The sequence below is a fragment of the Melanaphis sacchari genome, unplaced genomic scaffold, assembly GCF_002803265.2.
Source record: "Melanaphis sacchari strain LSU unplaced genomic scaffold, SCAv2.0 Contig48_pilon_pilon, whole genome shotgun sequence".
In the NCBI taxonomy this organism is placed as follows: domain Eukaryota; kingdom Metazoa; phylum Arthropoda; class Insecta; order Hemiptera; family Aphididae; genus Melanaphis; species Melanaphis sacchari.
The window spans coordinates 3,177,706-3,285,604 of record NW_020271327.1 but is presented as its reverse complement, the minus strand read 5'-3'; the positions used below and the strand labels follow the sequence as shown (position 1 = coordinate 3,285,604).

Genomic DNA, 107,899 nt, shown 5'->3' with positions numbered 1-107,899 from the left:
TGTATAATATATACATATAGATATAGATATTTACACTCACCGTGTATTCCAAGGACTGTGTGTTGTAGAAAGGGCAACTGGTATATGGTGTGTTGTAAAATGTCCAACACGGCTTTTGTACACCGCATCCGGCTAAATAATATAGGTATACATAATATAATTTTATTTATATTTAGGGATAGTTGTGCCGTTGTCATCGCCATGTGGGAATCGAGACGAGATTGTATTGTACTTTTATACATCGTAAACAGTGCCACCGTACCAGTACCTATACGGCAGTCGCAACTCGCAATATTTAAAGGTATAGCTATTAATATTATTATTAGTAATAGTGGGTTAATAAAATTGTTACTCGTTACAGTTGATAATTCAGTAGTTATAGACTATAGAACATCAAATGGCATGTAATGTGCATATAATAATATTGAAAAGATACGAGTGGTATTTTATAAATTCTTGTCTGTAGCATACGTTTTTATACTACAATAACAAATTTAATGCATTTTTATAGACCTCTATAGACTTTAAAGTTTAAACCCTATAGGGATTCTGCCCGCACTATCAACAAAATATTTATATTATATTAATAAAATAATTAAAAGTGTAAATTTTAACACAAAAAACATCTTATCTTTGTACAGTAAAATTAAAAATAATTATTAGTTATATGATTATATCAGAATAAGATCTTTTCTACCACTAAAGAAAGACAAGACAAGATTGAAATACAAAATATATTTTTTACATATTTCACATCTATTGCCTAGTTTAATGGCCTAAGTCTCATGATTCCAGTAGATGATAATAATATCTTTATGTCATATATATAAATATGTATTGTATTTATTATTTATTTATTTTTAATAAATAACAATCTACTTAATTATATACTACTATTTAGAAATGAATAGTAAAGTGGTATACTACCGAGCAAAAAGGCCAAGTCATTAATGATCAAAAAAATCATGTGATTCTCTCCATCAATACCAAAACTTTATTTTTTAATAATTAAATAATTAGAATCTAAAAATAAATTATAATAGTAGATACTTAATGAAACACTCGGTATCAGTGACTAATTGGATGTGATTTAACTAAACGTAAAATAATGCCTTTTAACTTCATTTCACATTTGTTTTGTTTATTATATTTGTTATAGATGTATTTTGATTTTAAAAGTCACTAAGACTATAGTCAACTAGTCAAGTAACAATTTATACATTTCTAAAATAATTGTAAATATGCATTTAAAAATAACGGTAGGTAAATACATTTTGAGTCTCAAAATAGTTATATTAATTATTAAGTATTTAAGTACTATCAAATAGTATTTTATATTTTTGTGTTATAGTTTATACCGATCTAAAACAACGAATAAATATTGATATTTTTTGTTGTTGTCTATTATATGACAGTTATTTATAATTATTTTCCATTACGTTATTAGTTTCAATTGTCTTTTTTAAAGGATTTTAATATTATGACCACAAGTTATAATGTTTTGAAGCTCTGAATTTTAAACAGAATATATTACATAGAACATCGTTGTTAATTAATGTATCGTGGTCACCAATAGATATTAGAATATTATTTTTTTAAATAAACTAACCTTTTCTAGGATTCTGGCATTTCGGAAACACTTTAATTATTATTGATTATTATTGATACCGGACAAAGGTTTGTATACAAAAACTATTGATATCGTTAAACAAATACACGCGTCTCCGTAATAATTAATAAGTAATAACAACGAGTCATTCGTATAAATACTAAGTCTATATACAATATACTCACATAATATAATATGTTATAGGGCCCATTATTTTTTGGTTGTATGCACATAATAATTTTATTTAAATATTATACTAAAACATAATATATTATATTATTATTTTTTATATACTAATTTGAAATACATCGACGTACTTACTATTAAATAGGTATTAGGTAGGTATATCAACCAACGTGGTAAAGAAGTTTCAATATTATAAACGATTATAAAATTATATTTCATAAAATGTTCAATGATGATGTAAAATTATGATTAAATTACTATATATTAAATTCAATAGAAATTAAAACTCTTAATGCTGAATAATTTCTTCTAACAAATTATAGTTAATAAAATATAGATATAAGTATATGAGAAAATAAAAATATTTTAGAGAAAAAAATATTTTAGAATGTTTTAGAAATATTAAAAAAAAAAAAAAAAAAAAGACATAATTATTTTGATTTAAACATCTAATCATAAAACTAAAAATTTGTGAATGGTCAACGAAAAAAAAATGTAATTTATTAAAGAAATTATTATAAAAATACCAAATAAAACAAATCTATCATTTTAATTTTGTGAAGATCACATTGAAATATCAACCAATAAATAAATAAATAATATAAAATTATAAATATAATTTAACTAAATAGTATAATTAGAAATGAAAAATATTGAAAATTTTAATTGGCTATGACAATAATATAATTTTAATATTATTGAAAACTTAAAGAAAAACTAATTTTTGAAACGATATACTTGAAAGTAAATATTAAATTTTTGAATTTTTTTTACACTAATAAATGAATATAATATTTACTATTTATAGTTACAACTTTATAAGTTTTTATTTTTTTTTAAATTAAAAAAAAATCTTATTCTAATGCAAAATATTATTTTAAAATTTCTGAAATTGGGGTTCTGTCAAAATATCTAGCAAGAGAACTATCCAAGTCTTCCAGGATGACAGAATATCTGCTATCGTTTAATTACTGGAGTACCCTATATTTTCAACAACACAATAAACTCTGACCTCAACATTTGTTCTGTCAATGAAACTGCTATTCTATACTACAAATGTTTCCAAGCAAAACTTCACTCCAACCCCAACTAGCTCATCAGGGATTTAGACTTATCAACACTACCCGGAAACCCCACCAGACGACTCAAGCGGAACTGGTGTCGCAACTTAAAAATAATATACATTTTAAATTGTAAATATAAATGTAAAACCACAAATTTCCCTATTACTTAATTCTCATTAGTCATTTTTAACATAATTATTACTTATTGTACGCTTGTATAAATTATAATATTCTAATAATAAAGTCATATTTAAAAAAAAAAAAAAAAATAATTCTGAAATGTTTTTTCTAGGAGATTAGAAATTATGTATTAATATCGTACATGAAAAGTATAATACTATAATATAAATAATATAATATAATAATTAATAATCATTCGCAAATATTGAATCACGTTACTATTACCTTTTTAAACCACTCATATTTCTTGTATGTTCAGTAAGTTGAATACCTAGGTATTAAAAATCACAAATTTCACAAAGGTGGAATTAAAGTTATAAGCGTTCGCTGAAAACGAAATACATTGATCTTATATTTAACTAAATATGGAATAATCTGAGAGTAGAGCATTTACGGATGTGTGGATTTTTTTATGCATGTACAAAGAATCCCGGAAAAAAACTCATGGAAAAAACCCATAGAAAAAATACTCATGGAAAAAAAACTCTCGAAAAAAATGTAAGTTATATGAACTTTACATTTAATTTGTATTCTTATTTGTTTCTTTTCCTTTTTATTACCCAACTATTGACAAGCATTTTGACATTTAATTTAATTTATATTGTTAAATATTAACTAATATAATTTAAGCAGACTGTACTTTATCTATTCAAATGGGTATTTAAGTACACGTTCTACGCTACAGTAAATCTAAAGTTAAAAATTTGTTTTATTTTTTTATATATACCACGGAGATTATTAAATCAAATAAAGGTTGTGTAAAATTATGTGACAATGGTAATAAAATGTATGTTGCAAAACGTATCGGTAAATGGTAAATCCAATATATTTTGGAAATGTTTAAGTGGTTCGCGATGAAATGCATAAGAAAATTATATACCAATCTTAAATAACGAAACCCCGGATAAAAACCCAATTGTGACCACAATAACAGTACTGTAATCATTACATTTTTGATTACTTAATTATTAAATGAACTATCGAAAATTGACTGATGAGTGACAAATTATAAATCACGATTAGGTATAATCATATTATTATTATTAGTGTTATGACTATAATTATTATCCGTTATCTATATTATTATTAATATTATGTTACAATACATCAATACCTTTAATTAACAAAATATTAAATAGAACAATTATTATATGGTACTCATATGGGTTTTTATTTTCCGTACGTTTCTTTTCCGTGGGTGTTTATTTTTTTGGGTTTTTTTTTTCATGTTCATTTTTTTCCGTCTACTATGTATAAAAAAAGATACTTGAGCTTAGGTCACAATTCACAAGTTACAACCTTTAAATGCCAAGTAGATCTCTCATCTGACTGGCGATGCTTATGACGTTGCAGATTTCGAATTCAAATATAAAGCGCCATCTATATTTTGAGTTTGATAGTACTTTGTCCGATAGCCATGCTCAGTGTACTAATCGAACAACTAGATGGCAGAGCATAAATAATTTACAACTACATTTAATTGTTGAGTTGTGGAAACGTTCAAACTGAAATCAAAAGAAATTAAGAAAAACAAATATTTTTACGCAATACAATTTTTGATAAAATCAATTTTATTTTTATAGTGTGGCTCGAAAACGAACGAATAATCGTATAAAATTAAATTTTCATTCAAATATTTATATAATAACGACTTATCTACGAAGACATTTTTCAAAATATTTTATATTTTTTAGAATTTATATTACAAATTTTTTTTTTTCTTTAATCGGTATTAACAATAAGATGTTATCACATTCTAAATTATATAAGTTAATATAATACAGTATAAATTATAAATACATTTATTATAATAATTATACATTAATAATAAATAATAATATAATAAATGTAAGCTGAGTCTTCACTCAGACCTCAGAATCATTTTTTCGTATGGTACCTATGCATACATTGATATAATGATATATCATTCAATTCAAATTTAATAACACATCCATTAGTAATGGATCATTAGAGTGGCCCACTCCACACCTAATATAATTTGAATAATATATTTTTATTAATGAAGTTATTAATTAATAGAAATAAATTATGTTGTTATTATTAGTAAATATTTTTTCGAACATTTTAACTTTTATAAATAAAATTGTACTATTTTATTGAAATAATATCTAATGGTAGTATTTGTTTTTAAATTTTAGTTCTGCATAACACCAAACATAAATAATATTTTATGTAAAAATTATAAAAACATACTTAAGAAATAAGTAATTAAAAATAACTTGTTGATATTATTAATTTGTATCATTCAAAAAGGGGTGATATTTTTATGTTTTACTTTAAATTTAACGAGAATATGACAGTAATATCATTGATTAGATTAACATAATTTGTATGCATAATACACTAAAAATAATATTAATATTATTTCTTAACAGTGGTTTATTATAAAGTAACGTACCTATTTAACGATATCACTGGCTGAATTTAAAACCGCATAAAAATGTTTATAAATACTTTTATAGCAGTAATCGTTCAACTGAAAAAATATAGATGGCGCTTGTAGATACGAATAAAATAATAAATAAAATTCCAACACTCTAATAATAGTGCTGTCATGATCGAGTTAACAACAGGCGGAAACTCGAGCAACTTTGAGTTGCAATGATGACAACTTGGATATATATTACATAGATTGACAAACATTTTTCATTAACAGTATTCATAAATGTGGTATTTACCAAATATAATTGCTTATAAGTTAAAAAACATTAAATATAATTTAATTCTTGGAGCAGTGAAGTCAGATCGATCTAGTCCTGTCAACACATATTTAAAAATATTTAACACCTTGATGGAAGTTTTCAATGAATTTAATTTTTAAGTTATTTATATTAATTGAACCATATTGCTTTTTAATATTAACCAAAATAAAAATGTTGAATTGGTAAACCAAAAAACATTATTATTTGTTATTGTTTATAATATTTAACAGTACAATATTGCGAAACAAATGCAGAAATAATTTTAATCTTAAGTATCTTTAATGTTTTAAATACATTTTAATTTTAAATATAATTAGATTAATTTTACGGTATTTAAACTATAAACCAGTGGTTCCCGACCTTATTTATTCTACGCTCCCTTTGTAGATTTTCAAAAATCTCACGCCCCCCCCCCCCACCTATAAATTGAAAAAATTATAATTTTTTTGTTTACTTTACATTTTACAAATAAACTATATAATATTCGGAAAGACTACTTTTTTATTGATGATAATAATTATAAAATATAAATAATTGTAAATAATATAGTATTATAGTAGAATTTTAAATATAATAAAATTTGATAAATAAAAATTTTTCTTTGTGATGATTGCTTGCGCCTCCCCAGCGATGTGTATACGCCTCCCAAGGGGGTGCGCCCCCAGGTTGAGAACCACTGCTATAAACCAATAATGGCCAGTTAATAATAGCCGGAAACAGTCTGTGAAATCATATATGAGATTTGTTTTTGGTAAAAATTGGTTTAACTTACCAATTACTAATAGCAATATAACAATATTATAATAGAATATACATACATTATATAGATTGACAGATCGTCTCTACAGTATATTTTACACATCACTTTATGTCCAATTAAAACATTTAAAATAACATCCCGCATATAAATGAGGAATTTGAGGATAAAATATACATTGGTATGTCTTCCCGTGATGCTCTATTCTAAGTTCGTAATTCTCTGGAAACGAGCCAAAAGCCAAAATGAAGCTCGCAAATATATAACACAAATATTTTGTATGTTTATAACAAGTTCTATCAGGTGCTATTGACCTTGGACATTTTTGTAAACTAAAGACTCTTATAAATTCGTCTCTGGTTAAAGTATACATATTACATAATATATATTATATATAAAAACATCATCTGAGAAAAACGAATAGTCTATATTACATTTTTATTGAAAATATATATATAATACTGATCTTAGTAAAAAAAAAAAAATATCAATAAGAATTTTAAAAGAAATTATAAATTTTTCTAAAACATTCAAATAAATAGTACATGGTACTAGAGTAGAAAAGCCACCAAATTTTGTAATTATTATTTTCTGACTCAAGAGATTTTATAGATTCAGAATTTAAAATGTATATATTTGTTTAAGAGTTCATTTTTTATTTATTAAACATTTTTAACTTCTTACTTTCTAAGAAATGCCTCAAAAATTAAATTTTTTAAATTTAACATGAAATGTTAGCACGGACATAATCATATGGTATACTGCACATAAGTAGTACCTATGAAAAAAAAATCAGGATTTCATATAAGTTATTCAGTACTGTAAGTCTGTAAGTCATGTGTGTGAAATTGACCCCCCCCCTCCAATAGTAATTTATTTGAAAATTATGTAGTCATTTTTAGACGATGTTGTGCTAACTTAACGACCTGAATCATTTGACTGGCGTATATCTATAGAAATACAAATTTAAAGATGTAAAAAAATGATAAAAACTCGTTGTTAACAATAACCTAACTAAATTGTCTAAGCATACTATGCAATGGAAATAAAAGTCATTAAAACTTGTTATCTATATGAAATTTTATCATAATAATCGTTTATTTAGGTTTTAACTTCATTTTTCAAAATTAAACTGAGCCTCACCGCTCTCACAATGTCTCACAATACTCAAGACTACCGCCTATATTTCTGTACTTTTATGTATGAATAAATCGTTGATTTTATTATATTATACAGTATACTATAGGCCTGCAGTGTTTTATATAAACAATATATTTTGTCAATCTTGCTACCTGCTGAGTTTTGGTATTAACTTATAAGTATTAAAATATGTAAAGTATGTTTTTATAATATGTTTAAAGTTTCAAATATACAGAATTCAATTTTATTTATGCATGACAAAGTAATGTTATAATATTTTTATAAATACACTGATTAAACCTATTTTATTACATTTTAATAGAAACACTGAGTACTACATATTTTATTTAATATATTAAACGTACACACGATTGCCTTTGATTTCTTTAAAAGATAAATATTTATTAAAACGAATATTTCATAAAATATAAAGTAGATACCTTATTTGTATTTTGTATTTTATAAATTTAAATAACATTTTAGATATTTATAAATTTTTTTTAAAATAATTAAATATAATACTAATAGTATATAATTACTTTTAATTTATAAATATGAAAAAATAAAACATAATTTTTTACCCGAAGGTCTCCCTCCAATAGTATTTAAAAAATATTTAAGGTATTACAAGAACTTCTATGGTTATAATTTTTGGTATTTTTCTCATATATTAGAACCTTTTGAAATATATAATAAGACCTCACAAATCCTACCGTTGTCGCTGCTCCCCATCCAATCCCACATGTTCCAACCGTTGATCTAAATACCTGTATGATGTGTATCTATACGCATGGCTGTTTGCCCTTTCACAGTAGAAAAGTCGTAGCGATATTATATTCTGACTGACAGCTTGTATTGCCTTGCACAGTGACGGGTCATGGGGAGATCCGCCCTCTCCACATAGTAGCAGCCATGTTTGACATGTTCAAACGATTGCATGCAAGCCCGTTGTCAACGTCTTGGCAATCGTTTTGATATCAGTTGGACGTATAATTTCATCATTCTATGCCCAATATATTTAAAAATAATAAATAATATTATAGAAATGTGAAGAGAATCATGCAATACCTAAAATCACTTTTATGTTGAAATATTATATAATACTTAAACGTTAAGACGTAAGGTCGAGTTGGACTTATTTAAGAATTTGTAGTATTCGTGCTGTTTTCTTAAAAAAGGTAGTTCACTAGAGGTTAGTTTTTTTTCAAAATGGCAATAACCTCGAAACCTTTGGATTATTACTGAATACTAATTTGATAAACGTTTTGACTCACCCCCATTAATAAAGAAATTTTAAATTGTTAATGCAATATTATACTAATATCGAAACTCTAGAATAAAAATATTAATTTTTAAGTACCTAACAATAGTACGATCTATTTAAGATCAGCCATATCTACTTTTGTTTTTAAAAAGTATAAAACAATTTATATGTTTGATGCACACACATCCACCCCTCCACAAAGTATGATATTATCTAACATTACCACCGAGTACGGTCATATATACATATAGGTATATTATTATTTTTTTACCCAGAGACAAACAATAAATAATAATATCCCGAAAACGCTAAGTGATTTTTTTTAACGGAATTTTCACATTTATGTTGTATATTTCCTTTTATGTATAGTAATACTATTCTAGGTACATAATGTTTATAATTTCGTGGAGGTACCTTTCTACCACAGTACTACCTACCTAGCTACCTAATTATTATATTTCGGTTTTATTTTGGCTATCATTATTATTTATTATATTATTCGTATTATGTATAATAGAACATTAATGAACGGTACCTACTACCTACTACATCAATATGAATATTATATTATGTGGAATAATTAAAATATTCTAATTCTATTATAATGTTATAAGTGTCTAACAAATATTTGTATTATAGAACCTGTGTATACATTATACCCAGTAGAATCAGATACATACTCGTACGTGCATGTCTAATATAGTTAATTACTAATCACGATTAAAACGTACGTTTTTACTTTAAAGTATGTAGATAGTATGATAATCATGTATTTTGGGTTGTTGGCGTCTCGTTTTGGAAAAAAGTCATAGATTTTAATTTTAAAGATTCGAAATGATAATAATTCACCCCACTATTTTAATATGAAAATAAGACCACATAAATCAAGTAGAATAATGTATACGTCAATAATTCTTTTATTGTTAATTTAATTTATACATGAATAATAAGAGGTAATAATAATATACACGATGGTTATAAATTATAATCTATTAACTAATGAATATATATATTTATTATTATAATCATACTATGCAGATTATATTAAATAGTTTATCACTTACACTTTTTTTTACTGATAAATATCACTATTACATTGGAAGTCACAAGTCAAAGCCTTAAAAAAGAAAAAAAGTATTGAACAATTATTATGATTGTATGTCGCACCACACGGCACACACACACACAATAACACCATAATATTATGGCATGTATATTGTGCATTAGTCAAGTGTATGAAATGCGTAAAAGGTATAAGGATTGTATTATTAAGCCACGTATATATACATTATAATATTATACATAATATAATATATAGGATAAAACAATTACTTAACCCTTCGCTCGAAAAGGGACCCTTTTCGATGTCCGCGCGGTTAATGGAATAAAATTGTCTCGGTAAAATAATAATTTTCTTACAACACAATACAATATATTTTATTAAAACATATACTCGTCCGTACAGTATAATAACACCACGCATCATATCAAATTATATTAGCACTTAACATATGAGTGAAAAATAAAATTTCATTGTTTTAAAACGTACTTTTAGTTTTTACAATAAAAATTTACATATTTAAACACGTAAGTACGTGATACACGCACACCAATATTTAAGTCGATAAAATAAACCTAAATTAAATCTCGTAAGATATAATATTATACAAGTTGAAAAAATAAAATAATGGATTCTTAGAAATATTGTTTGGATATAAAGATTTCAATCTGTCCGATTGCAAAAACATAAAATTATTTGAATAAATCTTAATTTTTAGGTGTGTGTATGATATTTTTAAATTCTTTTGATTTAATTTAACAAAATTAAGAGTTATTTCACGTATTTATCATTCTTTTTATATTTTAACCAACTACCTTTTTAAAATAAAGTGAGTTCGAAATAATATTACTACTTAATAATTTATTTATTTATTTATTTGAATTTATGTTTAATAATAATCTAATACTGAGTACTGACTGGCTTATTTTTATACAGTTTCTAATAATTAAACTCGATACTTAAAGTGCGTAAAGGAAATACGATGTGCGCTTTTATTAATGATATACTAGGAACAGCTAACGGGGACGTACTTATGGCAAGATGTAGCCCCCCTCTCGCTCTGAAATTTTAAGAAAATCTAAAAATTATTTCCATGACCTATTCAAGTTGCTGCAATAGTCTTAAATAGCATTTTATTGATTTTAAATTTGTATATTTATTCTGTTAGCTTAATTTATCGCTCATGCACAAAACTTTACCTCGAGGAAAACAAATACTGGGAATCATAGATACTAATAATTATGAACTTATTGATAACTTCGCTGAGTGGCATGCTTTTCTGAAAATAATTTTTTTAATAAATATTATTTTGCGAAAACTGTACGATCTACTACAATAACAACTTGTGTTTGTTTACCGTTTATTCCTAACTGAGTTCACTTCCAAGAAAGTATTTTTAATTTATTTTTAAAATGTATAGTTTACATATTTTTTATAATAACAAGCAAAACTATTTTTAACTTAATATTATTTAAAATTTTTAAATTATAATAAAAAAATTTATCATTTGAATTGCTAAAGCAAGTCAATATAATACAAATTATACCTGTATAATATTTTGATCAGCCCTTCCCTGAAATAAAATTCTAGATACGCGCTTGACCAGCAATGTATTATCTTTTTACATATATACATATATAATTATGTACTTATGTATTTATAAATAACGTTCAGCAATGTTCGACGTTTGGAATACCGGTCAATATAGGTGTAAATTTTTTGATTTATTATTAATGAACATAGTTTATATGAGAATAATATTATTATTATTATTATACATATATAATACGATATGCCTGTGTTATAATATTTTACTTTTACCGTAATTAACTGCCGCCGTGAAGTTTTCGAAAAATGTGTACACGACAACGGCCTTATACTAATAGTAATAATAATAATAATAATAATAATAATAATAATAATAAACTCGTACGTGGAGCTTCGATCGCGTTTACCTACCGTCAAACCGCTCAAAATTTTGGGAGGTGAAAAAATAAAGTTCGATCGCACTTTTTGACCACCGCTGTATCTGTAGAGCGTGTACACAGCGAAGAGGGAAATATGCAGAACAACTTTAATGGAAAAAAAATTGTAGGCTCCCATATAGGTAGAGTTGGCTGACAACACATTATTTAATTTTTATTTCATGCAGCCCTTAATAACGATATTTGTATAATAAATCATGTTAAAAATACTGTTGATGCATATTATATTGTTATTCGTAACTATTATAAATTATTTATTACATCAAAATAATAAGGAGTTTTAATAGTGTAATATTAATATAATGGTAGGTACCTATACATATTATATTATCTATTTATTTATTTATAATTCCAACAGATAATGCTCAATTTACAATATAATTCACGAATAGTGTACAATATAATTATTTAAATATAAAAATTTTTATACTTCAGTTTATTTTAAATAATATTATAATTATTCATCGATATCATCTTAACTTTTGGTGATAAATTTAATATCATTGGTTTATACAATTTATTACAAATCTAATATTATAATCACCTGTATTGTATATTATTTAAGTTTACTAATACTAAAAGATTTCATAACATTTTAAATTGTTTCTAAGCAATTAAACTTTTTTGAGTACCTATAACATTTTTTCAGTAAAACTGTGTGCCTTTTTGCAATAGATAAATAACTAATAAAATATAAATAATGTTAAGTCCCGAAAAGATGTACCTATTGGCTATTTGTCTACCTACAGCACAGATTACAATACATATTATTGAGTCTATGCTATTATTCAATTATTATTTATTCGTTTATACTTACCAATTTCTTATGAAACAATATTAAACATTTGTTCTATTTATTGAGGGCTTAGTATAATAAAAGTTGAAAAGGTTAAAAATTGTCCTAACTTGGGCATATTTATTAGCAGTTAATCACTATACATTACATATTTAGCGTTATTAATTAGTTAAAAATAATATTGTTGGTGTCATAGCTCGAGCAAAACACACACGAATATCAAAATTGTAGTTTTAATAAGTAATCTATTAGAAAATGTGTAGTATATCCTAAATACAGTTTTTAACGCATTTATGATATAGTCGATTGTTTGAAGGGCATGCTTTGAAATTTATTGGGCATATTATTTACATGCATTTTCAGATTCTTAATGGTCTGAGCTTAGTGATATAAATCGTATATACGTGCAATGAATAAAACATAAAAAGCGAAATCATAAAAAATTAAATAAAGCCACTAAGATATACAATTTATATCGCCTGCATTGATAAAACATTATGTAATATGAATATAATAACAATATATTTAATAATAGTCCCTTTGCCTGCCAAGTGCATCCATAAATTTACGTGAACGTCTATCCGACTGTTCGTATGTTTGGTTGTATATATATATACATATACAGGTATACTCGTTAAATCGGTCAAACCCGACACGTATAATATGACGTATACACGACGGACAACACAAGTACATCTACCCATATATTATTATACGATATAATTTGGACCGCAAGAACTGTCTTCATGACTAATGATGCTAAATTACGGCGCGCGGTAGCGTCGTCTATCTCTCACTCACTCTCTCTCATTTGCACGCACGCACATATCCCGGTTGTAATACCATACACCCGTGTGTGTGTGTGTGTGTATGTGTATAAGTGTGAGTGCGTATTATTCCCTTTAAAATAATGGCGTTATTATTTTAATAACATATCGGCGAAAAATTAAAAAAAAAAAAATAATACCTGAAATATACGTTATGTGTATGTCTGTGTATCATGGGTGTACGTATAAATACTAGTATAGTGCGCAGAGGAAACGAATTCCATACGGATGTTTCAAACCGTGGGATACAAAATTTTTCCGAACCGTATGACTCCACCTTGTTACCTATACGCTCATTATTTACATTTTTTTTTTTTATATTTTGTTTTTTTGTTTTTCCCCCTGGAAGATTTTTTCCCAAAGCTTTTCTTAAATTCTGCTTTCGGGTGTATACCGTATATATAAATGCATATTTATATATACTATTACCACCTGTTACCGGCAATCTCGATGCTCTAGTTTTGGTCGACGTTACGAGATTATGATATCCACGTACGCGTATTATATGCATTATATACGCACGCCGCCGCATATGTGTATAGGAGACGAAAGCCGCGTGTGCGATTAAAATACGATTTTGGTTACGTTACAGTGTCCCCCGCCCGCCTTTGCAGCCTACCAGCCTTTGCCGCCATATATCGAGCAGCTGCTGTCGTGAATGCAATACGCGCGTATAATATGTGTACTACATATATATCTCATACATTATATATAATATTTACGCGTGCACACTCAAACATATTCAGTGTTCATATTTGAATTATAATATCATATGAAAGAATAATAATATGTGGTGAGTGATGACGGTTATTGACGGTTATACCCGTTGGAATCGTCAATTAATTAAAAATAAACCTAGTAAATTGTATCGGCTATTATTTTATTACCGATAACGTTAGTTTGGCATAGTTTAAAATTCATAGAATTGTAAAAATATGTTATTATAGTGTACAACCCTCCCACTCCAAGTGAGGAGATTTACCAATTTATTTGCACTTGTGTACGGTTTATATTATTCTTGGATCCCTATCGGCTACCTCTTCAACGCCTTAGGTGTATTATTTGGTGTAAAGATATTCGAACTAATACTTAGTCCTCTTATGTCACGGAGTATCAACAATGACAAATCACCTTCATACCTATTTCTTTCACAATGTTTATAAACTAGTAACAAAATATTTATTTTAATACAAATGTACAGATCATATTTTATTAAATAAAATCTAAAATATTATTACTTTAATTGTGGTATTAATAGACAAATTCAAACATCTTAAAATTAAACATACTTGACTCTTAAATCACTTAAAATTAGTGTACACAAAAAACATTACGGCACGGTAAAATTTTGCAGATTTTAATCTTTGTGTAGGTATAGCAGATACTATTTTAAAATAATATATTTTTACTGGAGTTATTTTTATTAGCCATAGACTATTTATCAATACCAATCTATAACATTATATTTTATCAGGTTGATTATTATAGTTTGTAAAAATTAAAAATGATTCTAATTACTCTTTATATTTTCATACTTAACAATAATATATTAGTAATCTTTGATTCACAATTATTATACAAATAATTATGTAAACAGGCATCAGTCATAAAAATAAAATACATGATACTGAAAATGAATTAACTAATACATCGAACAAAATTAAGTTTTAAAAATTATTTAAGCATTTAATTACTTAGATATTTTAACAAAATATTTTCGGTATTGGTTATTGAGTCTAATAATAATTATGCAATAACTTCGACAAAATAAAAATCAGAACATTTATAATGATGTTGTTGTTATTATTATTTTAAGTATAATTTAAAGTTTATACTATATAATGCATATAATTTAAAATACCACACAAAAGTCATCGACATTGTAGTCCAATTCATCCAAAAGGCCAAAAAAATTTATTATATTTATTATAGACAATTTCGTATATTATAATATTATGTGATAGTGTAATATTTATATATATGATTTTGTTTATCGTTTTTACGAAGTCAAAGTACACCCGTTTATTATATTATAATACGTAGGCTTATTTCTTTATAAAATCATTCCAACGCCCTTCCTCTTCACAACATAACCAGTGGATTCAACATTTCCACCATACGCAATAGTCGAACAACAAACAAACACATACTACTATATATTATCGTAATTATCATAATAATAATAAATAATAGGAAAATAAATATAGAGAGAAAGAGAGAGCGGGTGAGAGAACATGTTTATGATATTATTATATTATTGTACAAAGTTTAGAAGTACAGGAGGAAAGAGGATTGATATGAAAAAACCTTAATATAATATATATATAACTATCAAAAGTTTAAATTTATTTAACGTTTATCTCTCCGGAGAAGAAAAAAGTAAAATTATTATACCGACGATATTTGCTGCTTAGGGTTATGTCAGTGTACGAGTATGCATATAATAAACAGAGCTTGTACATAAAAACGGAGCAGATGACTGGACCGATGCCAATATAAAATAAAGGGCACCCTATATTTTATGCATATATAAATATAATATATAGACTATGCCCGAAGCTAACCCTATAACCAGACAAAATTTGATAAGAGTAAGAGATCAAGTATTTTTCATTTTTTATTGTTTTTCTACGGTCTTAATAATAAGACAAAAATAAAAATAAAAGCATTGATACGGTTTCAATGTTTCTCAGATATACGATGTACCTATATACTCGTTATTTTGATAGCGACACCTTATATTTAAATGATTTACTGCACGCACAATGAACATGTAATGCATGTGCATAACAAATTGTTGTACACAGACACATAGTATCAACTTTGTCACTGGGCAGTGGACAGTAAATAATTACATTTAAATATTTCCTTAAAGTATATTTCATCGAAGTAAGAAACAAAACCATTGTATTTTATTAAATTTATTCATTGTATTTATATTTTGTAACCTAAAATGTTTATTACTTACTTATTATATGTAGTTATTATTGTAGTATGTACATACAACTTGTACAGTACATGTATAACTGAATTCTGAAAATTCTATTAAAATTATAAGTATTTTGCTAATTATATAATATAAATTCTAATAACTCATTTATTTGACAACTTAACCCTTTAACTTTTGAATAAGTAATATACATATAGGTAACTTTCTTATGTAGCTCCAAATGCATACGCATTGAACATACGTTCCACGTTCTTTTTATTCCTTCAAATCATCTTTGAATGATTCTCGTGTATGTTTACGACTCGTGTACATTGCATTATACTGAATCAATATATGTCCTTGAGTCCTGACATAATATTTGCTATGAAGTATTATTTAAGGATGATTTCTTAAATATACATTGTGTACGTTTTTCCTTTTTAATATTCTCTATTTTAACAAATTTTTTTTAAATTCAGAATTTATATTTTAAAACCACCCATAAACTCACTTGTTTATTTTTTAAACCAGAATGATTTATGGTAAATAGGTTTTAACTATTGTTATATATTTTAACGTTATATTAAATTATAATTTTTTTATGCATATTTAACTAGTGTAGTAGTAAATTTTAAAATTTTTAACCATCATCCATATCTGTCTTATAAATACAGTGCAATGTACCTTTATGTATTATGTATCTTATATATTGTACAGTAGTCATATCAGACACATATTATGCATATATTATTTTTATTATTTAATTATTAACTATATTTTTGTAATATTATCAGGATTTAATTCAAAAATAACATACTGCTATGTTTTAAATAGTTCTAATGATTTTAAAAACTTACAAGTAACAAAATATTTACATTATTACGTTTAGGTAAAGGTATATAATATGAATAATGAATATATATATATAATATAATATACTCATTAAGTTATATTGTGACACGCTTGTAAGAATACTGAGTAATTTTTAGTTATTACTTTAATTATAAGATAATTTAGAACTGAACTTCGCAATAATTTGTATGTTTAATTATAATTTAATGATTACAAGGTTATTTGTCTATAATTTATTACATAAATTTAATAATAAAAGGATTTAACTTTAAACATGCTATGTTTAATTATATTTTGTTCTTTATTTTTTCGCTTAAATATATTCAGGTATAATTTATTCATCTAGAATTCTCTAAAGCTATATAAGTGTATTAAATTTTATTAGTGTTTAATTAATAATAACATTGTTTAGATATAAATAGACAATACTATACAATAGCAGGTAAATGTCAATAATAATAATTATTAATTTTTAATAAAATTATTTTATTATATGTGTAAAATTCTAGGGTGTATATTATGTTACTTTAAACTACTATATTACAGATTTAAAAATTAATATTAAAAAAAAAAAAAAAAAAAAAAAAAACACTGGGGTAGTATAATAAAGACTAAAGAGTAAAGTTACATAACGAAAGTTTTTCGAAACCAAATAAAACTAGACTACATTGTATTGTTTATAACTTTAGTGATTCAAACTTTCATCGCGTGTATTTAAAATACCCAAAAAATGGAAATTGTCGTGTGAATTGACTACAATATTTGATATATTTACCATACACTGTATATTGTCCAAATGCTACATTATAGTAATAATATGCGAGTATAATCCAGTTATTATTTCATGTATAAAGAGAACAATACAATTGGAGGCATCCGATAGATCAACTTGTATAGTCCATGCAATAATACAATAATATTTTAATGCGCGAAAAAGTGTGTGCTGATCAGAGTATAATATAATACAGTATAAAGACTATACAGAAAACGTATATTCATGTATACATAATAATAAAACAAAATCGGTCGAACAATGGCACAATACGAAACTTCGAGACATCCAATGTCATTAAATTAATGTGCTAGCTCAGTTTTAGCGAATGGCAAACATACTCGCATAGAGGGTTCGTCGTAATAATAGTATTTCCTTAACGAATTTCGTGACAGCCCATTCACTGAAAACATGTACGCCGCGAATAAACGGGGTAGTTTCCTCGAGTACACAAGCTAACTTTATAATACTCTACCTATATTATTATATACGTTATATATAATATATATACATAAAATGTATATTCATGTACTAATTTATATTGGCATTCGTTTCGCTTAAGGATTAATTTTATGTATATAAAAAAAAAGTTACACAAAAACCATAGCTTAAATAAATTCGTAAAATTATAAAAATTGTATTACTATATAGTATATAACATTATATACATTTAAGGTGTAACTTAAAATTCGCATCGACCCTTAAAAGGCCATTTAACTTCTATTGCGTCCTCAGCGATATATTTTATTTAAGCCTTCGCCCTTCAAAAACATTTGTGACTTTTGAACGTTCGCCAAATTATACATCAGCTGATTTTTATCTGTGATAGATTGATTTAATATATACGAATAATAATGTATAAACGTAATTAGGCGTTTCAAAATTGTTAGTAAAACTATAAATACATAATATTATTATCTAAGTACTGATGATTATATCTAATACATAAAGTGCAATATGACGAAAATCCAATAAAAAGATATTGATCAAATAGTAGGTATTCTAAATTCTATAATTTTTAAAATTTTATTTATTTTTTTATCATATTAATTAAATGATATTGTATTGAACACATAGTTTATTTAGTTTTCTAACACGGACAAATGTAAAATAATGTTATATGTTTTTTTTTTGATGTAGAGTAGTTTACGAGAAAGTGATTCATTAAATTATTTTAAAAAATATAATTGATGCTTAATATATTATATTATAGTATTATCATATAAAATATATTGATTATTTAGAAAATATAATACAATATTAACATTTTGTAATTTTTGTAATGGACTAAGTTGGATATTTAAATGAAAAATTATAATTTCAATTATTTTTTTGTAATTAAAAAATATTATTCATTATACCATAAATCTATTTATATATATCCATGGTACGTCAGTGCTGATTTATACCTTATTTAATAGCATTTATTAATATTGTATGAAATGATATTACAATTATTATTATATTGGTAGAAATATATAATATAGTTGTATAATAAAATACTTTTAGAAAAATAGACTGACAGACTTAAGTCGCTTAAAATCGTTTTTCATCGTATTAAAAGATTTATCATTGAATTCAAATTTAACATGTCGTTATAGTGCCTACTCAATTACGACGCACACTTGAAATCTACTATGTGAGAGTGAAGTGGAGTGACTTTCCCGGCTTTTTTCATGAAGTTACTTTGAATAGTTATTTACTTAATGTTTTTGTCTTATTTTTATGTATTTTAATTATTTTATTTATCTCGTAATCTCGTGATTTCAAATAGGACTTTTAAAATATAAAATTACACTTTTATTCAAACATATACTAAAGTTTGAAATTTATTAATTTGAATTATTTTTTATTTTTATTAATCAGTCAGTTATTATAGAAAAGTTGTTAAGATGAAAATTACTATAGTCAAAATGATTACTAGGTATACATATTTATTCAGTTCCTTTTAAAATACCTATATTTTATGTCCATTTAGAAGTTAAACTTAGTGCTATGCGTATACTATATAGTGTACGACATTTTAAAATAATATCCTTATCATTTTTTAGGCATTTTTATTTAGGAATATCATTTGATTTATGGTGAACTATTTATTGAACATCTTGTGCAACGTAGTACATTGAATTGGATATTTTTTATTAGACATTTTAATTGGATTATTTCTAAAACGAATTTTTCTGTTTATAAACATACTGTTGTAGCAGGAAGCACTTAATAATATTTAGTCAAGCTTAAACAGTCCTTACTACGCAATTACTGTCTGTACTGCAGAGTAAGGATAAAATTATAATAGGTTGTATATCTCGAGCGAATTAGTTTATTTTATATTGTATAAGTTGTGTATGTAACGGGAGTTCTATTTCGAAGGGTTAAATTTATAATAATAATGTTATGCGATTAATCGTTGTCGACAGTTTATGCGTTTATACATATATATAAGTATATCTATTATATGCATTATGTTAAGATCACCGACGCGTGTCGATTAAAAATACCAAAACAGGTATATTATAATTTAATAACTTAATATATTTAAAAAAATGTACAAAGTGCATTTAAATTTAGTTAACTACGAAAACAGTGTAAATAATAATTTAAATTTTATAGATACAGAGTGTTTAAGATATTATAAATAAAAAGTTAAGTTACAATATTAAAAAAATCTAGTTATCTAATATTAATCTCTTATAAATAATATCCCTTCAGATGCTTCAGTTAGGTATATACGTACATTATTAACTCTTATTAAAAAAAAATCACGTTATACAATTTTTTCTTTTTTAATATTGATAACGATTTAGAAACTTAGGTCTATTATTCACTATCAAAATTCATCTTCTATATTTAAATTATAGTATTAGAAATAAGTATTATATATTTTTATTATTTATTTTAAATTGTAATAATTTTATATAATATTTTAATTATTAAGTATAAATTATTATACGTAAAAATACATACGATATGTTATTGATTTTTAACGTTAACTGATTGTTATATTAATCTCAAATAGAGTAAAAATATATAGTAAATTATAATATATATCTATGCAATTCGATATCATAATACTTCAGTACACAATACTTTTTAGAAGAAGTAAATACATAATAATTTAGTTTGTAATTTATCTTATAAATAAATATATACGAATATAAAATAAGTAATAATTGTATTCTGTAAATATTATGGTAAATACTGCGAGACTGAAATATAAATGTCCAATATGTATTTCAATTACAACTATTAAATCAACAGTTATTTAAACTGGATCAAAGTGCACGAGTTTAATAACACTTTTAGTTGTGGTTTTGTTACTAATATTTTTAGATTTTCTTTCATAGGTATATTTTAAGTCTCGAGTTTTTATTACTTTTACTTAGACTTATTCATATTATACATTCACCCATCTACTCTAGAGACCTAAAAAGTTGAGTAAATTACTATTATTTAATATTATATACCTATAAATTATATTATTTAACATTTTACACATTTAATCACTTTTGAGTTGCATGGTAAAAATTTCCAAGAGTTCAAATTCTTAAAAAAAAAGGTTTAAAAATTTGAGTTTTTACCGTTAAACATTATCGTTAATATAATGAATAAAGACAGTTTATTGTTCAAATGCGACTATTATAGAAGTTCAGTAAACTTTTTAATTATCCAATACTTTAATAACAAATTGCGCTGAATAAATAATTGAAAAACCAAAATGCGCGTGTATGGCAAATATTAAAATTTAATTCGAAATCGTTTGATGCATTGTAATTTATAGTACAACAAAGTAATTAAATAATGTACAAAAATTATTAATTCTGTAGTAAAACTTAAGTAGTTATTTAAAATATTATAGAATGGAATAATATGCCAATAAAAATAAAAGATCAAGAAAATTTTTAGAATTAAAACAAATGTAGATCCATCCCATAAATTGTATCGTTTACATAGAGACAAAGCAATGCTGTTAAAAAAATACTTTTACGATTTTTTATCTGTTAAAACAAAGTATTCCAAACTTATACAAGAAAGTATACAGGTTTATAGATAGGACTGGAATAGAAGATAGAAACTAAAAGGAAGTTTATGATCTGTGTTATTTTTGTTTTATGTTAATTTTTATAATAATATATGTTTGCCTATATGAGATGAGAAATGAAAAAAAAACAAGATTCAAGTATTCTATATTAACTTTCTGTTATTCATAAATGTTGATTGTTGGAGAAAACGATAAAATAACTGTATCCACGGTCATATACGGCGAGGAATAAAAACTATTACTTAGTTATTATTTTGTAACAATTTTCTCATAACGAAAAAGTGTTCGTCACCTAAAAAGTAAAAAATTCTAGGGTCCACTATAGAACCACCTGATTACAATATATATATAAATAGAGCATATGCTAAATGGGTAATATTTATTCAGTAATTAGTATCCTAGACATACTATTATATTATGTAGGTTTTAGTTTTTAGGTATGTACAACAGCAAAAAGTCTTAATCACGTTTGTGTAATATTAATTATTATACTTAATAGTTATTATGTTTGTTAACAGTTTAATTACAATTTACAGGTGACTCCCAGCAGCATCAAAGACGCTTATATTGTAAACACTTTATGGAAATAATACTCAAACTAATTACTTTTTATAGACCTTATGTCGGCAGTCGCAAATGTGAAGCGGATGACCACACAACACGAGCGTTATCAGCTTAAGTACGTATTCGTCTATAATTATATAATACATTTAATTAATTTAAAATTAAACTAATAAGGAAATTGTACAATTTTTACGATCTAAATCGTGGTTTAAATCAAGTTTATTATTATTGTAATTAATAGAAATAAAATCTACAACTTATAGTGTCATTAGCCTATAAAAATATATATTTACAATACAAATAGTATTTTAACTTAATTGACTAGGGCTTATGATTATTTTAAATTGAGTATATTGGATATATATAATATATATTACAATGATAATATCATAATATTATATTTTTACATCTATTAAGTATTTATATCAATGGTTTAACAAAATTGTTTAGTCCCTTAAGTGTTTCTTGACGTGAAGAATTTTGGGAAATATAGAATGGTGTGTTGTATTGTAAGAGGAACATTACGTTGGTTGTAGTTAAGTTTTCATATAGACTTGATTGGATAGATGTGAGTGAGCTTGGTGAATTAAATTTTTGTTTTAGTGGTAGTACTCGTATTAGTTGACGAGATATTAGGTAAGGATAAACTATATTTTAACTTTACATATTTTTAATTGCTTTGAATTTGTTTATGATTGGTAGTTATTTTTAAGTAGTTTGTTAATCTTAGCAGTTTCTCACGCATTTTTAAACTGCAGGGTATGTTTGCATTTATTTAGAATATTGTTTCTAATTGTTTAGTTCATTGATATCTGAGCCCTACTAATCCTAAAAATAGTGGTTCTAAACAAATTAATGTTGAGAGCCAAAACTTGATAAATCATCAACTGAATACAGCGTACATAGAATAGTGTAGTACCTATACTGCAGTAAATATTGACTGTACTATGAATTATTGAAATATATATCTAGTTAAAATAGTAAACAATTATAATGCAACTATAACTGTCTTTGAAGATGAGGTTATATAAAATATTAAATTTAAAATATTTAAGTATTTGTTTTAATATTATAAACATTAATTTTATTTGAAATAGATAATGTAAATGTTTTTTACATCTTTATTTATTATAATTTATTGATTATCGTATATTGTAGACTATGACAATAATTATTATTTTATAACGATATCTTTAGAAATGATTGATCATAAACACGAGGAAAACATATATGTATTTTTTTTAAATCGGTATTGTTTATTAACTTATATAATGTATTTAAAATATGTATCGTATATAAAATCAGCGATAATAAGATTATGTTGTATTACTTTATCGTTTTTTACTGGATTACAACAATAAGTAGGTAAGTACTCGAGTAAATTACAATTGCGCGTGTTCAAACTATTTTTAATATTTGTTTTACCATTAAATTGCGCGTAGTTACCATAGGTAAGACATTTTACAAAAATAAAAAAAAAATATAATCGTAAGAAGGATTGTGTAAACAGTATGTTATATTGTCAGCTTATTTATCAATAATCACCGTAAACTTATTTTTTTTAATGATTTAAAAATAGTATTATATAATACTATATGTAAGTAATATTAGTAGTATAGACATTATAAAACACATGTGTTATAACTTATGAATCTCTTAAAATACATAAAACACGACATCGGTTAGTGCTGCACCCAGGGCCTAATTTAAGGAAAAGAAACGAAAGGCTGTTTTTGAGGCGTAGCTAGTATTTTTTGAAATTGTATTGTTAAATCATAAATTTCATAGCCACATCAAACATCGAAAGTATATAGATCACTTTCACCATCTATATTGGTAATAATTTAATAAAATTTAATTTTTTTCTGAGTTCTAGAAGAATATTTAAATTTTTAAACTGTCGTTTTTTAAATTTATAATCTAATTTTATTACAAAAATCATTTTTAAGACTCATACTATTTATTTTTTTACTTCCGGACAGAAAATTCCTAAATACGACTTCCTTTGCTGTACCGATATAATATTGTGCGGTCTGGCAGAAATATTTTCATACATGAGTATAAATTATTTGTGTGTAAAAATGGATAAAACGATCCCATTGTTGTTAAACGGCCGTTATGAACAGTCTCTGCTGTAGTTGTGTGAACCGCGCTTTCATGCATCCGTCGTCGTCGTCGACGACGTCGAAACTGTAAGAAAACACTGCGCGGCGGCCTACTACACAGTCCGCCGGCACAGATCCCGCTCGACGTTGATTGATCGATCGCCACCGCCTCTGCCGCCGCCGCCTTCGCCGCCTGCTCATCGCTACGCCGCCATACAGCCGGACGACAGTCCGCGCGTATATATATATATATATATATATAATATTATATCTACTCGGCTATCGAACAATATTGAGCACAATTGTACACGTTTTAAGTGAACAATTGCAAACACTGCTGCTTCGGATCAAAGAGCTGTGCTCACACTCGGAGGAAAACCATATATTACGTATATTACGTCATGAACTATTCCGGTTCAGGTCTATCAAATTTGGCCACAGGGCCATTGCCATTCGCAATACTATTGGTCGTCGTGGAACCCCGACGACGAATTAATTAAATACGTATTCATGTACTGGGTATGGTCAAATAGATTTGAACATTGCAACAGCACGACATTTGAGTTTCCTTTACACATGACTTCGTAATTACCATAATATTTTAATACTGTCGTTGAGAATTCAAAGTAAAATATCAATTTCGGATACTTGTTTTAGATACCTGTACACAAAATCAAAATCAATGTATACATATAAATTATTTAGATGTTATCCAGCAATACTGTGTGTAGGTAAAAAATAACATATTCACGTACCTGACGTAAGCTCCACAAATTATATGCAATCGATTGTATAATTTGAACTTAAAATAAATACCAACTGAAATTAAATATATTTAAATCATAAAAAGTGTTTGAAATATATGTTTTGGTTTCGGTAGGGATTAACAGTAGCTGGTATAATAATGATAAAATTAAAAAAATTACCAATGATTTTTTAGTTAGAAAAAATATTAAGTCTCAATTGATTCAATTTTAGTATAATCACAATTTACGATATAGAATGCGTTTCTTTGTAACTCCTATATGTATTTTTCTCTCGATCTTTCAAGCTGTATATATTTGTGATATAATCGAAATATATTATATGGAAAACATTTAATATAGCAGTAAGTTTAAAGGTTTTTTTATTGACCTTAGAGACACGACACCATTTCAGATCTCTATAAATTATAACTGGTTCATTATTACTATTGTGACACATTTAAAGATATAGAAATAAAAAGACAAGGTGATGCAATAGGATGATCATATTTAAAAAATAAATGTAATTTTCGATTTCGTTAGTATCTCTTAAAAACGAAAATTTAATTTTTGATCACTAATTCTTTTGGAAATTTAAATTTAATGTTTTAGTATTTTATTGGTATATCGTAATATTATAACTTTTTTGTAACAAAACCAATTAAATTAAAATATAAAAATATCTATAAGCAATTCTAATATCAAATTTATTTTTACTAACGAATTTCTGATTGGATAATGTAACTGGTAATATATTTTTTTTAAGATTAAAATATTAAAATTTACAATATAACAATTATTATATTATTGAAGTACAAAAATATTATCATGCATTAATAAATGGCGTTAGGTTAGGTTAGGTTTCACTTATCGATTATGTTTGAAACTAATTACTATTATAGTATTAAATCAAATTATAAATGTCTCTCACTAAAGTATCCCATTTCAAGTTTTAGCTAAATTAAAGTTTTGACAAATTTGTTTGCCTGGAAAATGCATGGAATAACACACGCCGTGTTGCGTTTTCGACATAAATATCATATGGCTTATAACATAATAGTACTTATATACCATATTATTCATAATAACTAACATGATTACCTAAAGTGGTTATTTCGTGACTCGGAGACCTAACATATATATTTTTAAAATACGTAGGTACAACTCGACAGTTAAATGTTTTACTATTAATAATTAAATTTATTATAAAATATGACATGTGATTTAAAATCGAACACATTGTAAGTATGATGTATCGATGTATCTAATATCCATAGAGTATAATATGTATGGTTATATTATTAAAGTTAGTTCATTATATTAACTCAGTACTATTACTTCAATATGTATATTGTATACATATAGATATATTATAAACATTATGTATTTATAGTAGGTATACACTCTGGAAAACAGACAATAAGACCGCGTATGGGGCGAAACATATATATATATATATGTACACATATGTATTGCCAAGCAAACGCCCAATCACGAAAACACCATTTGTTGTATTGGTAAAAACCGATTATACATGTAATTTTCCCGTCAGCTAACGTGAATTAATATACTATACACTATGTTAATCAGTTTTGTCTTGAAGACTTACATAATATAAATTATAGTTACATATAATGATTCGCATCAAACATGCTCACCCTCTTTTTATTTTTCATTAATGCAGTTTTTAAAAATTTGAGTTTTATAATTTTTAAATGATATATTTAATCTAAAGACTATATTATCAAATACATGGGATTTTTTTAAAAAACTTACGGAGTATCTTGTAGAGATACAAATTTTTGTTTTTCAAATAATATTTCCCTTTTTCCATTATAAATTATCTACCGGACAATTTATCTTAAAATGTTTACGTATTAAAATAAAAAATTGAAACAATAGTTTTGGTAAGTTGTGTACTAAGAATAATAGATCCACGGTAATGAGTTTGGAAGATATTAACCTAACCTAGGAGTGATCATGATTCAAGCAGTTAAGTAATTTATACTAGGCTATTAATATTTATATATATTGTTCTGTAAATATAATAAATACTAGATCCGATATTACATCAGTTTTATATTGTTATAAAATAATGTTTTAGGATAATTATTATAAATATCATTAATCTAAACATTTTAATTACTGAAAAATTTGCTTGATCAAATTTTGAATGAGATATATCAACATTTTCAAAATAATTTTCCAATAAATTAAAATTTTTATGTAAACATATTTGGTGAATCACTTTGTATACAAACATAATATGTATGTATCATATAAGTGGTCTACTACGATACTTATTCGATTAATTTTTCCCATTTATACCTCAAACACATAATTTCTAGCTCAAGGTCCAAGATTAACATACAAACTTTTATTACTTCATTATAATAATATGACAAACCTATGTACAGCTAATATCTGTATTGAGTATTAAATATTTAGCATTATAATATTATAAATTATTTAAAATATACTCGCATAGTAGCATAACATATAATAATAATAATAATAATATAGTGATGGGTCTTCACTCTTCACAAGAGTTTATTTTGTAATACGAAATCCCACTTGAACGGCGGCGCGGCAATGGTGGTGGCATGATGATTGACAACTTGTCAACCTCAAAATAAACGGAAAAGTTAAACGAATTTATTTTGTGTCAAAACCGATAAAAATATAGTAAATAATATCACACTGTATTGCTGTAAGTATAATACTGTATAAAAATAATAACGTACGTCCATATAGTATGCACTGCGGACGACACACTATGTGGTGAAATAATATTATTTTTACTATCATAGTTTCGTTTGCGGCGTAGGCATATTTTTAATGGTATATTGTACATATTCACACAGATATGGTTTCGTAAATTCAAAACGTTACAAACTTACAACTAATAATAATAATAATAATAATAACAATAATTTTCATCAAAGCACACTCACACATACATTTATTACATTGCACATATACCAAAACGACGAGATTACAAGTCGAGTCCATAATAGTAATATATTATTATATTATTACAATGAAATATTAAAAATCACCGCCGCCACGGACTTCATTCATGTCGTTGTTATTTCCATTCAACAAAACGTCGACCGCACCGCATACATTCTTTGCTTTTTCTCATCACCGTCGTATAATATTATCGTCTCTCCTTCACGCTACCGCCACGCCGCAACAGTAGTTCTCGAAATCTTTCTGTTTGATCCGACATAACTACGATAGCACGTATTACGAACATAGTATACTACACCGAGCCATGGGTGGTCAGATAGGAGGGATGAATGGATTGGAATACAATAATATTATAACTACCCTCGTTGGTTTATTTTAAATCGATTAATGCGTCGTCTTAACTAGTTTGATGAATCTTAATTATCAATATATCTTATAAGTCATAGGTTGAACTACATATAATAATTTATAGGTGAAATAATTACGCGATTCTTATGGTTTACGGCTAAAATTAATATTTTTTTCATATTTTATTTTTATCACATATATATACAACTATACTCGTAGAAATTAAATGGTATAGATGATATTATTTAATTTAATATATTGTCACAATAAAATTTTTGTCATCTACGTTTATGTACCAATTATAAACTAATACAATTAATATTGTATTAATTCTTATTCTAATTAGTGCGTTTATGATCTCACAATTTATTTAAATTAGCTATTTTTAATTATGGACGTAGTGTGGATGCTCTTACTATTGTCTGATTATACAATAGCTACGCGTTCTTTCAATAAAACCAATAATTTATTTATCTACTTTTATTCATCTTTCTTCTAAAAAGTAAAAAGTTGAAATAAAATAGATACAATTATTTTTATAAGTATGTTAATTTTTTGTTTAATAGCTTGATTTTTTTAATATTTCTAATTTGTGTATGATACAATAAGACAATAATACGTACAATATTCATGTAATCATATAGTATACCATTAATAGTCGACTGAATTAATAATGCGTTTTGTTTATTTGAACATATTTTAAGGTAACCCTTCACTTTGTGAAAATCTTAATAAAACCTTTAAAGGTTCAAATAATTGCAAAAAAAGTTTAAAAATATTCTATAGAAATTATTATATGTATTTAAATTTCCAAAACATAAAATAAAATTATTAAAATATTTACGGTTGATGAGAATATATTTGGAATACAAGGTTTATAGTTAATAATTTATAGAAATCTATGACTACAAGTATAATGTATTTTTTCGAATTTTATAAATCAAGTGGTATTATATTTTCAATCAAATTTTAATGATACAATAATATAATATGGACTAAGTCCAAAACAACGAAACAAATTGAAGACAATTTTGGTATTAAATGAACATTCTCTTCTTATATCAATATTAGGTACCTACTTATCAACATTTATTAATTATTACTGTGTTGTATGAACTGCATTTATTTTATACTTGAAATTACAGTTGCAGTAGCATCAAAAAGAACATTTAATATACTAAAAATATAAAAATAAATATTTACGTACGATTTTAAAATTTTCATTGAAAATATGCAAGGCAAAATAAGGCTATGCAATTAATAGATAATCGTCAAAAAGTTAGCTCAATTAATAAAGATTCAAAGAATAGCATTTTAAGTACCTAAAGGTTAAGTATACTAGTTAGTATATACATATACTAGCACTGTGTTGTTTAGTTTGTTTTTAATATTTTCGCAATTATGGAAAATATATATTTATTATTTTATTAGCTTCTAGTATCAAACCATATAATAAAATATTTATAATTGTAATTTAATAACCACGTTTGATTGGGTCTCCTCCTTGAATTTACTCGAGCACAAACAATAAGTTTTCACACTATACACCACTGTTATGTCATTGTAGAATTTATCGTAATATCGTATACCAAGTACCTAACAACCTAAGTGTCGCATGACGATAAATAAACGTTTCTGACTTTTCCCTCTCCATTTCACAGTGAGAAAGTAACAATTCGTGGTTTAGTATATAGGTAGGTGTGCTCAAAAAATTAATTTAATAATAATACTACATCAACGACAAAATATTATATGTTTAGTAATATAATAATAATAATAACAATAATATATTATACATATATATTAATATAATGCGCTGATGAGCTGGTTCGTGGTACGATTCGGTCGCGGTGTTCACTTGACCGGTTAATACTTTTGGGCGTTTTTTAAATAATTTTTTTTTACGTTTCACACAAATCTCACACCTCGACGCGTCGGCGTCCGCTCCCGCGGCTCTTCGCGTCCATTAAAATCATTATAGTCGCGTCGCGGGCATTATTTTTATTATTATTGTTATTATTATTATTATTATTACTATTATTACTATACTCATGTACCTATATAATATACACGTTCCGTCCGCCGTGTAATCTCAAACATTTTCATATAAACGTGCGTTCTACAACCTACGACCATCGCTTCGCGGGTTTTCTTTTCCGCCGCACCGCCGCACCGCCGCACGGATGAATAATTGAGCAATACACAGCACGAATACTATAACACTATACGCGCACCTACATATTGACGTAGCTGCGAGCTTCATGTACACGACGTGCAATGTAGGTGTACCCATATTATTTGTACATAATAGTGTGTGTGTGTGTGTATGTGCACGTCTATGCAAGCCGGACAAATTGAATTATTATTGACCCGCCGAGGTACTCATTCCGCGTGTGTGTGAAACAATGAGCCCATTAGCAGTCCGTCTACCTATGTGCATGTATACATGTATATTATACCTGAGTATGTAATAACTTACATTATATAGGTATATTGTATCGTTATAATAATAAAAGTACCTAATATATATCTATACATATATATTATATTATATATGGTGCGCGCGCGTTGCTTCCATGCCCGTCGGTACCGCCGACGACTTCACCCAGCGACGAACCCGGCTGTATAATATTATTATATATATTTTATAATATACCTCGCTGCACTCTTTGAACCGGACCGCCTCGCGCGACCGTTGCCTGTATATTATTATATTTTCGTACACCTTTATACATATTATTATATACGTATATGAGGCACCTAGCCTGGTACATAGGTACGACTTGGAGCTGTTTTCGTGGTCGTCGCCGGGGTATTTTTTTCCTTTTTAGTAGCCGCGTGAGATTTCTGGTTATCAACTCGTCTGTTCCATTACACGCGTATTATTATTACGCATAGGTACATACGGCACCTGTATAATAATATTATTATACTACGCGCACCACTCTTCCGATGCTCTTCCACTGCGCCCGGTGCACTCACACGACATCATTATATTATGTATACATGTATTAATCCTATAATATTGTATTATGCACCTACGTGTACTCAAGTGCATGCAGTGTACGCCATAGTAGTATGATATTACAGATATATGTATATACATATGTACCTACACTATAGTATAGGGTGGAGCCCTGAAAAATGATAGCCCGTGTCCACGTCCCGTTTCACAGCGACGACGATAATAACAATAATTACGCGTACGCACGCACACGACTACTTGCAATGGTGTGCGATGCGTTTGTGTTTTCGTGTTCGTACATAGACTACATGTGCCGCGGCGTGTATAGGTAGATACCTCTATATATAACAGCGATCGGGTAGTGTGACGCCATTTTAGATATCTCGTTTCCTCTTGGCCGCCCACACGTGCATACGCAACACACATGTACAAAATATTATATTTATACATAGGTACCTGCGGTATAATGTAACTACATCATGTATGTGCGTATATCATAATATTATGTGTACAGCACGATGCCATGCTAAAATATTATGACGTGATGCACATGATATAGTATACCGTACATGCGTAGTCGCAGCGTATTATGTGCACATAATATATTACATAGGTACGACCCAATGTCAACGGCAAATTAATTGCAAAAACTCAGTAGGATTCGTACGTTATAGCCACCATATTATTATGTCATATGATTTCATTAGCCGTTATACCCATCACCTTTGACCTTAGGTATGCGTATCCATCCGGCCGTATTGTAATAAGACAACTCGTTACTTACAAATACTCAGATACAAGACAAGTGTGCAGAAAACGTGTGAGTCTGCAGCAGAAATCCTTCAGAGCCACATCGCCCAGCGACCCTGTAATCGTGTGCAGTAGTACTGCACTTTTAAACGTCAACTCGGGCCGAATGAAAATGTTTACAGCGGCTCGAAACGTCTCACATGTGGTCTACATTTTTACTTTGTATAGAAGAACTATTTGTAAATGTTTAATTTGTCGATGCTTCCGGAGGAAATGTCGATACCATTATACAATTGATATGTATTAAACGTCATTTAATGACTTACATTATACATATTGTCCTAAAGTTTAAACAATATCAATAAGCATTCATTTATTTCTTGTTTTCATTAACAAGTCATAAATATTCTGGTATGAATTTCTGATCATAGTCATTTGGGCTGCGTTGACGTTTTTTCCTAAAAAATCGCCAGGCCATTGGGTGACCTAAACATAGGGTTTAGCACCAATTTTCCCGTGTATATATATTTTCTCGTGGAAAAAATTTATTAGTCAATATACAACACTATAGTCAAACTGCAGTGTTTAATAGTATTTTTTGTACACATTTTGATATTTTCAGTGAAACGCAGTTTATTACGCCGTGTTTCGCTACAAATATCGAACGCACGTATGTTTGCGTATATTATTATGCTGTGGAAAATCCGACTGGCGTGTACATATTTTAAAATTATATTTACATTTGGCACTGTCGACACATGAATAAACCAATAAGACCGAGAATAAATATGACGGTTGTTCTTATCCTAAAAACGTGAAAGTTTTCAACTGTACGCAACTTTTAAGGTGTGTTTAAAAGTTTTATAAGAGGTCTCATAACATCTCGTGCAATATGAATATACTCCCATAATGCATATGTATATAAGTATATTAAGCACTCGGTCAATATATTATACTTCGTGTATAAAACACTCTAATATCACATACCTTTGTACGTATAAAATAATGATATTACATTATATTCTATCAGCTATCGCGGTATCATTGTGACACAAACTAAAAACAAATATGAATATATATGTATATTATAAAAGTACAAGTGACAAGTCTAATGTAACTGGTACTTCATAGTCGAAAATCATAAATCGTTTATATGAACAAATTGACGATGAGCTAAAAACCTTTTTATTTATCTGTGCGTATACTGAATAATATTGCTTTACGTACTTTGTTTTTTTTTTTTGTTATTGCATTTTTTTTTTTTTACACTTAAAACGCTTTGTTTTTCTTTTTTTTTGACTATTATAGCCATAATAGGTATAAAGATACCGTAACTCATTAGAGTATTAACTATAAACCAACTCTATGCATGATTTTCAGAAAGTTATTTTATTACGTACCTACCAATATATATATCGAAATACACCGAGAACATTTATTAATTATATTGCAAAATATTTCTCCGTCAACAATAATATTGTAAGAGTGATGTTTAGATATTAAAGCGCGTATACGTAATATTCTTTGCGTTCACAAGGCCTTCTTGACCACGTTTCACTTAGATGTATTACCCGAAAATTGTAAAAATAAAATTACACAACACTATAATATATACGGTAGTAAGTATATATAGAGTTTGGTATGTATGTGTACACATTTGTCTTATATAAGTATATAATATATGGGTCACAACTTTGGTGTACATTATATCACAAATGACTTTTAAAAATATCATATCTACAGCCCTGACACACATATATATATAGACATATAGTATATACACCATACACGTAGAATAAAAGTTCTGTTATTTAGTATTTATTAGAAATAATTATTTTTCTAACTCACTCGATTGTAATGTGTATTATAAGTTTATTTATTATTATTCTTTGAAAATTCAAGACATAACACACACGTATACATATAGTGTTTAATCAAAACATCTGGAAAATTAAAAATCTATAATCATGTTTATGTCGTACGGTATTTTTTTATTTGTAATAAGAAAAAATGACGTTAAAATCAATCAATCGTCATCATATAGGTACATATTGTAAGTAAAATTGTATTTCGCAAGAAAATTTATAAATTTGAAAAAATAATTAAACTAACGAATAAAATTATTTTATTTTAATCGTACCATGCAGCGTTGTGGTCCCATACTAAAGGTGAAACGTATAAATAATATTTTACCACACTAACGTTTTTACCGTCTATTACGCTGCAATTGACATAGTATAATAATCAAAATAATAATAATAATAATAATAATAATATTAAACGTGTATTTTAGTGTGTACGTTTAACCGGAAAAAATCACACAGGTACACATGTGGTGTCATGGGGTTATGAGTAGAAGGCATTCGATACGACAACTTACTGTATGGTGAATACAATATATACACGAGAAGAACGTGCACGTAAAATGACGTAGCATTTTAGGAAAAACGTGTGACGAAAACGGTTGTCGGTGTGAGGCGACGGTGACGTATATTATATAATATATTCTATAGTCCCACGCATATAATGGAAGAATAAGACGTGAAAAGTGTGTTTTAATGCTTTTATCGCGCGCGCGATCTGCGCAACCTTTTAACGCGCGCTTTACGCAATGTATCAATGTATGTATGTATGCCCACGATAAAAACGAATGATAGGGTAAAAATATAAAATAAATAGATACGCATTCTTCCAATCCGGCAGTGTAATCGAAGAAATTGCGTTTGGATCAATGGGAAAAGTCTGTGGGTTGTCTGAGGTTATTGTATTTGATTATAGGCATATATCAGACTAGACAAATCTCAAATATTGGCCGTATCACATTAAAATGAATCTTAAATAACTAAATACTCAAGACCAACTGTAAAAGATACGCATATACCGTCTACAGTGTAAGATATTTTAAATATTATTATATTAATCCGTTTGCCTCGGCAAATTTTAATCGAAATTTTTTCACCTATACAACTAGCAACTAAATAACAACTATTAGGTATACGTTAATTTAAGTTATGAATAAAATACTCAATTCTGGGATAAAACAAATAAAACTGCAATAAATATCTAAACAATTTTCAATTTCTTCAATCGATACATTCGGGGTCCCAATAACGATTTTCCATGAAAGTATTTTAGTTACTTTGTTGTAATTCAAAAATAAAATTAAAAGACTTGATATATAAATAAAGGCTGAATCAGCGGTTCTGTTTGGAACCGTTTTTTTTTTTTGTGTTCAATGATTTATCATTGAATTAAAGTTTAATACAATATTACAATAATCTATTCAATGATGACTATAAATTGTCTTTAGCTTCATTATAATCTCTACTTAACAGTATAAATATAAATAAAAGAAATAATTATAATCTAAGTTTTCATAATCAATTAATTTGAAAAATGAAAATGGTTTTGACTTATTTATTAGGAATATATTTTATAATTTCAATAATTAAATACTAAATACAACTTACTAACAAAAAAACAAATAGCCTTATTAGGTAATTAAATATATAGATTCAGATATAAAAATACATGCAAAATATATATTTTACTGTACATTATTTTATGTTGGAAAGCAATTTCCTATGGTACGTTAGGAATTACAAGTGAACATACGACGTACTTGTTTGCATTGTTTTCTATTACGTTTTAAAATCTAACTAATAAAATATCACTATAATATTGTATTCATGTTTTTTTTTAAAGTATTGATAATTTTTTAAGATAAAACATATTATAAAATTTAATATAACAAAAAAAAAAAAAATAATAAAAAAAAAATACAAATACAGTAGTTGATGTAAAATTAATTGATGTAAATTTTTTGGTTATTATAATAATCGATCTAACTACTAATATTTTATCTAATGTAATCAACAATATTAATATTTTAACTTTATTTATTAACTACCGTTATAACAGTGATAACATTTAATGATATATTATTATTGTCGTATTAATACTAATTGAGAAATAGCTAGAAAAAGATGTACAAATGTATATGAAAAGACTTCTCAAAGAAGTTTAATAATACTTGTTGTTGAATCTACTATAATTTTCTATGCACACTGACTGTATAATATTATGTATCTAAATTAGTTTACTTCTACTATACAAATGTCAAATAGTTCAGGTGCTAAACACACAACCATCAAAATCAGCTAACATCACTCACTTATTCACACTAATTGTATATGTATAATATCGCATAAATCCTATACCAGCTGCTTAAAAATATAATAGCTTACATTGTAGTCTATAGATTACGAAACTTTCTAAATAGTCAGATAACATCAACTATGTATCAAGGCTTTGTGTTAGCCATCTTATTTACATAATATTATTATAATATGTGCTTATATGTATTTACCGAAAGTAAGTATTGCAATATTGGTATAATTTAGTTTGAAGAAAATTTCTAAAAACTATTAAATACCTATCATACCTATTAGTACCAATAAATTTTATAGTCATCATTATTTTACACACCCACTATCCTGGGTATGAAAACATTTCCTTAGATTATGATATTAAGTTGTGTATGTACCTGTATGTTTATTATATAATTCAGTTATACGTGGTCAATATGCTCTCTAGGGTATTTTGCGTTGGTTGTTTGGATAAAACGATTCGCCATGCTCTTGAAGACAACGTCTTGACAAGAGGGGTTGGGTGGCGAATGGCGATGGACAGTGAGCTAGCACGAGTGTGCGTTTATTTGTAGACTTGACGTGCACTAGTGAAAAGAGGAGAGGAGATATGTCTTGGTATCTCGATGTGCGAGACGGAATGGTGATGGCAATGTGTCGATGACGAAGGGGGAAGGGTTGTCGGAAGAAGAATAAAAAAAAAGTATACTATAGTTTCGACTGAAGATATATATATATATATATATATATATATACATATAGCTAGTACACTTCTCTTTACGCGCGTGGCGATTATATAAAGCGAGGGAAACGGAAAAAGAAATTAGAACTGTAATCCTGCTGCAAATATATATGTATATAGTATATACAGTGTAGCGGATATAGTGGCAGTGTAAAGGTAAATGATATATATATATATATATATATATCCGTAGGTATATGTATATATATATAGAAGTACGTTCTAAAAGTCTTCCATTCGAAAAGAACCGTCGATCGAACACTATTGTGTATATATATAGACGGTCGGTGGATAGGGACGACTACGTAGATTGCGACGCACGCGGGTGACCGTTTTTTCTTTTTTTTCTCGTTTCCTTTTTTTCCGATTTCAACCCCTCCTCTCTCTCACCATGACACCACCGCCCACCGTATCGAATCTACTTGACGACGCATCCACGTTGTTTTCCTCGTCCGTCCCGACTGCAGGGGTAGAAAGTCGTGGTGACGAGCAGGAAGCGAAGAAGAGAGTTGGAAGACATTGTTTTCCACTCTTACAGATTTCCCCTCAGACTTGATTGACAACCAAGATACCGTTTACATATTATAACGTATATACTTATAGGTACAGTATAATTTATTGTGCATTGTATATACGTATGTTCTACGTACACGTTATAAAAAAAAAATATATATATATATATAGTGCGTATACCACGTTTACCACGCTAATCAATAATCATAGTGTTTGTATACTATGCTGTATTGTTATACATACCGTATGCCTGTGTAAATACACAGAATACATAATATAACATTGGATTTGTACATGAAATCTAAAAATATTTTCATCATAGATTTGATGAAATTTATATGATATTGTTTATATAACTTTTACCGTGCTTTTAGCTTATAGCCTTGAGTTATTTCTTAATATTTGTGTTTATTGATTGAATAGATACCCAGATAGTAGTCATTAAAAATAGAGAAAAAGAACTGTCGTACTGGAAAAAAGTTCCAAAAATAAAACATTTATTTTATCGACTATCGACACATGTTTATCATACGCTATTTTCGACTACTGTCACCGAAATAACAAAAAAAATTAATTCATCATTAAGTATATCTACTGTACAATTGTGTTTCTATATGTAAATTTAAAGACTCTTAGATAACCAATTTGAACACTAATATAATGTGAATAACGAATATATATCATATATAAAAATATTTAAATATATGATATGCGTTATGCCGTTATAATATTTCTATAGTACGGCGAATATGATTATTTAAACATTATTCATATACCTATACAAAGAACGAGGGATCGAAAAAATACCAAAATAAACACCATTTAAAAAAAACCCTTAAAAGTTATATACAAGTGGCAGAAGTAATGTGCGGCGATGGAGAGACGACTACAAAACGCTGTGAAACGGGATAAAATTACTTTTTGTCCATTTTGAACGGACGCCAAGGAAGTCGGAAACTTTTCTTTTTTTCATACTTCAACGGTTTGCAGTTTATTCGTTTTTAACTGATCCGTATTGTACACATTATTATTGTCGTGGTTTAAGATTACACGATGTACAAATTCGATTTAGATAACACAAATAATTTATAATATTACATAATATAGAGATAAATCAAATATTTAAAAAATATATAACACATGTAGCTGGATGTTTTTTGTTGATAATTTTATGTATAATGTTTTTTTTTTTTTTTTTAATTAAACACTTTTTAATTTAATCTAAAGTTATAATATATCAACATCTTTGAAAAAAATATATTTTTTATCATTATCATTTTTCATGTTTTTTACTTTCTGTATAACAGTATACTTAATTTAATTTAATATTCAGAAGCACAATATTTTTCTGAAAATTATAGTCAATAAAAATTAAATCATATTTTGAACAAGTAGTTACTTTGTTATAAATCTTTAAAGTTTTGATGAGCGTAATAGTGAATCATTTTCCTGTGCCACTCTACACTTATATGAATTTTAATAACTTATAAAAATATAACTAATTATAAATATTTATTTTATAGATTTAAATTATTCGTTTAATATCTGTTTCAAAAAGTTTAAACAAAAATAAATGTTATTATTTAAAAAGAAAATGAAATAAAAAATTATTAGAATATGAAACATAATTTCTTTCAAAAATGTAATAAATAATCATTTTATAAAAGTTAACATTTTTATAATAAAATGCGTTGACTATTAAAAATAATTCTGGATAAACAATAATAAATACAAATTGAAAATAGCTATCATTTTTTAATCAGGATATTGTAAACGTTTTTAAAAATATACCCAAATATAATTTTTTTAAAACGTATCATATATGGCTCTGATATTAAACAAGATCAAATTACTTAATGTATATATTTTTTTTAAATTTTAAATTAATTCATGATGAAATTCTAATTAATTTTCATGATTTATTTAAAGTTCGTATTATTTTAAATTGTATTCTATCTAAACAAAATAATTATATAGTTTTACGCTTGCATAATTTTTATAGAAATCGTATTTATCAAATATTTATTAATATTGTTAAAATATTATAGTAGAAAAATTATCTTATTATGTATTATATATTTTAAATCAATAATGATATTGTGTTTTATTTTATGGTTACCTGCAAAATACTATCAATGACATAAAAACTTAAAAACATAAATCGATTAATTTATTATACATACAGATTGTTATTATTTTTAACTATTATTATTTTTTTATTCATGGTTAAAATATTTAAAAATATATTTTACGCATTATTTGAATACCCTCAGCATTCAATTCTAAATCATGTTCAAAATTAAATAATTAGGAATATTCATAGATGTTTCAAGTTAATTTCAATTTTTTTTTTATAAGAATTAATTGAAATTGATTACTTTTTAGTTTCAGTCATTTGATTTAGTATAACTCTACTGCCATTACGTTGCTATAATTTATTATAAGTTATAAGAAAATATAAATTAAATTAAATATAAATACAATACGAAAAGTACTGAACATATAATATTATTTCCTAATCTATACAGAATCTCTGGTGTTTCGGATGTTTCTGATTATTTAAGTCTAATGTGGAAACAATACAAGAATCGCTTACTCATAGTCTGTATATACACTACATAGTAATATATAAATACGAGTTTGTACAGTTTAACGCTATTACTGTGAATTGCTGTTTTCGGGGTTAATAGTTTCTGAAAAACTGGTAGAGAATTAAATTTTGCAAATAATTTGGAAATCATCTATAATATTACTGTGTACATCATAGATGAATACAATTGTTAAAAACAGATGATGATTCATAAGTGTTTTTTTTATATGATTATGTTAAATGGACTCAACTGAACTAATAGCGATCTGAATACAAAATAGATGTTTTTGAAATATAAAATTTTTATAGTGTGCAGCAACGTGGTCGGATGAACGATCAGTTAAATATATGATACCTATGGAGAGCCGTAGAACTCTATGGATATATTTAACCGTCGCTGTAGGTAGAGATGAATTAAAGGATTGTAAATATATTTAAATAACCACGGGCTCAATGACAGTCACTATTGATCTATAATTGATAGAAAACTTATAATATAGTACTCACATATGGTGTAATTTTAATATAATAAAAGGCTGTGTCGTAGTTTTACCGAGTCTCTATGCCGATGGTCTGGTGTGAACTGCCTTCCTAATATATCGTGTATGTAGTCATAAGCCTTACAATTATATGTGTGTGTGTGTTAATATTAATGTATCGGTCAGCAGTTAATCGTACATAAAGTAGGGTTCACATGAATAGGTGTATACATAGGTGTCATGTAATATATTTATATTTATAATTGTTACACTGTTGTAAACAATAAAATAAAAATAGACATAATGAAATCGAAAAATGTTAACATAAATGTTCTTGACGTGAACCATCTATATTTCTTATAGTGTAACCACTTGTTTTGATGTACAAAGATAAGTATTTGACGAGGGGTGAAATTACTGAAAACAGAATTTTTTTAGTTTGAAAACCAAAAACCTTATATAGTTTAACTTTCAGAAAACACTAATTCCTATTTTGATTAGACAGCGGTCAGCGACCGATGTTGAGATTTCTATGTATATGACGTTGGCCATCTTCTATGTTTTTTAGAAAGAACTTTTTTCTACCTAATCTAACTTAGGTGGTTAATATTTTGGTATGAACACTTGCAGTGATGAAAAAATTTGATTTTTTTAAGATAAAAAATAATCAAATTTTATTTAAAAAAACAATATAACGATCATTATTCGTCTTATTATTATAGGTAATATGCAATAGGTACATTTGTACATACACGATTTCCTCGCGATAATTGGATCAATGCCAGTCAGATTTGAGACTATAGAATTCATTTAATTTTCTTTATATATAGGTACACGCAGTGGCGTATTTTCAATTTTTTTGTGGGGGGGGGGGTCTTTATATTAAATATAAGTTTATAACATTATAATAAAATACATACGAGTTATGATTTAATAATGATATTATTTATATTATATTATATTTCACTATTATTATGAAAATAAATGTCAATTAATTGTTAAACCCAAGTTATTTTTAAAAATATTGTAATACAAACATTAAAAACACATAATATAAATTAATATTATTTTTTTCTGGGGGTGGGTCGAGACCCGGGACCCTCTTGTAAATACGCCACTAGGTACACGTCATATGTATTTCTGTATCACGATTGAATACGGACCTTACGAGAAAGTATTTGTGGTTAAAACCTATTCTTTCCTATAAGTAAAAATGTGATTGGAGTAACTATAGCTTCCGCTCTTTTTATGCTTATAGTACAAAATATATATTATTTTAACAAATAGTGTGCATTAAAATATAAAATAATACACACAGTCACTACTCACTCATCGATATTAAAGGTATACGTTTAAAAAAGGGATATGAGTGAGTGTGTGTGTATTTTCTACAACGTATGGTGTCGAGTCTACAAACAGCAGAGGAGCCACAGTTATATCGGATACTTAAGACGAAAGTGCGTGTTCGCACGCACTCGCACTGAAGTGTCGGACCGAAATTGACGGCGGAACGATGCGGCGCTCGGTGTGATCCGGAAAAAAGACCCTCCGGCTGGCGGCGGTACGTATAGAAGACTGCAGAGGGGTTGGAATAGAAAGAGAAAGAGAGAAAGAGATAGAGAGGAAAAAAAGTCAAGGGTGAAACGGGGCCGGCCGACGGCCATTAATCAAAATCCCGTGACATATTGCTGTGTGTTACACCACTACTGTATACGCGTGCAGTATATACTATTTGCACGATATACACATTCACACACGCACAGCCTCTTGCCACGTCTATATATCCACAATTTACGCATGTGTGTGTGTGTGTATGTGTGTGCCAAAACCCATTGACCTAATCTCCGATCTCTGTCAATCGATAGGCATAACAATATAATAATTTATGTCTGTTCGAACGGTTCGACAAAGACGTGTCGTCGCATCGACACACTGTGAAAAATAACAATATAAAATCTATATTATTAAAAGAAAAACGTCTTTTTGTAAGCAATCCACTGCAGAAAAGTTTATCGCACTTGTGGTTTTGAAATTTAGTGCGTACGTAGATAATACCCAATGATGTGCACCTCGAAACTTAATTTTTAAATCTTTCGATTTTAGGAGTTCGCGAAAAACGAATATTTTATTGTTTATACAAAATTGCTATTGGTCACAGAAAATAAAATAGTTATTATTATAATTGGATTCTATTTTAAACTTGAATTTAGCATTCAGTCAAAACCAACCTAATGAATCTATTAAAAACACGTATAGTTTACGACAGCGTTAATCCACTGGCATTAATTTGTCGTGCAGAATCAACTATTTTAAATTAATAAATAGGTACATCTGCTATACAAAACTAAAGGCCTATAACGAAAGATTTTTTTGATGTGTTCGTCAATAGATTCAGCGAGATCTGTAGTAGTGTCAAAGCTTATTTTTATTACTTAAGTATCTACTTTTTTACATTTCAACACATACATGTTCTATATATATTATTAGAGTTGACTTATACTAGTAAATTATGGTAATTGTAGTAATATATTTTTGTGATTGATTACAGAAAACAAATAGTTATTATAATCAGATATAATCTTAAACCTTCGTATTTTGGTTAAAACAACCCAAATATATTAGTGTTAAAAATCTGAGCGGTTTACATTAAACGGAGTTTAAGAAAGTCTGTAAATCCACGAAATCCATCAAATTCGTCGCGGACAACGTCAGGCAGGATCAGTCATACTATAATATAATATAATGTATTACCCGAATCGAAAAAATGAGCATACACTGCCGTATAATATAGGTAGTAGGCACATCATGCGTAATACTATCATTACTACGTACACGCGATTTCTCCGTTTCCTCGATTTCGTTTCCGTTATATTATTGTACGGTTCATACCGCACAAAATCTGATTGTCATGATATTATTATAAAAATAAAAATATATCACGACTGTTTCTGCACGGCAGTCACCGTCGCGTATTACAGTATTTTGTCATTTTCTTTACCTTACAAATTGTACGCTACAATATGGGGCTACAACCATATTATAACACTGTGTATATTATTATATACACTATGGTTTAGGGTGATGTATAGGTACTGATGTCACATGAAAAAATGACGATATATGCCGTTTCTATGTTGAGTTATGAAAAACACGCGTTTGATCTGGTAAATTGTTGTAGATCAGTATTTTATGTAAATTTATAATGATTAATAATAAAACATAATAATATTATTTTGACTTGTCGGGTATTCGATATTATCATTTTTTATTTTTTTGTATAATTTAATTATAAGTTTTAACTACAATTTATTACAATCGTTAGGTAGTAATAATAATAGCAGCAATATATTTAAATACATAATTAATAGAAATAAAAAAAAAAAAGAAAAACGTATTGCAATCGTGTCCGTTATTTTGAACCATGTACAACATTTCTTATTATTATCTCTTGTAGATTTACAATAAGACGAATGTTTTCTACTACGTAATATAAACATTAAACATTATGCATTAATTTATTTCCCTTTTCAACATATTTCTTAGTGATTCAATTGAAACTAAATAATAATAATAATAATAATAATAATAATCATAATAATAATAATAATAATAATAGTAATAATATAAAATAAAACACGACAATAATAATAATAATTTTATATAAGACAACAATTTCTAATAATGTATAATATAATTTAATAATAATTATTTTTGTACAAGAAATATTTAACACGACCAAAAGGAAACAATTATTATATTATTTAGTTACAGTATTTCATCTATAATGTGTATAAGTAATGTACAAAGTTGCAATGTAATGCATCACACGGTATCGAGTGCAACATCTACATCGCTATTATTTTACAACGAACTTTTCCTAATCTAGAAAATTAACGGTAAAATAATAATACATAAAACAACAAAAATAATAAATAATAAATTGTCGAAAATGATAATATTATTTGTTTTTCCTTTAAAATAATATGATATACAAAATAATGATGAAACGTAACAGTTGAATAAAAAAATATACTTAACATAAAAACAATAATATTTTAATTAGCTTGGGCGTGATCAAATTTTGTGTACATAAATGAAAATAAATATTACGCGGCAGACAGTTGTTTTCCGAGTGGACATCCGTTTAGAATCTGTGTAATAGAATCTACTGAATTTCGACGTACCACCAAAGATTTTTTGGATTAAAAAATCAAAAAATCAAGCGAAACGTATAAAAGAAAAAATTCGATCGCCGTTAAATGTTAATGTTCATCGATTTTAAACGCCACTAATATTGTAATAATATTAATGTGAGATGTGAGTTTTTGGTAAAATATTCTACAATGGTTTCGACGTGCTTACTCACATGCTATACGCGTGACGGCTCGAAGAGGAGTAGCTATTTCGGTGTTAATTTTTATTATTTTCGATAAAACGCTTAATTTTGGAAAAAGATAAACCGTCCGACAGTCGACGAATAATTATTAAGGCGACAACATTAACGAGAAGAATAAATCAAAATTTGATGAAAACAAAAACGGATAAACGCGCATGCTGCAGTGACAAATATCGACGACGACTCGCGTCGACCACGAATACCAACATTCAAAAAAAGACGAAATAACAGGTATAATGCGAAAACCGAAACCGCGATGAGTATACATAGGTTGAGGTGGTAGTAGTACACCCCTTACGAATGTGCGAGTTATACGTACGGCGGCTACGATGCGAGCTAATAGTAGAGCGAATCTCAGCTGAGCTGATAGTATTCGGGTGCGAACTCGTTGGCCAAATTGCTGAGGAAGTTGAAATCGGACGAACTGTTGCTGTTGTCGTGCACGCCACCGTGATGGTGATGGTGGTGGTGCGGCAGCGGCGGCGGCGGCGGAGGATGATGGGCCATTGCGGCGGCGGTGACGGCCGCCGCGGCCGCGGCTGCAGCGCTGCCGGTGACGGGCGCGACGACTGCCGCGGCCACGGCGTTTGCGGACTGGTGATGGTGCTGCTGCTGGTGCAGCGGCGGTTGCTGGTGCTGACAATGTGGTTCGCCGACCACCGGGCCGGCCGACGTGGACCCGTTGTAGAAGTGATGGAAACTGTTGAAGTGATCGCCGGACGAGTCGGCGGCCGCGGCCGCCCGTACGCTGTTCGGCGGCGTCATGGCCACGGACGAGCCGTGCGCGTGGAACTGATCGGCGAACGCTGCCTCCAGTTCCGGTACGGCGGCCACGGCGGTTCCGGTACCGCCGCCACCACCTGCCACGGGGTCCACGTAGTACTGGCCAGCCGACACCTGCACGGCCGCCGCAGCAGCCGACTTGTTGTACCTGAGCTGCTGCTGCTGTTGCTGGTGATGTGGCGGCTGGTGATGTTGCTGCTGTTGCTGTTGGAGCTGCTGCTGCTGATGATGTGGTTGATGGTGGTAGTCCATGTTGTACAGTTGCGAACCTGAGTGATGGTCCTGTTGCTGATGTTGGTGGTGTTGCTGTTGATGATGAATTCCGACGGTACCTCCCATGTGATGGTTGTTGGACGCGTATCCCTGGCTGGTGGCTTGGTACGTGCCGGCGTAACTCAGATGGTGATGGTGATAATCGTCACCGCCGGCGCCACCGCCCCCGACACCTGCAGCGGTGCTGCCGCTGTAACCACTGACGCCGGTCTGCTGCTGTTGGTATGCCTGACGGTGGTGGTAACCGATGGCCGACGGTACGGTCGTGGTCTGCTGGTACGAGTCACCGCCGCCACCGGTCTGGTAACCGTTATTATTGTAACCGTTACAGTATTGCTGTTGTGGACCATAACCTGCGCCTTGCAAGTACTGCTGACGACAATGGTTCGGACCGGACTGCTGCTGTACCCTGCCAGGGCTCTGAACGGCTGCGGTCGCTCCGGACTTGGACTTGTAAGACGAAGACGATGATGGGGGAGACGAAGTTTCCGGCGACATGTACCAGCGGCTTTGCGTAGTCGGCGGATACTGTGACATATAGCAGTCCTTGCCGGTGCCGCCGAAATTGTTTTGCTTGTTGTATTGCTGTTGCTGTTGTCTATAAGCGTCGGCGACCCTTGAATACGGTGACTTGGCTGTCGGTCCGCCATTAGACGGTGTCGGCGGTGTAGATACCGAGTGATCGAGTTGTTGTTGTTGTTGTTGTTGCTGTTGTTGGTGTTGCTGCTGTTGTTGGTACATGGCGGCCGCAGTGCCCAGTGGACTCGAGAGAGCGGTAGACGGTGTGTCCGGCGTGGATGGCGTCAAACTTCCCACGGATGTGCCGCCTCCCTTCAGGGACTTACCTACTTCCGGCGATATGTCCGGCATTAGTCTCATCGGGTCTTTCGTGCACATCGATGCCGCCGATTTCTTGTTCGTTTGCGCCTGTTCCGCTTTGCCTGTCGGTTCCCGCTTGACGGTCATGTGCATGATGCCCTCGTTGGACCGTGAATCGTCTTCCATTTTCGTGTCGAACGAACTGACGCTGCCAGCGCTACTTCCGGCTCCGCTGCTGTTTCGGGTCACGTGCTCCATCATTATGCCGGGTGGCAAGTCGCAGTTCTGACAACTTTTCTTGTCATCCATCTGTTTGTCGCCACCGCCGCCGCCTCCTGACGATTTTCCGTGTTTGCCTGTAGTTGTGCTCGAACTTTGCGAGTCTTTGTCATCTCCGTCTTCTCCCTGTTTGTTGATGGTCTGCCGCTTATGCTTCATCCGTCTGTTTTGGAACCATACTTTGACCTAAAACACGTATATTTGATCAAATTCAATCGCACGTTTTCATTTTTTCCCCTCCAGTCAAAATTTAATAAAAAGAAAAATCGGAATAGTAGAGACACACGTTCATATTATATTATTGTCATTATTCTTATATTTTTCTATTGTTGTTATCAACACACGTGGCATTAAAATATGTAAAGGTACAATATATATATATATATATATATATATAATAAGCACACGTACGACCAACTCACCGTGCAGCCCATGGGAGCATGACACGTTTTATTTTTATTTTTTCCGTTTCGTGTCCGTCCAAATTACAATTTAATAGGACCACAAACCACATACATATATATCGAATATACAGACATGTACATAGCATAAAATATTATATTATATTCTTGCTATGAGGCCGCGGCGTTTCACCCGAACATTATATACGGCCGTTTCCGTTGCGTTTGCACGACATACACGAGCCGTTTACAACAGCATGTTTCGTTGTCGTTCACGCGACACGGTCAGATGGCTTAAAACGTGAAATGTTTCAGTTTTCGAATCTGCGTCAAAAGTCCGACAACAATCGAGTACAATCTCTTTACCCCCTTCGCGCTGTCTCCCCAATTTAAACGGTACCTTTATGACCGGTATATGCGTTTAACTGTATTGTTGTTAAATAAGAAAAACGACTGCGTTTTTCAATATTGGACAGATCGCATCGATCGTGTATTCAATATGCACACACAGCTGTTTAGGTCATCATTAACGGGTGTATAGGTAATTATAATATAATAATTCTGACAATTTCAATGTACAATAAATTGTTTTTCGTTACTATTTTTATAAGCGTTATTATTATTTTTTTTTTCTAAGATTAGAGCAATAAAATAGCAACTAGAATATTCTGAATAGCCATCCACCCGCAACACACAGCATTTAAATGTTCGAAACATTCAAAAAGTAAATTGTATTTGATTTCTGTACAATGTTTTAATAACACTGACAATAAACGTAATATTGTCTTAATGGCGTAAATATTTCAAAACCGCCTGAAGTCATATCAAGATTTATTTTCCCTTGAGAACTGCCTACTTATAATGTACTGTACGAAACCATGTCATTTTTTTTTTTTTTGGAAAATATTATTATTATCATCTTGTTCAAGGTCCGAGTTCATTGAAATACAGATGCATTAAACGCGGTAATCGCTGGGAAACCGATTTTTATAACTCCGAAGAGCATAACATAATAACAACAGTGGTTGTATATGTTCCGGTACGATTTTACAATGCGAACACACTACAGCACCAGCCAAGACCTATAATTTAATGTCATTTAATTTTTTCTGATAAACATAATTCGAAACTATGTTTTTTTTTTTCATTGCGCTTATAGAAGAAAAAATCTGGAATATTATTGACCAGATAATAATATTATGTTTATTCTAAGACATTTTTTAATCTTAGTTAATTATTGCACACTTATATTATTTGATTTACATACTCTCCAGCTGTTTCTCATATTCAATAAATTTTTGAAACATTTTAGTCTGCTACGACTTGACAGATTTATAACTATGATTAGCAATATTAATGCGGTAACTTATAAGCAATATAATATTATAAATATATTATGCATATGTATATACCTGTCTTTCAGTGAGGTCTAGAGATGCAGCGATTTCTATTCTCCTGGGCCGACACAGATACTTGCTGAAATGGAATTCCTTCTCGAGTTCTAAGAGCTGAGTGTTGGTGTATGCGGTCCGTAATCTCCTAGGCAAACCGTTTTCTGAAATAAATAGACAAAACAAAAAAATATAAACGATTGCCGGAATATGAGATGCGGGTCATGGAAAAAAAATCCGTGTCAACCTCGAAGTTATTAATTATACGAAAACCTATTGGCGGCGTCTTATTTTTTTCGCCTTCGCATCTGACAAATGACATTATTAATAATATTATAAAAATATGAAAACACAAGACGGGAAAAAAGAAACATATTGGCCTGAACGTCCCTAATGACCGTCGGCGGCGTAAGAGATAAATTTTAACCCAATGACGAGGCATCCGAAACGGACACGAGGGAAGGCCGACCGCATTTGTTTCCGTCAAACAAACAACGTACACGTTCTGCGCGGCAAAACGTGTTTGTTTTTCTTTAAAAAAAAAAATGGGTATCTCACCGACGTTTTTGAAATGTGCATTTCCGTTTCACGATGTGCACATCACAGTGGTCTTGTAGATTTCGTGACGAAAAGACATTAAGAAAAACATTAAGAGGTATCAACAGTCAGAAATATTTTTAAAAATATTTTATTGATTATTTAAAAATTTGAAATGATATTCACTGCATGAGTCTAAGATGAATAAACTGGCGAGTGAGCATTTTAGGACATTTAGTTATGAAAATATTATAAATTATCGTAGTAATTGAAGAATATTTTTATGCAATGTTTTTTATAAATAAATAATATTACGAATATTTAATAGAATATACCTATGTAAAAAATATATTTAGTTACATATTATATAAAAATTAAAAAAATTAAACTTGGGTATACGTCAATTACAATACAAATTAAATTTGCGTAACTATACTTAAAATAAAAATAATATACTCTATCGTAATCTATCGTACAACTTTTTGGATTTAAATTTGGTTCAAGCGGTTTTAAAATATTTTAAACATATAACGATAAGTTCTTTTTTTATCCGGTAATAAAATTATATAAATGCTTAAAATAACATTTGAATAGCACATTTCGTATTATAAAGTATACATTATACAACTGAGTGAAAATAGGGGATACTTTCCGTCACAAAACCAGTTATCACAATCGTTTATAAAATTTAAATTTTGTTGGATTGTAAATTTGTAAATATTTAAATAACGTCACAAGGAAAAAATTACAAGAGAAAAAACTATCTGTTTATAAAAAAAAATTCGTTTGCCATAAAGATTGCGAACATTAAAATTATTGTGTGGTAAAATTTCATTACGATTGATTATTTATGATAAATTGAAGGGATACCAGCAGGTTAGTTGTACAACTTATTACATGTTGTCTACATAATACTATGACTTCAATCGTTTTCGTGTATCGGGTTTGTGATGTGTCTACGATTTATTAATGCGCATTATAATACGGGTACTTAAAATATTTTGTTTGAAGAAAAACAATGGTTAGAAGTGTAAAAACGAGTTGTATTCGAGGAAATATTTTTTTTTTATTGAATCAGACGAAACCCGAAACGACGGCATCTTATCGAGTGATTTGTAACGCGTGCGAGCGTATAAGCGCGAGAGACATCATCAACATTCAACGAATAGCGTAAATACTTGCGGCGGGGCCCCTACCGTTTACGAGTGACAAGAAACCGATCGAACCTGTGTGATATTTTAATAATGAGAATTCGTATGGCACATGCACGACGCCACTCTTAACCGAAATAGAGATATATACATAAGTGTACGTTTGTGTGTGTGTGTGTGTTTCCTCTAAATATCATGTACATATTTCATAGGTAATAGGTATATACAAATGCGGTTCGTCGGGGCGGAATTTGATTTTCGGAAGTCACTTCTCCCATACCCGCCGTAGACTCCCTCTCTCCGTCGGCCACCACCGTAATATCATCGGTAAACTGCAGTGAGTATTGCGAGACGACGACCGTGGTATATGACGGAATAAGATAATATATAGAGACAGCCGCGGCGATGGCGGAATCAAAGGCACGGGCTGCAAACGAAATATTATATTATATTATATAAGACGCACATCTCCGGACGAGACGATATAAGGGTCGTCGTGATGAGAGGAGCTGCGGAGTGCGTGTGCTGCTGCGCTCGTATTCGTTTATATATATATGTATGAAATAACGGTCGGCTGCGACGAGAAATCGACTGGAAGGGCGGTGGGCGGCCGTCGTTCATCAGTCATCGTCAAATCTCATATATACGGTATGATATGATATGATATGATATGATATATACTATTATATACGCGGCCATGTGTCGCCAGGTAAAATTTAATATCGCCCGAGCGGCAAACGCGAGAGTTTGACTGGATGACAATAAGCGAGCGAGGACCGGCGTCGCTGCTCCGACTTAAACTACGTATAATGTATAAATGTGTGCCTGTGTGTGTGTATGACATTACAGTTGTTGTTGTTATTATTATTATTATTATTATGTATATGTATACGGATGCACGAATATCTTTTACTCGAGTGCGAGAGGGGTTATTGCTGACATCATTTGTTGGGGTTCCGTTTCGGGTTTCGTCCGTCAGTCTCCTGCCGCACATATCGTCCGGTATGTATGTAATATCTATATAGGTACCGCCGACGAGGTTACGACGGCCCGGTTATTGTGGCGGTGAGTAGAGTGGGGGTGGGGGGTCGGTTGAGCATTTTTGTTTCTGTCTCGCGAACAAACATTTTTTTTTTTTCGTCTTTTCGCTTTTCCAATATAAAACATCCGAAAGTCATCCCGCACCCCTTTCCATGTTCGTGTACCCCGCTCTCCTTCCACCGTCGACCCCCGACACCACATAAAGTTAAGAAAAGTTACCGTATTCTTTTTTTTTTTTTTGTTTTTTCTATACGAAACGTTCCCCCTTTACCCCGCCAACCCTATTTACGCGTTGTTTTTTTTTTTTTACAGACCGGTAAAAGAATTTTTGATTAATGATATTACATTGATTTTTTCGTCGTGCTCATTCCCCCTCATGCGCAAGGTTTTTACTTACTTATTATTATTTTTTTTTAAGTTTTTGTTTTGCATATTTCTCTCGGTTTTCCCTATGGGCGCGCGCGCATCATAACCTTAAGAATTTATGCGTTTGACATGACTGGAGTATACATACCTATTTCTCACCCTATATACTTATATATATATATATATATAAAATACCTGAACAAACAAATGATTTTTTTTTTACTTTCCGTATTTTAATCGTTCATTATATGTATACCGATGTTTATACTATTCACGTTAAATCATTGTTTACCGATGTTTCAGTTTTGAAGTGAATGGTGAGAAGTGTGTAGAAAAACGAAATTCTTCCATATCCTCTGATTAAATAATCAAAACATGACACAAAAACCTGCTGAATCTGTATCATAACGTCATTCAGTTCACACATTATAATATGGTAAATGTTGATAATGGATATGGTAAATCAATACTTAATACACATAACATATAAACGTATATAGGGTGTATCAGATAAATATGAAATTGTGTATTGAAATTACATTTAACTATGTCAGATCTATACATTATATATATAGACGTTGTAGAGCGTGAAGTGTGTATATATACCCATATAATAATATTCACGATGAGTGATTTATCAAAATATCAGTATAGGTACATGCATAGCCTGCACAGACTTCGGTAAACTTTTGACGTTTTCAATGAGAGACCGTTTATGCTTGTCGAGAGCCTCAGCCTCAGCCTCAGTCGATCTAACAGGGGCGGGCTCGCGACTACATGTATTATCACGTACAACATGTATATAGGCCGTAATAATTATACGAGACACTGTGCACTGAGGGTATTTCATATTAATCTAATTACAATATTCTAAGGTTCTTCTTCGGAAATCCTTAAGCCCGTAAGCAACTTGTCAAGCTGTGTTTATGGATCGGTAAAGGATATATTATATTATATTTATACGCGATATGTCGAAGTACGTATGCACACGCTAAGGGGAGAACTGTAGACGGTTAACCTGACGGCGACGTCGTAATGTATAAAGTAACAACGATGGGGGACGAATGCGAGATAAGTATAAAATTTCGTACGACGAACGGATAGAGAGGGCGCGCGGTTATGTTGACGTTGACAAAAGGCTCCGCGACACTAGTGTTAATAATATAATCTCTTTCATTCAACCAAAATCACCGCGAGTTTGTTATGCCGCGTAACACGCACCCCGTGGCCTGGATGCACCTTGTCACCGGTTATATAGGTAATTTTACACATAATATGATAATATGTATAATGTATGTATACATCATTTGTATTATGTATATATCTTATATAACATCATTAACCATGGAAAATATATACATATACACGTGTATCGTATGGTGTCTGTGTGTGTGTGTGTTCACTGTCGTTTTGTATATACTATATTCATAAAAACATTTATTATTTCAACTCTTTATTATAATATATGGAAACTCATTCGATCAGGTAAATGATCATTTAATATAATAATATAACAAGACAGTTTCGTGAAATTTAATTTTGTATATTTTTTTTTAAATTAATATATCTACGATAATAAAATAATACATTTTTACGAATATCTGCATAATTAATAAATATTAAAAGTTTAGGAACTATACTATAAGTAAATGTTAAAGATAAAACTTTAATTCCAGACTTAAATTTGAAACAAGAATTAACCATCGTCCAAATCATTAACATTTATATATTTATATTAGAAAATACTGAAGATTTATCCTAAGAGTTATTCAGGACTCAAATACATAGTTTTAAATAATTGTCATAGATAAACTGTTATAAATCTTGGATCTTGTTAAATTTTAAAAATATTATCAGGTGCCTAATTTTTGCATCTGTATAATTAAAATTAGCATTTACAAAAATGAGAAGTAAAAATAGCCAATTAGAACTAGCCTGTGAAAATACATGTACCACCCACATGTAGACAATTACTTCATAGTTAACATTTGGTATATTCATTTCAGGAAAGGAGGTAATAGAGATTCAGTATATTTTAACTATATAAGGGAGCCCGAAATATGCCACTTTATTGATGTATCATATTATAGTCACTCACTGAGTTTTACTCAGATATACACCAGACTTATTATGTAGAACATTATATTTTTATACTTAGTAATTTCACATTAATGCAAATCTGTGTTCATTTAAAATATATTATTATATTACAACTCTACGATATTAGTATTTATAATCTACTATTGTTTATTATTATCTTCAACATAACATATGATTATTGACGGGTTTGGTGTTGTAACGATTGTTACATAATTACTTTTATTTCATAAACATAGTATGTACATTAAGTACCTACATAATATAAGTATATAGTATAAACATGTACTCATTTATAATATATCGTATAAATAAAACATATACAATTTACTGACTATATATTAAGTCCCTCTGCTTTGTCCCACATTTATTATTGTAAGGCTATGGCCAAATACCAATGTGTAAGAGAACGGAAGTTCTCCGCGATACCATCAAGCACATATGAACTTTAAGACAACCCTACATTGTGGTAAACTGTGTTTGTAAGTAATAATAAACTTTTATGTATTATCTGCAATATTATTAGACTCTTATTGGTAATATTGAGATCATAAATACCTCTCATGTTCTCGAACTGCGATTATAATGTATTCAAAAGAAATTAACTTCTTCCCTGAATATCTTTCATTTAACTGGTCATTCCCGACCACATTACAGTGTACATAGATTTTTCCAATATGGTGTAACGATCGGCCTCTATTAATGTTAACAAAGACGATAATAGCACCAGATTTAAAATTCAGTTACTATTTTTGGTACACCTGCATTTAGATTACTGTGTTGAAATTCAACTGACATAATATATACATATATCTGTGATTGGTTTAATTATTTTAGTGTGTTAATATTTAAAAATATCCATCCTCGTCGTATTCTACAAGTATATTACTATGTCATTAATATTGATGTGTTAGAAATCATATCCAAAATTTGTAACAATATATTGTGTTTACATTAACTGCAGCACGGAACCGGAAGATCGGACCGAATAGACGTTTCAAAATAATAATACGATGCGGCAAGCATATTATTATTATGTTTACCCGTGTACAAACGATGAAACGAAACGGTGTCTCGCGCGCAACACTCTGTATATTATAATAGTAGTACATTATATTATTTATAGTAATATTATGTCACGACATAATATATGTATTATTATGGTCGACGTGACCGAAAAACATGGCAACCATTTGGCGCTCACGTTCATCAGTATTCGCGTCTTGTCATTGGTTCGTTTCCTGCCCCGGAGTAGCGGCGGAGCTGTCAATCAAACCCACGGGCCTCGTATATAATAATATTATACATGCACGCACCGACCCTCGGTCTGGGCGGCGGGACAAGAACACTGCAGCTTGAGTTGCCTGTCGCAACACATCCACTCGTTAAACAAAATACAATAAATACATATATTATGCTTCTGAAATCCGTACGTCGACGGTGTGCGGGTGTGTGGAGTAGTTAATTTATCTATACTTTTTCGTCTTTTACGACTTGTTGTCGTAGACACCGCGTACCTTACACTTTACAGTAGTAGCGCTTTGCAGAAGATTTTTGAGACTATAAAAATAGAACATAATATCATGTACATTCACGACTACGTATATTTCGACTTGGATATTATTACGTATGCAAACCATAACCATTAATATTTCATTTGATAAACTGTTTTTTGGTTTTACATTAATATTACTCGTGTATTGATTTAATTTGCTGCGGATCGGCACAATATATATAGGTTAACAACATACTCGTATGTTAAGATTTATATTTATACGCACTCACACTTTACTCATACTTACCGTAAATCTCGTGCGTGTGTCTAAAATTATTTCACAGATACATGGCCAAAATTATTTTTATTTTTTTTTTCTTTCCTTTTGTAATCACGAAAAAAAATCTAATTGTTGATTTACTATTTAAGTAGTAATTTTTGAGTTAATTTAGATTCGTAGTTCTGGAGGGTTAGGTTACTCTGAAAATGGCCTTTCTTATATTGCGTAGGCACTGTATATACGATGATACGCGAAATCTGGAAGGAAAAAATCCCTTCCAAAATGCTGTCGTGTACGATATAACGCATCATTGCGTGTGTATATATTATCACTTTATCACTAGTTATCACTTATCACGATATAACTATGCGATGACTTGCTGTTATAAACACAGCAGCCAAATCGTCTGAGATCGATTTACGTTTCCGCCAAATTTTGATGATTATATTCTTCTGGAGAAAATCCTGCGCGTCAACCGCACGTCATTGCCACCGCAGATCGAATTCTTTCTCGTTGTCGTTTAACTACCAGCGTCACGTAATTATCACAGCAAAATAACACGCGTCCCTCCGTGACTCGGGCGTATAGAAACACTATAGCTTTAGTGCCACCGTTCCCGTTCTTCCTGATTTTGCTGTCTTATGTGTACCTACATAATATATATATATATATATATAATATATATATGTGTGTGTGTGTGTGTGTGTGTGTGTGTATACACTACATAGATATGCAATGTGTTACGGACGAAACTTAGACTACGCGTAGCAGTGATCTATATATAATATATTATAATATAATATAATACGCGTGTGCATAGATTATATAACACGAACACACACTTCGTACGCGTCCCTCTGCTCCCTCGTCATTCCACCACCGAAATTCTGCGTCTAACTTATTATTAAAATATGCTAATATGACGTCATACTTCGCTCAAGTACCCGCGCACGAATATATACACATCGTCACGGGGAGCGATAAAGACACGCATATACGCGTATGTGTGTGCGCGTAATATAAATTCGTGCGGGGTGCAACGCGTGTGCAGTGTAGAGTCACGGCTTTTGGACGAGGGTTGTCGCGTGCGTGCGTAATTTATATACGTTTGGCAGACAGTGGTGTGTTTGATCGGGGAGGGGATTGTCAAAGTTTACTTCTCCGCTAGGAAATCGACAGCCGATGACACCATATATGTATGATGTAAATTCCTATGTATGTATGTATGCATGCGTCTTGTGTGTACCTATTTTTAGGTATATATATATACTTCAGTATAATATAATGCAATCAGCACATCTTTGCGAAAATCAAATTTCCGCCTATACATGTCCTCTCATTGTTGAGGTGGTTGAAACTATGGTATTTTAATCCGATTAAAAAAATACGTAACAACAAATAATCCTCGCGCGTAAAATCGGATATATTTATATATTGTATATAAACCAAACCAAATTTCGTCCGCTTCCTTTTTTATTAGTATAGGTTCCGTTTCATTATCTTGCTTTGTAAATGTATGATATGTTTATGTATTATATCATTATAAAAATGAATGTATGATGCAAAATAATATATTATATAAAATAAAAAAAAAGAACTCATGTGTATGTGTATAGTTTTTATAGGGGTTGAAAACGCGAAATGAGCACATTGAGATAGTATTAATAATATGAATGATACACCAGTACATAATTATTATATTATATATGACCAGTTGTAAAATCAAGTAATTGATAACTGTGTATTTTATACGAATATTGTTGATTTTTAAGTTAAATTATAATAAAATTACTACGTTTTTGAAAAATAACAATATAATATTTAGAAATATTATAATACCTCTCATAATATATTTTTGTGACTTATATATGATTAAGTTGTAAAAGGTTTTTTAAAACTGTCATTTTCTAACCAAATTACATTTTAACAAGTATCGTGTTATATTATGCGTCACGTATATTCTGTTTTATAATATAGAAGTGAAAATCGAATAAATTATATTACAATAAACAAAAAAACTATACACCATACAAATATTTAATATAAAATGTGTTTAAGCCTTAAAGTAGAAAGGTTTAGCAAGAATTGGGGAGAATAAAAATCTAAAGCATAATCATCAGTAGTCGTTAGAAATGCTTAAATTTTAAACTAAAAACAAGTCCTTATCACAGCGCCATAGTTAAGTTTGGATAATCCTTATGATTTATAAAATTTGAAATCCATTAAAATTGATAAAAAAAAAAAAAAAAAAAACAACTAAATATATCGATCGTTGATTTCAAAATCGTATATTACTCTACGCTATTATAGAACTTTTTTTTTAAAAAGAGCTCGCAGTGAAAACCACTTAAGATATTCATTTAATATTATTATGATTATTATAAAGTATACTTGTTTGTTATCGTCCCGCCATCAATCAGTATACAATTTATCAACCTGCCACCAAGTGATCTTACTTTAGCAGTATATTTTTATCTTAAATCTGAAACGTCGATATTCGTAATCAATATCAGTGTATTTCTATGATCATACATGTAAGCTAATCTAGTACGACATCTATTTAAAAAATAAGGATAAATACCTCGTATAATATTTGAAATTGTATTTTATTATGTTAATCGTGCAAGTATGTTTTCATCTTGTCACTATTTTGTATTTAATTATGATTTAAAGTTTAAAACTATCTTACAAAATGTCTGAGTTATTCAAAAATATTGTGAAAACTAATTTTAATGAATTATTTTCCGCAATATTTAATTTTTACTTCAAAAATTATTGTAAGAACAAATAAAATATGTGATATTTAATTCGAGTCGATTGACCATGTATAATATTATGGAAATGATGGAGTATTGACAGCCTGTTTCCCGAACGATATAAATACGATTGTGGGAGGATTTATATAGACGGGTTAAGATCTCTTGCGAAATACCGAATATTTCCACGAGGCTTTATAGTGTATATATAATATATATAAATTATATAGATAGATAGATATATATACGCGCTGTTATATAAGGACCCTCTCGTCGTGTGCCAAAATAACGACACTGCAGCACACTATATTGGAACATTCTCAACAGACACCTCTGTGCGTGTTTATGTCCTCCCCCCATCACTTTGATATGCCGTAGGGCTGTTGTGGTTTATTTTCCTCCTGAGCTCTTTTGAATTCGCTGCAAAGGTTTGTAGTCCCGCAGGAGATGAGCTTTCGGCAAATTCTAAAAGGTTCGTGTGTCAACCGTCGTATTCTATTTTATAAATACAGCGTTTATATAATATATTTACACGCATTGCATATACCTGGTATAGCGTACTATAATATACATTTACGTTAAGATAAATAAATGAGTACTTATATTTAGTATTTGAGCACGAGTGTATCAACGATATTTAAATATTTGATTCAAGAGCATACGTCGCCGTATTTCGTAGGTGTAAATATATTGGTTGTCTTTTTAGTGTTATACAAATATAATGGTTCAATCTTTGTAAAAATATACCTATTTTCATTTACTATATCTGACAAACAATGTCTTAATCGAACATCACTAAAAAAATATTTTATTTTCTGAAATTAAAAACCAAACTTTCTCACTTATTGTTATAAATCGCATTACGTTAGAATTTATAATACTTATACATGTCGTCACAGTATGATAATTATTGTTTTAGGTAGCTGTCTATTATATTTATAACTAATCTGGTTCTCATTAGATATGAATATTCACAAAGCATAATGTAGAAACGATGATTAATAATTGGTCATTTTTATATATTTGTGGTTACAAAGATTTGTAAAAGATTTGTATTTGTGGTTGCTAATTGATAATTAATAATATATTCTAATAATGCATGTTTTTCTTTATTTTTTTAGTGTCGTCGTAACAATAGGTACATTCTAGATGTCAACATTATTCAGCAGCTAATAGATAGTAAGTCACCTAAAACGCACCTCTGCTATTGTAATAGATCTGATAGTATATAATATTATGCATAGCAAAACGCACCCGAGCAAGATGCCGTTGATTTCTGTACTGCAATCTTTCTTTTTGTTTCATGAGTTTCGTATTATTATTATTATATAAACGCACACAAAGGGTTTTGCCAGAAAAAGCGACGCGGTGTATAACGAAATATATTATTTATATAACAATATTATATTATATATATACGCGAAATTCGGTGTAGGTATTATTGTTATTATATACGGAGCGCGTATTTGTATATATATAAATATAAATCTATTCAATAATGCCGACAGATGTGTAAAACGTGTTTCGTAAAAAAAACCAACCACCTACCTACCCGCAAAAAGGTAGTTTTAGACCTTCGCGATTTATTATATATAGTACATGTACTAGGGTGGCACTCAACAATTTTTTTTTCTTTAGTTTTCTCATATTTTGAATTCATTTTATAATTCAAAAAAATAATAATATTGTGAATATAATATGAGATTATTATATAAACATTAAATGGTAGTTCAATAAACTGAAAAATATCAAACATATGACTGTATGTTATAAAATATTATAGATACCATTAGGTACTTGATTCTTTTTGTACTTATCTATGTTTAGATAGTTTAAGGAATTAAAATATTTTATAGCAGTTTATGGTATATGTATAAGTTTAACTACTTATTTTAATTATAATTAACTAAAATAATTTAGTTGATATTTCTGTTAAATTATATCATATGTTTTATGTTATTGCATTTATAATTAAGCGTGTGATACTATTTGATTTTTTTGTAAGTGGATATTAAAAATTATATTATTAAGCAAATTCAATGGTGTTATATAGTCAACAGCATTTACACGAAAATTAATACGAATCGTATTAAATAGTATTTAATATTTATGATATTGATGACATCAATATCATTATTATTATTAAATATTATTTATATCAAGATCAAACAATAATTAATAATATTATATTTTATTCATCTGACATAGATATGTTATTTTAAAATATGGAATATGGCTTGTAATATGTTAATTGGTGCCAGCTGCCAGAAATAATATTTTTTATAACATTACGTAAAAAATATTTAATAAAAATATATTGATCAGTTTTTAGTTAAAGTATGGCGAGTTTCTTTTTGTTAAGTTAAAGCTTTTAAAGAAGTAGATTTTAAGATTTATATTATAAAGTATACTAAATTGATATTGGTAATAATATTGTTATATGTATAAAATTCCGATACTAAAATATTAATGTTATAATATAATGAAATATTATTAGAGCTAAAAAAGACAATACCTTGTCTGATTAAATAAAATATTAACGATACATAAATTACTTTTGCTACAGTTAGATTTAATAGATTTTATTCCGCAAAATAAATAAATAAATAAATAAATAAATAATAAATAATTTATATAGCTGCCACATGAAAAAAGTGCGATTTCAACATAATATACCTAAATTTGTAAACAAATACGAGATTTAAATATTTTTATTTTTTTTTAATAGCACACATGATAAACCCCTATAATGTTATACTCTTGAACTTAATAAAAGACGGTATTAAAGCTTCCTTTTATGTCGGCGTGAACGCTTAAATAAATGTTTTAAGAAAGTTGACTTTGGGGAAGGGTACAACTGGTGCGTCGGAGGAGAAACGACAGATTGAAAATTATACATAAATCCACGACATATTTCAACGCTTGCGTGTATATAAAAAAGAATAATTAATAATCTAATAATAATATGTGTATTGTGTACACAATTGTTCTCTGGTCCCAGACAAAATATAATTGACGTGACATTGATTCAATTCTAGTCCGGCACGTTTATTTTTTTGTTTTTATAACACATCCATTGTTGTACTTATTGTGTATATAATATTCTAGTGTACGAGAAATAAAGCCAAAAAGTTACGCGTTCAAATAGAACGGCAATAAAAAATTGAATATTTGTATACGATATTTCTATATTAACGGCGATGCGGAATTGTCTGCAAAAAAATTTGTATGAAAACACCGGAAACAAAGGTTCAAATGTCGAGTATAATGCATCCAATTTGATAATTACAAAATATTTTATAATGTATAATTAAAGCGCAAAATCATAAAATCATAGTACCTATAACACGGTGTATACTTTGTATATTGTTATACTGCGTATCTATTTTGCTAGATGATTTACGGTAATAAAATAATTTAATATTTTTTTAAATAAATAACCATCGGTTAATGTTACGGTGATATATCTACCTGCCTAGTAACAATAGTAATAATAACAACAACAACAACAACACGATATTAAAATATACGTATTATGACGCGCAATAACGAATACCATAAAAAAAAAATGAATGGAAAAAATGACAAAAAATCACGAACGGGTGAAAAAAACTCATCCCTCAGCAGACGTAAATTGATGCGTATATATGCATATCGCGTGGGTGGTGAGTGGGTGTGGGCAATCACGCCGATTGTGTATGTTTGTCCACACGCACCCATCACCGCGGTGTTTCCGGCCGAATGACCGGACACTATAATATGTACGCGGATACACGCATTATATATAATAATATATATAATATTATATTATATGTACGATATGGTTATTCAACGTCCTCTCCGCCAGGCTCGCGAGGCTATTATAATATATATACATATACGTTTGCACACGTGATGGAGTGGCGGTATTTGTGGGCATTTTGAGTGTGTGCGGCGGTGGCGGCGGCAACGTGTCGCGCTCGCTATTTAAATTAAAACACTAAGCGGTTTTCAATTTGTTCACTGCAGCGGCTGTCGCGCGCGCCACCGCCACCGCGTACGTCCCCCTCGGAGCTTATGCAAAACGAGCCGCTGCCTCGCGCTGATCCGCCCGCTCCCTCACCCGTCGCAATGGCATACCCTCTCCTACTACCCCCTAATCGTGTTCAAACTAGTCGACGGGCAGAGGCTGCGACGTATAATAATAATAATCCGTTCCTCTCGAGTCGAGCAACTGCGAAAAAATATCGAAAAAAAATGTATAAAACGATGAAAAAATATATGCTTAAAATTAAATAATACATAAATTCCGACAAACCAAACGAAATATTGTTTCCATAATATTATATTATATTATATATAATCTTTAATAATCGTTTTATGCGATTTAATATCGGCATGCACTAGCTGTCTATTATATATTTTGTAGCAATCCTATTAGCCAACGTGTTTCGGGTCCTATTGTAAATACGACGTTATCTATACATAAAACAGTCACAATAAAAATCGATGATGAAAAGCGCAAATCATAGTCAATGTTAGTGATCTAAACACATAATTCTTTTTGTTAAAAAATGACCAATAACAATCAATTAAACATATTTTTATACATTTGTGTACCAAACTATAATAGGTACTTCGTATGATTTTATAATCATAAGCTTTATAGTTTAAAATAATTTTGATATAATAAATAGTTTTTAAGTGAATTATTTATTTTATTATTACAATATAGTTATCATCAACATAATGTTTCTCTATTAAAGGCATATGTAATAATCATCTTTTTTTTTTCATAAAGTTTTCGAACAAAGAACTCCTTCCTAGATATTGTAATATGTACTTACTACAAAGTACTTGTATAGAATGTTCTTTAAACATAAAAAATAAAACTTATATTCTTCAAAAACGAATAGTAAAATTGTCTTAATTTAATATTATAATGTTGTGAATTTGAATTTATTAAAAAACGTTAGGTAATAATAAAACATTTATTCATAAAGTTTTAGTTTATTTTATACAACGATAATTTTTAAAGCGATTGATTTAATTTTAAACGTTATCTTTTATTTTGTTTTACCATTTATACACGTATACGTTTAGGTGTGGTAATTTTCGACATCATTACAGTTTTTTTTTTTTTTAATTGATCTTATATAAGCCCGGCAACTAAGGCCATTAACTGTGGATAGGAACAGTAGGTTTTTTTTGTGTAAGGTTTGTAAAGTTCGGTTAGTACGGTTAGAACACGTGTGTGTATGTGTGTGTGCCATGGATTCGTCACTAAGAACTCGGGTGGTCACCCATCTGAGAGCTAGCGACGTCGGCCGAACACATTAGTGACTGAGCACAACCAAAGCGCGACATCAGGCCACTCATTACAGTTTGCAGAGGATGAGATGGTACATATTATCATTTCTGCACATTTCTCATTCAATTATTTTATTCTCTAATTATTTTTTTTTACTTTACGCTATCCTTCATAATCAAAAACACAACGATCGTATTAATCATGGTTCTGACTAATCGTGCAGCACATAGGTATATTACCTATAATATATTTTAAATAAACACAGTATTTCTTTTTTACGAACTTTTTATGATAAATATTTAATTTAATAATAGTATATAATACCGTATAGACATAATAACTTCAAATCGAAAATTATAAGTAGTTTTAATAATTATTTTAATAAGTACTTGAATATAATATAGAAGCAATATAGATAAATATCGAGCAAAAATATAATGCATAAATGGATAATATTATAGCATCGAAAATCACGTATTATTGATGTTTTCAAACTCGGCTTAAAGATCCATCTGACCCTGAAACACCAGACCCTTAATAGGCTTCCTTCAACACTTAAACATCTACCCTTTTCGCATAAAAAAAATGTATAATTACTATTTTTTACGGTTGTTTGCATCATTTAAAATTAAATAAACCTTGATAAGATATTATGAAATATTATATTAATAGAAATATCAATATTTATTTAATAAAATCATAAATTAAATGCAATGATACACTACAAGCAAGGTAGCGAAAAGTGAGCAATGACAGATATACAGATAAATGTATTTTGTTAGTGTCTTCTAACTTAATCTACCGTCGCTACAACTGCCACAGAAACATATCCTATTTTGAGCATAAACAATATAAAATATTATTACCTCATGTTAAAAGTTCAAAATACTTAATGTAAATGTAATTCCACACAAGACATTGAATTATATTGTGTACGATTCTCGTATTCACTAATTTACAAAGTTTATTATATTTTTATCATAGGTATATCAATTTATTAAGCATTTATTATTTATTAAATTTTCATTATAAGAATATATATCTTATTTTAAGTTTCTTTTGAATGAATACATTAAATACATTTTTCTGGAATGAGACTTTGAGTTTCTAAAATTTCTAATATCAATTAGACCATTTTCCTTTTCTCTTCAGAACTACCCTAATCTAAACTTGGCAATACCTATGGATATTTAAAGCTTAATATATAATTTCTCACATTATCAGATGTGGATAATGAATACATGCTTTAGTGCATGTAATCACGTAGAAAAATAGATTAAAAAAAAAAAAAAAAAAATGATATTTTGTTATACACTAATATAGTACATATATATCTATATGCCCTCAAGCAAACGCCAATGCACACCCACAAACATACAAACACACAAATATAGATCGATCGAACTCGAGTCGACAACCCTTACTACTATTTATAAGTGTGGTAGTAGGAGTAGGGGTAGAAAAGCGTTGATTGCGCCATTGGTTTATTAGCGGAAAAGACGCGGCTGCGGTCGGGAACGGTTTTTTGCTACGCGCGTTTATCTCGACCGGGGCCCGGCGCAAAAACGGAATGAAATGTATCGGAAGGAAACTCGCTCCTCCACTGCAGCCTCCGACTCTTATCTTGGTATTTATATATGTTTACTCAAAGGCGCACAGTGTATAAACCGCAACGTTCTTTTTCGCGATGTGTCTGTCGCCGTCGAAGGACCCCACTGAGCTCAACGGGTGGCGTGGCGGTGTGGACTGAGTGTTGCAAGGGTCGTATATACATATATATATATCGCAAGAAAAAAAATAAGGGAAGTGTACCGCGCGTATCGTCATCGTCGTTGTCGCCGCCGACGCCGCCGCCGCCGTTGTTATAATATTATTATATATTATTATTATCGTGTGCGTTTGTGTATATTATATAGAGGTTTTTTTTCTGTAAAAATATTGTTTATCTCGCCACCGTTTTTTACGACCGATGTATATGTGTGTATGTTATATGTATGTTTGTATTTATAGGTTATTTTTTTAACCTCTATACATGCTCCAACCGCCGACTGCAGATCGTGAGATTCAACTATAGCCTGTAGGTCCTATATATTATATAATATATATCTATTCCAAATATATGTACCTATCGCTGCAAACCTCCTGGCGAAATTAACCTACACAATTTAAATGTATATGTATATAAACATCGTGATAAATATTAGTCAAGTATGAATATATTCAAAATCTAGTTTTTTTTTCGTTTTTACTCGATTCATCATGATCACGTAAGAGGTTCACCGTACGATATATTATTCATCATACACTATACATATTCTATACATAATATATATATATATATATATATATATATATATATATTTATATTACTATGAATACTAGTACTCGTGGACGATTTGCTCGATTAAAAATAATAGCTTTAATGAAAACAGCAATTATGATAATCGTCAGTGATTTATATCATATAGTATAATATATTATGTAGCTATAAAGATCTATAGTGACTATAACTATACATTGAGCTTCGGACGTCGTTGTCATAATAATATTATCATTTAGCAGATGTACACACGCGTTTAACAAATTGCATAATATATCTCTCTACGATGCTGCAACGGTTAACTATATATCTATCTAAAATATTAATAAATTATTTATATTACGTATATAAATATGATATTTTTACTGTTTTGACTTACGTTTTTCATCGAATAAACACGTAGTTTTACGCACTCCTGGAAAAAACAATATAATATCCTTTTATTTCAAAGTTTTAAGAGAATAATACTATAATTTTATTGTTCACCATTTATACATAATATAATTATATTTAAAAGGTTCGGAAAATTGCTCGAACAATATTTTTACAATACTTCAACAGCATAAAAGTTTTAAATGTTATATATATATATATATATGAGTGTGTGATATATTATCTGTTAATCAAAACTGCACATGCACTGGATTCAAATATTATAGTTATATTATATTTAATAATATAATACGTTGAAACTTTTGTTTACGCATAAACTATAATAATATAATAGTAAACGCATGTAAAGTTACTCGATTTGAACGAAATTGGCATAAATATAAACACTTCACTGTTCTTTCTCGACTTATAATATTGTATTTTAACGTGCAGGATGATATCGCATAAAAAGTTTAATAATTATTCATTTTGACATTTTTATTGCATCCTATATACTAAAATATAATAATAATAATAAGTGTGTTAATGCATATATTTATACGCGCGTGGGCGTTGTTAACAGTTTTCCAAACTTAATTTCCATTTATATTTATAAAATATATATATACATAATACATCGAATATGTGACGATACTATATATTATTTTATAATAATAATTTAGTATACATTGCTTAATGCACATACGTATATTATAATATAGAATCACGAAATAAAGCGACAAACTTAAACGTAACATAATTGATTTTCTATGCAGGATTTCCGGTAAAATATTTTATATGTTTATATATATATATATATATTTATGTAACAAACAAAAATTCTTGTAATATTTTATGTTGTATATACGCGTATTATACGTTTCCGGCGTAATTATAAAGCATCGTGCGTTTATTATACGTATAAACGCAAGAAAACAAAAAATGTCTGCAGCAAGATACTATTTTAGAGAAAAATGCATATAATAATAATTAGCGTGTAAGACGATGTGTTACTGTAATTCATTACTATAAATATTATACCATCGTCTGTCGTACCTATAACGCGTATTATGTAATACATATTGTATAGTTATTGTTATTAACCGTGGCGACCCGGTGTCGGTGGCGGAGAAGTTATCACGCATATATCTTAACGTAGGCGCCCACCGTCTATTGCGCGCGTAAAAAAAAAATAAGGTAACTCGGAAAGAAAAAAAACCAAAAAACAAGAATAATAATAATAAAAAAAAAAAAAAAAAAATGGGAAAGAAAGAAACACGTCAATCGGGACAAATTGCCGTAGGCGTTCCATTTGACTATCCAGTCAGGTGACTTAGACAAATTTCGTGGGCGTATCGTTTGATTTTTAGTTCAACCCGCCCGTCCTCGAGCTGTACTATTAAATAATTTTTCAGGACTTCGGTGGATACAAAATCATACGAACAAAACGTAATTCGTTATAATTAAATTCTCTCTCTCTTTTTTTACCTCTTTCTCTTTCCCTCTTTGTGTCCCTGTATCTGTCTTCCGCTCTTCATCTTTACGTGTATTACGTGGCGAACTGCATCTTTATATAATACCTACAGTAATAATAATTATTAATCATTATATACCTGGTGGCAGGTACGAAGAGGGCCGCGGCGCGACGATTGGAAATAATTTCAAAACGTTGATGGCATCGTAAAAATAAAAAATAGTTTTTCACTGTCAAAGCATTAAAAAAATACACGGTCCGGATAACATGTCAAAATAAAAACACTCAGAATTGTACAATTATTTATTTCAAACGTATATAACATTCAATTGTTATAACTATTTTCCGTTTTTCAACATCGAATCGAAAGCTGACAAGATTTTGAGTGAATTTCGACTACAGTTATAATAAGAATCTAAAAATTCAAGTCTAAAGCTTATTTTGCATATTTTGGCTTATTTTATGCATTATAAATATTTACAATTTTTAATAAATAAAAAATAAAGTTTTAATACTAAAATATATATTACGTGTATTATCTATGTACATTATTAGTCGTCTGGTGTCTGGTGGTTTTATAAATATTATAGTAGAAAATCGATCAGTTTTTAAAAATATTTTTTTCGTACAACAATCAAAAATTTCTAAGAGCCGTTTGAAAAGCATACTGAGAAAAGACAACTTATGGGTGAGAAGTTTTTGCTTTAAAAGGTTTATAGGGGTCGGATGGGGGTAAGTTCTTTTCGAGAGATCATAAAATCCGTGCCAAATTATTAAAGGGTGTAGCCAGTTAAAAAATAAATAAAAATAAGTGGCACACAACCTACGTTCGTAATTCAAAGGAGCTTATTCCCCTCTAAGGTGGTTGGTTTAAACTGAGAAACACAACGGTTTTGAAAGAATGATTTTTTTCCAAGCAATTTGTAATTAAAATATACCTCCGTAAAATATTCAACGGAATAATAATTTGCGCCAAATAAACATATGCATTATAAAACGAATTTTGTTTAATTAATTTTTGTAAAAAAATTATTTTTATCCTAATACAGTTCAATATTAATATTTTAATAAGTTATTCGATGATATATTATGATTTGAAAAATTTCAAAACTTTTTAATGAGTTTTGTCCTTGCAAATACATATTATAATATAATATTTGTGATCTTTAGGTTTTCTCGTCAATTAAATTTAAAATTATTATGAAGTACACTTATAAAACTGTACACATTTTTTCATGTACTTGTATAGCTACAATTAAATATGCATATATATACTATAAATTATAACAAAAAAGTAATAGTAATAATTTCAAGAATGTTTAACTGTATGAACTAAAGTGCATACAAATATTATTATGTATTATATTATATTTATGTTTTATTTCTCCGAGAATATAGTAAGACATGTAAATTTGTATGATGGTAGCAATATAATACGCATATATTATACATAATATTAAATTGCATTTCATTTGAAGCAATAATAATCTCATTAAATTGACATATTTTTTAAAACAACTTATGATTAGAAAATATTTGTATATTTAAGTTATGTGTATATACTATATAACATCATAATATAATGGTTTAATTTACTCACAGTTAATTAATTAAAATCATTCACATTGCAGGCATATATCAAATGCGTAAGAAATATAAATTTTAATTTAAGTAATTATTTTTGTTTAGTGTAATGTGAAAAAAAAAAATAATAATATTAGTTTTATACACATAAAATGAATAAACTTGCGCTGGTAAATTACTATATTAAATAAAGTTACATCAATAAAATAAACTCTTATTACAAATTAAAATGCATTCGGATATTATAATTTACATACTATATATTTAACTTAACCTCCTAGAAAAATAAATCTATAGAGTTTCTGTTGTGTATGAATTTGATCGTGTAGAGTTTATTATTCTCGCGAATGTGATGTTATGCAATACGTTAAAATTGATAAGAACGTATATCTGCAGTCACTTGCAGTTTTGGAAAAAATTTTACTTTATGCTTCAGTGACACGTCTTCTGCCGACTACTTCGTCAACGGGTGAATTTTTTTTTTTTAATTATAAAACGGTCTCGTGTATGGTTGATTTATACGCGTATAAGTCGGAGGTTGAGAAAACGTGGAAATTGCGAATAATTTATGTAGGTACGCGTCCACGAGCACAGACACTCATACACACGCATAACTGTGGCCCCGGAAAGGAAGGGTTAGACGTTTCTTGGTAGCGGTCATTCTCGTTTTAATAAACCCTTTCCGAGGGTAGTTGTGGGTGAGGGATTCGTCCTTTTCGTCGGTCGCGACAGATCCTCCGAATAATATAGTGCAAACGTGAATTGCACATTAACGTACGCCATACGCAGACGCAGACGCTACACACGCACATATACACACATTTGCGCTGGCGTCCCGTGTAAATACGGAAATGTTATTTAAATCGGGAGGTATGTGCGCGTGTCTTTATATGTAAATATACGCACACTTTCAGGGTGGTTTTCGGGCAGAGATGTGTGAAGGGAACTACCGGACCGAGCCGGACCTTATTAGCGGACGACGACCGCGTTTCTTGCGTGCTCGCAGCACACACAATGTGTGTCCGGCCCGCTACGTATATATGCATTTATACAATTATATACACAAACAGTATATATATATATATACATATATAAATATTATGTACCGTGGGGTCGAGTGCGGCACACACGCATATATATATATATATGTTTTTAAGCGTGTATATAATATACGCAGGGACGCGGTGACAAGAAAGAGAAACGCTGTACATAATGTCCACTCGACGTCACGCTTAATAAATTATTCGCGCCGGGTCCTCCTAAATTATCGTATATACATATATAAATACCACACGAGTATACTACGGTGGTTACAATTCTTTTTTTCGACTTCTTTTCATTATTATTATTATTATTTCCTGCAGGTCAACGACGGGTCCCGAATACCCGCGAACGTATATGTATACACGTTTAATGTTTATACGTAGGCGTATTATATTGTGTATGTATGGTTAAAAAGGAAAAACAAAAAATTACAGCGCCGTCTCGTCCACGCGGTATGTATGGATCGCTGGACGTGTGCACCACCGTCGTACGTATATTATATACGCATTACGCATACGGAATACCTCTCTTCGAACAACTGTTTATGTACGATGCTTATAATACTGGGCGTATATAATATATATACACGAATATAAATTACACTCGACCGCGACTGTGTGCTGTTATTGCCTTCGCTATAATAGTGTACTTTATTACACACAATATTATTGTTTACGGACAGACTACGACAACTTATCGCCTACGACACGCTGCCCGCTCCTGGTCTCGCCATTTCGTTATCCTTATCCTCTCGACGCGTCGCCTGCACGCGTGCAATCCTATCACGGTATCATAATTCTAACGAACGAACGACCTCGTTTATACACATATTACGTATTATTATACATGAAGTTAGGATTTTTGTGCGCTTAAAAACCGTATGAGACGCCCTAAAAAAATATATAAAATTAAAAATGCGTTGAGTTAGAGAAAAAATTTTAAGATTTAAGTATAAAATATAATTTAATTTAATTAAACAACACTACACGAAGTATATTTTCTAGTTAAACGGAGTTACATTTTTAAACATTACAAATTAAAACTAAGATCAATCATAATGCCAACATTATTTTATACACATATATCGTGTCATTTTTACAAATTTTAACGTCCAGGGTTATTTTGCTCTTTATTATTCATATCGTTTTTAAAAGCTACTTTTAAAATACACGAAAAATTAAACCCCAAAATAGATAGACTTGGATAAATATACGATAGTAATCTGACAGTTAATATTTCATTTAATAATTTAAGTGTTTGAAAGGTAGTAAAAATAATATACTTTCGCGAACGCAATTTTGTAATTGTTTTAAAACTGCCGTGTTTTTTTATTTATTACATCGCGGGAAATATTATTCAATAAACCGTTTTCTCACGAAAGTATTATGTTATGAAGTTATTACAGTGAAAATGTTGTTTTACATTTTATTACTAAATTATAACCATAATAATTCACTATCCAATTTAAATTAAATTCACTAACTTATCAATATTTTTATACAATTGATAAATCGTTTGATCAAAAAATATAGATACAAATTAAAATGTATTTGTTATAAGTTAATCGCATCATCTCAAACAAACATAATATTATATAAAGTTAAAAGTTTATAATATCTATATACAATTTTCGAACAAGTACATTATTGCAATGTATCGTTGAAGTTTAACAAATTTAATCATCTTTAAAACGTGAGTTTCATCGATGTGAGCTTATTACTAAACACAAATGATTTGTTTTACCACTGATGGCAACGTTGCGACGCATAGGTATTGTTATTACGCACGCGATTCATCTACGTGGAAATAATAATAATCGATTTTCCGAAATTCCGTCACGTGAAATATTAAATATTTACTGCTGCTCCCGAGTGGAATATGCCTATTATAATAATATATTATTATAGTAGGCACATAAATCGATTTGCATACCTTACACACACACACACACACACCATATATGTATAATATTTTCTACAAATAAATAATAATAAATTTTACACTAGTACCAGTATACTGCATCTATAGTAAATTGGTTACGCCTCTAATTACATTGACATGGACTTAATTTATTTATATATATTTATACTGTCTGTAAGGTAATTCACCAAATATGTGCACCAAATTTTTTCTCTTGGTAATTTATCAATTAAAATTATGATGTTTGAAATCTTTAAATAAGTATACATTATAAATTATAATATACTAATGAATAGATCTTATTCAAATATTATTAGATTATTTTTGCCGTTTAAGGAGTATCTAGTGTTGGTGGAATAGTTTTTTTTTTTAATGAGAATCAAACTTTTTTATTGTAAATTGTTAAGCAGTCGGTTTATTTAATTAAACATTTTGATACATCTAAATTTAAATTTAAAAGAATAATTTTTGAGTTGTTATAATAAATATACCTATATTAAGGTCTAAGAAAAATACTTTTTTAATTAAAACACTTTAATTCATTAATATTAATTATGCACTGTAATTAGTATAATTATCAATTCATCATAGCCTTCGTATTTCTTAGTTACCTTCCACACTTATTATCATGGATTTATATTATCTTTAGTATACACATGGTTAAATAACCTAAAAATTACAAATCCAAATTTCGATTTAGATACCTACTTTCCTATTTTCAATCTCATTTATACTTCATGGTATACAAATTTTAGTGTTTGAAATACGACCCATGATTAAGTGTAAGAATTTAAAAGTTCCAAATATTAGAATTTAAAAAAATTATTATTAAAGCACAAACGATGAAAGACGATGAACTGCAATAATTAGAAAATTAATCAGTGTATTATATATAAATATACACAGACCTACTGGCTACTACCTTATATAGTTGTATTGATTGTACTTATAACTTATTATCATTAATAAATGATTGTATTATTGTACAGTCAGTACACGAGTCAATATTAAAGTATTTTTCATATTAAAAAAAAAAACCTTATTATAACGGATTACAAAACTTTTCACGTTGTCGTCTGTAAATAAAATAAAGATGTAACCACTTTTTTTAGATATTTCCTCGCGAAGACTAGATGACATCATTGTGTATCGAGATTATGATGTTGACGTGGTGGCAGTGCCGAAATATAAAAATTCAACCATGATATTATTAAAGATGTATTACAATGAAAGATGAAACGTCGACAAAGCGATTTCAGTTCTTACAAATCAATCAGTTCCGGAGTCGATAGTATTTTTTTTTTTTGTTGTTGTTGATTTGACCACGGGGTGAATAAATAATATTTATTATTTTTATTAATATAACGGATAGAATTTATATGTTTTAAAATCGCATGAAATTATACGTTTTATATTACCTCTACGAAAATCGAAACTCTATAATATGCGTTTCCACACCTAACTATATCCTGTAAATAATTGTCGGGTATTTTAGAGTGAACCTATCGATTTTACCTGTGAAACTTTCATCACTTTAAATGATTACGCCGCCGCGATGGAAGTTTCTAAAAATATAATTATAAATTAATAATACTACGTATTAATCACTGCACTATTTACCGCAATTTTCCATAACGCAACTAATGTGCATGAGAACTAAGAAATACATGGTCATATGGCAATACGTATGGAGCGTTTTTTACCCACAATCTGGTCGATTATTATTAATTATAAATTCAATGACCTAGGGATATGAATTTAATGATTATACATATCGGTGGATTTCATTCTGAATAAGTATTAAATAAGTGAGTTACAAATTTTATTCATTGCCATTCTAAATAAAAAGTTATAGTTTATATATGTACCTATATACATTTCAATAATTGTAATTTTTAAGATATAAACTTTAACGTTAGTGCATATATAAATACATATACTTTAATTTTTTTAATGATTGTTTTGGGGAAAATCAGGAATTCAACGTTTATACCATTACATAATATTTTGAATAGGAAAATTTAACATTATTATCTTGTGTAAATTCTTATACATTATATTTTTAATATTTTACAAATACATATCAAACCACGAACATATTATTGTAAATATAATTTATTTTATTAAAACTACACATAGTTTTTTGCATACTTTGACATTTTTAATATATTATAAGCGTATGCCTGCAGTGGTTTTTAGTAATGAAAATCTATTCAACTACATAATGCTGCCGTGCAGACTATATTATTACGTATTGTTATAATTTTCAGGTGAATTACATAATGCTTATACGCGGTGAAAAAAAAAATGGACGTTTTCCCGTCGAAACGAACGGACGTCGCCGCCAGCGTTGGCTCCGCTTACAGTCGAATCAAAAAACACTATATATATATAAAACATAATATATATATATATATATATATATATATGTATTTTTTAACGGGGTAAGGCCGGCAGAGCCATTAAACATATTACACTATAACACACACACACACACACATTTATATATAATACATATGTATATATGTGCGTATGTGTGAGTATGTACCATTACACAGACTATCCGAGTACTCCGCGCACTGGTCTGTGCCCGCCACAGGTCGCCGACTGTGTTTCCTTTCCCCATAATTACGGGTTTGTGTCGCCACCGCAGCCGAGTCTATTATTGGTGCGCGCGCGTTCGGCCCGGGCGAGTTTCGTGTTCCAATTATTATTATTATTTTGTTTTCGTCGTTTCTATATAGGTACGTGGTGTTTTTGTTATAACATATATATTATATACGTATAGTATATTGTGTACCTATATAGTTGACGTGGCGGTGGGTAACGGGGAAATGTTTCACTCACATATACCTATATATACATTGTATAATATTATGTATATTGTAAAGCCCTCCTCGGGGACGCCGAGACGGCGGCGGCAGGAGTCTATTAATTTTACACCAGGCGAATAATAAAAAGTAAAAACAACACGATATACATACATAAAAATTATAAACGATATCCCGGGCATACTATAATATACGAATATAAAATACGAGAAATGGAACAAAAAAGTCGTATTTATATACGTCATCGTGTTTTCCGAGTTTAAAATTTTTTTATTATTATTATTTTGTTTGAACCCCGGCCCACCATTCGCTACTACTACCACTGTACACTGCAGTACGTATACACCATCACGACCACGGTCGGTTAATTTCTCCTCCACGTCCACCGGGGTCGAAGTAAAAAAAAAAAAAAAAATAATAATAATAACCGAAAAAAAAAACCAAGAAGTAGAAGCCACGACGACATAAGGCGGGCTACACGATACGGCTACGGGTTTTTCAAAACTACGTATATAATATACTCGCGCAGTACAAACCGATGCGATAATAATTCACCGGGTTTGCAAATCTTTCCCCTTTTTCCTGAGGAAGTGCCCGTTTTGCATTTGGTGTGTACTTACGCCGCAGGGGTGGAATTATTTTTAATTCTAATATTTGTTGGTTTTATCGTCGTCGTCGTCGTCGTCGTCGTTGTCGCCGTTGCCGCCGCCGTCGTCGTCGTAATATATATATAGTAGTCGGTCGTCGTCGTTGTCGTCGCCCCCGGTAAACCCATCCCCGAAAAAACCCCTCGTACCGCTGCCACTGATTTGGCCTTTTCAAATTTATGATCCTTTTCCCCTCTCTTGCGGTCCCCTTTTAAAAAAAATATCATGTATATGTATAAATACACACACACACACTAACAGCACGCGTATATAAAATAAGCGGCCACGCTATCTCCCGTTCACGTATATATATAACGTTAGCGAGCCCGTTAATGAACTTATATAGTATTATATAACTGCCTTATGTTCGTATTATACGAGAGGATTGTTTTCGCGTCCTTTTTTTTCGCAAGTCTTCTGTTTTTTTCCCGCTCGTTTCCTTTACGACGACGGCGCGCGTTATTATATTATTTTAAGCTCGCGCACAGATTAAACGACCAATTATTTCCTTAGGTGCACTCCTCGATTTAAGTGAAAAATAACTCGTGGGTTCCCGAGCACGGCCCCATTACCGAGGTCGTAAACACGGCTTCTGTGGACAGCAGGATAAGCGCTTATTTGCTTTCTAGACCCATATTAAATAGTTTATAATATATTATAAATACCGCTGTACATAATACTGAATAATATCATCATATACATTTCGTGTATATAAATATACGTATATTGTATACTAGTCTCAATTTACCAGCGTTTTGCTGAAATACATTACTAAAATTATAATTATCCAATTTATGATTAAAATAATTTGGTCAAAGATCATTTATCTACTGTAATGTCATATTAACCATCTATGTTAATCAGTGGTTGCGTCTATCCAAGTTCATTATAAGAAATAATGTCTAATTACATATATACAAATGCAGTGCACACCATCTACATACTAATATCAATGATATCACGTTTATAGTAAATAATTTTATTTATTAAAGTAAACTAGGTAAGTATAAATTGGCATTTGATTTATTTTTTGCATACTATTAAACAAAACAAGATTAATAGAGTAACAGAATACATATTAAAATATGCTTAAAATGTAAACTTGTACTTTTTTCTTCAAAAAATTGTCAATAAGTCGTGAGTCTTGTATATAACGCATAAAATAATATAGCTATCAATTAATTGCTTTTGTAATTTATAAAACTCAAATACGTACCAAGTACCTACATATACAACATTTATAAACGAGTATGTACGAATGAACATAATATTGCCCTCAAAATAAAATTAAGAAAAATAATTATTATTGATATCGGACACAATTTATTCTATAATATGACCAAAAAATGTTGCCTTTTGACATTTTATAATATTATTATTGGTATATTGTAGTATTACTATCATTCATCACCATGTGGTTATAGTATAACATAGACTGCTACAGTAATGACGCATGTTATAAATAATAGTTATTGTGAGCCAAAAAAAACCGAACTCGATAATCTATATATATTTATAAATGGTCGGTTACATGATTTGGAATTTTTGAAGAGGGGAGGAGGGGAAGCACAATGAAGTTCCGTCGTCTATATAACGGCGGTGGTTATACCAACTGTTGCCTTGGCGCGCGCGTATCGCAATATGTGCGACGGATATATGTACATAAATCGTGATCGAGACCACAGCGCGCTTTTATCGCACGCCCTCAAAAGTGACGTTTTAAAAGAGGAGAAAAAACAACCCCCGCGTACTTCATACATAAGACGTGCGTGTAAAATGCATAAAATATCACTTGTAAAATAAAAGTAAAGTATACGGTAAAAATCCGCGACTTGATATTTCAACTGCTACGACGCCCCGTGTGTATATGTTATATATATATATATTGCACATACGTTGTGGTGGTGCTCGTAAATCAAACGCGCGCCCACGATTTTTACTTATACACATAATAATGATATGTATATACGCGTATAACAATGTCATACTTGCGCGGTCGAGTTTAGAGTGAGGGGGAGAGGCGACTCGCGCTCCGGAAAAAAAAATTAAAGGCAACCTTAACGAAAACAGTGGAAAAAAATTAAATTAAAATATTCGCGTTCGTCGGACATAAATAATATGCGTATATATTAATATATATTTCTCCTCGGAGACCGATCTTAACCTTAAAGCGCTCACCCCACCATCATTGTCCCCCCCCCTAACTCCTGCCCAACGTCATCAAATACCGGTACAAGGCTTCCGACCGCGGCCGACATGATGTAGGTGCCTATTATATATTTACATAATAAAATATTTTTATAATCGTTCAGCAGGGGCTCAGTTTATGTTGTTGTTGTATGTGCGTGCGTGGCGTAAAAACTTGATGAGCCGTCCTTTTTATTGCCCGGATGACATTTTTGAACTTCCGCGCGACTGACTGCGTCGCTTGGGCCCGCGTTTGACATTCAACACGTGTAGTGCATACACGTCGCTTCGACGACGGGATAACATAATAGTATAAAGAGAGCTGAAAACGGACTGAAAACGTAACGTGTACATAATAATAATATTATTACCTGTGTCGTGATACATAACGTGTGTGATGTATTTTTGTAGGCGAGGCAGGAGTGGGTGTGTTTTTGGTGTTTAAAGCCCCTTCCATCGGCGTGTTCTCTACAGAAAATAGTTTACTATCGGTATGTAAATATTCCCACCTAAAAATATTTTTTACGCAATAACCTTGAGTAATTTAATTAAAAACGATTTAACAGAAGAAAACTGAAAAGTTAATTTAAAAAATTAATAAAGATATAAAGTGCCTGTAACGTATATGTATTATATTATTATTATTTAAACATCTATTGAATATTACCTTCTTCAAATTTGTTTAATTATAGTAAATGTTAATATGATAATGATACTTTAGGAAGACTCTCAATAGAATAACCTTTATATTTGGTTAAGTAACTTAAAATTATCAAGGTATTATTTGCAATTTTGGGTAATTTGAAATCCTTAGAAAAATGTTAACTATGCATTTGTGATATTTTCTTTCGTTTTTTTTTTCTATGTATTTGAAAAGTTATCAAAATTTTCAATTTTGAATTTATCAATTACATAAAAAAAAAAACTCTAAATGTTATTAAAAATAAATCTTTGAAATATTATACTATTTGTATCGTATTGTCAGAGCTTGGTATGAGATATCTGGAAATATCCATATCGTGGTGTAAGTATAAGAGAAATTCTGAGCATTTTCCTTACTTATCGCAGTGGTATGCGTGATTCATTCAAACCATAACAATAGTAGTATACATGCACAATGTACATCGACGCGCTTGAGTGCTGCAGTAAGGTAGTGCTAATTGCTCGCGGCTACCGTATTATAAGGATAATCGTGCACTATGTATAGGTATATATTTTATAGGTAGACTGAGTTCTACAGCGATGTACACATAGATAACACCACGACGTACGAATAAAACAAGCGCGGTATCATCGTTAATCTACTACGAGGGGCGATGGGGTCATTTTTTCTTTCGCCTCGAAGAAAACGGTCGGTGTCGGCGGATAGGGAAAAAGTAAACGTTTCGAGTTTGCGGCCGAGATATAAAGTTTTTCTTTACCACGCGCGACTACTTTATTGTTTTTCATTTCCTCTCCGGTACTCGTCGTCCCTATCCCCAACACCTCCCGATCGCCACAACCAAGTTTATAATATACACACGGCGGCGCACATTGTACAATGCGCACATCTTACTCCCACCGCCACCACTACGACAGATTCGCGGAATTATCAAGAAATTAGTGCCCGGGAGAAAAAAAAAACTAACAAACGAAAGGAAAGAAAAAAAAAACCATAGAGAAACGAAACAGAGAACCCATACCGCCGCAAACGCGACCGCCTGGTCTCGAGCAACTCGAGCGGAAACGGAATCTTTTTCTAATCTTAATCTGCATACGAAACGGGGGCGCGTTCGGGAAAATTCAACAGATAGCTTTTTTTCCAACCACCGCGAGAGATAGTTTTTAAGCTTAAGTTAGTGTATATAATATCGTTTCTTTTTCTTTCTCCGTTGCGTTTTCGTATTCTTTACTGCGTGCGGAATAAATCTGAATACATTAAACTGATGACGACGGTACGCCTCCTCCCCCAAAACGAAACATGTTGGCGGCAATTCAATCAGCCGCCGCGTGTCTATTTACGCGCTCGTCATATACTATTTATATATATGTATATAGGTACCTTAACATATAATAGATAAACGTGACGTGACGTGGTATAATATGTATGTATAAGAAAACGCAAAACGAATACGAGCAATATATACAATTATATATTTTTATACTTATATATTATATACTGTTAATCGTTTTATATGTATTCACGTAAGTATGTTACACCTATAGGCTATAAATAATACCTGCGGGAGTAAATCAAAGGGGGAGAATTAAGGGGATAATTAGATTTAACATTTTTTCTCGTGGTGGAACTTTTTTTTTTTATTAAATGCTTTATATTATTTATTAATAGTGTGATTATAATGATAATTTATTAATCATTATTTATTTATTTGTAGTAAGACTAGTAAAATATGTTATGGAAATATGCTTATTATATTATATGTAATTAATTACCTAACCTAACCTATTTGCATTAACAGATTAGCATTTGTGTGTAATTTATTATAAAACTTTATAAGTTAAAAGGTAGAAATAATTGTTTTGTTTAATGGATTATTTAATATTTATTTTTCATAAATAAAACATTATTCCTAAAATATACATTTTCATTAATTGTTAATTCGTTAAAAGTAATGTATTCGAAGAAAAGAATTTATTAAATTTATATTAAATATCAATTCGTAATTAGGTAAAATGTTAATTTTTAAACACAGTAAAGTAATTAGATTATAAATTTATAATCTAATAAATATTTAAATAATGTTAATAAGCCTTTAACCAACATAAATATAATTTTTATGGATTAAAATAATATAACTATATCTTATGAACTTCCAATACCCCTTAAAAAATCAATTCCATATGCAGCCTTTTCTATGTGTACAATATGATAAAAAATTAAACAGAAATAATTCTCCGAAGAAGTAGTTTTTTGGAAATTATCAACTAGTAATTTTCAAGGAAATTAGGGGAATTAGCAATATTATATCAAAAAATTGTGTTATAAAAAAAAACAGTTTTCGTTTTGATTAGGTACAGAAAATTTTTTTTAAAAAGTTAAAAATAAAAATAACATTTAAAAATGTTAAATGTACAGTTATATTAAATTAACAATATTATATAATTTAATTTAATTTAATTGTTTAATACAAAATAAAAACAAAATCAATTAATAAAAGGTACTTAGTGTTTGAATTACTGTAGAAAAACTAAATACACATAAAATTCCCCCTAACTGTCGCTTCATCTATTTTCCATTAATTGTATTATAAAAATACTATATTATGTACTTATTATCGTAGTATTACACTAGTAAAATTTAATAATTGTGCGAACACCGCGGGGGTATTATTCAAAAATCATATAGAACTGTTCAGTTGAAGGTAATTATGATAAAACGTTTGCATGGTTTACCTATGTGCTCATTTTATGGTTCCTAAGTATTTTTTTTACCTAAGTTAATAACTAAGCATTTGTATTAATATATGTTCAAATATTAGTAATTATCCAGCCCTCAATAATTCGTTGACCATTTTACGATGTCATAATAAACGTGAAGAACTACTATAATATAATATTTATCAGTTTTGTAGATTGACTTAATGACTGTCATAATATAACATTACTACACATAAAATGGGACTAAAATAAAAATTAAAAATCGTATTTAAAATAATTATATGTATATAACATAATAGATTCATTGTTAAATGTTTAAAATCTAACAATATGTAATCTCAATTCTCACTAGTACCAAAATGTCGATTATTCTATGAATAACAGCGAAAAGGCTTTGCAGTGCAAATTTTGTTTTCGTATTAATGTTTTGATATTGTATTTATTTTATCAACGTGATAGTCTTTAACTTGATTTGAAAAAAATTCCTTGGTCTCGTATTAAAATCGATCTGTAGTAAATTTAAAAAAAAAAATTACCTTAACCAAAATCAACTCAGGCAGACGAATAAACAACGAAGACGTGTGGTTTTTACAAGGGTTGTTGATGGTAGTATTAGTTGTATATGTATAAACGCAATCGATTACGAAAACAAATTAATCTTCTCCGATGGCGGCGACGACCGTCTGTACAGTATAAACACACTAACCATGGTCGCGGGGGCAGAAGGGAAGGTTTTTGAACGCGATTAGTTCGATAGTCCCGACGCGTCACTCGACGAGTGTTTTATTAATGAAAATACGATGTAATGTACGCACACGCACGCACACAAATAATTCAACATATTATACTAAAACTTAAAAGTTTACAAGAATGATGTGGCGGCGTTAGTTTTTTTCCTCTATAACAACACCGATTCATTAATGTGGTGTACACGTGAACTCGTATATTATATCGTAGTATATAAGTAGATGGTACAGACATACCTACGAACAACAAAGCGAATTTTCTTTATTTTGTTATCATTATATTGCCGAAGAGTATATTTTCTATTCTGTCCGTCTATCCTATTGGAACACCGGTAGCCGCTAAAATGTGTGAACGCGATCTCTCTTAGCGCACACCGTTCTAAATACAATAGACAATATTTTTCGTAGGTGTGTGTGCGTCGTTTTTTTCCTCTGCTCACTCGCATTTGCTATGTCATTGCGCCGCCTTTCACGGAGTAAAAAAATAAAAAATAATAATGAAAAAAAATAACCGTTTACGGTGGCCATCGGTAAACATCAAGGCCTCCCTCCTATCGGACATCTGAAGATAAATACAAAAATGTATACATATATCTATGCATATACTATATATACTCCATAGTAACATGAAATAACCGACGCGTAGGTACTATACAGAAAATAATACATTGGTCGCAGGTACATGTGTCGGCCTAGGAACACTATAAATCGGTGGCAATGCGTCCGTTGTATCTTACGTTATAATATATATACAGACATACACACACACACAAGTATATGAGTGTGTGTGTATATGTGTGTGCGCGCGCGCGCATATTATTATGTTCACGCCTAAAGAAGTCGACAGCGGATGAAGGTCAAACTCGCTGCACCCGTGTACATACGTGCTGACGACTTCTTCGTGCTAAAAAAATCGGAATTCGAAAACCCTAGACAAGTAACACTAAACATCAATCGTATAATTCGTTGGATTGATTAAAGTTTCAAGAAAATTAATTTCACACTTAAAATTTTTATAGTTAATAACTTTTTTTATTAAAACGTCGTTTTTAATTATTGTTATTAGGTATTATAATTTCTTTTCCTTTTTTTAATTTAAAACGGTTTGTTAAATATTATAAACCCTCTTCATTATTATATGCAACATTTATATTAAGTACCTATTAATTATTATTACTATTAAGTACATTATACACAAACATTTTTATAACATTTAACTTAATACAAATTTGGACTTGCAGTATTAGTTTTTTTCTCAAATATTAATCAGTACCTACAGATAGTAATCACATACCTATATCTATATATATATATATATCTGTATTTGAAGAAATTTTGGTGTTATAATGATTTTTTTTTTTTAACAATATTATCGATCAAGACTATTCGAGAGTATCTATGCTAGATTTAAAATGTTAACAAAAGTCATTGTATTTTATAAAATTAGTTTTTCAATAGTAAAATTGTTGAATAGAAAATTGTGAAATAAACAATCTACATTTGTAAGAATATAAAAATCCCAAAATATTTGATAAAAACTTGAAAAAGAATTCAGGCAAAATTCATCATAACTAGGAATAAAAATGTATTAAAAACAAAAATCAAACCTCCCTCATTGGGTATAATCAGCTCTCTATTTATCACTCTTACGACATAAAAATAAGGGACCAAGCTAGGTCGAATCATACGTATTCGATCGACGGTTTGTCGTCGTAGATTTAATCCGATCATTATATAAATTCGTCGTCTGTCCTTATTTCATTGGTTTGCGAGCCTTAGATACACTTGTAATATGGTGCTCATATCCGCGGACGGCAAGTAGAAAGTCGGCAAAAAAAAAAAAAATTTAGAAGAAAAAGTACGCTCGCGCGGCGTAAGTGAACGACGACGACGGGCGTCGGTAGGAATGATGTGGAAAACCACCGCAGTCGGCGAACGAGCTTCGTTTGGTTTTATATTATTTATAATAAATATATATATATATATATATACGATATGAGGTCGAAGAGAACGGTCAGGGGATATAATACAGCGGCGATGAAGCTGCGTGACAGAGTGAAAGAGAGCGAGTGCGAGTTCAGTACGTACAACAGAGAAAGAATGTGTGCATGTGTATGTGTGTGTATGTATTTATACAAAGAGGAGACGAGTTGACTCAGCAAATTCGTTGATTAATGATGGCTGTTTGCGGCGGCGGCGGCGGCTGCCGTTTTGGGGGCCGCCGCCGCAACGTGCACGCACGCACACACACACACACAAACGTGTATACGCTCACACGTAGATCCCTATGAATACGACTTAACACGAGGCAACTTGTTATGTACGTATATAATGTACGTGTGTACTGCAGCCGCCGACCGGGAAGCCCTTTTCTTTTCCATTTAAAAACCTTTTACGCCGCTTTCATATGTATATATTATTATTATACATACGAGCTGGCACGCATACACTGCTAGAGGTGTATATATACAGTGTGTTATAATATTTTAGAGGCCTATGAACGCGTTTGCGTATATACATGTATGTATATATTATATACGTTACATTTAAAATATGTCCTATATATCGTCGGATGATGACGGTATATATTATAAATTATAATATTACAAGTGAGGAAATTTCACCTCCATTATATAATATGTATAGAATGTTTATAAGTAATATTGTCAACAACGAGTCCCCAGGGACCGTGACGGTATGAGGGATTTTTTATAACTAATTCAATCATATCGTCCCCAGCCGCCGAAAACGATTCGTAAAAAAACTTGTCCGGAAAAAACGGGTTGGTTCATATAAATATATAGAAAATCGGTTACAGTAATCGAAATATTGTATTCATTTTTGAAAATTAATTTTTCTGCTGCCGGACGTGCGTCTCGCGTTAAACACATATAAGATTTAATAATCCATGCTGAACTATTTACAATCCAATATTACGAATTACGATGCAGTATTATGTGCCTCGATAAACCAGTTGTGTCGAATAGAAATAGACGTATAATAAAAATTACAATATTATAAGTTATAACTTATAACCAAAATTCACCGAAAAAATACGTTTTAGCTATGAATATGTCAGCATTGTCTCAAGTCGATATAATTTATTTGTACCTTATAAAGCGTGAAAATCATAAAAAACCTTGTCCTCGCAATAAATGTTTTACATAAAGGTTTTAAAAATTACTTTTATTCGACGGTTTGTAAAATGTGACCGTGTTTTCTTATCGACCGGAATACGCACATATACTTATACTAAATTTCGTCCTTGACACAATCTCTATGGTCTTGTTATTATTTTCGCAAAATGCAATTCACGTTTTTATGATTGCTAAGTACCTACTTGGTTTGTTTTTCAACCTTCCGATCGGTCGATAAGCGAGTATGTAAACTATTGCCGAAATTCGAATATAAAAAATATTACTATTATTCTCAGAAAAACTATTGAGTACATATCTTCATCATTGCGTTTAAAAAATATTATCTTTTGCTTTTTATTTGTATATACATTTTCTAACGATGTACCCTGCACCCACCAAGAAATAATAAATTGTATATGATATTTATTTTTTTATTTTTTTTTTTGGTTGTTATTAATAATTACCAGTAATTATTCACTCATTAGCGACACTTATATCCGTGAAATTGTATTATCATAACTCAAAATAATAATATAAATGTGAATGATGATATTATGTGGTAATAATAATTATAAATGTACACTTGTTGGTGTAGAATCGAGCAAACGTTATCCCTCCTTCCAAATCATGGGGTGAATCTGTAGTGAACTGTGACCTATTATTATAAAATATCTATAAACTATTTATACAACATAACAGAAGAATAGAAAATAACCTAATCGCACGTGATGCGTTTACGTGTATGGTCGCGTTGTGCCGTCGTATAATAATATATCAATGACGATAGCGTTTAAATGATAACGTCATTTCGATCTGAGTATTTCTAGATTTCTGCGCATCCCGTTGCACCACGTTCTATACTTCCGGTCTTAACCAATGACTGGTCGGGTTTTCGTCTCAATCGCCGCTGAACCCAACTCCCCTAGTCCTTTTGGCTGTGTCACTCTGTTGCACATCCGTCAACGTCGAACATCGCAGTCCGGTCATCGTCGTTTTATCTCCGACCCTGGTTACTACGCGTAGCAGCAATTTATACAAAATCGATACTCGAGCCAACGTCCAATTATATCATTATACATTTATACATATAGGATATAGTAAGTAATTAAAATATATGTAAGTGGAGCGTATGGATGATCGAGATGTAAAGTAATATGACAGCTCCTCCTATACGCGTATGTGTACGTATAAATGTATTTAATCAAAATATACAATAAAAAATAAAACAATGTTTTTGCAAACCAACCGATATATTATTATTATTAGATATACCGATAGCACAACGACCGTTTTGGACGTTAATGACTGGTCGTGGTTTGCGGCAAACCGCGCTCCTTTAAGCATATACGCTCCTATTTGAAGGAAACCGTATAAAGTGATTCTTTTTTTTTTAACGTTCTCATAAGCAGTAAAACTCATCTGTATCCACTGGACTACTATCAGTACGTATACTCTCGTATCATATATTGGTAGACTACTTTGATCATGTAGTAGAAATGTCTGTAAAACTATCCTATCAACGATTTAATGGACTCGATTTTGCCTCGGTTGCAGAAATTCTCTGGCTAATAACCTTTCTAAATAGTTCACAACGAAAATGCACAGTGTTGAATTACTAAGAGTGGAGAAAAAACAGTAAAGAGAAAACACTAAACCTAATTTTTGCCTTTAGCGTAAACAAAATAGGTTTTTAAACCTTCATTGACTTCTAAAAAAGTTTATATCAATCATGAACATCAAAGTAACACATTGTTATTTTTTTTAGTTTGTAATTTTTCAAAATTTAGCTATAAATAAGAAGTATACCTATTATCAAGTAAATATGTATTTGAATATCCCTATGAAAAATTAAAATAATTTTTCAAAAATCAATAGTTATAACTCCACGCGCAACTTGTGCAGAGTATAATAAATGGCCTCCCTTATCCGATAATTTAGATTCCGCCCTACTACATATTGCACCCTTTGGTTAAAATTCATTTCACGCAAAAATAATGAAATTAAAAGACCCTCAGGATACTTTTAAATATAATAATAGTTTGAAGTTTGAATACAGATAAACCAAAAATTGATTTAATGACTTTTTTAAACAAATACATTTTTATTAAGATTTATAATCATATTGACCAATGACCATAAGTACCATCTACAATTTTTTTCAAATGATTTGAGTTTCTTAAACGTACTATGTACATATTAAATAACTTAATTTCTAAATTTGAAATTTATAAATACAAGATATTTATTTGCAAATTCAATTTATTTTATTAATATTTAAATAACAAAACTTTTTTTTTTAGATATTTTCAGACAAACAAATAGTGAGTTTGAAAATAATTAGTAAATATAATAAAACGAATACTTTTGAATCATATAACCATAAGCATGTATTAATTATTAAAACACTTATGATACAAATTTTCATTTAGATTATATTTATTGTATAGAAATATTCTGTATCTTAAAATTCATTAGTTATTTAAAAAAAAAAATTTCTAAAACACACATATGGCTTCTTTTTTACATAAAACAGACTATCAAATTTTATTTTTCTATTTTATTATTATTTAATCATGTTTTCCTTAAAGCATATACCTATCCGTTTTGGCTGTAGATGAAAAAAAAATATATATATATATTATATGTACATAAACATACATCAGACGAAAAGCCCCTCGCAAAACAATAATAATGATTTCATTTTCACACGTCCGATCGAGCGGCGAGTCTAGGGTAAACTGCTGAGAAAAACAAAAGTTTGCGCACACGAACAAATGAAAAATTGACATCATCAACCAGCGGCTGTGTGTATATATATCTGCGGTATAGAGGATATACTCGCGTGAGGGTCCGAAAAAATATTTGCACCGGGATAGCTGTGCAGGTGGTGGAGGAATGGTAGGGTTGGATGTGGCAATAGGAAAGAACACGAGAAAAAAAGTGAGAACTGAAAATGCGTAGGGGGAGGAGGGCAAAAACCGTGAAAGATGGACAGTTTTTTCTCTTTGACCATTTGTCTTCGCCCATCGTGGTTAAGGTCTTGTTACCGACAAACAATAAACACTGACACACTCACACACACGCTTTTGAACACACGTGCGTGTATACCTTCTAAAACTTTTACTTCATCACCCGTAGGAAGTATTCGCGCTCTAAGTCCATATGCTGTCTATGTATACACTGTTGTTGTTGTATATTATTATAGTGTTTATACTCGCCGCTGTATATAAATGTACCACGCGTTGTGGGCGGCGGCGGCTGTTCGGCCGTTTTTTTCGCATCATCCGCGATAGCCGCCTCCGCTACTGTCGGAAACCTGTTGAGCGTTTATCCTACTCGCAGGGAAAATTGCGTGGGGTTAAAATAATGTTTGTTTTTACGATTCCGAGAAGAAAATAAAACGGCGGGAATAAAAAATTAACAGTTTTATGTTATCATCCATTTTATCACAGACTTTTTAATGGACAATATAAAGAAACATACGCAATATAGAATGATTTTTATTAATTAAGTACGTTATAATTATTATGTAACTAAATTATTAACTCTTTAGACATCTAATGTAACTTAATACACAGTTTCGATAATTATGACGTAATGATATATTATATGGATTTGTAACGAACCGATATAAAATAATAAATTGAGCATTTAATTGTTCACTGAAAAATTAAATATTATAAAATAAATGTAGTAGTAGTGGTAGTACGCATGTATATTTTTAATTATCAGTTCTTTTCAAAATCCCTGATGATTAACATATTTTTGATTTTCATAAAGCTCTAATTAAATAATATAATCACAATCATAAAATAGAATAATATACTTAACATTTTTAAGAATATACATATTATATTATGTATTATAGTCAAATAGTAAAATACTATTAATTATTAATAGTAATACTAGTTTACGTTCGTGTATGTTGAATATACCCTATTATAATACAAAATTAGTATATTGTATTTAATTTGACCTGTATATGATGTATTGTGTTAAAATTGGCGTGTTTGAATTTTAAAACACCGTATAGTATAGCAAAAATATTTAACTCGATATTTTTATTGACGCATGAAATGACTGGAACGTTGACACCGTGCATAGACCATCTGTCGTCGTGTTCTGACTTGTATATAGTTTTAACGCACGTTGCTGTGAAACATATACGTATTGTAGGTATTTTGTACAATAATATTATACCATGTAATAATAATATAGGTGCCTACATAAAGTTATTAAAAAAAAAATGTTTGTTTTGTAACTCCGTGTGGGTTGGCGACTGGTGAGTACATTATTTTACCAGACGCAAAAAGAAAAAAAGTATAATAATGATACGGTTGAATGGATGCCAAATAGTATACATATATGTATGCATTTATATAATACACACAGTACCTATACAAACATAAATATGTATATATGTATATATACATAAGATAAAATAACTTTCAATATTATATTATTATTGTGCACTATTATTATAGGAGGTGTATACCAACGCACACAAATATACAGACAGCGAATTGTAAACCACGAAATGCCTAGAATGGAGACGGCAACGAAAGACTATGTAGTCTTCGCGCTGGAGAACTTTGCCGGTGACCGGGGGAAGGGTTTGTATTATAGAGAGAAAAGGAAATCGACATTTTTTTTCGTTTGTGTGTTTATATACTTGTCGACTAATGAATGATTCGCGTGTAGCAGCCGTATTACATGTTAAGTATAGGTACACATATATATATATATACAGCGTATACCACCTATTTATACAAGAATAATATTTTTGCTTTCGTGGATAGTGTTTTACTGCAGTATATTTGTATGAGTGTTGTGTAAACACGACTATATGTATATTTTAATAATAATACACCAGAGGTTAAAGTAGTATTTTTATGAGCTTACGTTTTTTTTTACTTCCATTAAGCGACGAACCGAAAAACTAAAAATATTTTCGATAAGCAAATTAACAGCGGCGGAAGGGCGTTCGGTAAAATAATATTAATGATAGTATAACAAAAAAAAAATTTTAGGGAACTCGTACGGGCATACGAATAACACACGCTCATCAGCAATTGAATTAATTATCATAATCTACATCCATTTATATTACGACTATTTACGAGTACAAAATCGCTACTTTGTAGCAATTTTTCGAATTACTTATAAACTATATATTTTGTGACTGGTATATTATTTATTATTTATATTTTATAAGCATATTATATATTATATTATAATTATTTATGTTGCGAAAATACAACTTGTATATACTATAATTATATGTAAAAACTATCAAAACACAAGGAACATAATTTTACTGACACACCCCCTCCCTAATCTCCCAACCAAACCCAGTCATTACATTTTAAACTACTGAACCAGTAATATTAATAAAAAGTTACCAAAATAAATAATACATATTTCAAGTTATTATTAGTTCTATAACAAAAATTTAGGTAAGATATTACATTTTTAATTTTGAATAATTAACTTTAAGAAAATTTTTCTTAAAAATGTCTACAATTTAACACACAAAATGAATAAATTAAGTTACAAATACAATGTACAACATGTGCATATTATTTTAAATGGCCATAGGCTCATAATAATTATTAAATAAAATTCAACTATGGTTAACAATTAAACATTTACAACCATATTCTTTTATACAAAATAAAATTATATGTACGTATAAATCAAGGGTCAAATAAATACGCCTCGCGTCTCGTTTATAAAATCAAAATTTACTTATTATACAAAACGTATTTATAAACATTTTGGCTCTAGATATCATTGTATTTATCCATGTAGCTCACGAAAATATTTACGAGTATGTTAGACACTCTTGATATAAATATATTTATACTTTATACTTCAATATAATTTGCATTTAGTAATAATAATTCATTCACTCTTAAAGTTTCTCAACAAATTATTTAATTGACACTGCAGCAATTCACCGCTATAAGTTAAGGTGGTAGTTTATAATATTACGCTATATGGATATATTATTATTATGTAGACCGAAATGCTCGTATACAATTTATTATAAACCACATTAAATTTTTAACTCTTCGTTCACACATACATGATACATAGATTCGATGGTGTATGTGAAAGTGACTGGTGGTCGAAAGACGCATCAGTGCGTTTAGAGGCTTTAAAATCGGCGAAGGGGAGGCGGATAAGGCGGAAGGGTTTCCGAGGTACCGGAAATATATATACATAGGTATTACCTAAATATATATAAGGGCTTTCTCCCCCACCTCCACGATAGGTTTTAGCCATCCCCGATACATAATCAATCACTGCCGGAACGCGCGTTCCGGGCCGCCGGGTGCCGCCGCCACCGTTAACTAAGAAACTTCGCTAGTCGTCAAATTCATTCATGCTAACCACCACCGCCGCCTTCTCCTCTCAGCTTCAAATCTCCTTCACCCTATCTATGTTTCTCCCTCTCCCCATGCAATCTCTCACCGATCTCGTTTCGTTTCTCTCTTCCCCACGCATATAAAACGCGTACACCCCTTCGCAGAGTGTAGACGATCCAACCTATTTATCCCTTACAAATTAACTCGACCCTACCACCGTCATCGTGCAATTCCGTTAAATTGATTGAACCTGCAACGGCATCGGCTTCGGCGTCAGCAACGGCAACGACGGACGAACCGGAGCACGGCGTATACAGGAATAAGACAACAGAGTGGCAGCAAAAACTAAACCCTTCGTTCGTTTTGTCGCACTAAGACGCAATTATCTTACATATAATTTATGACATAAAGTCTTCTTATATTTTATTATAGATAATAAATATGTCGAAAAATTAAAATGGGTTTATTATGTATATGTACATAGAATATTATTCAATAAAAAGAAAGTTGATTACCCGAGCGTTTCGATCAAGCACCTCTACATGTATATAATCACAACTAAATATATAATGAAATCAATATTAAAATGTTTAAATCTTTGCATTGTATATATATTATACAATTCCGCAATACTTTAGTTATTGAACTAATAGAACTAAAACAATTTCTAAAAGAAACTTTACATAATGTATATCAGTTATAGTATGTGTCCAATTATTATTTAACATACAGTAAATACTATAATATATATCTTTTCATTTCTACGTTAGATAGATTTCATTTTATTTAGGGAATGATATATTTAAAAATATATGTTTAGAGTAACCAGGACCAAATAATATTCCATAAAATATAGGTTTCCATGATATTCATGTTCCATATTTCACAGACGTTTCATTGTAAATAGTTAATGGTTGTGCTTTTACCTTTTATAGAGATTGTAGATACATATCGTACACAATGAAAATGTATCTTTATAATTTTAAGCTCTTGTACAATACAATACACGGCATGTATTACGTTATCTACTCAATACAAACATTGAAACAAGTTATATATACCTATGTAATCATTCTGAGGTTCCTACATTGTCTATAGGATTTGGATAACTAGTGTTTGGAAAATGTTTCTATGTTTTTTACGCCCTACAATCGCTAATAGTAATAATAATACATTATATTTGTACCACGCGAAAATTGAAACGTGCTTATGTGTGCGTGTAAATTATAATATGTTGTGTATTATGTATAACGCGTATGTGCGTGTACTCGATGACAAAATTACAGGATTTAAAACGGCCACCGCCGGCGTCGACAGCGCACCATCAGCGATCGGATTACACGAGGGCTTAGCGCAAATAATATATATAAGGACGAAAGTATATATATATATATATATACATATATTGGGGTAGTAGAGTGGAGGGGTGGGTAAAGGCTGTAGACGAAATATATATAGGTATATGAATTCACGAAGGGGTTCGTCGAACGCTCGGTGGTGAGGTGAGTATATATTATGGAAGGAAGGGTAAACCGAGGGGGTTTGTTTCTGGTGTGCACCACACGCGCATATAATAGGTATATACGTACACCGGGCTGCGGCGGCGGGTTGACTCTGACAAATCGCATATGATTACAGAGGTACTCGCCCGTGTGTTATTATTATGTCATTAGTGGCGCGGCGGCGACTGAAGGGTGCCCAGCCCGGCCTATATATCTGACTACGCGCATACTATATACATATGTACAGTCTGAAGTCTGCATGACTGTATGACTGTATGTATGTGTATGTGTGTATGTGTGAGTGTGTGTGTGTATGCGTGTATGCTACGATGTGAAACTATACAGCTCTCGTATATATTATATATATTATATACATACATAGAGCGGTTTTACGTCATGTTCAGAATATTTATTTATTTTTTTTTATTTAAACGGCTACCAATAGATACATTACTCTATTGTACATAGATAACCTCGAGAAAAGTTTCTTACACTATGGCTAGGTTAGGTTAGGTTCGGTTATATTTTATATTAAGTTTAAGTGACTACGTAATATTTAACAGGAATTACATAATAATAAAATTTAGGTGTATTATACATGTGAACGTGTAGATTCTGCCGCATATAGTATACACTAGGTATACGTGAAATAAAATTAGTTTTCGAATTGCTTTAGATTAAACACCGTTTCTGAATGCATTCTTAAGCAAATTAAATATTATTAAGTGATTTAGATTATTTTTTCTGTTCACTAAAAGACGATAAGCCTTCAAATGTTCTTCTGTTGAAAAATCACAGCTTTTTTTATAAATTGCTATTTATACAGGTACCCGTGTAAAAATAACGATTGAACATTAAGTATGACGGGACTTTTCTTGCGGCGTGCAATTAAAATGAACCAAAATTCTAAATCATTACCGATTACCTCCTAAGTGCCATTTCGCGTGTCCTAAACCGTACCACGCATAATCGAATGGATTAATTGATTTAAATTACAGACGTTTAAACACGCGCGTTGTACGCGTTAAACGAATAGTCTGTTGTCAAAAACTCAAAATAATAATTATTTAGTAATCTTTAGCGTATTGTTAGAAAAAAAACTATTTATACTATAAACAACACAAAATGTACTGAACATAACAGCAAATTATAGAGTTAGTTTAAATAAGCATATACAAATCCGCGATGGTATAATATATTATTTTGTACATTTACACAGTATTACATGCATATTACAAATTACATATAAAACCGATTGATTTATACTCGTTGCTGCTTTTTAAAATCGAATTACACTTTTTTGCTAATGAAACGAATGAAAAAGTCTCTTGGGAAACGGTGGCGTGACGTGACATACCTGCCACTCGAACATTTGCACTATGTAAAACTATATTATTATACTTTATTTTTCATTCCCTGCTGTCTCTTTTTTACGCAGAAAACGCTCGTATCCACGTTATAAAAAACATGCCTATAGATTTATCTGTACGATTTTCAAAAGACTCTTTTTAGAGTATATATAGGTGTCAAGTAACTGTATAATATAGTATACTCGTAATATGCCTATGCACTACCCAAGTCCCATATCGGTAAGACCTATAGTCTCTTTTCTTGATTCTCAGCATTCCTTATCTTTAATGATTTTAATATTGACCATACACTACACATATACTTCTAATATTTTATTCCTCTTTATTTTATGCATTATTCTTGATATTTGTTGTTATTGTTATTTAAAATTTAATTTATAACTATTTTTATGACTATCTTTATACATTTTGTCGTCAATATCTTGAGACGTACTCAAAATAATATAATATAATATATAAGCATGACAACGGATACGTTGTTCCGAAATTTCGTTGATAACGTGCGTACGATTTGCACGCATCGTAGCGTGTACTCATTTATACAAACGTATTTCATTATCTAAAGAAAAATTTCAATAGCAGTGTATGACGCTTATCGTCACTAAACAATCTTTTATACATATTTTATTATTGTTCCCGATCCGTCGTCTGCAGTATGAGAAATAATCGAGTGAATTTCCTGACCGGCAGAGGCGAAGCGGTTTGGAGAAAAGAAAAATTTGACATAAAAAAAAAAAACCACTATAATATGGTTTGTATGGAGGTGACGTGAAGGGACAACGACGACAACGAGAGTGGGTGAAAAAGAGAAAAATTAGAAATTCAGATTTGTGATATGAAAAATACACGACGTGTGTATGCGTGTGTATGTTATATATACACATATATACGAGTGACGCGAGTGTGCTCCCGGAAGTGGAGAAAAAGAATATGATCGAGTGTGGGAGAGAAGGGGTCGAGAGAGTCAGAAGAGCGCGCGGTGTGCGTTTAGAGCTTTTTGTGTCTGAGGCCGCGGCCAATTTATCAAAAAACATGTTCGACCCCTTCTCCCCCCGGGGGGGTCAACCGCCCGTCAACCTTGTATGGCGGCGGTACCGCTCAAACAGTGAATCGTATCTTCATAATATTACAACGGTGACATTTCCCCGTCATTTTTTCGTTTTACGACCATTTTTCTTCACTCGCTCTTATACGCAGGCTATACTGTGCTGTATATATAATACTACTATCGCCTTACTCTGCAGAAAAAAACCTACACCGCTTTTCTTCTCGTTCCCGCCACTCCACGCGTGTACACACACATACATACACAAAAGCCCCTCGGCTTCATTTTTAACTTGCAAAATGACGTGGAAATTGAATCCGCTGCAACCGGCAGCGCGACACACTGACTTTTTTCCGCGTATACAAAGTTGTTTTTTTTTTTTATCATCTTTATTGTGCATTTCTGACGTATGACCTTACGGCCACCCCACTCCCGTTCCCTTCTTATATATTTTCATCAGTATACATCGTAGAAACACTATCTATTTTTACATACCTATATAGTAATATAACATACATTTGTATTTTCTATACTCATCGTGTACAGTACATGCACCACAGTAGTGACTACAACGAACTGTAATAAAACATTATAATATATATATTCTTATATATATACAGTAATAATAAAAAGGTATGTCCGTTAATGACACGTCCTGTTACGTGATGACGGTAATATAAAAGTTTATTATTAATATTTTGTGTTTTTTTTCTATCGCACCCAAAATCCGAATCAACGGAAATTGGTACGTCAATCAATCGGGTTGTTGCAGGAAGCGGCTTCGGGTGAAAAACAAAAAAGGTAGGTAGATACGACGACATAACATATGCTCATATATATATGTATATACATATATATATAAATTTAAGAGTAGAGGTTATTAATAGTCTCCGCGGACCGCGGTATCACCGAGATTAATTATTATTATTGTATTATACGCTCCCCCTTGACGCCGCCGACGGTTCTCAACAAGTCGTCCTTGGTCACAGACTTGCCCTCCGGTCATTCCTCTTCACTCCGTCCTCAACCATTGCCATCATTCATGTATAATAAATTTTATACTAAATATAATAATAATTATATATATATATATATATACTATATACGATACTTTCCTCCCCTCGCGCTTTTCGTTCCAATAAACGCCGCCGCATCTTTGCCACCTCTGCCGTCTATACAACATTACATTTTAGACAAGAACTTGCGTACATATAATACATAAGTAATATATTAGTGGTAAGTATCTTCCTATACATTTCAGAAACCTTGAAAAAAATTTTTTAACGTAAAAGTAAAAACTAATAGACGTAACGAAAACACTGTGTATCTTCATTTATTATTCTTAATTATTTTCAGAATTGCGCATTGGTTATGATTTTATGAGAAAAAACACACAACTATAAAAATTTATACTTCATAAAAAGTATCCATTATATTATTACATATTTATTATAATTTTAATAATATTTTGATGTTCACCATAGTTGCAGAGATCAAATTTTATACTCTTTCATATTATACTTCTAATTTCATATTATGCAGTTTTAAGAGAATGTCATGGTCACATATTATTATCTACTATTATAGTTCTATACTATGTATTATGATTTCTATCTCACAAACGTATAAGCAATGTTTCAAATTTGTGTTCAGTTGAATCGATTTTGTGTTGTTGATTTAACATCACTGCAATGACTTAACTTATTATTAGACTAACTTAAAGGTTAACATATTATCTGTGTTTAAATGTTGATTTTTTACGATATTTTAATTTTTAAGCGAGTTACGATCACTTTTAAATCGAAATATTTTATATACTCTTTTATTTATTTAACTGATTTAAAAGTTGAAAAAAAATAATGAAATATATCATAAAAATACTCGGCATTCAAGTAAATATAATATTGTTTTACTTTTATGTTTGTAAGACAAAATAGACTACTTATACATTTACATACAGTAAGATCTTCTTAATATTTATTTGATGTTAATTTAATAGAATATATTAATAGAAATGCACAAAAAAATATGTTTTCAAAATTTATTGATATTTGATGTTCATTTAACTTAATCTTTATGTACAATTAATTGTAAATTACACAATTATTAATTTTACAACATGTAACTATATTTAATCATTATAGTAGAGTGGAATTTTCTGAGTGCTTAAGACTATAAAATAAATGTATATGTTAGCATATAGTAATACAGTACTAGAATACAAAAATATATTATATTTTATTAGAAATTAGAATGTATGTCTTTATATAATAAAAGTAGAGCAGTTTTAATAGGTTCATATATTATATAATACCTAAGAGGCTAAGAGTAGTTGAATCTGATGAAAGTCGTTTTTATAAAAAAAACATTCCTTACTTTTTGAATTCTATTACTCACATGTGGGTGTACAAAAATTATAATATATTTTATGAAGATTATAGAAATTAAATACTATAATATTCATAATCAATGCATATAATATGTTATATACACGTCATATTTTGTATATAAATTTAAATATTCTTAATATTAACTATACTGTAATTAATAATTCACAGGCGTAATAATTCTAAAAATATAATTCTACAGTATTAAAAAAATACAAAAATTGTAATGACTAATGAAATCATATTATCGTAAAGGTATCTATTATACTGGTTTTATATATCTAAATAGTACATACACTAATTAATATTACCAAATATACTAGCTGTTATGTTTATAAATCATTAGTTATTTGGGAGTATGAAATTAAATTATATGACTAAATATAAGTATTATGAATACTTTAAAGTTATTTTGTAATTTCTTATGTTGAATGCTAAAATAGATATCATAAATATGACGATAAAAATTATGATCAATAAGATAGTATAAAACAAAAACATTCATTATACTCACTAATCATTATATTGCTTATGATCAATTTTAATAACCGATTGCATAAATTTAATTTAATTTAGTTTTTACTAAATATATTCTCTAAATATATCCTTATATTATGTTATTATACTGTTTAAAAATATCTTGAGTGGTTTTACAACTATTAAATTATAGTTGATATTTTCCTTGAAGTTTTATTACATCATAACTTAAATTTAATTATATCTTTCAAAATATTTATGAATTTATCATAGAAGTGGAATATAATACAATATTTACTATCTCCTTTTCCCTTATATATTTTTCGAAATATATAATATTTAATTGTAATTAAACATTTAAGAATAGATATATGTATTACATATAAAGTATATATATCTTTATTTATTATTACAAATTAACTATACTTGGTATATTAAGTTAATATTTTTAACACCATATGAATACATAATATAAAATATTTAGTTCCTTTTAACCTTAATCAATCTAACAAACGTTTATTATTTAAAAATCAATAGAGGTGCTAAAATAAAATATATTATATTATTTTTATATTAAACATAACTAATACAACTAATTCTCTAATAATATCAATTGTTACAGTAAAATCCTATGCAATTTCATGCTCACTCGTTCAAGTCTCTTTTTGTTGATTAATGATTATCATATAATATAATAATTAATAATTAATAGATGCCAAGTATATTTTACGATCATTATAGATATCTTCATAAAGATTTCTTAACATTTTAATACATGAATATAAAAATAATATTTTTGTTTGATTATTCTAAACAATAACTTCATATATACCTATAATAAATAGTGATTTGCATAGCTCAATTTTTAGGTATTTTCTTGTTCACAAAAATAAATTATAAACGATTAATCGTTCAATTCTTTAAATTTTAAACAATTAAGATAATATAACTAATAAAACAACTTTGTAATATACATTGTGTTATTATTATGAAGATTATGAATAAGTAGGTATGTACTTGCAATCGACTATGATATTTGTAAGTACCTACTGTAGACAAAAGTTTTCAAATGTTTAATAATTGACAAGTACTTACCTACCACAAAATAAATGTAAGCAACATAATTTAAAGCATATAGAGATACCCGTCATATTATTAGATAATATTTTTAACATAAAATTATGATTTTGTGGAGAAAGTGTATACTTAGGTACATAGTAAATATAAATATTACATACATTATATAAATATAAATAATTATATTGTATAATTACACAATGAATTACTATATATTTATTATTAAGCATATTTCAACAAAACAATTCATATTATAATATTATGGTTTAAAAACTGAAAACACCATATGCTTATTTCAATACTATATAGTTAAGTGTATATTATACATAAATAAAATATACATATATGTATATTTTAATGGTTAAAATTATAGGTACCTTCTTTCCTGCAAATACTGCAGCATGCACATGATGTGCATGATTAATCACAAAAGAACGCGGCAACTTGTCCTACACCAATAATTGTTTGATCACCGGTTATCATATTGAAAACCTGTTTATAAACTAAAAATCCTCGGTAAAATCTAATGAATACTCATCATCGTTGCACGACGTCTTAAATCCCAAAACAACCTGTACAGGTAAATAGGTGCACATTATACACCCATTCAAGATATTCAAGTATATTGAGTTAACTAGTCGTCTGTGTAAATATTATTCTTACATAATATTATTATAATATACTATCGTGTAAATTGACAGCTTGTAAAGTATAACGAAAATATATCGCATAATATTTGACCGCCCCATTTAATAACCGGATGATCCTTAAATTACTATATTTTGTTGATACCTTATTCAACATCGATAATAATTCTATAAACAATGCATATTTTATGCACAGACAATATAAAGTCATAGTGTATTGTGGTATTAAAATTTGCCGTTATAATAATATGTCGATCTAACCTACTGAGACACGAAATAAGTAAAATAAAGCGTTTTGTGTGTATATATACATGTAGATAGCTTATAATTGAGGTAGTGCACATAATATTGTATTATTATACGACGTATAAAAAAACTTTTTGACGATGTATACTGTATAGTTTCAGTAAACCATAATAATTTTTATCGTACACGTCGTACAGCATAATTTAACCTTCATGATAGACAGATTAAAATAATAGTATGCGGACAGTAATTAATGTTTGAACTCCATTGGCGACGGTGGCGGTGTGGATGAGCTTCCATATTTGACCTGGTCCACCTTTGGGGATCTAACCCCAGCGCGATTATATAGCAGGTATATTAAAATGTCGTCCTATACTCCTATATAAACTTGTTTAAAGTAATGTTATTTTCGATAATGAATTATCCAATGAATTCCAAAAACATTGTGAACAACCTTTGAAAACACGATACTGTTATTTTTTATCTTTCATTAATTCGTCTAGAAGCAACATGGTCTTTATGTATACAATACTTTATTCATTAATGTTTTCTTACGTGAAAAGAATGACCCTACTTTAATTCAACAAATTTTCTCACATCAACATCCCTATCGATCATATTCAATCTGACAGTAGTCCACGTTTCACAAACTAAATACAATAAGTTCAATTTATTCAAAACGATCTATATAATATTTATATATATATATTATATATTATGAAGTAGTAAACATTTTTTTTCCTAAAAAGAAGGGAATTCTGGATTCATTTTTTTTTCTTTTCAATATATATTTTTGTTAGTACCTGAATAATATAACAGATGTTTAAAGAAATCAATAAAATGAATTATGAAATTTATTAGTTAGCATTTAAAAAATAAATTTTAAATATTGTCATTTAAAAGTACCTACTATTGCTTTATATTAACTAAAACTAAAATAAATAAAATTACATATTCTATATTATTTTTCAGACTTTCTAGATACTACATACAATACATTTTATTAAAACACTGGTGTAGCGATAGATTTTGAATATAATAATTACCTAAGAATTCTAGTTAAATATATAAAAGGAATTATTTATTAAATAATTTAAATTTATATTTAAAATATATACTTAATAAAAATTATTACCTATATATAAAAATATGAATGCGTAAAAAATAAACTCAATATATTTTATTATAAAGTTATATAATTGGTATAACTAGAGTTATACATTTTAATTATCAAATCATAACCGATTTTAAATTAACGTCGGATGTATACTTCTGATTACAATTATAAATTTATATTTTAAGGTATATTATGTAATTTAAAGTTAATATATACATGTGTAATTTAGTTATAATTTAGCATTAGAGTTTTATTAACACCAACGTTGGTTTATTTTTGTTACAAGTTGCATGCGTACGTACTCGTGTCAATAGCACAAATCTAAATTTAAAAACCGTAAAACTATCATTCAACATTCTTTATAACATATTATAAACAACTAAAATAGCGACTTCATCATTGATTCACATTTAACATCGAAATGATTTACAAATTTACGATTCAATGAATTTTGGGGGTTGTAATCATTATACTCGAGGGTGAGGGTAACTTGCAGGATATTCGGTAGTCATAACAGTGTTTATTCACGCCACTTATACCGAAATCCCACAAACGTCAGCAAATCGAATCATGTTTTGTTTTTATCTATCTAATCGTTTCAATTATCCTTTTTTATTAACAACCTTTTTTGTTAATTTCGACCAGTTCTCTGTTTTATAGGTAGGTGTACCTAAGGCGGTCGGCAGAAGCGGCGTCGGCGACGACTATTATAGTATACTGTCGGTGAGAAACTCCGATTTATCTGGCGGTGTACACACAAAAACACGATAATGATAAATCGACACGGTCAAACCCTCAACCGAATGTCAAACACAAATTGATGGGTTATTCGTCTGGGAAAAACAATACCACGCTAATAATTTATATGTACGGGAAGTACATTTCATATAGAACAATCAAAATTACTTCCCGAAGTCTGTCTGGCGTTTTAGAAAACGTTTAAAAAATTTTAAGTCCAAGAGAGTTAATTATACTATTGGTCGTTTATAATTTGTTTCAATAAATAAAAATGACACAGGTAATAGGTATACAAATGATAAATTAATTAGGATTTTCAGTGTTTTTATTATAAATTATAATGGTAGTTTTGTGTGTACATTTATAATTGAATATTTTGTTCAGTACATAATTATTACACGATTATTATTATTATCCCTCTTAATATATGGTAATAAAATTTTTTTCATGATTTTTTAGGAAACATCTTCTCATGTAAAGTTATAATATTACAAAAATACTATAAAAATAATAATTTGACAACAGCCATTCTTCGTGGGTACTTACTGCAGGGTTTATGTGAAAAGTTACCATATAGAGTATGAAAGATTTTATTAAAAAAAAAAAAAACAGTGATCTTCTCTCCCCTTATATGATTCAAACACACAATAAACGGGGTGAATTTAAATTCATGAAGTGATAAATGAAGTAACACATGTATGAGTAGTTGAAAACTTTTTATGTGTTCTTACTTCTTAGTAAGTAGGTTATGTACCCGGCGTGGCAGTTGAAAAATTATTGTTTATAAATATAAAAATATATTAATACAAAAAGAATATTAAATCATTATCGGGTGTTAGTATTTAAAATTTACTTTCAATATTATAATAGAATCAGCAAACAATTTTTCACAATTTAATAATGTTAATATACAAATAATAATTATTGGATACTTTAATCAATCGAATACAAAGATTTGTCAATTATTTAACATATTTATTTACAGTGGAATATAATGCAAGATTGAAATTCTCGAATTATAAATAATTTTATGTATAAATTATGTAACTACTATCTTTTTTAGTTTTAGAGTATATAAGCAAATAGTTTAAGCGTTTTAATTTTTAAAACTGTTTACTAAATTCCGTTTTATAGAACAAATTTAGTACATTTGAACTGATGACACTATATGAAACTACACCCTACTGCGCCAGTGTCCCTCGTCAAAACAAAGTTTACGGCCTAAACAATATGTATACGGAATGCAATGTCAAACTTTCTCAGACATACTGAGTAAGTATTTTATACACTTACATAAATATACGACGTATAGATAATATAATAATGTAATAGTGCTTCAAAATATGATATATACATGTAACATTCGAATGATGTGTTATCGGTTTTTGGGAGGTTACACGGTATAAATACAAAAAACTCCTTTCGAGTGTCTCTAACAGCTTCTGACATTTCAACGTTCGCGTCAAGTACGCGTTACGTCAAAGTATTCGATAAACGTGGCTGTTTGCTTACGTACAATGTAATCTGTTCACGAAACTTACCTTGATGGTTGTTTTTTCTGGTGGTCTTTTTCTCCTTCATCCAAGGATACTCTTGCTGTCCACCACCTCCGCCGGCACCAATCCCACCGCCACCACCGCCGCCGACCTGCTGGTCTGCCTGCATCTGGTACATGGCGGCGGCGGCTGCAGCGGCGGCAGCGACCTGGTGGTGCTGCTGCTGCTGGTGTTGTGGGTCCACCGGCGACACGTTCTCGTTACCGCCGCCACCGCCTCCCATCACATGGTGCATCATGTAGTCGGGCACGGCGGCCGGCTGATAGTCGGCCGCGTGGTGGTCCATCTGCGGCCCGGCCGCGGACACGGCCGCCATCCAAAATCCGTTGCCGTCCTGCAGACCGGCCGCCACCGGCGAGTCCTTCATGGCCATGGCGGTCGCCGCGTACATGTCTCCCTTGCGATCTCCACCGCCGCAATCGTCATCGTCGTCTTCGTCGTCGGCGGCCGAGGCGGCGTGCAGGGTATCTGCCAACATTTGCGGGCCGCCGAACGCGCCCAACATCAGCTGCTGCTGTTTGCCGGGTCGCAGGTCGGCCTCAGTGTTTTTTAACATCATTCCGAACGCCCGGCGACGGTATTTTTCACGCGAAAAACGTTGTGTTATTTTCGACAATCACCCGCGCACGATAATATTATTATACTATAATCGGTACGACTATAATTGATATATCGGCGGCGTGTTATAATAATAATATATATAACATATTATTAAAATAGTAGGGCCTAATATAGTAACTATAGGAGTAGTAATAGTAGTAGTAGTTGTAGTGGTATACTTAAACTAGGTGTAATAGTGGTACAGTTTTACATCGGAGGTAGTTAATATTATTTAAGTCGTATATTTTATAATGTCAGTACCGAAATAATATTTTAGAAACGGTTTGTTGACGACGGCAATTTAATACGAAAACGAATAAAACTCGCGCACATTCATCGCACCATCAATTCACTTCCGTACAATTTACAGTAAAATATATCATGGGTAAAGCGCAAGCTGCTGAACGTTTAGCAGACGTCGTGGTCGAACGTAGTCCGCCGACTGTCGGCCATCGGACGCGTATGTCGATGTCGTCGTCGCAGTCACAGCAGAGTGTACAATGCCAGTCGCGGCGGATGAGGCGATACGCCGACGATGGCGCGCGACGGACCGATAGTTTTATTATTATTATTATTCCCGTTCCCAACACTACCGCACGCCGCGCGCAGCACATGAACCATACGTCGTGCGCCTGCGCCGCGATCGGTACGACGGGGCCGCCTTTTCTCTGCCGCCGCCGCCGCCGCCACTGTCAGTCATCACACCACCGCAGCCGCCGCCGCCACCACCGCCGCCGCGGCTGCCACACAGCAGCCGCAGCCGATGATTTTTCCCGCGCACCACCTGTCAATCATTACACACACGCGTGCGCGCGCAAACGTTTTATTTTACACTCCCGCGTGTTACCTACGACTTATTGTATAATATTATCAAGTATATGATATTTTTACATTATATAATACCGTATATACTTAATATTAATATATACGAAAAAAGTGTACATATTTGACGCCTTATCCACACGTTATTTATACTAATCATCCATTCAAGACGCGCTCCCATCACTGCTACTCGACGATTATTACAATATATGTCTATTAAATTTATGTATTTCATTTTATTCACTTTTGGGTGAAAAATCTTAAGGTTATAAATTACGTTGATTTCGACGAAGAACGTAAAATTCGATCATACTAATAAAATTGTATTATATTATAACTTGTAAGCACTTAAAATTGTATGTTGTTCAATACATATAAGTATTGGTATACATCGGAAGACAAATTCTTGAGTTGTAAATATATTCATTATGTTTACACAGTTAGAATGTACTTAATTCTGTTAAAACCGATTGCCCTTTATGAAGCAGAAACATAGATAGCCTTTAAGAAAAACTTAAGAACAAAAGATGATAGTGTGAGAAAAAAATACTATATAGGGCATTCTTTAATGCTCAGACAAATGAATAGATGAAACAACACAATGATAAACTGCACCCTTTTTTTAGCAACCAAATGTACTGAAAGAAAATAAAAAAATAAGATTGTTTCGGGTAGATCATACCTGTAGGATGCACAATTCGCTAAAACGAAAAGTAACTGAAAAAAGCTAAGTAGGAAGGAGACCGTGGTAATTATAGGAATATGCGTTAAAAAGATGTTAGAATAGTGCAAGAGCCATATAGTCATTGGCAGTAATTAGTAGAAGATAGAAATAGATAATATCTAATATACTGACTTACCGGTATGGTCTTGAATAGTGAAAACCAAATAAGAAAAAGAAGAGGCATAGATATAGGCCGTATATATGCTTTCTACGATATATTACAAACTTATATGTTATTGATAACGCGTATTCAACGCTTATACGCTATGTATACATACTAATAGTATCGGTGTAATATAATAAATCATTATTATATGTAATATATATATCATTGATTTCACTATTATGGCAGTTACTTTACGTACAGTTTCATATGAAAAGAGTTTTTTCAAAAATATATAAGTAGATGAATATATTTTCAAAAAATTTTTTAATAAGTTTTATTTTTATTAACATAATATTATTGAAATAAAAATTAAGTTATAAAAAAAGTATACATTTTTACTCAGTTTATATTGTTCTGGTATAAATTAAACTCAATTGAGTAATTTCTATAATATAATGCAGTTCATAAAAAGAAAAAACATGGGTTATGAAACGATAAATGACCTATCCCAACAAGTAATGAAATTACCTATATATGTATTGATACTTAATTAATAATATTTGTATATGAATGTTTATTGGTAAATTCATTAAAAAAATAATCAATAACCTAAGTTTTAGGTGCAGTAAATAGTGCAGAATCAAAAAGTTGAATTAAATTACTATATAATATGTTTGTATATAAAGTATAAAAAATAGTTTCTCATTTTAAAATTCATTATATTATAATATATTGCTACAGTACTATAGATTCATGTATCACCCATCTAAAGGTAAAAATTAATTAATACACAAATCTAAAATGATAATAATATACTACATTAAGATTGTATAAAATAATTTAATAACCAACATCAATCTATAAATTGTCAAAAGTTTTTAAATTCTAATTATTATTTATACCATTATAACAGCGATTAAAATAGATAAAATAATACCTAATAATAATATAAAATATAAGAACTATTTATAAACTTATAATTATACATTTAAACCACCTTGATTGCATGTGCTATT

The 107,899-nt window shown here is 29.9% G+C and overlaps 1 protein-coding gene across 2 annotated transcripts; it reads right to left on the bottom strand.

Annotated features, from left to right (window-relative positions):
* Window positions 1-45,102: 45,102 nt before the first annotated feature.
* On the bottom strand, window positions 45,103-105,767 carry LOC112598471 (homeotic protein proboscipedia-like). Of its 2 annotated transcripts, XM_025344946.1 has the most exons (4): window positions 104,617-105,767; window positions 67,158-67,193; window positions 49,467-49,609; window positions 45,103-47,839 (listed from the first exon to the last, which is right to left on the bottom strand). In XM_025344946.1, exons 1-4 carry the CDS (start codon window positions 105,188-105,190, stop codon window positions 45,854-45,856), a joined length of 2,739 nt encoding a protein of 912 aa, XP_025200731.1. In that variant the 5' UTR covers window positions 105,191-105,767; the 3' UTR covers window positions 45,103-45,853. The 2 variants fall into 2 exon arrangements, with proteins under 2 accessions (XP_025200731.1, XP_025200732.1); XM_025344947.1 differs by lacking the exon at window positions 67,158-67,193.
* Window positions 105,768-107,899: the final 2,132 nt, after the last annotated feature.

Coding starts and splice junctions, on each gene's coding strand:
- LOC112598471 (XM_025344946.1), bottom strand. CDS start 105,190: ATGATGTTAAAAAACACTGAGGCCGACCTGCGACCCGGCAAACAGCAG. Junction 49,610..67,157: donor GTGTTTATTCGATGAAAAAC/GTAAGTCAAAAC, acceptor TATTTATTTCAG/AAAACGGTTTGCCTAGGAGA. Junction 47,840..49,466: donor TAGACCTCACTGAAAGACAG/GTATATACATAT, acceptor TACGTGTTTTAG/GTCAAAGTATGGTTCCAAAA.